Genomic DNA, 144179 nt, shown 5'->3' with positions numbered 1-144179 from the left:
GTGCGGCCGGGGTTAGAAAGTTCAGTACGTGTGACGTAGTTATGTGAAAATGAAAACATACCTATTTAAGTTTAAATTTCCACATTCTTTGCCTTTACTAACCATAGATAGGTGTCTGCCTACAAAAATGCAGAAGCAACCAACTTTTCCTTATTTTGGCTCATGACATGATGATAATGATTTCCCCTGTAGGCAATGCAGCTTTTCCCTATTCTCCTCCCCATGGCACTAAATCATAACACCTATAAGCCCAATTTAAAAATCTAGACATGCCAATAAAATAATATTCATGATACAGCTGACGCGCCTGGCAGCCATCTCGGATTAATTGCAATCACACAGTTAAACTCTGTTTTACGTTTGTTTGTTCCGGTATCTTGATGCTGGTGGAGCCATTGTATATAATTGTTTTTATGCCTGAATATTTCTACATTCCCCAAATCCTACTTAGCTAGTGGATCTGGCCCATAGACTTTGCTGATTTACAGCTGCTGAGAATCAGGCCCATTGGTTTATTTTAGCTGCGCCAATGTCTATCATATAGATTATGCCCCTTTAGTAGTCTCAAGGTGCCTCAGATGCAACTCATGCCATAAAGATATGTATAAACATAATCCCTTTCCCACATGTAATCTTTTCTTTTTGTACGCGATTCATTGTTTCTTGAAGGCAAAATGCATGCAGAGCTCTTAGAATACCAGCTACAAATATCTGGCACTGGTGACTGGATTTAAAACAATTATCAGGAAAGGGGGCACTACTTATGAAGTCATTGTGCAATATAAATAGTTCCTAGGAAAAACCTGATAATCTAATAACGTAATAATGTAGAAAACACGTTATTCATTGGCATTGATCCTAGCTCAAACCTGGAAACTTTCCAATAGATGGAAACAAAGTGGAATGGTAGAATGTACAGGATGGATGGAGGAATACATATTAAAACTGTAATTCTTCAACAGCTTGATTTCCAAGTAGAAATCCCCCTTTTTGCTCCCGCCACAATTTTTTTTAAGACCTCTGAGCAGACAATTATAGTTGCACCTAAAATATACATGTCCCAGTGTGGGCTATTGCTCTACAAAGGAAGATGAGAAAGGGACCATTATACAGGTCAGATATCTGGGGAGAGGGAGGGAAGGTGTACAATAGAGTAACAGAATAGATCCCAGAGATAACACTGAATGAACCTTACAAGTGGGCAAGTTTGAACATATAGGGTAAAACAGGAGCCAAGCTGGATGTCAAATTTAGGTATCTAAACATGGATTTAGGAGCCCAAGTGGCCCCATTTTCCAGTGGCCACACAGCAGTATTGGTGGAACAACTATCACATCTGGACATGAACACTAATCATGAGCTATAACAGGGTGTGCATACAATCAGCCTGGGAAACAGCCTGTTACACAGATATTGGAGAGGAAAGGGAAGAATGGGGAAGGAGACTGTTATAGTGGCACTTGTCTGCTGTAGCTATTGAATCATATCACCGTATTAATTACAAGGACTTCTCAGGTGTCCCATTCGCCCCTATACTTCCCACAGTGTCTGGTGGCTCCAGTTTCAGTTCATCAGCTGGGCTGTATAGCTTGCTCCAGAGTTGGGAATTCCTTGCTGGTATGTAGAACTCCCATTATTGGAGGTTTTTAAGAACAGGCTGTACAAATCCTTTTCAGGGATGGTCTATCTTTACTTGGTCATGCTTCAATGCAGAGGGCTGGACTTGATAACTTCTTGAGGTTCCTTCCAGCCCTACATTTGTAAGATTCTAGGAATGCAGCGACCCAGTCTTGGAGTAGCAGAATTGCATAGATCCTCCTTGGGCAAAGTGGAGGCCCAGAGCCCGCCACTAATGGTACACTCCTGGGAAAACTTCTGAAGGGTTGGAGGAATAGCAGGCCTGGCAATATCTTGATACAGTGACAGAACATTTCCCCATAAATGAGAGATGCTACAAATTCTGCCACAGAAAACTTCAGGGTTATTCTTTTAACGTGCCAAATTTAAAGAGACATTGGGCATATAGGTACCCTGCATGTATACTGCAAACGGTACTTTGATGGCTTATATACGGTGCCTTGTGATGGAGCATGGGAGGGACATAACATAGGCCAGAACCAGTCTGCCCTGATTTCAGCCCACCAGTCCTACGAATAATGAAGGCACATTTTCAAGCAATGAGTGGTTGCCTAAGAAGCCACCTGCTGCTCTCACTGGAGCTAACAGATTCTACTTAGGTCTTGTGGGTCCTCCAAGGGGTTCAGAATTCCTCTTCAGGTTGTCTGTGGTGAGGGAAAGCCATTGTTCTTGCTGACTGACTGAGCTGATCAGAGCTCACGGACCATATCCTTCAACAGATATTTGAGAGGAATATATATTAAGTGGTCTGTCTGCTCTCCAAAGGAAGAGAGCAGTAACTAGTCCAAAAGGCGCTTGTGACTGAGAAGACAGAGCAGCGAGCCTCGAAAGAACAGAATTACTCTGCTTATACTAATTTGATCTTGGGGACTGTTCAGACTGTACACTCTGCAGCTCATGACTTGGTTGATTTGGAATTGTGACATGAGCCACAACAAACACTAAATAAACCAGAAAGCACCAAGAAACACTGTTTACTAAACTTTGATATTTGGGGACTGTCTGTTCAGTTGCACTTCCATGGGATTAATGACATCAGCAACATCTCAAAGAACCTATGTTAGCTTATGTATTTGTATAATACCAGGCACAATGGGGCTCTGATCCTGAATGAGGTCTTTGAGTGCTAATGCAATACAAACAGTAATGAAAACCTGAGACACTTAAGAAGCCTAAGTTACTTTGAATCTTAAGGATGTGGTTTTCCAAAGTTTTATTTTTCTCATGAAAGGCTGACCTCATTTGCTTTTTATTTTCTACTACTTGCTTATTCATCCTTTAAATAAATGTACAATATGTAATTGTAATATTGACAAGTGCCATAAAAAGCAGCCTCTGCATAGTTGTCCAATAAAACATGACAAAGGCAAGTGGGGATTGGGGGAAGAAAAACATTAGGAATTCTTACTTAAACTGCATTTTGGCATATGTGCGGCTATCACATAATAAGTCATCTGATTACCATTAAACCCGCCAAACAGTTGTGTACAAAAGGAGGAAAATTCTTCTTCTTATCAGATAGTGCTACCCAAAATAATGTCATCAGGAGCTATACTATTATCTTCCCTTAAAAGAGAGCTCACTGTGTCCTAATAATGCTAATAAGATCTGGCATAATCTTGAAAAAAATATTACAAAACAATCTTAGGATCTTAAATAAGTTTTAGTTTTCCCAGGAATCATGTCAGAGCCTGGAATCTTAATGACAAGGATTCAGTGTCAATGATTTGCTATTGCAATTTTGAGTGGATTTGCTAATATAAGAGGAGAAAAATCTTTATTTACAAATTGTATGTTACTCTTCCTACTCTATATAGTAGTTATGCTATGATACCCAAACCCATGGCAGTATTAGAGTCAGTATGACTCTTCCAGATGAGCCAGACGATGATATAATTGGGGAAGATTTTAGAATACTTTTAAAAAACAGTCCGTAAGGGTGGGGGGTAAAAGTGGTAATGGAATTAAATAAACAGGAAATGATCTCAATTTATTCTTCCCCTTCCAAAGATTCTGTGATACTTTGTATACTTATAATGGATGGTTTTATAAGCTTTTTTCTTTTACTTCATTATGTACAAAAGCATTAGCTCTCACCAGTTAAGGCTCTTTGTCCCAGAGCAAACATTTCTGATGAGAGCAGGTCCAATTTTTGTATCTTTAGAGACTGTAGGGGGTTGAAACTCAGCAGCTAGAATTATTTCTGGTGTCACTTCTGAAGTGGGCCCTGTTGTTTGTTTATGATTACGTCTCTGATAGGCTAACTGGAGTGGCTCCAAAGCAGTAATGGCCACGGAACACGTAGCCTGCTCACTGCACCACTAATCCCCGTCAGCGCTGTGTTAAAATCACCGTCTTGGTGTTCTGCCCTTTGGTTTGGTTTGGTTTTTTTAAAAGGAAGGATAACCAAGGAATGGAGAGCAAATAAGTCTTTTTCATGCACAAAAATGCAATCTGAAGGTTATAGTTCTAAGGATTTAAAGGATTTAAACTGGAGAAACCTGTGGAGGGCTGAACTAGCCATCTGCCCCACAACTACCAAAAAATAATGGAAAATACTCAATTGGTAATGTCATCAATAAAGCTAAGCAACAGCAGCAGATAAAAGAGGCCAATTCCATTGCCCAAGTGCGCCTTTATGCTGCTATGATGGGGGAGAAGGGGCCATGAAGGCAGCTGAAGAATATCGTTAATATCAGGGTTTCCCCAGGTGCCAGAGAGCTAGCTCTGCCATATGCCTTGTAGCCCTGATGGCAGAGACGTAGGGTTTGGCCAGAGTGCTGCTGAACTCGTTATTCTTTAATATTGTGACTGACCCTGGGGGTTGTTGCAGGTGTGTGTAAATTAGCACTTCCTTGAGCGTGCTCTAATTTGTGCTGTAGCCAGGTAAGCCATGTAATGTCTCTTGTTTATGGGGAGGCAGAAAGATGGCACAAAACCCACCATAGTCCCATCCTTCCCTTCCCTCCGTTCCTGTGCTGTGTGGTACTGAGTTTAGATCATCATGGCCAATAACGTTTAGCCATCCACTTCTTTGAAATTGCTTCCAAACTCTCTAAGGATGAGAACAAGCAACAGCGTCATGATATTGGAGAGAGAGAGCTGCCAGTTACACTTACTAGAAAGAAGATGACATTGCACCTGGGTGTGGCCAGCTGGAGGAAACCTCAAACAGAAACAGCAGGCAGTGTTCAAATTTGGATTAATACAATAGCATTCAGCTAAACAGGGGTATTCCTGAAATGTTCTCTCTTACTATGTGACTTTCTTTCTGATCTTTGCCTTTCATTACTCACCTGTTGGAACTTGGAGTCTGTTTTGTGTTTTCTGGACAGCATCGCTACGTTTATTTTGAATGCAGGGATTTTACAAGTTGAACACTTTCGGGGTGCAAAGTACAAAAAATAGGTGCTCAGTTCTGGTTACCCAGGATTACGATGGCACATTCAATGTGCAGAATGGGTGCAGCAGCCACCCTGAAAATTCCAGTTACAAGATCTTCAAGCTGGCTGCCTGGGGCTGTCATCAGTTTGTGTCTCAGCTGCTCATTGAGAGGTAATAAATCAGGGCATAACTTAAATGTTACATGTGGACTGTACAGATGTTCCCAGGCCATAATTGCCACTGCCAGGCTTCTGTCAGGCAATAATTCAGGGCAAAGGAACACAAGATGCCACTGACATGGTGTGCCAGCCTCTCCCAAAGAGCACCCAGAGCATTCAGGGAGATTGAATGAGACAAACACATTGAGCTGAAAATACCAGAGCCCAAAAAACCCTTTTAGCTGCAAATGTTTTAAGGAATTCTGGTCATAGTTATAATCGTTTGTATGAGACACTATTAAAATTGTATGTTGCAAGTTTAGTCTTTTTTTCCTGTTTGCCAATTCATTGTGATCAGATATTGTCTTTTATAAACCTATTGATCAGCCATCATTATTGAAGAAACAATTTTATGCAAATTTCAGCCGGTGGGTTGCTAGAATAATCCACACACCTCCTGGGTGTGGTGTTCTGTCCCATCTAGTGGCACCAAGCCCACTAAGAGAAATAAAAAAAAAACCAGCCTGCTCTATAGCCTTAGCTAAGAGCCAGCTGACTTGAGGCTCATGTACTAAACTCCAGAGGTCCCAGGTTCCATCCCACCAGATGACAACAAGGGTCTGTTGGTGTTACACTAGCCCATTTCACATTAATTGTTCAAGGTGTGTGATTGGACAGCTACATCACATGGTGTTTTTTCTGCTAAGTGATGACTGATACTTTTTAAATGTAGAAGAGTAATGAAATAGCAAATACCTATCTCAAATGGAGAGAAGCAGTATTTGCACGTGAACACATTTACTCATATGAGAAGAAATTATACCCTGCAGAGATGAGCAGCACAAAGTTTCTCAACAACGCACATCCTGGAAAGAGGACTTATGCAGACTTAATGGAGAGAAGGGAAGGATGGGACTATGGTGAGTTTTGTGCCATCTTTCTGCCTCCCCATAAACGAGGGACATTACATGGACTACCTGACTCCTAGCACAAGTTAGAGCACGCTCAAGGAAGCGCTAATTTATACTGACCTGCAACAACCCCCAGGGTCAGTCACAATATTAAAGAATAACTGGAGTTCAGCAGCACTCTGGCCAAACCCTATGTCTCTGCCATCAGGGCTACAAGGCACATAGGAGAGCTAGCCCTCTGGCACCTGGGGAAACCCAGATATTAAAGACATTCTTCAGCTGCCTTCATGGCCCCTTCTCCCCCATCACAGCAGCATAAAGGCGCACTTGGGCAATGGAGAATTGGCCTCTTTTATCTGCTGCTGTTGCTTAGCTTTATTGATGACATTACCAATTGTGTATTTTCCATTATTTTTGGTGGTTGTGGGCAGATGACTAGCTCAGCCCTCCACAGGTTTCTCCAGTTTGGGTGATTTTTTTTCCTCCTTTAAATCCTTAGAATTGTAACCTTCAGATTGCATTTTTGTTCTCTCCCTTCTTTGATTATCCTTCCTTTAAAAAACCAAACCAAACCGAAGGGCAGAACACCAAGACTGATTTTAACACAGCACTACCGGGGATTAGTGGTGCAATGAACAGACTATGCGTTCCGTGGCCATTACTGCTTTGGAGCCACTCCAGTTAGCCTATCAGAGACGTAATCGTAAACAAACAACGGGGCCACTTCAGAAGTGACATCAGATATAATAACCCATGAAGAACAGCAGTTCCCCGACAGCCATGAGAACAAAATCCTGTCCACATGAATGCTTCTGAATACCAAACAAGTGATTGCAAAATTGCTTGAATTGAACAGCTGTTCAGAATTCCAATGAATGGGCCAAATTCTCAGCTGTTGTAAATTGGCCTACTTCCACTGACACCATGGGAACCATATACATTTACACCAGCTCAGGATCTAGCCCAATTTTTCTGAACACAGTTTTGCAATATTTCACTAGCTCTATAAACTTTATCCCCAAATACTTTACAATAGAAACAGCAGAGGGAGAAAGAATGGTAGGCAGAGTGAAGCTACGTGTTGGATTTTAACAAAAGATGGAAAGTCAAGGAAAAGAAAAAATACAACGAGGTTGTTCCAAATAAGAGAAGCTCCCTCCCCGCCCTAGCCAGCCAAACAGGTGAGATCTTGTGCCATGACACAGAGGAGGCTGGATCTAGTTGCCTTCTACGGTGTACAAATACACTACACTGCGACTTTAAATCGGTTTAATGGCCGATATACCGATTTAACGCTGTATCCGTTCACACGACGTCGTCATTAATATCGAATTAAACGGCTCCTTAAATCGATTTCGGAACTCCTCCCAAACGAGAGGAGTAGCGCTAAATTCGATAGTGATAACTCGGATTAGGGTTCATGTGGACGGAAATCGACGTTATTGGCCTCCGGGCGGCATCCCAGAGTGCAGCACTGACCGCTCTGGACAGCAATCTGAACTCGGATGCAGCGGGCAGGTAAACAGGAAAAGCCCCGCGAACTTTTGCATTACATTTCCTGCTTGCCCAGCGTGGAGCTCTGATCAGCACGGCTGGCGATGCAGTCTGAAATCGAAAAAGAGCTCCAGCATAGACCGTACGGGAGATACTAGGTCTGATCGCTGTATGGGGAGACAAATCTGTTGTATCCAGCTCCGTTACAGAACACGAAATGCCAAAGCGTTTGAATAAAAAACTCCAGGATACACAGCGCTGCGTGACAAGCGTAACGGGAAGCCAGAGACTCAAATGGACGCTCATGAAGGGAGGGAGGGGGTACTGAGGACTCCAGCTATCCCACAGTCCACAGCAGTCTCTGAAAATTATTTGCATTCTTGGCTGAGCTCCCAATGTCTGTAGGTTCAAACACAGTGTCTGGCGTGGTTCAGGGAACAGCTCCTCAGTTTATTTCCCCCCACCACCACGTGAAAAAAAAAAGGGAAAGATTGCTGTGCTATGGCGTTTGCTCAATGCACTCCGCGAAAAAGGCGCCAAAGGGTTGTCTGCTGCCTTCACAAAGGGAGGGGTGAGGCTGTACCCAGCACCACCCGGGGCAGTGTTTTCTGCCCCATCAGGCACTGTGCTCTCAACACGGAAGTGGGAACTATGGGATAGCTGAGGAACAGCTACCCACAGTGCACCGCTCCTGAAATCGATGGTAGCTTTGGACCATGGACGCAAACAATCGATTTCGGGATCCCACTGTGGACGCGCTAAACCGATTTTATTAGATCTGTTTTGTAATATCAGTTTAAGCTAATTCGAAATAATCATGCAGTGTAGACGTACCCTGAGTGAGTTGATGGAAGTTTGTTAAAACAAGAGGCCTCATTTACATGGTTGTGATCCCCACTGCTGAGGCACGGACAGTCATAGGGAATAAACAGAAAAGTGTGCTGAGCCACAGACTAAATTCAGTCAGCTGAAAGGAACTGGACAGCTGACCATGTTTTCTTTGAAACTCCTGCTGCCAGGTTGTGCAGCCTTTTTTATAAGAGGTCAACAAGAGACACTCCTAAGGCCAGAAACCAACCAATCCCCCTTCATTTTCTCCCACTGTTAATGATGCACAGAGCACCATAAACTATGGTGTGCTAGGATATGGATTTGGCCCAGGATGAGCATTCCAGTCTGTATCTTCATTGGGTCCCTGGAGAGGAATTCCTATTGAGTGAATGCTCGTATTTTCCATGGTATTTGGGCTGAGGGAAAGCAGCAGCAGCACTTGTGAGTGATCCTATGCATGGGCCTTGCTATTCTGGGAACTCCCAAAAATCTCAGAGAGGAGGAATAGAGATAGACACAAAAATAGGTGGTTCAGGAGGGGAACATGTACAAAGTGGATTCATTTCCATTTAAACTATTTATTTCTTTATTATACGCTCTCCATCTGTGCCAGGAAGCATATGGCTCTGACTCAGGACCTAAATATTTATATTTGCGTAACTAGAATCGAGATAAATACAGTCAACAGGAAGGGGAATTTTAATAAAAAAAAAAAGAAGTCCTCTTGTGCCAAGTGACTGTTCCACAGTGCAGATCCCAATCCTTTTACGCTGTTTTCCCCACTTCTTTATTGGACGTGGTTGTCAGGCTAAAAGGCCCCTTGCCAAAGGAGACAATATACTGTCCAGGTGACTGACCCTGAACTAATTATTGAGGCCAGAGTATGAAATAGGCAGGGAACATCCCTGATTGGGGTGGAGAATGTTACACTTTCGTAACAGATGAGTTGATTTCAGCACACTGGACAGCTGGGATGAATTTGTTCCAATTAAAAAAAAAATTATAAAATCAGACTTAAGTGTCGCATAGACTTTGAACTGGCTCACTACACAGGTATGAATTTTGCCCTATGAGAATTTAAAAAGTATTGTGACAGCATAATATCAGTGAGAGATATTTCTAAAATATTTTTAAAAATTCATTATACCTGGTTATTGATCTTTATACTGATATATTAGGACTGTAAATATCTATTTACAGTGACACCGTTTTCCACTTTGCAGTGATTGTGGGACTTTAGGTACTTACAATATCATTATAGTTATATAGTTAAAATATGAGATACCGGAGTAACATTAAAGTTAGGCATTATAACAATTCAGTACAGTTTTCTTTTAAAAATCATTGAGAAGTTCCCCCAGAGGTGGATTTACAGTGAAACACAGGGTGCCCTGGCATGGATCCTCCCAGTGACAGGGGGCCCAGGCCTGGGCAGCTGCGGGGGCAGAAACATGGTCCTGCTGGCTCCTGGGGCTCCTGTTGCAGGCTCTGCCCCCACTGGCAGCCACGCTCCCTGCTCCTCCTCAGAGTATGTCGTGCACTTGGGGGAGGAAGTGGAGAAGAGGCAGAGGTGGGGGCGGGGTCTTGGGAAAGGGGATGGAATCGTGGGAGGGTGGAGCCCCTGCACTCCCCCTGCACATACCCCCAAGCCCTCTGCCGTGAACTGCTCAGGGCAAGGGGCTGGGAGCACTCCCATGCCCCAGACCATGCCCCCAGTCCTGACTCCTGCATCCCCCCACATCCCCAGCCCTCCCCCACACTGCATGCCCTGACTCCTGCACTCCCCTCACATCCCCAACCCCATCCTTAACACCAAATGGGAGCTCCTGCATACATCCCCATTCCCACCTGCACCCCTCGCACCAAATGGGAGCTGCCCCAGGTAAGCGCTCCATACCCCAGCCTCCTGCCCCAACCCTGATCCTCCACCTGCATCTTAACTCCTGGCCACACTCTTCACCCCAACCCCTAGCTCACTCTTGCACCCTAACTTCCTTCCAGACCCTGCACCCCCAGTCATGAGCCCCCTCCTGCATCCTAACTCCTGGCCAGACCCTGCACTCTAACCCCCAGACCGCTCCTGCACCCTAATTTCCTCCCAGACCCTGCACTCCCAGTCATGAGCCCCCTCATACACCCTAAGTCCTGCCAGACCCTGCACTCCAACATTTTTTAATAAAGCACTCTATCCAAAGCGCTTTACAATTGTTAGCTAACGGTGCAAACAATATTTGGGAAGATCATTAAGTGGTCCGCCGAGACTCACAGTGATTTTCAAGTGGTCTGTGGAAAAATAAATTAGACTACAAAAACAATCATTTTATTTTCATTTACTTACTATTACTTATAGGAGGAGGATAAAGAAAAAAAGAATGAAAAACGGTGGCGGGAGGGGGAGACAGAGAATGTTCTTTTTCTTGGCTGGGTCCCTAGGAGGGGCCCCAAAAATGAAGCTGAGCACAGGGCCCCACTAACTCTAAATCAGCGACTGAGTTCCCCATTGCAGGGCATCATGAAGATGTCCTCTGTGTAAACTGAGGCTAAAACTTTCCAGGAGGTGAGTAAACCACTTAAAAGTCCCACTGCAGCCCTATTTTGAGCAATGCAAAGACCTTGTGTGGGCCCTCTGCACAACACTGAATTTCTCCCAGTGTGTGTATAGTCCTAGCATATCTCAATGACCACCACTGTTTTACTCAGGGCCGGCTCTATGCACCAGCTAAGGAAGCAGGTGCTTGGGGCGGCCAATATCAAGGGGCGACACTCCCGTCGCTATTGGGGTGGCATGTCCAGGTCTTCAGCAGTGGGTCCCTCAGTCCCTCTCAGAACGAAGGATCTGCAGCCAAATTGCCGCCGAAGAGCGGAGTGGCGCGATCGTGCTGCCACAGCTTTTTCTGTTGTTGTTGTTGCCGCTTGGGGCATAAAACCTGGAGCCAGCCCTGGTTTTACTGAATCTTCCTTGCAGCAGATTTAATGCTATAGAGCAGGGCATGTGAAATAAAGCCCATCATCTGCATGACAGAGGAAGGATAAAAAGTTGAAAGATAAATTGTTATTTTTTTCCCCAGTTAATTCCCAATGGTTCCTGCTCGGTTGTTAATTTTAATTCCATATCAGACACTTAAAATTGTACTCAGCTTTATAATAAAATATAGTGATTAGAATATTTTTCATATTGCATTTAAAAGTGGCTGGACTCCAGGTGAGAGCTGCTTCCTTCAACTGCATTTGTTTAATAAAGCTAGTATTAAAATATTTCCAATCTGGTAAATAAAATTAATTTCTTACCTCCTCAGATTTTCCATATTCATTAGTCACTGAGGAGAACATAAGTAAACTTGAATAGATCTTTTGGATAATGATGCATATAGAACATCCATGTGCAACTGAAATCATCCTACAGAGCTGTATAATTATGGTGACCAGATGTCCCTTTTTAAGGGGACAGTCCCATTTTTTTGGACTTTTTCTTATATAGGTGCCTATTACCCCCACCCCCTGTCCTGTTTTTTCACAGTTGCTATCTGGTCACCCTATGTATAATCAATCCAAATCCTCTCCAGCTTTCCACTGGAGTTGAAAGTAAGTGCAGGTATAAAGCATATAAAGCTAGTGGCCACACTGGAAACTCCATCTTGCCATTTTTTATTGTCCTAGTGCAATTAAATCCATTTAGAAAAAAAGAAAGGTCAGTTATGACCATGTGTGAGAGATGAAAAACAGTGGTCAGAATAGTTTCATTGTTGAATGTTTATTCACAAATGAGTCACAGGCTACTCTGTCAGCGCACACACACACAAAAATCAGATTACATGATCTTATCTCGCTCTTCTTTTTCCACAGTGGTTGCAATCTAAGAATGTACCAGTATGTCATCAGTAGCTGTAAAAGGAAAATTCACAACCAACCAAACCAGGTGGTGTCCTAAATTTTGGCTTTGGTTTTTCCAGCTGTGAAACTCCCCACTGCCCACACTTCCTTCCCCTGCCCCCATATTACTCCAGTTCCGATGCTCACCACCACACAAGGATTTGAACTTCTTTAGCCAACCCCAAGATTATAGAACAATTTGGACATGCTCACCAACTTGAGATCATCCATGCTTCTTAAATGTCCATTGGCAAATGCAAATGCAAATACAAAAAAAAAAAAAGAAGATTCTTCCAAGGAAATCGCTGTTTCTCAAACTCGGGTCGCTGCTTGTGTAGGGAAAGCCCCTGGCGGGCCGGGCCAGTTTATTTACCTGCCCCATCCGCAGGTCCGGCCGATTGCGGCTCCCACTGGCTGCGGTTCGCTGTTCTGGGCCAATGGGAGCTGCTCAAAGAGGCGCAGGCCAAGAGACTTACTGGCCGCCGCTTCCAGCAGCTCCCATTGGCCTGCAGCAGTGAACCGCAGCCAGTGAGAGCCGCAATCGGCTGGATCTGCAAATGGGGCAGGTAAACAAACTGGCCCGGCCCTCCAGGGGCTTTCCCTACACACGTGGTGACCCCAGTTTGAGAAACACTGAAGTAAATTAAACACATATTTACATTGATAGTACATACTCTTATCCAAGTGATACATTCAAGTAGGATTAATAAAACTTTTTTTCAGTTTTATTTTTATCTTGATTTTACCTTCACCTTTAAGAACAGTAAATTTCAGTAGGAGATAGTCATGTTCATATATTATTGGAAAAACTGATATGGATCTATATAGATATTTTGGCACTATAAAAGAGATACCCACGGACCTGACTAGGTTGATTGCTAGGTATATTCTATGCTGTTTAGGTTCGTAAGTTAAAAAAAAAGAAGAAAATGTAAGAGGCACATACTTACAGAAAGCAATTAACAAATGAATATGTTCCTGATTTCAGGTACGTGCCACAATGACTGAAAAGACATTTATCTGAGAAGTAGATATTTTGTTACTTGCTATTTATAAAGAGACCATCTGAGATGTGGCTGGGTGTTGTATGTACTGTTGTGATTTTTACCCTCTAGATACAAAACGTTTACTGTATTGACTGATATGCCTTCACTGTCTCAAATAAATGACACTCAGCTTGAAATTTCGGGTATCTCCTCCTACTAAGACAATATGATTTATGTCAAATGCTAATGTTTCTCTCAAAACAGCCACAAACAAATAATGTACAATGGATCAAATTCAATCCTGGTGTACAAAAGATCAACTTCCATTAACTACAAGAGAAAGTGAACTTGTGTAGAACAGGAAATTTGGCAGTGTGTTAATCTGCTGCATATTTCTGTTAAAACTGTTTGCAATACTAAAACCTAATATCGATTAATATTAAACACACCGAGACCTAACTTTCCTCTGGATACCATTTCCTCAGACAGATACTGCTAAAACAGGGCCAAATTCTGGCTTTACATATATATCGTTCCAAAATAGAAAGCTAGCACTGTGTATCCAAGTGGCAGTAATCCTGTGTAGAGCAGGGAGAAAAAAAATGCCATTTCAAGGCAAACAAAATTATTTGTAAAGTTGGGTAGAATTCACTCACATTAAAAAAAAAATAAAGGGGAAAAACTATGAAAAGCAGATCATTTAGAAACAAAATGTTTGTTTGAAAGGACATTTCAAAAGTGTTTTGTTTGACCAAAATGAACGTTTTGTTGTTGTTTTTTCCATTTTGGCAAGAAAAACTGGAAAAGTTCAATTTGGCTCAAAACAACCCTTCCTCTGACCCCGATGTTCAGTTTGGCCATCTATCCAAAAAGTCAGTTCATCCCAGGCAAGGCTCCCCCTATGCAAAGTGTTTCTCCTTGGAGCAGGAACAATGTGGTGGAGATGCACAAGTGCCATTGCCAGGTTAGAGGGCTTAGGTGCACAGACATGCAGACCATGCTGCTTATCTCTATACCTATAGTCAGGAACATTCCTTCACAGCTCCTGCCATGAATGACCTAAAGAGCAACCTCTCCAAAGGTTTTGTGGCAGGAGAATTGGCACATGAGTAGGAGATCCTGCTCTCTTTGGTGTAGATAGGTTTTTCAGGTGGGGGCACTAGCATAACTGCCTGCCAGGATTAAACCTCATGGGCCAACGCAGACTATTTCATGAGTTAGGAAAAAAATCTTCATGTTGAAAAAATGTTAAGGAAATAGTGACATTCCCAAAGCATAATCACAGCTTGATTAGAGATAAAGCAATAGATTTAAAGAAAACTATTGTCTTCTCGGTGGGTGCCGGAATAATTTACTGCATGTGTGTAAGCATGTAGTTTCCTTTCCTCTTTGTGCCACCTCAGATCCACTGATCTGCAAGGAATAATGCCAATGTAACATTGACAGACCACGGTTGTTAGCGGGATGAATTGAACCTGAGGCCTTTGAAGCTTAGTGCATGAGCCTCTACCGCATGAGCTAAAAGCCAACTGGCCGTTAGCTAAGGCTGTAGAACAGATTCATTTTCTCTCTCTCTTTAAGTGGTCTCGGTGCCACTAGATGGGACAGAACACCACACCCAAGAGGTGTGTGGTTTATCCCAACACAGAGCTTGCTCACCTCCTGCATTTGGGCTCATGATTCAGGTACATCCTGCATAGAAGCCCAGGAAGAGAAGGGGAGAGGGTGGAACTTCCAGCCCCTTCAACTGCACAGGGTCACCTTACAATCTGGCCCTCAGTATCCTCACAAGGAGTTAGAGATTGTTCTGACTTCCATGGGGAATTCTGCTTACAATTCACTGTTAAAATATACCGTTCTAAGAATAGCCAGGCCAGAAGAAATTGAAGCAGGTCCTGTGTACAGCAGAAACTGATCGACTAAATGATTTCAACCTTTTAAAAGGCAATTCCACCCTTAGCCAGCCTTTCGGATGAACAACATCCACAGCAACCCTAAAGGTCTAAGAACCTGCCACTGTCACCATTTTCCTGAGTGGTATCTGAGGTCCTATTTGTCATAAGACATTGTACAAGATGTTGCAGTTTTAGTACATGGGGAAAACGTGGATTTAACAGCTCTTTGTTGTGGATTCTGTTGCGTTCAACACCCGCTCTTCAATGTATTTCGACCAACAGGGCAGTTATTTTTTTAAAAGGCTGATTTCTCTATCTTGATTGCTCCAGGCATGGACACGTTTCTGGATCTCTCTTTTCTAACATTCTCAGTTTAAATATTTTTAATTGTACTGTCCACTCTTTTGGTGATTATACCATGTTGATCAGATTGTAATTGGTAATTAGTGACTACAATGTAGTTCAAGGAGAAACGTGCTCCTGTCATGACAGTCTGTGTTGAAAATATGAGGAATCTGAGACATTTAATACTGATCACTGTACAAGGCAAAAATTCAGTTGCAATTGCTATTTGCCTGTAACTAAGGTACATCATCTCAACTGGACTGGGGTAACACAGTCTGTAGGGGATATTGTGCCACCTTTCAGCAAAAGGCGGCCTTCTCTTGAGTCTATACACCCTCAAGATAGTCAGTTAATGGTGGAAGTTGCTCAAGAACATGGTTGTTATTGGTCAATACTTGTGCCTCTAATGAGTGCCAAGATTGGCTGGCAGTGGGGGCTCATGATGGAAGCCAACCTCTCAGAATTGCTATTTGCATGTAAGTAATAATAACATTGCAGTATTCGCGGCATTCCCTAGACCAAGGACAGGGGATACTGTAGGAGTATTAATTAGGAAAAAAGTAAAATTGTAAAGATTCCAGTAGTATATGCTATGACCCTAGTTTTCTTTTCCTTGTATCTTTGTGCCTTTTCTTTACTTGCTATCTCAGTTAATATTTAAAAACAAAACAAAAAAAAATGCTTAGTTAGTTAACTGATCTATAATAAAAACAGGGTAAACTATATCCTTCAAAACCTATAGATTTCTTCATTTAAAAAAAAATCTGTAGATTCAAAGTCAGATAACCAGCTAGGAGATTCCATTCTTCAGGTAATTCCTTCCCCCTCCCCCGTTCAATGTTTGTGGTTAGATATTAATCATTTCCTTTAGCATCATGTATATAAGAGTACTAACAACACATCCATGCACAGTTTAAGAAGCTGAAGTACAGAACTCTCTCCACAATGCTGCCCTTGGTTTTGGTTTTGCTTAGTTTTGGATCATGTTGCAGCTCAGCACCAACAACAACTGAGCTAAGAGGAGCCATTAAGGAAATTCTGAAAAAAGTGGACACAATTCAGAAGTCAGAGGTAACTTAGTTCTAGTGTGGGTTTTTTTAAGTTAGTTTCATTTGTCTAAATTTTATTGTAACTTTACATTTACAGTAGCTAACTTCATTTTTATTTGCCAGTTTCAGGAGTCTTTAAAAACACCAGACAACATAATGGTAAGAAATTGAAATTTATTTTTGGTTAAAGTGCCAGATTTTATGTTTGCATTATGATTTCAAATATAGTTAAGATGCTTTTTGTGATGGAGATGCTTTATGATTTAAGGGCCTGATCCTGCCACCCTTAGGTCCTTATTGTGCAAAAATGCAGCCACTTATGCACTGTGAGAAGGCCCATTGACTTAAATGGGAATACTCACAGTACATGAAACTAACTACACACATACGTCTTTGCAGAATCAGGACCTCACTCTGTAAGTACTCCTATTAATTCCAATCAAACTTCTTGTAGAGTAGGGTACTATCCAAAAAAGTGGCAAAACTGGACTGCAAGGGTGAAATCATAACGGGCCAATTTCATTTCACATCCCATTCATTTCAATGGACCAAATTCTCCTCTGTTAAACAGGTTTAGATATTCAATTACTCCAGTGTAGCCAGAGATGATATTAAGGGGTATGTAGGGAGCAGAGCTGAGGGGGGGAGCTTGCACAGAGCTTTCCCCAGGCCAATATTATTATTTTTTCTATTTTATGAGGGAGATTATTAAAAGCAGAAGACAGATCTAGACACCAAACTCCCATTGAAAGTCAATAGGAATTGAACACCTCACTCCCCTTGATGCCATTGAAAATCTCTCCTTGAAAGTACAAAATTCACATAAAATAAACTCCCATGCTACAAAGCTACTCCAACAAGTACAATTCTGAGCTGACTTCAGTGGAGTTCTGCTAGCAGACAATATGGTCCGAGATATTCCTAACAGAGGGACAAATTCTGCCTTCATCTCCCCTTGAAGACAATCAGGCCCAAATTAAAAAAAAATGGCCTCTGATTTTGGATACGTCCATCTTTTTGGAGTGCCCATCTTTACACATGTAGATCCCAATGGTCAGAGGTGCTCAACACCTACAATTTCAGTTCAGTGCCATAGGAACTGTGTGTGTTCAGTACCTTTGAAATAGAGACCATTAGGTTTCTAATTGGGCACCCAATAACTGAGGGACCCAAAATTACAGGTCACTTTTGAAAATGTTGGTCTTAATTATACTGTGATATATCAGGCACGTGCCACTGATATATTTACAAAGAGCCATTCTGAAGACAAATAGGTTGAAAATAATTATTATTATTCCAGGACAATGGATGCATACTTAAAACTCTGAATACGTTTATTGAATCAGTGAACTTAAGCAACACTAAAACGACTGACACAAATCTGTTACTCGTCAACTTGAAATCTATCCAGACACAGGTAGAAAAGCTCAAGCCCAGTCTGAAAGTAAGTTTTGTTTGCTTATTTTTTTTTTTTTTTGGCTACTATGTGTTGATTATTTGAAGTTAGAGAAATATCTGAATATATATGAAAACGTGTGCACACTGAAAGCAAAATGGATGGATGTGAATAAACTAAAACTACAAATTAACGGTAGATTATTCCATCACTTCTCCAAAATACATGGTTTATTAAGGGTCAGATAATGCCAGTTAGCCACGGTCTCTAGTAAGTGCAGTGTGGAGATGCACTGTCTTAGGAGGAACACTAGGGGGACAGAATTCCTCCCAGAGCTCCCTCTTGAGCAGAGGCTACATGATCCATGTGTGACGTTCAGCTGACTCCCCTGTCACCTGCTCAGGTCTCTACAACTCTTTTGAAGCATCATGATCATGTAAGGAATAAAGAGGAACCCCCCACACACACACACACACTCCGCTAAACTCAGGGACTAGAAAGCTGTTTAGTTCACAACAAGCTGTGTATGTAGGAGACAAAAAGCTCCTTATGCTTTCTTCCCCTAGTACGCACCTTCCTGAAGGCCAGCTGGAATCAGATTCTTAATCAAAGATGCAAAGATTCTTGTGGTCTTAAAACCAAGAGGTATAGAAATATGTAAAATGAACAGATCTAGACAGACACTGGGACGGACTCCGATCTCAGCCAGGCTAGCGGAAAGCCAAGTTACTTTACTGACATCAGCGGAGTTACTCTGGGTTTACACTGGTGTACCAGAACAGTTCAGCCTGTGATTGTTTACTGCCCCCTTTGGGATTTATATCATCATAACTGCATTGACCTATGCAAGTGTTTAATACAGGGGATATTTTTAGTATTTTGTAAACACTGAGACCAAATAATATTGAGTAAAGAATAATTTGCAGCTTTTGTGTTGAATAAATAATTCAAATATTATTTTTAAAGGAACTTCAGACAGACTGTGAGCATGCAGAAGAGGGTTTTGAAGACTTCAAAGAGAAATTCAAACATTTTTTACAATTCATGTATGAAAAATTTTGAAGCTTATATTAAAAGGAAGAATTCTGAAAAGAAAAAGAAAAAAAAAGATGAAACACCAAAGTTTCGGCCTATCAGAAGACTTGATCATATTGAGTTCTTATTCTTTGATAAATATGACTACAGAAACTTGTATTTATATAAAACAGTGTAACTAGTTGAAATGTTTTAAACTTGTTTAGAAAACATCCAGCTGATTTGAAACCTAATTGCTGAAGTAGGGTTGTAGATTTGCTATTGTTATGAACCATAAGAAGTGTTTTAATTTATTCTATTTATTTATTTATACAGTAAATTATTTACAGTATTTAATTTTATGATCAAAATGTATTTACATATTTATTTTAGTAGATGAAAACAGTGATTTCTTAAGTATGGATGAGTTAATATTGGCCACCTTGTTTATACTTTATTTATTTTAGAAATGTATATCTGTGCCTGTTATTGGGGCTTATGGGTGCTTTGTATCCATAAAAAAAACCCTGTCAATTACAAAAAATGTTAAAGAACTGATGACTAACCACTCCAGGCTCTATTACTACTAGAGGTTAAGCAAAACTTGACCAAACAGACCCATTTTACATTAGCTCTGATGCTGCCAAACTCTGGTTAAGGCAGATGTAGGGCCAGAAACATGGGTACTCCACTGAGAATCTCTGTATATCTGTCTTTCCCTAATGTGAAATGAATTATTGATAAGATACTTAGAAAAGATTAGATTGATGCATGTAACTGTTACTTCAAAAATTGTGTTAATTACTGTGAAATATATAGAATATTTCTATATTTTTATGAATCACATCTTGAGTTTTAGAAGTAAAAATTTAGTAAAATTCAAATAAAATGTAAACAAATGTTAGCAATTGGTATTATTAATGAGTTATTTGTATAGAAGCAATGAGTGACTATCTGTAGACTGTTTTCCCATGACAGCTAATGAAATCTGAAATCAGTCTCCTTACACAAATATATCACTTTGTCGTTGTCGTTTTTTCTGGAAGAAATGCTGGGGTGATTTCAAGAACATTCCCGTTTTTAAATAAAGTTAATAGAATGATTTAAGTGGGGTCACCTAATTATAAGGATTAGACTATTTCAGAAGATTATATATTCAAAGATAGGTTGATTGAACATATGTCAATTGATGTTACTCAGTATGGGTGAAATTCACCCTGAATAAAGCACCACCACAAGACCTACATATACTTAAATCTTCACAACAGGGCTTAGGTGGGATTTCAGTGGGGGACCAGCCTTTGTGCTGGCCCTCTGCATAGGAGTTAATTTCAACCATAAGACCGTACATACTGCAGAGCGACAGGAAACCATTGGTCCATCTATCCTTTTCCATCTAGGTTTATGTTCTGATTCTGGCAATGCCATTTCTCTACTGACGAAGGCAAATATGTGCCTCCATAATTGCACTGAGTGAGTTAGATTTACTTTTTAACCACTGCAATTTATGAAGTAAGACTCTGGAACTTTAGGTTTTTTCAATTAATACCAAACTCAGGCAGAAATTTACTTCACTAGGATGAACTCTGATTTGGGGTCAGGATGGGAGGCTGTAGTGCTTCCCTGTCACCTTTTGCCTATCCCTGTAGCAAACCCCTTTACCCCAACAACGTGCATGGATTGTTAGGGTTACTGGTTCCAGCCCCTCTTCTGATCTGCTCTCTTATGATACCTGCAATGCAAACGGAGTCTCCATGCCAGGTTGCATGGTCTGAATATTGTCCAATATAGGTTTTTTTGTTTGCTTGTTTTTAAGATATTTATTACTGAGCAAGGCTGACACTGACGGGTTGTGTGTGTTTCCCCCTTCCCCATTACTCTATGGGGAGACTGTAGTTCAGTATGGCAGACTTCATTTCAAGCATTGGACAGATTGATTAGAATATATGTTGCAAAACATTTTTAACCTCCTAATTACAAACACCCTAAAAAATCTAAAATCTCCCCTGGAGATGAGACGTATTTTTGCACTTACACAAGCTTTTGCTCTATTAATGCTCCAGATGCTAAATACTCACTCCTCCCAGGACTGCAGAGGGGCAACTTAATCTCAATCTAGGATGAATTGCTATACATTTCCTGCCGATATGTGACACTTTTTGGGTTGTAACTGGTATGTTTTGGGTGATACTTCTCTATCGCCAACATGCAGCAGCTCTCACTTGCTAGTTGCTACAGACCGGGGGAACGATTCTGCAAGCCATGCTGTATATAAGCAATTTGAGTATCAAGCACAATGCAGTTTTTTCTAACAATCTCAAGCCCCGAGGGGCCTTATAAATTGGACTATATTCTGCAGCCTCCTGTTCTAAGCCTCCAAAACAGCAGCAGCCACCTCTTCTGTGATTTTTATTAGAGTTTCACTGTAAGGTCATAGTGTCAGTCAAAGATAAAATCCATTTTTCTGTAGAACCCTTTCAGTACAAGAATCAGACTTGCCATTTAATATTTTTACTTTGCTTTTATCTTCAGTGCACTAAGCACCCGTCTGGACTCTGGTAAGACACAACTTCACCAAAATATTCCCCCCACACACTCATTCCTATTCACTACAGTAATGAATATCAGTTGCCACAAATCTGCAGCTACCGAGGACTTCATGGTAGCCACTGAGTTGCGAGTCATGACCTCTTGAAGCCCCAAGGCAATAGCAAAGCTAGAACTCAGGGTTTCCAAATACACAGCCCTCCAGCACTTGAGGGAAAATAGACCATTCTTTAACTGTTGGCAGTACTGGGCTTATAAAACAATTGTACAGCTTTCATTCTAACCAAAAGAGGGTAGTACTACTCACAGTGCCTTTTTAAAATATAGTGTAATGAATTGGCTATAGAGATTTGTGCCCTCCAAATTCTTATTTATATCTCTCACTCACCGTCCCACCTCATTTTACAGACAGTGGCTGATATATGTGGCAATGTTCTGAAGTTTGGCATGCATCTTTTTACTTAAAACTGGAAAACAAAATACTGTGTGAAACTAGCACTTGATACTCTCTAGGTGGCACTCCTTTACTACTGAATACCGTGGATATAATTTACTCTGGAGTGATGCACCAAGTATAGCTAGTCAAAAAATGGGAAGAAAACTCAAGAGTTCCTTCCATCCCCACATTTTCCGTCCAAGTTTTCTGACCAACTGTTATTAATAGGTTAGTATTTACATATACAGCATGAAGTTGAACAGAGACTTCAACACAGCTACTTTTAAAATGTTAATTCCAGTCTCTCTCTCTCTCTTTCATCTCTGGAGCACTTTGCATTTTTGTTCTCTTACTCTGTCTTCTCAGAGCTCCCTGTGTCAACACCAAAAAGCCTTACTCTGTTTCAAAATGCCATTACACAAAACATCTACAATCTTACACCAAAATAACACAAACCAAGGATTCAGCAAGACACTAAAGCTGGCTTATGCCTCCTGTTTGTGAAACATGTAAAAACAAACTGGACTTCTGACATCACATTATGTCTAAAGTAGCCGATCAGAACCTCTCCACTACTATTATAAACCTGTATGTGAATAGAATGAATTACCACACACACAGTGATGTACTACCTACTTCCAGTTCTGGAAGCACTACTAAAGAAAGCATCCAGTGCTAAGTCTATGAAGCTGCCTTCTGAAGTCTGAGAGTATTGATAATATTTTGCTTCTTCTCCCCAGTGACTTCAAAGCACTTGACATACATTAATGAATTAAACTTTGTGCATCTACCATGAGGTACCTAAGTATTAAAGCTGGAAAAAGTATTTGATCCAGATAATATTAATTGTGAAATGATTTACATTCCCACAAGGTTATTTCTTGTGTGCAAGTATTGACCTAGCAGTTTATATAAATAAGTCTCAGCCTACCTGCTGTTTGCAAACTCCTCTATACATTATTATGGTGTGAATGGGACACAAGTCACATGGTAATGTTTCTGTTCCCTGATTGGAGGACAAACGTTAAAAAAACAACAAAAAGCAAATACTCCGGTGTACAGTGTTCAGAGGGGAGGGGAGGGGACGCTGAAGCTCCTTGTGAAGTTGGGGGTGAGGGATAGGAAGGGGACCTACTGAGAGACAAGTGGAGGCCAAGGGGGGGGAAGGGGCCAAGGGGAGTCAGCCTGCTCCAGGCTGAGAAGGAGCATCTCAATAGTTCCTACTGCCATTCCTATCGCAGTTCCTGTGCCCTAGCCCCTCAGTGGCCGGCACCCTGCCAAGGTGCCAGTGGCCTATGTCTTACACCACCACAGTGGCTGTGCAGGTGCACATTGGTGAATCAGCAGCCTGGCCTTCCTTTCTGCCCTCTGCACAAGACAGAGGTCATATCAAACACAGAAAGAAGGCAAGGAGCAGGTGGAGAATAATTAACACAACAGCACCTTATGGCAGATTATACCGATTGTTGACTTTTTGTGATTTCCCCATTCATGCTGCATCCTTAGTAGATAGACATGATTCTTACATTTGACCCAAAGTTCCCGGAAATTTTGCTTGTTTTGGTCTATAAATTAATGGTAACATTCATTGCTATTCATTTTGTAGTACACACTACTTGCATTCCTCATGTGAGTATCCCTATTTAAGTCAATCCAAATATTCACTAGAATAACTGGGAGAAGAATCTGGCCCTTAAGGTATTATTGCTGGATGTCTTGTAGCTAACATCTTAGGCCCTGATCCTGCAAATACTTACACAGTAATGCAACTTCATTCACATCTATTCCCGTTGAGATCATGAGCATATTTGCACGTGTAGGGGTTTGTAGGATCACATTCTTACATAGGACTTCACAAACAATTACTCACTCAAGTCTGTAGTTCAGGCTTGTCACGTTGTCATGAAGTTTACTAGGCCAGGGATAAAGTCTATATTCCCCACACTAACTATTTATGATAAAGAAAAAACCGTGAGATTTTACTTGCCTGTCACAAGAAAGTGACTTGCCCCAAAGAATTTAACCAATACAAATCTGCAAGAGTTGTCTACATAACAAAAACTTTAACTGTGTACCCAAAAAACCGAAACAAACCACTTTTACCACACTAGGGAAATCTACTAATTAAAATACTACAGGCCAGATCTTCAGCTGGTACACACTGAAGTAGCTCCATTTAAGACAAGTGAAGCTATGCTGATTTACAACAGCTGAGGATCTTGCCCCATGTGATTGGGATATGTTTACTGGGATATGCATTTGTACATCATTAGTGCTTGTGTAGAAAAAAACATTAGAAATTGATATGTATTTTTTAATTTGAAGTATTTAAATTTAAAATACTAACGGACATAATATTAATAACAAGCACATTTAAAATCAGATAAGCAGCTAATTATGCTGCTTAGATTGTAGTTTACTTCCTATTTCAAAGATATGCAAGTCGGATAAGATAGTAATCGTAGCCTGATTTCCTATATAAACAAGCTCAATAGCTATATATAAAGAGAGATGAGCTTGAACACAAAATAAGTTATAGTACATTACAAAAAATTCCAAACCTACAGAGACTTCATTTAAAATGTACAAATACATGCTTCTGATATTTCTTAGTCTTGGGATACACAGTCATTTTGTTCCTCTGAAGATAACAACATCACATTCACTCCGCAATATCTCTACATTAGTGAAGGAAATCATTGGTTTACTTAATAAGACACAGGAGAATCCCGGAGTAAGTCAATTTCAGGGGTTTTTTTTTCTGAACAATTTCTTTGTGATAATTTTAAACTTGAAACTGACTGATTTCTTTCATTTTTAGGAAAACTTTACTACACCAACAAATATCACGGTAAGCAGCTGTCGTTTATTACTATAATTATTTTTATACTGTTTTGGTAAATGTATACAAGACAAGTGAAAATGCAGGGTTCCCAAAGAGATAACAGTCCAACACACTATTACAGCATCTGAGATAACAGCTAAGGCATGGGAAGGATACATGGACATTGTTAGTGAGGAAACCAAAGAACGACTTGGAGAAAGGGGTTTTTACTTAGTAACGTATGACATTTATGTGATGACTCTCTAAAGTACCAATGCAATAGATTATGATATTTTTCTGCAGTTAAGGATGATGTACCGTATTTTCTTTCAAATGGATACTGCTATTTTAAATTTTAAGAATTGGACTAAAATCAAAACACTGCAGTTGCTGATGGACATAAATAGTATGCCCTGATTTAAAAAAAAATTAAGTTCTTTTAATACATTTTTGTAATGAGTTTTCTGTTCTGAAGTTGAAGTCCATACTGTTTTTTTCATCGAGGCAGGAAGTGACTTACAGTATGGGAAAACAGTGAAACTGACTATATATAAGGATCATCTCCAGCGTCCATTCAAATCAATGGAAAGACTTCAGTGGAACTCAATAAGGCGCAAAACACTGTCAAATGCATAAAAAACTAAAAATAAATAAATAAATAATACTAAGGAAAATGTTTTCACTACTAAGTCTTTAGGTATAGTAATTTAGGTGTGATTTGTAACTATTGTGCATATGAAAGTTTCAGACAAATGCTGACTTTTCAAAAGTTATAGAAGGACAACTGGGTGAGAGGAAGGGGGGCTATGTTTGTGTTAAAAATAATAATTTGACTATTGAGTTTCAATATGTTATATGAATGACATTTCAAGAAAAAAATATAAAGGTATATGAAACACCTACAGTTAACTTTTCTTCCATTGATCTCAGTGTCCAACATGTTCACATAAATACACAAATGAATTTATTTGGGAACTGCACAAAATAAAGCATGACCAGTATGTACTGGGAGTTGAACGAGATATGGAAGAACTGAAAAAAGACTGCCCATTTCTAAAAGTAGGTTTTTTTATTTATTTTGCTTTACTCTCAAGTGTTTTCCCACACAGGCATCAATTTACTCAGCTCTCTCTCTCCTTATTGTGGTGTTTATTCAGTAAATACTTTTCAAAAAAGGCACTAATCTTTTTTGAAAACACATCAGGCCCTGCCCTGAGAACCTATCATTTCATGTAGTTCCCATTGACTGCAACTGATGGAATGACTGGTGTTGTTAGTAGCTACTGGTGTGGTGCTCTGCTCTTGTTTGATGATGATAACAGTCGGCTGCATGCGTGTTCCCTCTGTGTGCTGCCCCGGCTCTGCGCAGATAGCTAACTTAGCAGACCCCGAGAGAACCCCCAAAGACCACAGACTCCAGTAAGGTCCGAAGGAACCCGAGTCAGGTTTATTGTCAAACGAAACACAGTGGTAGTTTCCCATAGACTCTACAAGACATACTATGAATTTGTGCCCCCTGGCAATGGGCCAGCTCAGTCAGTGGCGGGACACTCCACTGACCCCTAGGCCAGACAAAGATGCACACTCTGGGACCTCCTTTTATACAGTTACAGGAGAGATAACTCATCCCTACGGATCTATTGAAGTACAGCCCCTTGGCTCATTACGGTGCTGTTTCCTCCTTTGATCATGTTGTTTCAAACAGATAGATCTATCCATCATGCTGTCCTTTTGACCCTGTCTTTAAGATGCACCCGCTTATTCCTTGTTGTCTGTGGAGTGTCCTGATGTCATCTTGGCACAAGTTCCTCTTCTCGACAACTTCTGTGAGTGAGGCCTGCCTCTGGCTCACAGCCCAGCTTTTGTTTAGTAATGCCTGGAAGTGTTTTGGTTCAGGCTTCAGGCCTCAGACTGGGCCTCTGACAAAGAGGCCTCACCTTACTACAACTGGGACCCCGAAATCTTGACTAATGAGAAAAAGTCAGCGAAAGCTGTGTCTGATTAAGGAATGAGTGAAAACTGATGGCCAAGTTGTCCATTCATAAAAAGAACTAAAGGGCAGGAAATCTGTTCAAGGTTCTCTAGCAGAGCTTTCTTTTCCACTGCTGGGTCAGTGAATTGATTTACGTCAGGAGCAGAGGTCCTGAGGGGAGGGGAAGGTGGGCTGGAAATCAGTGAGAGCGTAGGGCAAATGGAGGCCTAATGTCCCTGCATCAGTTCTTGGCCTCTAGTGGCACCAAACCACACCCAGGCAGGGCAGTCCCACTGCTAGGTTTCATAACCAGTGGTTGCCTCAGGACAGGACCTCCACCTTGAAGGGGCAGTGCTTGTGGGTGGTGGAGGAAAATGGAGTTGCCACCTCCTATGCATCCCCGCATGGCCAGAAGTCACTCTATGGCCCCCCCTGCCTCTTTTTCCCCCTTCTTCAGGGCTCCTTTACCCCAAGAATTTTAATTTCCCTTTAACTCATTCCCCATCTGGGATCCAGGTTATTCAGTCCTCAAGTACACACTAGCCTTCCAAGCTCCAACATCAGTTCAGTGTCTCTCTTTCCTTAGTTGGGGGATTTCCAGCCCTCTCCCTCAGAGCTGGGTCACAGTTCACTGTCTCTGCAAGAGCCAGACCAGCTACAGCTCCCCAGGCTTCTGTGCCCTGAGCATTTTTCTTCCCACCCTGCAGCCACCTGCTGCTCTTCATAGGGAATCAGCTTCTCTCACTGAGGTGGACCTCCTTTAGTAAACGAAGTTGGCTAGCCCTCCAGCCATCAAGGGGAAAGTCCCTGTGTTACATATCTCCTCAGTTGATTGTCAACCCACTTATCTCCCTAGACACTCAGCAAGCTCTCCATATGGCCCAGGAGAAGCAGTTGAGCCCCCACTCTATGCAGGAAGTGGGGAGAGACTTGTGGAAGGTTCCCAGCAAATTGGTCCTTTCACAAAATTGCTTCTCAGCTTTGCAATACCCTCCCCTCTCCTATATGCTATATCTTGAGGAGTTCAAGATTTGACTGTAGTGCACAGACTCATGCCTATACAGTCCACTCGTGACATTAGTCCACTCAGACTTTTAATGAGCTTGATGGTTTCTTTGTAGTCCTTAGGAAAAATATAACGACCACAAAGAAATTGCACACCTTGGCGCAATTGGCAATCTGCTGAGATGAAAAAAAATGCACCTACACTTTTTCTTACTGATTGGTTTTATTGCAATAATGAGGCCTAACTGATCTGGTGCAGAAGCAAACCCAAAAGAGACAACTGAGAGGAGATCCATGAAACAGAAATTGTCTGCCACACTAATGGCTCTTTTCCAAAAACAATGTTGATAATGTTATGCTAGTCCGCTATGGCTGGGATAATGTCATGGTGTTCCAGAACGGGCTCTAAGGGTCCATGGTCTGTATTCTGTGAGTTAGAGAACATATACTTTGATCTGGTTGCTCATACTCTCACCTGCCAGATATTAATCATCCAGTAGCTACAGAGGGGATGGGGTACTGTGCATGTTGTCAAGAATGATCAGAACATGAGTTCATGTTACTGCTTTGTAGGATTAATGTGGAGTCATTTGCTGTGAGTGTGGGGGGAGGGAGGACAGTTATCCTGATTTCACATGTGATACTGGTCATTTGGGCTGAGTGATATATAATATGTAATATGGAGAGAAATTAACTATACATTTTCTCCTAAAAAAAATGCATTTCCCCCCTCAGAAATCCCCAAACAATCATTTGCCTTGTGAGTCTACAAAAAAAGATTTTGATACATTTAAAGAAGATTTAAAGAAGTTTGTTTCCTGGATCAACGAGAGAAACATCTGCAACAAAGCCCAGCAAATGGACAAAGTAGACACATGTCTCCAAAATATTACTGTGCTGCCTTGAAGAACTATTGAAATCATCACTTTTTAAGAAAAGAATCACTTTGTAGTCAGGGTATTGCCAGGGAAGAGGAAAAAACGTTATTTCTAATTGGAGTCTGCACTGAGCATTAAGCACTGAAAGGAAAACAAGAAAATAGACATTCCATATTTAGCAATCAAAATGTTATAGAAGAAAGGAGATTTAAGGCTAAGAGTGGATGACAAATTACAGTAGTTATTGAAAATGAAATTGACTTATGTGTAATAAAGATATATCTGTATAACCAAGATACGGTGGCTGTGATGTTTTGCAGATAAGGCAGAAAGAAAAACATAACTTTGGGCTACAGATCTAGGTGGGTGGACGAGGGGGGCTGTAATAAGAAATACTGCCTCAGTTCAGGAAAGCGTTTAAGTACATTTTGAACTGTACACATACAAGTCATCAACAGGACAATTCAGATGCTTTGCTGAATTGGGGCTGTAGTTATTAACAGAGTCAACAGTTTCCTCCTGCTGTGGTTTAGTTTTCCTGCAGCCAGATCTTGCTGTGAAGTACATTCAACCCCCATGAAGCCAATGAAGGATGAAGTCAGTGGGAGTTGAAAGGGGCTCAGCACCTCACAGGACCACAACACCGGGTGGGTGGGAGGAGTGAGGAGGAGATAGTGGTTATTTCTGTTGTAAAGGGATGGGGTATTGAGCTGAGTTTCAGGGATGCGACATGACACACTGGAATGAGTCTTGGCCTGATCCATTAATCAGGTGGTCTGTTATAAATCCCACTGCATTGCAACCATTACTTTTAACAGAAGCTTTTAAATTAAAATACTTGACACTTCTGGAAATCAACAGTAATTTGATTCAGTAAATCTTATGATGTGACCCTGACTACTATCTCTGTTAGCACAATCTTGCAGAAGATTGAGCTACAGAGTTTTATAATTTTTTATTTGGGTAGAGAGTCCTTTCCTGACTTGGGGCCAAATCCAGTAAGATGTTAAGGACAAAGGCCCTCAAGATACTAGGCCTGATTCTCCATGCCTTAAATCTTGTATAGTCACACCTGTGCATAGCAAATGCCAGATGAATGTCAGACACTACCATTCTGATACAACAGCATTTTACAGCTGCTTTGCAAAGCAATGGGGAACCAGGCCACAGCATACAGTGGAACAGCTTAAAAAAAACAACACAGATAATTTGGCCATGAGCTAGTGGTACAGAACATCTTTGGGCACTGCAACCATTATATTTACAGTATGTAATTACAATAGAAAGGTACCAATGGTAAGGTGCCACAGCCTTGGCAACTGGTACTGGAGCGTAGGGAGGGAACAGGAGAAGCCTACCACTGTGGCAGTGCTGCATTGCCTGCCATCTGCTTGCAGCCTCTCCTGTTTCCCGTGTTTTTATGGGAGAGTCTCAATATTTCTTAGTGGCATAGGGATCAGTTGTCAGGTGATTTGGCAGCGATGAACAGAAGCACGTCTCTTCCTCAGCCACTGTAGTGAAGTGTGGCGGTTCATCTTGGTGGGATTAAAATTACTGAGGGGGTTGTTGGGTCTCCCAGTGCCACAGTGGTTAGGAGATAGGACAAATACCCTGTCTGATGCATTAGGCATCAATCATCTATGCCAACAGGAAAATCCTCAGGAATGTCCAAACTCTTAGCACAACTTTCAGGTTTTCCCCATTCAGACCCATCTCTTCCACTTGGGAACAGGGCAGCCTTCACAAGCATCAGTGGTGGGTATACTAGGCCAGGGAAAGCTAAGCCTCCCTTAACCTAGGCGGTGGCCCCACCCATGCTCTTCCCTGAAACCAGTGGGAACTCAACCTGGGCTGGCCGGGGAGTTGGGTGGGCCCAGGGGTCGGGGGAGCTGGGGCAGGTTGGTTGGTGGTGGGGAGGTCTCAGGCTCTGGTGGGCAGGGGGTGAGGGAGGGGCGGGGCTGGGGGACTAGCCTCACCAAAGTGGGGTTTCACACACTGCCCATGCTCACAAATAGTGATTCTGAGTGTAGGAAAGCACTGAAAAGAGACATGAGTCATAGCAATGTCTTTGAATGGTTATTATATTCAAGAGGGCCTGCAGAAGATCATCCAACAGAACAGTGGCATCTTCTGTACAACTAAGCAGCATTTGTGGAACATGAAACCAACAATCTAGCAGAGGAATACTAAATTACAGCTAAGATATAATCTCATTGCTGTAACCTCTGTTACTTCTAAATATAATTCACCACTCTTGAACTTACTGTATACATGACAGCCATGAATTTATAGGACAAAAAAAAAAAAGGTCCCTTGACAGTGCTGACAGTAAAGGAAAATATGCAAATACTGTACACAAAGATGATCCATCAAACAGATATGAAAACTCCTTCTAGTCTAGCTCAAACAGTTTCCTTCTATATCTTAGACTATTCATTATTCAAGCTAACAGCTGTATATCAAAGCATGCTTTTTACAACTTATTGGAAGGTGATGATGAGGAGGAAGACACAGCATTTATCAAGAATACAAGGAAAAAGCTACAGCTGCTGACATGCCCAGCAATGTCAAGCAGAATGTTCTAAAACTGTGAAGAAAGCGACTGTTTACTCAATAAAACTCAGCAACAAAGCCTTTAGGTTGGAGTTCAGGTAATGCAACAGTAGTTAGAAGGTCCCAATCCAGGCTTAAGCACACGACTCATGGTGGTATGTGACCTCTGGGCGAGCCATTAACACTCCTTGTGCCGCAGTCAACCCATTTAGCAATGGAGGTAAAAGTTATGATGTTATTGAAAATTAGGCGCTCAGTCTAAACAGATGTTTTGTGAATATACACACTGTCTTGCACTACTGCTCCCAAGGAATACTCCGTGCCAACAGGAATAACAGCCAAGATGACCACTTTCTGCAGCGCACTTGTATAAGTGAGAATTTAAAAGAAAAAGAAAAAAAAACTTGCATACCTTTTAAAACTTGCCCTGGACTAACTGGAATTTTAGCATCTGCCCTCTGAATGGTCATTTAGCAAAGTTCCAAGCCTGTGAATGATATTTGTATTGCAAATGTTGATATCTCACTTGTAGTGACATTGTAGTGTAGGGATATCATCTCTGCTTAGCTGGAGCCTCATAATTTTACACTGAGGGTGCGTGTACACTGCAACAAAAGACCCGCGGCATGGCTGCAGCGGGCTCAAGGCAGTTGACTTGGGTTGCGGGGTTAATAAATTGCAGTGTAGAGGCTCAGGCTCAAAGTGGAGCCTGAGCATCTACACTGAAATAATACTGCCCTGCAGCTGGAGGTCTGTGAGCCTGCGTCAGCTGACCCAAGCTCTGAGACTCAATGCTGTGGGTTTTTTTAATCACAATGCAGCTATACTCAGATCTCACTGAAGTCCATGGGGCTCAATCCAGGCACAATGGTCTACATGGCTGACTGGGGAGTGAGGGGCAAGGTGGACAATTATACCAGAGCCCTAAGTTTGGGAGGGGGAAGGGGCATGCAACTGGGGTGAAATTGGAGGGGATGAGTCCCAGAAAACAGGTACTGGACCCCAAATTTCTCTTGATGGGCTTGGCCAGCTGCTCACATGGATGTGATTGCAAGAGTGGAGCCTACACATACAGACAAATATATTTGCTAGTGTCCTGTAACTGAACTATTCATAGCACATATAGTAAATGCAGTCAATTAACAACACATTGAGGTCATTTCAGCCATAGCTAAATTTCTGCATATATTTTGAGCCACCTCGCCTTTTAAAAGGCATTAAAAAACCATCTGCCAGGAAACAAACCACTTTTAGCAAAGATACTTTTTCATTGTGGTTTTTTTCACTGACAGCCACTGTTTCATGTTAGCAGCCTGTGATTTTATCTTGATCTCAGCGCTGTGCCTTAAACCTTTCAAATGCTTAGGAGGCTGAATCATTGAATAGTAGTTTAGCTTAAAGAGAAGCCAGTTAGAATGAAGAGGATTTTATTTCCCTTCACTGGCAAGTGAAGAGGGCTGTTAGAAAGCTTCAGCTGTGTGCCTGCCAACCATAAGAAACATTAACAAATAGATAATAAAAATAGATCATACCTTGCCTATTCTTTTCACAGATGTTAAAGACTAATCATAAAAATTCAAAGAAGGAATCCTACAAATAGTGGAGACATGGTCAACTTGATAAGGAGGAGTACAAAAGAAGAGCACAAGTATGTAAGGACAAAGTCATAAAGGCTAAAATACAAAGTGATAGGGACATAAAAGGCAATAAGAGGTTCTTTAAATACATTAGGAGCAACGGAAAGATGAAGGAGAGTGTAGGTCCTCTACTTAACAGGGAAGGAGAGCTAACAACTGATGACATCTAGAAAGCTAAGATGCTTAATGCCAATTTTACTTCAGTCTTCACTAGAAAGGTTAATGATGACTAGATCTCCACACAACTAATATTTACAACCTCGAGGAAGGAATGGAAGGCAAAAATACAGAAAAAACAGGTTAAAGAATATTTAGATATGTTAGATGAATTCACGTCAGTGGAGCTTTATGAAATTCATTCTAGGGTGATTAAGGAAGTAGCTGAAGCAATCTTGGAGCCTTTAGTAATTATCTTTGAGAACTTCTGGACAATGGAAGAAGCCCAGAAAACTGGAAAAGGGCAAACACAGTACTTATCTTTAAAAAGGAGAACAAGCAGGACCCAAGGAATTATAGACCAGTCAGCCTAACTTGAATATATGGAAAGATACTGGAGCAAATTATTAAACAATTTGTAAACACCTGGAGAATAATAAATTAAAGGAATAGTCAGCTTGGAATTTTCAAGAACAAATAATGCCAAACCAACTTACTTTTCTTCTTTGATAGGATTACTGACTTAGTGGATCAGGGCATGGGTGGTGGGTGAACTGACAGCTCAGGGAGGCAAGCCCCAGGCCAGCCCTGCTGGAGTCCAGCTCCCCTCTCTCGCCCCCCCACCCAGCTCTGGATGGCATGGCCCCAGCCACCCCAAGTCCCGGCTGCAGACCTGCGGCAGCCACCCTAGCCCCAGCCCCAGCATGCTTCCTGGCCAGAAGACGAGCAACCTACCTGGGCTGGGGTCAAGGTCAAGCAGGAGGGGGCCCAGGGTGGACTGTGGGCGGGGCCACTCGAGGCTGTTTGGGGAGGCACAGCGTTCCCCAGCCTACTATATGCGCCGCCCATTGATACAGGGGAAGAAATAGACATTATATACCAGGGTGGCCAAACTGTGGCTCATGAGCCACATGCAGCTTTTTTACCATTGAAGTGTGACTCGCAAGCCCCCTCTGCCAGCCTATTCTCCGCTTACCAGACTAAGGGGACAGGGGGCGCTCAGGACTCTGCCTTGCAATGGGATGGTGGAGTAGGAGTTTCTGTCCAGCGAGCGGAGGGTCTTGGGGCTTCAGACCTGCAGGACACACCTGCCAGGGCTCGGGACTTAAGTCCTGAGCCCTGGTTCCTGGCAGCTGTGCTCCAGCCAGCGGCGGATTAACAAGTTTGCCACCCCTAGGCCCACAAAAAATTGCCATCCCCCTCACCCCCCCGTGCCAGCTCACCCCCACTCCCTCGCGGCAAGCCTGGGAGGGAGAGGGGAGAAGGGGAGTTGCGGCACACTCGGGAGATGGCAGTAGTGAAGCAGAGGTGAGCTGGGGCGAGGAGCAGTTCCTGGCCCCCCTGGGTTACTCCCCGTGCCCGCGGGCCCCAGCTCACCTCTGCTCTGCCTCCTCCAATTACACCACTACTCACTTCTCCCTCCCTCCCAGCACTTTTGCACACCAAACCTGGGAGGAAGGAGGGAAGCGCCGCGCACCTGGGGGAGAAGGTAGGCCGGGGATTTGGGAAACGGGAAGAGTTGGGGCTGAGGCGTGAGCAAATTTGCCACCGCTGCAAATTTGCCACCCTAGGCCTAGGCCTTGTTGGCCTAGGCGATAATATGCCGCTGGCTCCGGCTTTCAAAACTTCTGAAGATTGTCATATGCAGCTAGGAGGGCCAGTAAGTCTGGCCACTTCTGTTATAGGTCCTGCTATTGTGGGGAACTTTCCTGGCTTCTGCACGACCCCAGTGAAATGGGCTAGCAGAAGGATCTGAGTCCTCACTCCCACTTCCCTTAACCAGAGGCCTCCCTGCCCTCAAGGACTCCTCTTGCACTCCCCTGTTTGGCAGAGTCCTCATAACCCCAACAAGGCTGGGCCCAGGATTCCTGGGGGCTCAACACCCAACCCGGCTCTGGTCACCTAGGTCAGGGGCTAAGGGTCCCCATTCTGGGGTGCTCTCTCTGCACTGGATACTTTCCTGACCCACTGGTCATTACATACCATTTAAGGCAATACAGTTTATTTAATTAACAATTACTTTAAAAAGGAATAAAGAAAAATGGGAAAGGTTGAAGGAAACACATCACGCTGCTCTGTGGCAGGGAACATCACAAACAGTGTCTCTGGGATGTCAGGGCAGTTCACAGTCTGTTTTTGTAGGTCCCAGGCCTCCTGCCCAATCCCTGGCCGTGCTGCAGGGATACTGTGGGTTGGACGCTTGCTCTGGTGGTGGCCACATGCTCTTAGGCTCTAGGTGACAGGACCCTTCTTCCCAGTGTCACCCTCACCCTGTCAGGGTTACAATCCCCCTCCAAGTCTTGCCCGAAGGGCCTCTTGACTGAGGCATCTCCATGTGCTGAGCCCACTGCCCAGGGTCCCCCTCGCTCTCCCCAGCTACTCACCATACCCAGCTCCAGACTGCCCCACTCTGCCTCAGCATGGCTGCTGCTGCTGCTCTGCCTCCAGCTCCCTGGGCTGCTTCTCTGGCCCCTCTAGCTTTGGTTGCTGCAGCTCTGCTCCCAGGACAGGTCTACTCTGCAGGCTGCTTCTGTGACTCTGCTCCCAGCTCTGACCTGTGTCCTGGGCTGCTTCTCTGGCCCCTCTGGCTTTGATTGCTGCAGCTCTGCTCCAAGGACAGGTCTGCTGTCTCTGGGCTGTGCCTCTGGCTTTGGGGCTGCAGCTGTGTTCCCAGCAGCTCAGCTTGGGCCGCTGCCCTCTCCTTAGCTCGGCCCCACCTTGTCTGACCCCTGCAATTCCAGCTCACATGGAGGATGGGACCCCCCTGGCATCCTGACTCCCTGATTAGCCTGCCCGTCCTGTGAAATCAGGCTGCCCTGTAGCACTGGCCTCTCCCCATTGCCCCTGGGGACTGTCAGTCTCAGGGTCCTGATTTCCCAATGACCCTTCCCCTTTTGGTACTGAGACCTAGCCGACCAAAACACCCCCCCTCCCCCCGAATATTAGTAAGCAGATAACAGTCCCCTTACATACACATTGATTTTATTAAGGCTTTTGATACTGTTCCACATGACAGACTCATAAACAAAGTAGGGAAACATGGTGTAGATGAAATTACTATAAGGCCTCAAAGAATAGTTATCAATGGTTTTCTGTCAACTTGGGAGGGAATTCAAGAAAGGTTCAGGAATATCTTTCCAAGCAGAAACATACATTTATGCATTATCTCTACTCTGAGTGATCTACAGAAATTTTAAACCAAGTTTTTAAACTGATTTCAGTTGATACGTTTTCACTTTCCTCCAATCTTGTGGTGGGTGCTGTTATAAAAAAGATCTCTTTCTTTCAAGTGTTCTGTATAGATCACATCAAGCCAAGTTTATGCTATCACACACACAAAACAACCCCACCCAAAACCTCTAGGTCAGGTATAGAATTGATTATTTGTATTGGGAAAATTACAAGTGCTAGTTTGTAAAGAGGTATTATCAAAGATTATATGTAATCCGGCAGAGAGTATGTCAACTTTGCACAAATACCAGCGCCATGCAATGATGAAGAGTGGCTGTATTTCCATTACCTATTGTGGAATGATTCAAAATGAATGTGCAATAGGAAAACAGAACCCCATCATCAACCTATGCTAGCAAAATTGTCAAACCTACTAAAATTTAACAAATGAAAGTTCCCAGACGTTATCATTTATGTGTATGTTCATCTTTTCTAGCTGTGAAGTTACTGACCTTAGTCAGAATGGCCCATTTTCCATGTCAGTGGTATTGCTCACATGTTTCTTTCTTTAAGCCCACAATGGAAAAAAATTCAGAGTTAAAGGACACACTGCCTCCACTCTACCCAACCTGAGCTTGGCTAATTTACTGCCTACAGTGCCTACGTGCATTTATACCCATTAATTTCAGGCACTTGCAATAAACAGATGAAACACGGATGAGTGAAGCTTTATTCTGATTTTCCTTGTTTCTAAGGGTTCATATTAGGTCTTACACATCAATCATTACACAGATTTCTACTTTTAATTATAAATTGGTTATGTTTCTCACATGTAGACTTAACAGAGAATACCTTTCATATTTCAAAGACAGATTCCCAGCGACATGAGCTAAGGTCAACAAGTTCAGAGGAAGAATTTGGCCCATGATATTTAATGCTTGCTGCAAACTATTCAAGGCAATTGCAGATATTTACTGTGCGGTAAGAGTGACAACTATATATCGGCAAGTTGTGTTTTCCACATATAGACAAATAAATAAAAATGGATAATTCAGTATATAGGCAACAATTCTGAGTACTTGGAAAGCAAGTTTTATTTATTTGAGTTTGTACAAGAGCACCGAATTGTACCCTCTTTATATTATATTTTAAAAACCCGTTTAACAGATTCTTCAAAGGAACAGGAAAGATGAGAATCATCTCACCCTCCAATGCAAGATAACTAAACTGTGTGTGTGTTTGTGTAATTAGAAAAATGTATATGACTAGCTGGGTTAAACGAATGGGCTCTGCAGTGTCTCTGAATGGGAGTGACCTCTTAAATGGAGACTTGCATGGAAAACCACCAAGAGCGTAAATCAAAATAGCTTCACCTTGAACATCTCCGCTGATCAGAACTGCCACACTTTCATATGGAAAGAGAGGAAGCAGCCAGGTCTTGGATCGTTTAGGGCTCTACAGATCAAAACCAGTATCTTAAACTCCACCTGAAAATTAATAAACTGCTAATCTAGATTATGAAGCACAGGTGTAATATGATCCCACCCCTGTGATATTCTGTTTAACCAGTGGGGCTCCACATTAATTGGTAGCCTAAATTCCCAAAAGTGCATAGACTAGGAGGTTGCACATTTAATAGTTTGTCAGCTGATTTTATTGCACACACCAAAGGCTCCTTGCATCCCTCCATTTGCCCCATCCTCCCATCTCCCTCTTTTTCAGGGACTCTCTGCAACTCTCCCCAATCAAACCCCCACCAGGAGTTCTGTAACCCCACTCCCCATTCCTCCCATACCACAGTCCCCCACTCCCCTCACCCAACAGGAGCAGCTCTGTGTGACCCCCACCTCTTATTTCTTCCTTCCCCCCCACACCAGGTGTCTCCAATCTACCTCCCCACCCCAGGGTCCCCCAGTCTTCCCCTCTGAACCAGAGGTTTGTGTGCCCCATCCCTCCCTGTCAGGAGTGCTATGTGATCTCCCATTTCCCCATTCCAGGGGCCCTCATTCTCCCCACATGGCAGAGCTCTGATTGAACCTCCTTAACCTCATTTCCCCTAGGTGGTCTAGCTTCATTTCCTCTTTTGCTCCATGCTAGAGGCTATGCTTGCCCCCATTCTCCCCCTCCCTCCATTATTCTGTCTGGGAGAGAAGTCATGTGGGGGGAGGGGGTGTCAACATATTAGACTAGAGAGTTTCAAACTTTTTCTATTGGTGACTCCTTTCACACAGCAAGCCTCTGAGTTTGACCCCCTTATAAATTAAAAATTGAGGGGGGGGTGTATTTAATTTAATGGGAGCTCAGGGCTGTCAGCTTCACAGAACTGATAGCTTGCAACCCCCATGTAACAACCTTGCAGCCCCCTGAGGGGTTACAACCCCCAATTTGAGAACCTCTGTATCAGACTGTACTGGGAGGATGAGCAGAAATGACAGGGAGTGTTGTTGTGGTGGAAGGTGTTTGTTAATGGGCGCCACCAACCAGCTTAGATCTAGACACTTGAAGAGGTGCTTGAGTCTCTGACTGTGCTGCAGCTTTTTAAGCGTAAACCAAGCCTGAGGCTTTAGTCTCCTCCTGCCATTCCACAAGGTGGAGACCTTTCTGAAGGAACCTGATTAGCAAGTCCAGTAAGGGGTCTCCCAATTCTAGTAGCTGGTCCACAGCAGATGGCTCCAGCATTGTCCACCACGTATTTGTGGAAATGGGCATAGCAGATCATCATCTTGTTCACTGCTAATCCCTTCTGTATTTGCAGCCACCACTAGGACAGGCCAGTAAATGGAAACATAATATTCATAAAAATATTACAGGCAGCTCCCACATTCTTTGTTGTAAATGATTTAAAGTCAAAACTTTGCATGTTAAGTTTCTGTCCTGAGTGGATGAGTCAGGCTTCTGGTGTATATTAGGAATTCAAAAGTCTACTTTCAGCACGTATCTCCAACAATTTACTGAAAAGTTGATGTTCCCATGAACATTCTGGGTAGTAAGTTAATTCATGAACATATACCTATATGGAAAGATAACACAGAACACACATAATTGAAGTGAACCGGTTTAAATAGCTGAATGAACACCACAAAACATTTGCCTAATATTCACGTGGTTCAATAATTTCCAGGGATCACCCTTTACCTATGGCCCCAAGTCAGAAAAAAGCACTTAAGGAGCTTGGCTTTAAACGCTTTAGTGCTACTGAGGTAAGAAGGCTACTCATATGGTTAAGGTGGTTTGCTGGATCAGGGTATACAAGAATATCTGTAGATATAAAGGGAACTTTATAGTTAAAGGTGACTTGCAAAGGAGGGGAAATTGGGCTGGCCCTCCTTTGCTCCTTTCTGATGTGTGAAAAATTCTGCTTGTTTATGACATCACAGAAGTCAGACTAAAATGATGATCAATCAAGGGGAAAGATTTTTATTGAGACTGCTTAGAACTCTGCTTTGTTTAACAGTAATTTAATTCCAGTGTCTAGACATTTTGTTGAACATTTGTCATCGCATTTTGTTGAACATTTGTCATCGCATCCCTTCAAGTAGGGTGTCAGTGCTCACAATACACATGTTCAAGATATCCAAGAGGTCCTCCAGCAACACCAAGGAAGACCAGATTTGACATTTCTGATGTTTCTAAAGGTGTAAAAACAGAACTGAAAAAAACAAGTCAACCAGCCAGCTGCACACCAATACCTTTCAGGCCTTCAGAAGTATTTCATCATAAAACGCCGACACTGGACACAATGCCTTTTTTAAATTAAAAAAAATTCCTATGCAGGTCACCTTTAAAGAAGTTAATTCTGTAAAACAATGAAATAAAAAAAGCCCAATCTTAGACAGTGGTGGTATTTAACTTGATAATTGTTTAAGATTATTTATCTTCACTGGGATTTCTGAGAAAGTCTGGACCACAGAATTGGGCTCAAAGTATATGCAGTTAGAGAATCTCAGTTTTTGCAGTATTCTAGTTATCTCTTCTCATGACCATAGAGAAGCAAGAGGAAACCCTGCAGAAACTGAGGTTACTGTATCTATTCACCTAAGTTTTTAAATATCGTTTTTGGAGATATGCAAGTCTGTTCCATCTCTACCTCCAAGAACTAGCCCACTTGCTGAAAACACAAACATCATGTGCTACACTCTGCTAAGGTCTGATTCCAATTTGGAGTCTCTAATAACAATCATATTATTCATTAGTAAAGACTTAAATTCATTTAATTATCCAGGGAGAAATGCCATTTATATTAACTTTTTAATCACAGATCCCTTCATTTTCTCCCAAAGAAAAAGCAGGCTATATGTTTTAATCAGTGAATGGATTTTTAAGTTTCTTTTAAGGACACAGTATGAAAACCACCATGCAAAGTAATAAGATGAAATGAGAGAGAGAAAATTTCCCCTCTTTGAGTGTAATAAATCATTTGAGTTATTACAGAAAATTCTTTCCTGGTATCTGGCCGTGGAATCTTGCCAAAATGCTCAGGGTCTGACTGCCATATTTGGCTAGGAAAGGAATTTTCCCCCAGATCAGATTGGCAGAGACCCTGCAGGTTTGTGTGTGCGCGTGCACCCACAGATCAGACCAGATGATCATGTTGGTTCCTTCTGGCTTTAAAGTCTGAGTCAATCTGGTAGCAAGTCAGCAATCCCGAGAAAAAACAAACTGTACCCAGTAACACTTCTAAAAGGGAAACTGATCCTCGTTCATAAGGGCTTGAGGTTTATTGGACCCCAGTTTAGTTTTGGTTAGATTAAGTCTGAACCAAACCCAAGTTCTCAACACCCAACTTTGCAAATAGTGACTTTTGATACAGATTTTGAAGTAGTCTCTCTTTGTACAGTGGTCTGAATAGCCTTAAAAGCTAGAAGAATTCAGGTCTGGATCCAGCCTCTACAGCTGAAGCCCAATCCTAGCTCTAGCAACTTCTACAAGTCCTACGATGTGTTCTATCTCAGAGAAGCTCACTCAAAGATTACTAAATTGCGGCTTTTTCGTACTTTTAGTACGTCCTTGTGACAGGGCCCAGATTTTCTCCCATACAAAACTCAATGACCTCTTCAGTTACAGTCTCAAGACCAAGCGCTCTTTTAACTGCCATCAAAATTAATAGTCAAAAACACTGACAAAAATCCCCCAAACATCCCCAGCTATTTGCACAAGCATCTTTCTGTGGTCTCTCTGACCTATCTTTGCCACCATCCACCCCCTTTCCCCAGAAAAGGACACCAAATTATATCCCTCCTCTAAGTTCATAGGTGGGGTTACTTGTGAAGCTCACACAGCTTCTCCATGACTGCTGGGCCTGGATATAGCCCTGCAGCAGATACAGGAGTTAACAATTTGCAGCCCAGGTGGGTTCTTCTCCCATAGTCACAATTCTACCAGGACATGTTTACATATCACGGCACAAGCTTCAACGTAATGGTCACTCTTGCTTTACTTAAATATTGCCTTTTGCACAAAAGCAAACATTAAACTAGTTGGTTTTTTTTTAAATAAACTGGAACCATAGAATTCAAACTGGTTTTCATTTTTCATAATGCTATTTCAATATAACCAGCAGATTCCCTAATTAGATATAGAAACAAACCTACCTCTTTACTTTGTTTTCAACCTCAAGATGTTACGAAAAACTACATCCTTTTAGTGACTTAAAACAAAATAAATAAAAATCCATGCATACTTGCATGCCAACATGCTTTGTACTGAATGAGGTCTTTAAAAATTATATCTGAGTTCCTTAATTGAGCAGATGTAAGTGAAGTTTGACTGTGTATTAAATAGAAAATAAAACAGGAAAAGTTACGACGAACTGATGTAGACCTTCCTCAGATACAAGTTTCAGATAAACCTGTGGTCGAGAAAGGAAGCAAGAGACAAAGAGCAATGTCAACGTTGGTCATTGCTTTGCTTCATCATTTCCTGTGTGGCCCAGCTTTTCTGCTAGGAAGGTTTGGTGAAACACACTCTCATTTCTGCAGTGAACTTAGCGCTGTTGAAAAGTGAAGTGTTGGTCATCTTGGAGAGTGAAGTCCTGTAGTTAGCAAAAGGCTACTCCAAGGTAGCTTTCCCCAGGATGCTCTCACTAGTGTGCCTCGACTTGGAACAGTCATCTCTAGGAGGGAAAGGTAGTTCTGTCTAAGTCTCAGTCACCACTTAGCCTCTCCATTCAGGCTGCCAAATAGGTGAACTGGCATTACTTGAGTAGCCAATGGTGTGTGAAAGTTGTGCAAAAAAACCCAAACAAACCCCATAGGCCTTCAAATGAAAAGGGCTTTTGGTACCTACAAACATAGCATGGATTCAAAACAGTCACAAGAAAGGCTCTGGATCCAACTGTTAACCACCTGACCCAGACAGTTCCCCAAAATCTTTTCTTAAATACCAGCTGTTCCCTTCTTGCTGTATTCCAATTAAGAGGTTATACCTCTCTCTTTGCAGAAAATACCCATTAAAACCCCAGCACTAGCTACTCCCCATGTGCACCAAACAGCATTCATTTTAAAAGCAGCCTGTTTCTGCAAGTGCAAATGATACCACCTAGACATCTGTGTGATTATTACATATCAAGTTCTTACATGGCTAAATGGCAGAATTTGTGCCATTATTGGTGGGTGAAAAACTGTGAGCATAATTATTTGTAGAAACCAATCTACACCTTCAGAAATGATAGCAGTGAGTAAGTCTATTTAAAAAAAAAAAATCAGGTTCATGACAGCATTGTTGTAGATTACCTATATTCACAAAGTGTCTACAGAGGCTAATATTTAAATTTAAAGACAGCTTTTAAATTCATGTAAAAATCATACAGCAGCAGCACTGCAAGTTGTGAGTCAGTGCTAGCACTATCAATAGATACATTCCGTATCCAGGAGTACACACATCACTTCAAATGCAATGTAAAATGTTCTGTTCAAACATTCTCACCAGGCTTAGCTGCTCCTTATGGTTACTCCCTCAGGCCTGGTCAGCCCATAGTCTAGATCCTCTCCTCCCCTATATCCAGGTAGAGTAATCAGCCATCTGCCTTTGAATCAGCAGAACCCATTTAACATTGCCCAGCAGGATTAACAACTACTAACAGAATTGGGTATTTCAGTTAACTACTGCCAGTCTGTTCCAATACATCAAACACAGCTAAGCTGAAGAACCCAAACACAGACCTGTAACAAGTCAACAGAAACAGTGGGGGTGCAGTGGGAGAGAGAGAGAGACAGGAATCATCCCTTGAAAAGTTCTGAAGATGATGGTACAACTTCCTGAATTTTTAAGACATATCTGCATTTGACTAAGTTGCCTCTTGCCATTTTTGTTGTTGAAATGCTAATAAACAGGCACCCAAAAAACAGGCCGCTTAAGAGACTGCCACATTTCCCATTAACTGCACCCAGAAATATCCAGCTGTGACAAAGTGGGAATGTTCTTAATGTTTTCTCTGAATATTGTGTGGGTGCCTCAGTTTCCTCTATGCATTTCTTAAGTATCTAGGTGGTGGGATAAGGGTGTGTGATTGTTACAGAGCCTTAGAGGGCCAGCGTGATGCTATCTGCAAAGAGAATGGCCAACACCCTGTCTCCTGGCAACTGATGGCCTGAAGCTTTGGAGAACAAAGAGATCAGGTGGCCTCCTGGCCCAGGAAAGAGAGAAAGCCCAGAGGAGGGGCTGGAGAGTTTGAGTTCGGCCCTGGCTGGGGAAATGGAGGGAGGCCTAGATGGGGCTTTGGCCTCCATGCCCCAAGACGGGCCTGACTCACGGGTCCTGTTTCTGTACCTACAGGCTCTGTTTTAAATCATGCTCCTGTTGTCTAATAAACCTTTCGTTTTACTGGCTGGCTGAGAGTCAGGACTGACTGCAGAGTTGGGGTGCAGGGCCCTTTGGCTTCCCCAGGAGCCCTGGGAACTCCCTGGGAAGCGCACAGTGAGAAAAAGGGATGTTGAATGCTCCAAGGTCAGACCCAGGAAGGTGGAAGCTGCGTCAGCTTCTTGCCCTGGAGCCAGTATGCTCACAGAGAGAAGGCTTCCCCAGAGTCCTGATTGGCTTCATATGGAGAGTTCTAGAGCATCGCCCAGTGACTCCGTGTCACCAGCCAATGTCCAAAAAGCCAGCAACATTATAACAGACAAAAGAAATACCATAAATCAGAGCATGGTATCTTCTCTCAGACATAGGACTATGGAGCTCCCATACCCACCTTCCATCATAACCAGGTCACTCAAATCCTCCTACACAATCATTTCACCTGAGGATCCCTGCTATAGAGAATTAGTGTGCATAAATCGTTTGAGTCAGATTTTTGGCCCCAAACAGCCTATAAAAATTTAAAACCTTGATTAAAATACAAACCAAATGTCGTACATTCCGTTTCACCATTGAACTGCACTGGTTTTTCATTGCTCTCCAGCCCCATCCAGGTGTACGTCACTCTTCAGTTTGTAAGCACTGCAAGGCAGGCACTTGGTACTGATGCCAGTCTGCAAAGAGGAATAGTAACTTTCTGTCGCTCTTGGCTTCTCTTCTGTCTTTTGTCAGCTTTCACTCTCCATTTCTCACTTGCTAGCTCTGTCTTTGTGACTCTCACTTTTGTTCAGCATTTGTTTTTCAGTTAGTTTTTCTGCCATGTCACCACCCCTTGCTTCCGAATTCTCTTCCTTCCACTAGACGCCCCCGCTTGAATCTCCCACAGAGCTCGGGAGTTCACGCCAAGTCCCGTGTTGCTCTCCATTCTCACTGCCTCTAGGGATAGATTTCTCCTATAGTTCTCCTCTCCTCCGCCCCACTTCAGAATCTCTCCGCTCCCTCTGGAGATCACTCCCTCTCTTTGCAGTGGCTCTCCTCTTCCCTCTGATGACCCCTCTTCCTCTTCATGGGTCTCCATCTTGCTGCATTTCCCTTTGTGTGTGGGGCAACGTGTCTCTTTTGTGCAAGGGAATCTCTTTGGCTGCCCTGCTCCCCATTGGGAATCGCTCCTTCCCTCCATAGAAGTTTCTCTACACCAGATCTCCAGTTCCTTCGTCCTCTCTGGTCCCCCTTTGGTTCCTGCCTTCAAGGTGTGTTGTCCACCCCAAAGGTGGGACTCTGCATGTTTTCCTCCCTAATCTCCTTTGCTGGGGGGTGTCTTTGGTTTCTCCCCCTGCCATCTTCTGCTGCTTGGCCACAGCATCACCTGTTGCGAGGTCAGGAGTTTCTGGCACTGCTAACTGCTGGGAGCTGGGCCATGCCAGGGGAGTGATGAAGAGTGAATTGGGAAGCAGCACCTCTGACGCAAGGCTCGTGCCAAAATACATCCTGTGTAGGTTGGAATTGAGCACCTTTATATGCTCTTTCCTTTGGTGGGAGGCGAGGGGGAGAAACACTAACATTTTAAAGATCTCAACAGGTTCAGGGCTCCAGCCCCACGGGAGATGTCCAAGCTCAGGGCCCTAGGCTTCAGCCATGGGGCACTGTAGACCCCCCAAAAATGGCTTGCAGCCCCCCAGGGGTTTGAAAGTATTTACCGGAGCTCCGTTCTGGATAGCTCCAGCTGAATTAAAATCCTGGATACAGGGAAGGAGTACAGATTTCCCAAAGGTCTCATTTTGGAGAAGTAATGTATTTCCTACATACATCTTGCCCAGCAGATAAATTACTGCTTTTCAAAGCCATTTATTGTGTTTCCACATTACAGCTCCACCTTGTGAAGAGATCTTGGATGAACTGGTGCTGTACAGTAAAGCAATGATTTAGTTTTCAGCTGGTGTTCTCCTGCTATCTGAGAATATCTAAAATGATTCGTCCTATTGTGTAAGTCACAGCCTTTATTTCACCATCTCCAAAAATCAAAAAATGGCCACATACGTTAAAATAATGGGCAACATGGTAGATTTGCCAATAGCCACCACCCTATAACCATGCCTTGTTTATGCTGGAACAGATAGAAAAAAAGCAACCACAAGTCTGTTGACATAAATCAATATTTCAGTAACTAGGTTTTTTAAAGCTCATCAGGGCTCTTTCAAGAGCTTTGCCCAAAAGATAAATTCTGTATTTTGAGAGAAGTCAGTTTCCAGGCAATAATTGCTTCCCTCCAATTACAGAATTTTTCTTTTGAGCTATGCCAGATGCATGAGTGCATATAAAATTTTGGCTCACAGCTAGTCCCAATGTGTGTGATCAGAAAAAACACTTTCCATTGTGTCTTCTAATGATGTTTTTAGTTTGCAGAGGAAAATATCACATATTTCAGTGATACTTTTGCTTGAGATATGTCTTCTGCGGGGAATGTTCTGCTCTGCCAGCATATGATTCACAAGCTTCAGAAAGCTGTACTTTCTTCTTTGCTATAATACTTTAAGTCCATTGAAATCAGCTCTGAGAACAACTTGGAGATGGGAACTGTTTTAGAGTAACTGGATGGATAGTTTCCTTTCATTGCACATGTCCCAGACACGGTAGGTGGTGGTCTGGAACCAAAGCAGAGGAATTTCTCAAAGGGAATAGAGAGTTGACAGCCACAGAATAATATAGAAGCAGTGAAGGCTCCTGAGGACAGGCAGGGTGGGGGCTTTTGAAACATGATGTCTTGTACCTGCTACTGTAAATTGGCTCTGAGTGCACATTTATGACGTCTTCATCTGCCTACATTTAGATGTCACTAGCCATGACTGAACAGAGACTCTTAAGTAGAGACTGCACAATGACAACTATCATTGTCAACAGCATGACTATTCCAGATGTTTGTCAACATGGTTTTAGTCTCTCACTACTCTTTGGCTTTGCTCATTCAGAAAAGGTAGAGATTACCTTAAAACAAATGAAGGATCCCGGTTCAAAATTGGTTTTGGGTGCCCAAGTTGAGATACTTGGGCCCTGTTTGTCAGAGATGCTGAGCACCTCCAACCCCAAGTGAAGTCAAGGGGAGCTCTGGGTGCTCATGCTCAGCACCTCTGAAAATCAGGACCATGACATTTCAAGTTGGACTCCCAGAATTAAGGTCACTTTTGCAAATGTGTCTCAAAATAACTTTAGTGCTTGATATAGGTGCCAGTGGAAGATGAAATGTTGGACTTAGTCATAAAGCAGGTACGGCCCTGCCAGGCAGGGTCACCTCCACAGCTGAAAAGGAAAGTCAGTCTCCATAGTCATTCAATCCATAGCCTCTCTGCTGAGAAGACTCAGCAATTGGCAGTGTAACCAGTTTTGGAACGCATTTGCTAGCACAGATGTTTGAAAGGGGACTTTGCTTAATAGACACTCTTAAAATGTTGTGGCCATTGAAAGCTGTGCAGTATATTTTCCCTCCCCCTTTTCTTTGGTCTGGTTGTTCAGTTGTGTCATTTAACTAAGTTCCTATGCCACTGCCTAGTAATTTATAATACGGCTCTTATTATAAAGAGTGAGCACTGGCATAATAATAATAATGCAAAATTGCAACACTGAAAACATAAGTCCAGAGGAAGTGAGCACGATAAGTTATGTGTCAAAAAAATTCCTCAAGGTTCAGACCAATCTTTGCTTTGAAAGCATATATGTAAAATAGGTCAAAGCATGTGTCTTTTAATGAATCTGAATAATTGTGATCGTGCCATGTTCTAAGCCGTATCTGTTCCAAGTGATCTCTTTTGGGTATCAGCTTTACACTTTAGTATTTTAGTTTTGAAGGGTACAGTAGGTTGTTTTTTTCATTATTATAGCTTCCTTATTTTCACACAGGTAGATTCCTCACCTATTTGGTCTGTTGCAAGATATCCCAGCAACACTTCACTTTTCTTTTGTTTATTTATTTTTTAACTAAGAGCTGAGCAGTTTCTTCCAGTGCTTATTCCTCTCATAGCATTCTTTGAATCTGCTCTGCAGAATACTATAAGAATGGGTCAAATTCTACTCATTCACATTGGTGTAAATCAGGAATAACTGCATTCATTTCCATGGAGCTACTTTGGATTCATGCTGTGTATTATCACAGGATTTGGCCTAATGGGTCCAAGCTAGGACCCTCTTTCTGAAGAACTGATGAATCTGCTCTGTTTGAACTCTGGTTCTTGCATAGGAAACACTTATGAAAAAAAAAGCAATGAAGTTAATGAAACTTCACATAACTAGGGTAACTTACACTTCTAAGCGTTTGCAGGATTGGCCCAAAACTTGTTTCAGAATTGCCAGGTAATCAAGAGTAGCAAGAGATTTCTTCTATCTAGGCATTTCAATGTTATCCCCTACCCCCGCCCCCATGTTACTTGGTTACAATTTTGTCAAGCTCAAAAATCATTCATGCTTCAGTTTGAACAACCACCATTAAACATCTATGTTTTGATGTTCCGAAGTGCTGAGCATTCACAGCTTCAGCTGAGACCAATGGGAGCAGCGGTGCTCTACATCTCTGAAAAATCAAGCCCAAGGTGTGTCAGGCTGGGCATCCCAAAGCAGTCCTTTTTCTGCAGGGAAGCAAAGAAATCTGTAGGGGACATAAATTCTGTGCATGCACAGTGGCGTAGAATTCCCCCAGGAGTAAAATACTAGGGACTTTGCTATTGACAGAACAGTTGTTTTGGATGGAAATCTCCACTGCCTGGTAACTTGCAGAAAGTCTTTAACTTTTTGAACTTAGTGCTGCTGCTTATGAAAGTAGATCAAACATTCAGTATAACCACAGACTGAGAAACAAACATTCAGTGGCAGGGCATAGTGGCAAGTGCAGAAAGAGAGACACTCAGGCGTGTGTTAGTAAGAGGCACACAGGCCACAAACTGCTACGAACTAGTAGTTTTCAAGGTGCAATCTAAAAAAAAAACCCCCAAAAACAAAACCTTAACCATCTAGCTCATTTACTGTTAACCAATGCCCAAAGCCCAGACATTTTATAGCATTTGACCCAAATTTCAGAGCAAAGTACAGCTCTTATCCTGCAAAGGTTTAATTTTGCTCATGCAGGTAGTGCCATTGAGGTCAGGGGTGCTGCTGATATGTTTAAAATTAAATATGTGTAAGCATTTACAGGAGCCGAGCCCAAATTAGGAAAAAAATTATATGAAATTGCCAGAAAAGGAAATCCCATAATTTTAGGAATAACTGTGCCATATTGCGTGTCCCAGTACAGGGACTTTTTTTGTTGTTTTTTTAAATTTGGGGGCCTAATTCATGGCAATTGGCCAGATAGAACCTAATTCTGAAAAATTCTGAGTGCTGTCAATTTCCTTTGACTTGAGATGGGGTTGGCGAGCTCAAACCCTTGCAGGTTTAGGTCTATATTTCCACACAAAATTAAGTATATTTTTTTTAAAAAGGAAGAACACTGAAATTGTTTTTTGCAAGCAAAGAATGCATCTTCCAACCTTTCTCTGCTGTATCCCTGGAGATGGGACTCCAAAGAAAGGGACGAAACTGGCCCAAAGGAGGGCATTTTGGAATACAAATACTGTAATGAGAGTCCTTACACCTGAAGTCATTAAAAATAATTTGGCTGTTAAAATAGGAAACAATTTGAGTGCTGAAATATTTAGTCAATCATCAGCCAGTAAAAAGAGGGACCTTAAAAACTGACCCTTCATGTTAAGTGCCATATAGCCTTTATTTACTAATTTTGTTTATTGAACAGGTAGATGGTGCTGTTGACATAAGCCTTAAAAATACACCATCAGATATACAAGACATGACAGCAGTAGAGCACAGGGAATGCGACTTTAAAAGGAAACAGTCAAGGTTGTCAGACTCCACCTCTTACAATTATTTCTTAATTTTGTTTGCAGAGTCCATGTAATTATTTAAGTGTTTTTTCCCCCTAAACACAAATGTTGAAGTGTTTCTCTTTCCAAAAAAAGACCAGCACCAGCAGCCTGGAACTTATACAGCAGCAAACCTGTAGGGAGCCTAAAGCAACAAACTCATTTGTGCACAAACAATGGAGGGAAGAACAATCTGATAAGGAGATTCATTTTAAGGCTTCCAAATGGTTATGTAAAAGGATGGATTCAAAGGTTATCAACGGTAGCAAAAAACACTGGCAGTGCTCCTTTAATATCAAGCTGTCAATGCTCATTCCAGTCAGCCCAGGCAGCGTCCATTTCCTACATGTTAAAATTTCAAATGAGCACCTTTGTGCTTTCTCCCATGCTGCCTCACACATACCCACAAAGCTACCATTTATCCATCTTCAAATCGCTGTGTCACAGGGTACACTACTCACCACTAGGATAGCGCCTCCTCCTGGCCGTCCTGGGGAATAGCTCGTCAGGTCAATGTACCTTCCCACGGTTGCATGCAGTCCCTCTCTGCAGGTCTAGAGTACCTCTCTCGCTCCACAGGCCGCTGCTGCCTCTTCATGACTCAGGCCTCCAGCCAGATCACTCTCCGCACTGTCCCCTTCTGGGGTTGGAAAATCTCATCCCACAACCAGGCTCAGGCAGTCTTCCTATTCACTGCCTCATAGTGCCCCTCCCTCAGTGGCTGGCAAAGGAACCCAGGCCCACCCTCTACTCCAGGCTCTGTGACCCTCTAGCCTGCAATCAATTTGTGTTTCCTTGTAGATTTTGCTGCCTTTCCCTGAGCCCTGTCCTACCTTCCTGGCTCCCCCCACGTTTGTCAGCCTAAACACACCTCCCTTCTCCCAGGGAGTGACTGTAGACTTTCCTAGCAGCCCTGTCTACTATCAATTTCCTGCCTTTATTATCTCAGCCTAGCACCTTCATCCTCAGAGGGACTCCCTCATTCAAACAGGGGATTGTTTAGTCACCTCATTCTCCTCAGCTGTGTCAAGTTGGGTTCATTAGTCCCCTGCTCAGTCTGCTCAGTTCATTAGTCCCCTGCTCAGTCTCAATTAACCTCTTCTGGGCAAGCGTGGGGTAAAAACCCCATCACACTCTCCTCAAAACACTCCTGAGCTGTGATGCCTATAAAAAATGTGACAATGATTAGGCTGCTGCTGTGCAGAGCACACTGCTTATACCAACCAATATTGTCTCATTGTTTCCTTTCTAGAACCTTCTGTTCTTTCTAGAACCTTCTGTTGTCTCACATTTAAATTGTAAGCTCCTTGCATCAGGGACTGTCTTTTTGTTCTGTATGTGTACAGCTCCTGGTATAATGGGTCCTGATCCATGACTAGTGCTCCTGTACACTACATAGGGTGACTAGACGTCCTGATTTTATAGGGACAGTCCTGATTTTTGGGTCTTTTTCTTATATAGACTCTTATTACACCTGTCCTGATTTTTCACACTTGCTATCTGGTCACCCTAACACTACGGTAATACAAATACAGCATTGATTAAAATAAGGTTATGGATTTAGAACTCAATCTTGCAAACAGTTATGACTCGTGTAAGGTTTTGCAGGATCAGAGCCACCCAGAAGAAGAAATACTACACATTTTAGCTTGTGAGCAATATGAATTGTCTCCTGGGTTGTGAATGTGTTCAAACTGACATATCAGGGAAAACGAATGCCTTTTGATAATGTGGTTATAGGTAAATTCCTCGGAGACTGGAAACCAAAACAAACCACTTTAAACCCATACTTCAGTTCATTGCTGAGAATGAGCTACCAACTGTTTTCACACGTTTCTTACGTGTAGAGCAATATGAAAACATTCCCATACTCCACATTGACACGATGCAATGCATATTCCCTTTTGCTGTGGTATGTTGATGTGACACAACGATCCAAAATACAAATCCAGCTGGCAAACTGACAGTGTAAGAATTAAATTCAAGCTCATGCATTTTAACAGCTCTGTTCTGAGTACACATCAACAGTTAATGAATTAGCAGATTTCACACCATGTATTGATGGGACATATTAACAATTATATCTTATGATCAGTGGATTAAGAAATCCATTATGTGCATTGGTTTAGAACCATCCATGTCTTCACAGATACAGATCAGTGAAATGCATTGGTCAGATATTTCATGTCGCTTGCGTGAAGTATGTGCAGACTGCTTTGGCCACAAACAGAACTGACAGTGATTGAAATGACAACTTCCAATAGATCACAGAACTCTCAGATAGTATGAGCTGTCTCTGTTTGGTGGTTAAAGGGTGAAAAAGCGCACCATCTGTAATCGCCTCTGGACCCATTCCATATTGCTGCTATTCCCAATGTTGAAATTCACCTGAGCTTTTAAAAATATTTCTCATCTGCCACTTTACACGCTAACCCTTATTTCCTATTTCCTGTTGGTAAAACCATGCTGGTTATCTAGAGAATCCAAGTTATCATTTACTCAGAGCAAAACAAACACATGATAAACCACAATGATATATTCTCTGTAAAGCTTCTTACTAAGAAGAGCTGAAAGGCTGCTGTTTTTCATCATGAGCAACGCAATTATAAGGAGGTAATGCTAGGACTACTTTATGAAAATGTATTTACTAGATCAGATGATGTTACAAGTCTTACCTACTTGCACTTTTCAATCAGCAAAAACTGATTATTATCTGCAATATTTTATTAGGGATATTTTGTCTCTTTTTATTGATTTGCATGATACACCACACATCCTTTGTTTGGAGATGACTCAAAGGGGTGGGAAGTTCAGTTAAATAGGGTGCAAATAGCTATTACATGACAATGCATTTTATTAAATATTTAGCCAGTTCAGGCTGTTTGAATATATTTAAGTCTATGCCAATGACAGACCTACTCATTATACATAAGTTAAAGGGATACTAATGCACTATGTAAAATTGGGAGATTTATTAATTCTGAATTTTAGTAATATACCAGATCAAACAAAAATTGTCTCAGTGTCAAATAAAATGTGTGGATACTTTCCCTACCCTGGAACCCTAGTTCACAGGAGCTGTCCCCCTGACTTCAAGGGTATTACTAATTTATTACTTTTTCTTTTCTTCAGATTTAAGTTATCTGCAAGTGTCCATCCCACACAGCACTGCTCTCTTTGGCCCCAGCAGTTAGTCAGACTTCAGGGCCTTGCAGTGTTGTTTCTATCTGGAGGAGAAATCGATGATGCAGGTCAGATGTATCGTGGGTGTGCCAGTCCTATTCCCCTGACAACTGGAGAAACAGCCAACAGCAAAGAGTTCAGAAATCCCCATGTCTGCTACTCCAGCAAGTTCAGTGCCTGAGGAGCCGTAGCTCTTTGCTTTCTGTCAGGTTCACACTGATCATAACTCTGTCTTCTGGCTTTCTGCCTCCAGACATCCAGCTTGCAGTCAATATCCTAGTGACATCCCTGTGTTTATAACCAGGGAAACTGCTCGGTCTGCCCAGCTTAGGTCTGACCTGCCATGTGCCTATTGCCTTGGGCGGTCATCCCCATGTTCTCCAGCTGTTTGTACTACACAAAGGGGCTTGATTGCTCCTTCTGTTGAGCCTGAAAGAGTGCTTGGGACACCCATTCATTTAACAAGGCCCAGGATTGTCTTTGGCTCCATGACTCACGTACTGGCAGTCATTAGCAACTTTCAACCTAACAGTACTATGCTATATTATACATGACTGCCATACATAAGGGAGCATCTACTGAATCCCTGAGACCCTCAGCTCACCCACCACATTCTCAGAAGCCGGAGGAAACATTTTTGGAATTGCAATATACCAGGGAAAATTAAAAAAAATCTGGACAGTAACAGATCAAAGGAGGAAGCTAGTTCCAAAGGCCACTGTCAGGGAGCACACCTTGCTGTCAGCTCTCTCTTGTTTACATTGATCTGGATTCAGCTCAAATACTTCCGTTGACCATGGATGTGGTAGGAGCACTCAGGGAGAGAAATGACCTCTCAAGCAGGAGTCCCAGACATTTAGGGCTTTCAATCTTCATGTACAGGCCCCAAACCCTGCTAGTATAAATTGGAGGAATGCCATTGATTTCAGTGGCGTTACACCAGTTTATACTCTTTGAGGATCTGGCCCCAGCACGTAGGTCAGGATTGCTCTGATGAGTGGAGAATGCAGGGTCAAACTGTATGATTTCATATAGAGTTTTCATCAGGATTTCCTCCCTCTTGCAATTCTCTTATTTGCCGCCATTTACTGAATCCCAGTCACACTGCAAGCCAGCTTTGGAGAGGACAAAATAACTGGCCTCCAAGCAGAACCTCAGTCCACAATTATAGTGTGTAGCCCACAGATGACGACAATGTGAATTGCTGCCCAATGCCCACAGTAGCTTCAGACACTGCATTATTCCAAAATGACTTAGCTCAAACCACCAGTCAGATCCATAGCAGAAATCCAGCTCAGTAGGGCTGATGTAGCTGGAGCCAGGTTCTTAAGGAGTCACCATTAAAGCTAGCTGAAATTTAACAGGAAAAAATGGGATTTTCTGACTAGCTCTAATTACCACTGAAACCAGAACCTTCATTATCAAACCAAGAGACCAAGATTTTGAAAAAACAGGGGTCTAAAGTGAGGCTGCTAAGGACATGTTTAGGCATTTCAGTGCTGGGTACTCAGCACTTGTCCAAGTCAGGCCATGGTGTGCATCAAAAATATCTAAAATGCAGGAAATTGCACCAGGATTTCACAGGTGTCCAGGGATGGACCATGCCCACAGCAGCTCTTTTGCAGTAGAGATACACCTGAGTCCTTCTGTCCTGCAGCCTGTGTCATCATTTGCACCTGTGCCAGGTGTAAAATGTTAGCATATGAGAATGACAGCATTTTACACCAACTTCGGTGCTCACCTTGCTCAGGATATGTGGTGATCACAAGGTGCAGAGATGCACGGCTAGGATGTCTATAAATGCTTTGCCTCTAATGGCATGGAGAGATGGGGATAATTTCATATCCCCTCTTGAGTCTCTGAAATATTGGTCGGGAATTTCAGGAAACTTGTGGCATGCCTCGAAGTGTGGCATAGGGTTACCAACTGTTCCCTATTACAAGGGATGTCCCTTAGTTTTTCCATCTCTGTACAACAAGGTCGGGAGTTGCTGAATGCTGCAAAAAGCAGCAAGAAATATTGCTGGTGAATGTGGGTGACTACTGCTTATTATTAATAATGATGACAATAATAATAATTAATAATGGTAATAGTAATAATGGGAGGAGGGCTGGGGTGGGAGTGCTAAGAAAACAGCCCCCTTTTTAAAAATACAACATTGGCAACCCGAAATAACAGGCAAAGCAGTTCAGAGAACCTGCTCCATCACGCTTTCTCTGACAGATTTAATTCAGGCCACATGCTGCTCTGCACAGCTATGGAAACAGCATTGCTATGTTAACAGGGAAACAGTCCCATTAATATCTATGTACTGAGAGCCTGCGCTCCCAGCCTTCCACATGCTGAGTAGTGCTTATGTGCCAGAATAGATTGTAACTCTCCATTCTGCCCGGACTGAGGCATGGCATGTAGCTGCTTCATGCCAGCTGCAGTGCAGAGAGTGAGATGTAGAGTCGCAGTTCTTCCACCCTCCTAGACACAGTGCTGTGTCCCACCTGCCCCATCTCATTTGCTCACAGGGAGAACTATCATCCAAGTAAGTTCTACTGGCCCTTTCTCTCTGTCCAGGGGCCCAAGTTACAATCTTAGCAGGGCCAAGTAAGAGACTAAAGGGAGGGCCCTTTTCCTCTGCATAGCCAAGCAAGGGCTATGCCAATTTAGCCTGCTGTGAGTAGCACCATTAAATTCACTGGGACGACCCACATGAGTAAGGGCTGCAGAACAACGCCCCACACGAGGCCCTGAACACTGGAGTTTTCCCTGTACTTTTTAAAACCAGAGTTTGTACATGAGGTTGCCAATGAACAAGGTCACTGCTGGGGTAATGGGATCACTAACAGATTTTCATTGTTTACTTTGGCAACAATAGAAACTCTCTATAAGCCAGAGTCCTATGACATCATTTCCTTTGTCTGCTGATTAGAAACAGCTTACTCCCTTGTAGTCCAGAAACAGAGGCGCAAGGGTGGGAAGGAGACATGGGTGGGTTCAACTCAGATCTGCTTGTCGTGATAAAGCAACGTTCATTCCAGGCCTGTAGTTTTTTCTGCTTTCTTTTAGTAGCAACACAGATAAAAGTCAGGACTGTAATACGGATGAAGGATTTCTGGCTGTGTAATGTGAACCAGGCCCAGGCTGATGTGGTGATTTGAGAGCCTCATTCTTCATGGACAGTTTTGCATTCCCCAAATATCTGATTGATCACAATGGTCTCTTCTGGCCTTGGAATCTATGAAAACCTGAGGCAGAGCCCAGGCTGTGCGTGCGGTGTAGACACACCCTAAGAAGCCAGGTATTATGTTTAATGGAGATAATGAAAGCCCTTACATACTTGTGGCTGAGTTGGTAGTGTTTCATTTACTCCCACCCGTGTAAGAAATAGGGGAAAGAGAAGGGAATCAAACCAGAAACAGGAAGAAATACTACATTGTATGTTAATTGCACTTTGGAAGATTATTATAATGGCTTCCACTGTCAAACCACCTGAGGTTAAGACGTTGTGGCATGTCCTATGGAGGGATCAGCAATGCCACATGTACAGTTGTCCATCTGGAGCACAGGCGTTTAATTCTGTACTTGCCAGCTAGGCAGCGGCTGCTCGATTTGGAAGGGAAATCACACATAGCTGCCACACAGCCAAAGGAACAAGTAGTCCCATTGGGACTAATTATCATCCACAATAAGCTAATGCTTGAATCAGAACCACTATGCTGACTTCTCCTACTCCAAAGTGATGAGTCATTTTGAGATTCTCTACCCTTCTCCACATTTCTTGCATGGGCAGGAAGAGAAATGGTATGGCTGGAAATAGAAAGATCACAGATGACTCAGCAAGTTACCCCTTAAGCCAGATAGCTGGGAAAGCTTTTGCATGTTCTTTAGCTCTCTCTAGCTCTGTACTCTCAGGTTGGCCCTTGCACTGGCGGTGGCTGAACTTCAGAGGTGTTCATTTGCAGGAGAGCAATCTGCTGACAAAAGCCGCAGGCATAGAAAAGGTCCAGCTTCTGTCGCTGTGAGTGATGTTACAATACCTGTAGTCCCTGAAGGATTCGTGACATATAATAGTGTCCGTGGCCATTCACTCTCCTCTGAGATTTTCTCATTTCCATGACGCTTGAGACTGAAGTGGAGCTTTGTTTCCGACTGATAGCCAGTGACTGACGAGGCTCAGACCCAGCCGTGGAATAAAAGGCTAAAAAGAAAGTCAAGCCCCATCTTGTGCTTTTACTGTACATGAGAGGGGAGAGGCCTGCATATAAGTTGGGGAAATCAGTGGGGCTACGTTTATGAGGAAGGTAAGCAGGACCTGGCCCTTAGCTTGGATAAGACTTCTCCTGTTTTTTTTTTTAGGGCTGTCAAGTAATTAAAAGAATTAATCATCATTAATCGTGCAATTAAAAAAATTAATTGAGATTAAGTGCAGTGTTAAGCAATAATAGCATACGATTTATTTAAATATTTTTGGATGTTTTCTACATTTTCAAATATATCGATTTCAGTTATAACACAGAATACAAAGTATATATTGCTCACTTTATATTTATTTTTGGTTATACGTATTTGCAGTGTAAAAAACAAAAAAAAATAGTATTTTTTCAATTCACCTAATTCAAGTACTGTAGTGCAAACTCTTTATCAAGAAAGTTGAACTTACAAATGTAGAATTATGTACAAAAAAATAACTGCACTCAAAAATAAAACAATGTAAAACTTTAGAGCCTACAAGTCTGCTCAGTCTTGTTTATTGTTAAGCCAATCGCTGAGACAAACAAGTTTTTTTACATTTCCAGGAGACAATGCCATCCACTTCTTGTTTACAATGTCACCTGAAAGTGAGAACAGGTGTTCGCATGGCACTGTTGTAGCTGGTGTGGCAAGATATTTACATGCTAGATGCACTAAAGATTCACATGTCCCTTCATGCTTCAACCACCATTCCAGAGGACATGAGTCCATGCTGATAATGGGTTCTGCTCGATAACAATCCAAAGCAGAGCAGACTGATGCATGTTCATTTTCATTATCTAAGGGTATGTCTATACTACCTACTGGATTGGCAGGTACTATTCGATGTATCGGGGATCGATTTATTGCACTACAGTACTTGTATGAGGTGAATTGAAAAATACTATTTCTTTTTTTTATCATTTTTACAGTACAAATACTTGTAATCAAAAATAATATTCACTTACAGAATACAATATCTATGAAAATGTAGAAAAACATCCAACATATGTAATAAATTTCACTTGGTATCCTATTGTTTAACAGTGTGATTAAAACTGTGATTAATCGCGATTAATTTTTTTAATCGCAATTTTTTTTGAGTTAATCGCATGAGTAAACTGTGATTAATCGACAGTCCTACTTTGTTTCCATTTGCAATAACAATGCACCAAATGCTAATCCAGGTTCTCTTGTTACCTCCTCATTTCGCATTAGCAAAAGGAGCAGGAGTACCATCACTTGGAACGAGGGTTGTCATTTCAGCACGGCAGGAACTACAACCCTGCTTGAAAGACATCCTTGCTACAGATTGAGGAGAAGTTGAATGGTCTATATTTCCAGTCCACACAGGGGACAAGAGAGAAGACAACAAGCTACATGTATGAGAGTCTGAAATGATCCTTTAATAAAAGACATTCAGTCTGCACTGTGGGCTAGATGGCGGAGCATGTGAAATGCCTGGGATTACAATGAGGGCGCATCCAGGATATCTGGTTTTGATCCATGTTTTGTTTCAGAACATTTGGAAATAATATTTCTTAGCACAAACACTCTGCAAAACAATTGACATTTATTTTCTGGTTTAACAAGCAAAGAACTTAAGATGGATAAGTTTTAAAACAGGGTTCTCCATCTTTTTCTTTTTGAGGCCCTTCCCCCTCCCCATATTATAAAATTTCCATGGTCCACCTGTGCCACAACAACTGTTTTTCTCCATATAAAAGCCAGAGACAGTGATAGGGGGCAGCAAGCAGGGCAACTGCCCGGGGCCCCATGGATGGGGCAGGGATCTGGGGGGAAGGAGGTCATGAAGGGGGGGGTTGGATGGGGCAGTGAGGGGTGGGTTTCNATGGAGCAGTTGGATGAGGCAGAGGTTCGGGGTGGGGAGTGGTCAGGGGACAGGGAACGAGGGTGGTGGTTGGATAAGCATGGGAGTCCCAGGGGCCTGTCAGGGGTCAGAGCAGTTAGAGGACAGGGAGCGGGGTGGTTGGATAGGGGGTGGGGTCCCGGGGGGCTATCAGGGAATGAGGCAGGGGTTGGATGGGACAGGAGTCCCGGGGGTGGGCCATCAGGGGACGAGAAACAGGGGAGGGGGATGGAGGTAGGGGCTGGGCCACGCCCCCCTCCCCTAACCGGCCCTCCATACAATTTCTAAAGCCAGATGTCGCCCTCAGGCCAAAAAGTTTGCCCGTCCCTGCTCTAGGAACTATTTAAATTACAGCAAAAACCAAAACAAACCAAACCCCTGCTTTCTCATGCGACAATAAAGATTTGCTCCATGGCAATTCCATATGCAAAATGGTACCACGTTGGCAGTTTATTAGACTTAGATTTAATTACTTTGTTGAAAGTTTAGCATTGAACATGTAGTGTACACAATGGCCCAGATTCTAGTCTCACTCTGCACCAGGTGTATCTCTACTCTCTGTGATGCAATGACTTCAGATTGGTATTGGTGTCAGTGAGCTCAGAATCAGACCTAAAGTATTCAGAATAGAGGTCATTAGATATAACATAAATTAGGTCATTTTTAATAAGGCTCAAGCTCAGAGCATTGCACCCAGTTGTATTCCTATAAGCAGCTCAAGAGGCACACACAGTTCAAAACCTGTATACAAAGTTTCAAGGCAAGCATCGTATCTTCAGATACTTGGAAGAGTCCAGTGTCGCTCAAATAATCGTCGTCAAAATTCACAAACTCAATGTCCCTTCTGTAGTGAATTTTACTCGTTTTCCGTATGCACCGTGTAAATGCATATTTGGCTGCAGTGCTGAAGGCTTCCCAGCTATAAACATGTTCAAAATGCATGTCAAATTTCGGGTAATCCTACAAATTAAAACAACAAGCATTATGTAATCCAAGAGCTGTCAGCCAGCTATGAGAAGTATAGCTATATAAGAAGTATATAGGCAATATGCAAGACATGTGCTGAGTAGTATTTCATATTTATATTACTGTAGCAGCCAGAGGCTCCAGTCAAGATTAGGGCCACATTGTACTAGATGATAATATGAAACACAGACAAAGGGCTTTTCTACATTACCAGCTGGATCTACAGGCAGCGACTGATCCAATGGGGGTTAATTTATCGCATCTGGTCTAGACGTGATAAATCGACCGCCAAGCGTCTCCCGTCGACTCCGGTACTACATCAGGGCAAGAGGCGCAGGCAGAGTCGACAGGAGAGCATCGGCCGTTGACTTACCACAGTGAAGATACCGCAGGGAATAGATCTAAGTATGTCACCTTCAGCTACGTTATTCACGTAGCTGAAGTTGCGTCACTTAGATCGATCCCTCCCAGTGTAGACCAGGCCAAAGATACAGTCTCTGCCCTGAAGAATTTACCATTTCAGAGTGCGAGATCCTCGGCCCCCATTCCATCTAAGGCAATGCAACCCACCTGGAAAGCTGGGGTTCCCTTGCTGTAGGGGAATTCTCATGCTGTGAAGCTGGCATAGCTGGCTCCACATACCTGCTCCTCTTGGTTTAAGGGGGATGGTGGAAGCAGGTTGGGGCAAAATGGGAGCCAGGAAAGGTGGGACCAGAGGATTGAATCTGAGCCTGCTCTAACTTGCGCTGGAGGCTGGTTTGAGTCATGTAGAACCGTCTTTGCCTGCCCCTCTCCAGCTGAAGATTTAGACGTAAGGACAGAGTCACATGAAGAGATGGGCAGAAAGTCTTAGACATGGAGTCCACTGATTTGGGCTACTGCAGATAGTGGACAGTAACCATATGGTTGATTGTATTCTGAATATTTACATCTGTTGTATGCGCATAATGTGTTTTTTCTTGTAGGCTTCCTTCCTCCAGCCAAATGGGCAGAGTGGTGCATTAAATGTCCAAATGTTTCTTATTTTGTCTTCTTCCCCCCCATCAAAGCAACCAAACAGCCAAAGAATCTCTTCACAGGCCAGCCACTGACCAGGATTTGGGCTTTTCAGATCTTTCCAGCTGGAGTAGATTTCACATGTGAACACCTGCAGGAAGAGCATGTGCTACATGGGCTGTTTCCCCAATCAGACTACTTTATTCATGCCAGAAAAATCAATCAATCTCCAGGACTTAGTTTCATAGGACAGTCAGCACTAACGTGGCCATCCCACCATCTGTTCACCTGTAGGCTACAAATTCTGTTCCATAGGAGGAATACAAGCTACCCCTGAGGAAAACAACTATGGGGTTAAGTGACTAAGGTGCCTCTGGAAAGTGGCATTTAGAAGCCAATGTAACTTAAGTGCTTTCGAACGTTTTACCTGGCACCTTGGCATGAAAAGAACTGGAGTGGGGGTAAGAAGCTGAGATTTCATATGCCAAGACAAATATTCAGACAAAAAAATATCTGAAAAGGCCTGACTCTCACCATTGCTAGACACCGATTTTACCCAAATCAGTGCAGCTGATGTAGGTAACAACTGACAGATCTTTTTTTAATGCTAGGCCTCTCCTTGATAGAAAACCACAGTTAAGCATCTGTGACCCAGAAACCTCTTAGTGCCAATCGGCAGGGGGCACAGCGGGGGTCCATAAGGTTTACGGCCATCTCTGGCGTCTGACACGTGCATTCCAGTTCACCAAAGAGTGTCATGTGAAGTCTCAAATAAAAGCTGGTGTCACCCTGGTTATTGTTGTGAAAGGCCAGCACGAATGTTGTGTAAAGACTTATGTACATACACTGAAAATTGTGTTTAGAGGCTGGTCACCTGGAAAGGGGAAATCAGGTTTCCTGTCAGACAAGAAATGTGTATCTAGCTGGCTGTTTACATATAAATTAAGTATTGTGTAGGCTGAACTGAATGTGTGGATTTCAGACAGGAACTAACAGGAAGAGAAAAACAGGAAGTGGGGGGAAGAGAATCTTATCTGGAGGTCCTCATCAAAGACTTGGTCTACTGTACTTGGTGGACAAAGGATACACACCTTCACCCTTCAGGGAGGAAGCAAAAGGACAGTGATTTTGCTTCATGACAAAGGGGTCTCAACCAGGCTTGGCTGGAAAAATTGTTGGAGAGAAATTCGGGTGTGAGAGACTTCTGCAGTCAGGAAGTTAACTTGTTAGTTAAATGTAATCTCTAGAAAGCATGTTAGGATTTTGCTTTATATGTAACCATTTGTTTCCAATACTCTTACTCACTATCGCTAGAATCTCTGTCCTTTGATGATATATTTATAGTGAAAACAAGAATAAGTTCAAGTACTGTGGTGTTCAGCGACGTGCTGGTCCCCAGAGTATCGTACAAGCTGGTGTGTCCTGTTCCTTTGGGAATAGCAGGCCTGGTGATTCTGTGAGAGTTCAGTGGGAAAAGGACTGGATGCTGCAGGGAAATGCTGGAGTTGGTGTGTGCCTAGCACTACTGTATGGAAAGAGCGAGGCCTGCGGAGGCCTGAAAGGCAGTGCTTGTGCTGACACAGACTGGTGGTTTCTGGGATCTGATCCACAGCACAGATAAGATTACTTCCTGCTCAGGGCAGGTGGTGGTGAGGTGCCTTCCAAGAACCTTCACAGTATCCCCACAAATTACCTGTGAGTTAACCATCACAGAGCAATTCGACTTACTTGCCTGGCCTCTTTTCCATCTATCAAGGTTAGATCTTTCAGCAGCCACATACAATTGATTTTGTACTGAATGCTCGTCTTCTCCTCTACAATGATCAAATAGGTGATTTTCACATCTTTTTCTCTAGTAACTGGGACAGGAAATAATAACAAACAACATTAAATGTAGAACAAAGAAAAGTACAAGAATTTCATTTCGTGAACATGAGGAATCTGGATTTTTAGGTGGTTTCCCCTTTCAACTGGAGGGATGCGTTGGCTGCATAGTGGTTAATGAAATGTGTCTCTACACATTACAGTCAAGCCAGGGTTTAAAAAACCAGGTGTCTGAACTTGTTTTCCATTACTAGCATGGAGGGAAATGGGGTGGTTCGTCTTCTGCCTACACACTGTAAAATAAGAGGATGACTTTCCAGAGTAGACATAGTCCACATGGCATCAGCATCTGTCATGCACAGGAGTCGGCTGTTCAAATACAGTGGGAAAACTTCCTTGCTGACGTAACAGCTCCTGTACAATCTGAAAGCATTTTTACAAAGCTCCCCTAAGTTCTTTATGCGCACCCTCTAGCCCTGTATGTATGGAGCCAGATGGACACTTGCGCAGCCCAGGTCAGTGTGGAGTCACACCACCCCATGTTAAGTACCAGTAGGGATTGGGCTTCCTGCCAGAGCACCCAGGCACTCAAGAAGTGGCATAGTGTGCACATTCCCTTGGAAGATACCGCATGTACCCTATGACTAGCTAGTTCTGGCACAGAGTAGGGAAGAGGGCAGACAATGGCCCTCTGCGCCTCTTCCTTTGAGTTGCCTAGTAGCCTGGGGTTTCATGGACGGAGTGGTCCCTATGCTCTGCTGAGTGCAAGGACTACAGTGTGCCTGGCTTCTGCATGAGGTCACCTGAGCAACAATCAGCCACAATCCTACCCTGTAGGAAACATTTCACCACTGAAATACAGCCACATCTGGGAACCGGTGCACAGCCAAGAACTGCTGGCTAAAGGTGAAGGGCAACTGCTGCTGTTACAAAGAGTGCCATGGAAACACTGAATTACATCGAGAACAGACAAGACTTAGGTCTTTTAAAGTCTCAGCTACATTCTTCCTAACAAAGGTCATGGAACTCGATCGAATGATGCTACTATCTGTGGCTTCCAATATCAGCCTTTAAGTGTTCAACCATCTCTCTCCTTCCTGTCCCCCAGCTTATCATATGCTGGGCTATTGGTGGTGCTAGAAAACAAGTTAGGCTAAGTGATAAAGTGCGCGTTGCATGTAGTAAGGTTATGAGAGGAATAAAGCAGTCCAGTCCCCAAAGACTGACACCATCACAGTTCTAGTGGATTTTAAGCAATTAAACACATTCAATTAATGCTGCTTGGTGTTAACAAAAACAACAACCCAGCCATAAATTGGTGTTTACATCTGCTGTTGGAAACATCAAGGTTATTAAACTGTCACAAGATCATAACCTGCTATATACTTATGCTAATGCAAACCATACCAAGCCTATTTTTACATGCGTGAGATGTTTGGGTATGAATATGGCACTTGATCCACCTCCCTTCAGGGTGTGACTTCCATTATGGTTAATAGCAGCTGGACAGGACCAGGAAGTATGCAGCAAGAATGACACTCTTCTAAGTGGGGAAAACTGTGACTAACTCGCACATTGGGCCCTTTCTAAAGAACAGAGGAGCACTGTTTGTGGATAGAGATAAATATTGTGTACATCACTGTAACATCTGTCAATGTGATGGGATTGTTGGGATCACAAGAAGATCACACTGAATGACAGAGGAAAAAAAGCTATTCAGTTACATCACTAAAACCAGTCCCTCCCTGGGACAGGCATAGTCCACAAACGCCTTTGTAGAGCTAGGTAAGAGGCAAGTATCAAAGATTGCCTTAGGGGGAACTGTCTTGCTGGTTTCCTTTTCTCAGATCCTTTAGTGTAATTTTGCCTTTTGCATTTTCATGCATGTTTTTTATATCATCTTGCAGAACATATTGCTGTTTTATATTGATAAAGTAAAAGCATTTACTTGTGGGATGGAGATATTCTGCAGCCTTGTAGGGAAAAACCCCTCTTTGTTCAAAGTACACAGGCCATAATAAACTGGAACATGATTCCATATCATGCTACATTTGCAATATGCCACTAGTGCTCACAACAGACAAGTGTGACTTGTATTGTATTAGCATGGCTTGGGATTTAGCAACCAGTAATTGGCAACATTAGCCCAATTAGAAATAGACTGTGCCTCAAATTTATACATCTTTAAAACAATTATCATGTGATAATTCATGTGCATTACATATCAGTGCATTTTATTAATCATGAATATAAAATAGCTGAGGAAAGAACATTTTTAGGATGAAATAATTGCTTTAATTTCACCTTTTAAGTATTCAGAAAACAACTCACTCCATCCAAAAAGTCCATCCCCTAGCATCAAATACTGCATTTTTCAATTAAAGTCAAAACCTGGCTGACATTTAAGATAGTTGGGAGCTTTAAGTAAATACACACAGATTTCATTGAATTCTGTTCTCTGTCACTAGACTTTTGAGGTAAGTTTTTTCTCCTCTTCCTATTATCTTCTAGCAAATCTTCACTCTCTTTGGGTTGATGAATACATGAGATATGACTTTTAACACTAATTTTTTTCGTTATCTTCTAAGGGTGGAGTATGTTTGCTTGGAACATTGCCAATAGTGAGGTTATTGAGAACCCTGAAAATAATTAGTTATGTTTAAAAAGAGCAGGGAGCAGAATGGTTGATGCAGAGAGCTTTGATATTGTCACTCTAAATCGGCTTTGAATAGAGGACATGGAATTATTTAAATAAAAGACCACTTTCATAAGAATTGCCATCAGAGTCTTCTCATTATGAAGAATTTATCAGTAGCAATATGGAGAGTCAAAGGGTATTTGCCAGTTTAAACATGATGCTTTTCGTATTCACTCCAGAATGAAAATATATTCTCACAGAGGTGAAGCAAGTAATTGGAATTGTGTGGCTCAGATCCCAAAGATTCTCCGTGAAGTGTCACCGGGTTTGTGGTATCAATGCCATTGCAAAATTATATCATTATTAATCATTTATAGAACACTGCAATTCTCCATAGTGCTTCTACAGACTAAGAGAGCCAAAATAAATACTATCATTTCCATCTAAATGTGCAATTAATTTCAAGGGGAAATGTATTACTTTAATATTGTTAACAGCTTTTTGTCAAATGTTCTTTACATTTCTAGACAAACTTGGCTCTAAAAAAAACCCCCTCTTGTTTAAACCTGATGTACTAACATCTCCAAATTACAATAAATTATGGTAAATTGAAAATGTAAAAAAAAAAGTCCCATTCAGATTACTAGATCAAAATAGCTGCTGTTATGTGTTATAGCCTGTGAAATATAGAAGCATGAGCAGCATGTTTATGAGACAGAATTCTATCAGGTTAAAATAATTGTGTGAAGAAATCACCGTACCTGTAACGCATAGATAAAATCGCTCCTCTCCCTGCACAGTGGAAGGCATTGATAACTCCAAGACATGCAGAAGCTTCTCTCTTTTAGGTCTGAAAACAATGTCTTGGAGGGTCATTTTTAGGCTTGCTGACATAGCTAGTCTATCTTCTATAAAGCCAGGGAGCAGAATGGTGGATGCAATCTGACAAGCTGTGCACACATCTCAAAGTATACTGGACACCCAGGAGTTTGAGGCATTGTTTTGCACAAAAGCCCAGACTCTCCAGACCTAATAGATCAATACTTTACAAATCAGATTAGCTATAAGAGTACACAGTATAATGAAGGGCCATGCCCTGAGGGTTCAAACACTTTCATACACACTCATTCCACCTCTTTCTCTACAGGAGAGGCCGGAGGCTAGGTGAGCGTATCTGTTATGTATTATACGCATTTACCTGGAAAAACAGGAGCGAGTGAATAGAAGTCAGTTTGGTGTGTGAATTACTTATTTGTCTAGCCCAGCCCTCTTCGTTGAGATGGTGTGACTTGCAGTTTTTGACTAGAGTTCAGATTTGGTCTGTTGGAGCCTATATACATGGTAATGGTCATTCTAGAAATCTATAGCTACAACAGATTCTTCTCCCACACTGTAAAATTCAAATGGGTTAAAAATCTTAGGGTTTGGCCCATCTCTGTTTCATCCAAATGTCTGTGGGTTTGCTATATGCTGCACACATTGGTATAAAATAAAGCACACCATTTCTTGTGTTTTTGTTGTGCTTAGAGATTTTGCCAGCATAGCTACAGCTCATCAGTGGAATTTTCTGAAGAAACAGCCAGAAACCACAAGAATTCTTAGCAACTCTTGTGGACAAGAGCTGTGAAAGATTACAGGAAAACTACCAAATTGTAGTCAATAGTTCTGTGTAAAGGACACCGCAGATTAAAGGAGATTGCCCTCAAGGTCAAATAAACAGGGGTTCTGTTCCTGACTGCTACTGGACTCATTATGTGGACTTGGGCAAGTCACAGAGCCATTCTATGCCTCAGTTTCCGTCTATAAAATTGGGACAACACTTACCCAGCTTTGAGAAACACTCAGATTTTCAAGTGGAGAGTGTAGCATTTATTACCATAGGTTTTGTGAAAGTGCTTATGATTTCACATTACTTACTGCAGCTGTCTGTAGGATAGATTTATTCACAAAACAATTATTCAGTGAACAACCCTTCCCATCCACTTTGTTCACAATGCATGATTCAATCAGCTCTATTAGTTTATCTAACCTTCCAGCCTTCTCTTCAAGGGTGTATTTGCCTCTCATGGTGAAATGAAAACTTATGATGAGTACTTTATAGAATCAGGCCTAAGTATGTGCCAGACTTAAAGCATGTAATTCCATTGAATTCAATGGAAATATTTACATGCTAAAATGTAGGCATGTGCTGAAGCTTACTGCTGAATCAGAGCCACACTAGCCTACCATCGTACCAGGGATGGTGATGTCCATTATACCTGCCATATGAAATCCAATACGCTCTGAATTGCTCTTTCCCTAAGAATACAATCTAGTAGGTGCAGTGCTTTCAGCCCTCAAGAGGATGTTGATAGATAATTGTTTTAAATATTAGTTCATTCAACAGTTACTTTACAAATGTACAATGGAGAAGAAATCAGTGTTCATCTTATGTTAATATTATGGGTGCAATTAGATACTGCGAGTTAACTGAATTTTCTGCCTCTGAAGTCTGTCCTGAATGTCAAGGCCATTCCCATTAGTCCAATGTATTCTTTAAGCAGTAACGTAGGGTTTTATAGTTCACTCTAAGGAGTTTACCTGAAATCACTAATACTGTATATTCACCCTCATACCAGTACTGGCCAGAAGAACTCCCATTGAAGTCAACCTCCCAGCACATCTGCACAAGGGTCAGCCACAATCTGGCTCGGTATTTCTTAATTTTTTCCTCAAAACGTTTCTTCTCAATTCTGCTAGATCTTTTGTGCTATTAACGCTCCATAATTAATCATCTCCTACCTTTTGAAGTAATTGTAAAGCACCTAAATACAGATATTAGGCTCCAATTTCTACTGTCTTTTGCTCTGTGTAGTCTTATCCTCTAGCCCTTGACCCTTTATGAAACCATTGTGATTTGGAAGCACTTTACACTCCCTTAACATGTGTTAAGTGACCAACACAAGATGCAAGACAGTTGCGAATCTGGCTCCTTGTGTGTTTGAAGAAAATGATAATAAATGACCTGAGCACAAGAACACACGCCCCAATCTATACAGGCGATTAAGCACGTGCTTAAACTTTGCTAGTGAGTTGTCCCATTGACTTCAAGTTAAGCATTTGCTCAAGTGCTTTATTAGATCAGGGGCTTCCTGGAGCAAAAAGGCACAGTACTATGCAATGGAAATATCTACTTTTGGGATGAAAAAGTCACAAAAATTCAAAGGCTCCACACAAAAATAATGAAAATGTTTAAAATCGTTAATTAGAGACTGTCATAAATGTACCTATGTATTTTTCAAAGATTTTAGGTCTCCCATATACAATTATTTCCTAAGATAATGGAAGCATAGGAGTTTATTGTGTTGTACATTCTTTTGTATTTCTTATTTTAAAAATGAAAGTGACAAGTCTACGTTAACTGGAGTAAGATTGGGCCCAAATCCAGAGGTTCTGACTCAAGCAACCCATCCCACTGAAGTCAATTCAGATAAAGGTAAAATCCAGGCCAAGTCACAATATTATAAGCATGTTGTAAGATTTCAATACAGCTACACCAATTTACACAATGGGCTCAGTCCTGCAAGGTACTGAGCACCCTGAGCTCAGTCTGGTTTCACTAGGAGGTGTGGGTGCTCAGCACCTTGTGTGATCGACCTCTGAAGTTTTAGACCAAATCTGATAATAAACATTTCTAAATGAAGCAAACGGCCCAGATCCATAGATAAGCTATGATACAGCATTAGACACAAGCTCTCAGTAAAGGACATAATTATTTTTTTTTGCAACAGCATTTATTTGTTAAAACTTGCAATCCATAGAAATACAATAAATTTAACATGTACACAAAACTTTGGTTCAATGAAATATTTAACATCTAAAACATCTGAGGAATGAAAGGCACAGGACCAGGCACTCAAATGCACTGAATCACCAAAAGTGCTGTTTGCACTGCTATGACAGAAGAGAGAAATTCGGAGGGTGTGGTGAGAAGGTGAAACTAGAGGAGGGATGGGGGGAAATAACAGTTACCAAGTACTGCCAAGTCAATACAGGCTTTTGCTTCTTTCACTTATAGACGTGACATTCTTTATAAAAAGTGCCAGAGCTCTTTCATAATAGACGATGGATCATTTCTTAGAAATGAACTGAAAGAGAATGAAAGGGACACAAGGGAGAGCTGGTAGCAGGTTGGATTTCAGTCAACCTCTGTTGACCCACAAGGTCTTAAGAACTCATTCCCTCTTTCGTGGAACCATTTGTTTGAAACTGTGGAACAAAGAGATAAATTAGTTAGAACTGTACATGTTACCTTCAACGCTTGGTTTCTAGGGATGAAATATTGTTTGGATTAACAAAATGAGGTGCTTGAACTGAATGGTTGTGTTCCTCCTTCTCCTACACAAGAGCTAAAGAGACTCAGGGGAGGGGTGCAAGGTACTTTTCCAATTCCCCAATTCTGGGGCCAGTCTTAACTTACAGTAATGGTGGCAACATTCCCCTTTGCATTATTCTGCCAATTTGGGATCACCCGACAGTGCAGGGTGCTCTGATAATTCTCCCTCTGCAATGCCCTTTATGCTGGAGTGGGAGAATGGGTGGTGTAGACCTCTGTGCAGCCCGGTGTATTCCCACAAATATTCTCAGCTAATGAATCCACCTTCTATATTCCAGCACAAAGCAGCTGGATAGAGGATTGAGGATGTGGTCTTTTGTTCACAGGCTGTGGAAGTGAACATCTGAGGCCCAAAGGCAGAATTCACTTTCCATTGGCCTGACAACATCAGAATCTATTTACTTCCAGAACCTGTTGTAAAACTGTCTATTTTGAATACGTGGTACTGAAAAAGATATTCCAGTGCAAGGTTAGAATTAGCTGGGGGGGACACACATGCCAATTGCTTTACTTAAGGTGATCTGAAAGTAACCTGTTCCTAAGTACATTGCAGAAAAAGCTCTTCTCTTTGGGTTCCATTTGATCTTTTCTTAATTGTGTTATTTCTCGTAAGTGCTCTGGAAGTGTCCGTGCAGTAGAAATTGTTCAGATACTATTTAGTCAAAACTACATTGTCACTTTCCAGGTCACCAGTTCACCTAACAAGTCCACCTTCTATATTCCAGGCAGAGTATGTCACCTGGGGATATGACCACAAAGGGACCTCTGTAATCACTTAGGTCCCTATCCTGCAAACACTTATTCACATGTTTAACTTTTAAGCAGGTAAGTAGTCACACCGACCTCAGTGGGACTACCTGCACATTTGAAGTTAAGTCCATCTATATGTTTTCATAGGATCAGTGCCTTGAACACCAACCATCCTTGATTTTGATGGCATCTGGATCTAGAGATGTACCATATTGAAGCAGCAGCCTTATAAGTGTTCTCAACATGAAAAAAAAAAGACATTCACAACATTGACCAGAGAATGCAATAACTGGGTGTAACGTGTGATTTTTATTTGATGCAACACTGGTGGGTTGATGGATATTTATGACTGAAAATGGCCAAAGTGAAAATGGCAATGCCAAAGCTACAGAATCCTTCTGAAGGAAGTTCAAATAATATTATCTTTTCACTGAAAGGGGAATGTATTAGCTTGAAGTTTTTGTTACTAAAGGCAAGTAGAGGACAATGACTTACCCCATTTGCACCCGACTAATACTGGGCAAGCTGCATGCCTTGTTCGATAATCACCCTCGCCACTTTTGAAAAGATTGTACCAAAACACTGCTGTCCCCTGGAAATGGACGTCTGGATTAAACAAAGTTCAACGCAACTATCCAGAATGTGCGTATGTGAGAGAGGGTATGCGAGGAAGTAAAAACACCAAATATCCGGCTCTTAGGAACTTCAAGCTTGTGGGTTACTGCTGACAGTATATCAAAATTAAATAATTTAAAACTCCAACCCTTCATTTATCTCACCTTTCTCTTTGCTCTTCTGAGCTTCACATCTGTTCAATAAAAAGCCTCTCATTCCATCCCGGCCATAGTGCAACTCTGGGTTTATGGGACTGTCTATATCTTTATTTAAATTGATCCAAGGTTTCCTCGTTTTTATTCCTATGTCAGGAGCTACAACTTTGCATAGGAGAGCCACAGCTGCTGTGCTAATTCACTTGGGCAGCCAAGTTCTTAGCTCATACTCATGCATATAAATTGATTGGGACTCTTTTTCAGTCAGAGGGAACTAGGGACAGGGACCAGGGAGTCCTGAAAGGAGAAAACCTAGGGGGGGAAGCTCAAGATGAGGCTGCTTTTTGTTCTTATTTAAGATAACAAAGGAAAACCCTAAGGAACGGCATCTAGTATGGGTGTACTGGATCTGGAGCAGGTAGTAATCTTACCTCCATGCAATTCCTTTCCTATTAAAACCTGCCCCTTGTAGAAATTGTTCAGACTGTGTACAGACTGCCATTCTACATCCACCCAGAACCAGGTTTCGTTGCTTTCTATAATGGCAATATGCAGGCCCATAATCTAGTGCAGCCCTAAATAAGTCACTACTACCACTCGTATGATATAAGTGTACGATAGCAATGTTTTCACTAACTTTAGTGTGCATGTGGGGAAAGAGGAGAGGGAGTATATACAAATAAAGCAGTTGTTACCTTTTGGGGCCAAATTGCAGCCCCGAAATCTGGGAAAACTGTAGCACCTCCAGCTTCTACATCGCTCATCTGGGAAAATAAGTTAACAAAGTCACCATAACACAAATATTTTATGATTCAATGTCAGAACATGCAAATCGCAACCACTGAACCGTTATAAAAGTCCCCAAAGCACCAGTGGTAACAAAAGTTATAAATCATGTAGTGTATAAACAGACAATTAATTACATGGAGGATGCTGAATTTGAAGTGTAAACAGAACACACAAAACTTGTGTGACAATCAGGGTCCAGACACCCCAAAGGGAGAAGAAGGAGTCTGAACCCCAAAGAATGAGCAGTTGTTGTATACAATGTTGTTTTATATAACAAAATATGCCAATTAAGGTTTTTATGAAAGCTTAGAATGTTCTGAACTTGATGGTCATTATGAAATATGTATACAGGGTATGGTTATGAATCTATGTACAATAATATGCCCCTGACTATGGATATGATTTTGTTATGGTAAAATTAAGCAAAATTCACAGAACAGTCTTGGCAGAAAAGACAAAGTCAGCGTATGGTCACAGCAGAGCTGAAGCCAAAGTCTGGGGATGACAGCCTGAGCCCCGCCATCCGGGGTTGAAGTCAAAAGTCATGGAGATGTGTTAAAGTCACAGAATCCGTGACCAAATCATATCCTTGTTCATGACGAGTACTACAATTTCATGTATACCTCTCAAGCTAGTTGTTTTTACATAAAACTAACTTCAAGTACCCATCCATTGTCCAACCAGGCAAAGATAAGGGTGGACCATTAGAGGTAATGAGAAAACACTGAAACAACTTGAAACTGAAAAGAAAACCCCCGTCCTGCCAAACTGAAAAAGGAGGGAATTTCCCTCATCATAAATGAACACAATTTGAGGACACATCTACACTTAAAACGCTACAGCTTGCACCACTGTAGCATTTTAATGATGATACTCTATCCCAATGGAAAGAGCTCTCCTGTCAGAGTAGTTAATCCATCTCCCCGAGAAGTGGTAGCTATGTCGGTGAGAGAGGTTCTCCAACATGACGCCACCTATACAGGGGTTAAGTTGATATAACTATGGCCCTCAGGCATGTGGATTATTCACATCCCTGAGCATTGTAGTTCTCCTGGTATAGGTCTGTAGTGTAGACCAGACCTGAGAGAAAGCAAGCCTACTCCTGCAAACCCTGTTAAAAGGAAAAGAGTTTGAAGTGAAAGGATCCAGAACTGAGGGACAGTCTTGAAGGCCTGGGGTTGTTTGTGAATGCTGGATTCCCCCCTTAGGGATAGGGGGCATGCTGGGAAACTGAGCAAAGGCAATAGGCAGTTGTATTAGAAAAGGGATTTTTATCAGATGTATAAAGATCTGAGGGTGGGTCTTTATGTTTATTTTCTGTGTAACTTGTATGTGTTTGTCTTCCTTACTATTTCATCTTTGAATCTGTGGTTTTTCTATTACATAAATGTTTTATTTCCCCCCCCAAACAGGTTGTGCAAACTGCATGGCGTATGTCTCCGAAAGTTAGCTGGTAACGGGGAGCAGGTTTCACTCCTTCAGGGGTGATGAACTACAGGGGAAGAGTCTTAGCCCTGGTCTATACTGGGTGGGGAGGAGAGGATCGACCTAAGATACACAACTGCAGCTATGTGAATAGCGTAGCTGAAGTTGGCGTATCTTAGGTCGACTTACCTGGCCGTGAGGATTGCAGCGAGTTGACCGCTGCCGCTCCCCCGTAGACTCCGCTTCCACCTCTCGCGAGCTGGAGCTCCACAGTCGATGGGGAGCACGTTCAGGGATCAATTTATCCGAGTCTAGATGAGATGTGATAAATGGATCCCCGATAGATCAATCTCTACCTGCCGATCTGCCGGGTAGTGAAGACCTGCCCTTAGTTCTGGTAGTTAAGAACTTGGAGTGGATGGATTTGGGGACTCAGAATGGGAAGGGTTGCTGAGAGTGAGTAGGCTGGTGGTAGGCAGGGTGAGACCATTATGCTTGTAGGCTTGTTATTGGTGTCAGGGCTTTGAGCTACAGCAGCATAGCAGTAAGGCACCTGAAGTTATAAGGCAGGAAAGTGAGAGAACCCCTTACTGGTCTGGGTGATCCTCAGAATGTCTCAGCTTGGTCCACCCTTTAAGGCGCTTAAAAGTAGCCAAAGATTTTTGTTCACTTCACATGTATATGTTATACAGAGAGATAAGGTAGGTGAGGCAATATATTTTATTGGACCAACTGCTGTTGGTGAGAGAGACAAGTTTTTGAGCCACACAGAGCTCTTCTTCAGGTCTAGGAAAGGTACTGTGAGCGTCACAGTTAAACCCAAGGTGGAACAGATAGTTTAGCATAAGTTGTTAGCACATGTTGTAAGGGAGCATACAAGATAGAGTGGCCTGTTAATACCTCTGCAATCATAGGACAAAAAGAGGGCATTAGTGCATTTCAGGTTGTTGTAATAAGCCATAAACTCAGTGTCTCTATTTAGTCCATCTGTTCAGGCTCATCTTTTGAAAGGTTGTGCGGGTTTCCTTTGAGGATGAAGACTGATATGTCAGAAACGTCTCTATGTATTTCCATTGATTTCAGCGGGCTTTAGATCAGGCCCCCAGTGAAGACATATAAAACTGGGTTTGACTTCAAAGAGAGCAGAATCAACAGTCAAACCACTACTGCCATCAATGGGAGCAAGATTGGCTCTTGTGTTCTGTAAACATTACTACCCCAAATACCATCACACTTTCTCATTTTGATTTGGTCATTATTATTACTTTGGTGTCCAGCGTGGTACTTACAGTAAAAGGGCATAGGATGCCATTGGCATTAGGGGTCAATTCCCTCTCTCCCCAATCTAGAAAGCATAGTGCATGCAGCTTTGCAAATTAAAAACCTACATTTCAGCCACAAAACAATCTTTTATAATAGGCACCTAGGACACACTGCCATGCTGTACATGTCCTATAATAAGGGAAATTTGCTGTTGTACATGTAGAACTGACAATGTATTTCATTGTTACTATTTTAAATCTCAGTCAAGGCTGGTCAGAAAATGTGAAAAGCCCAATATAAGCTATGGCCACTGAAATTTCATCCTAACAGACTCATTTGGGACCACTGTTTCACACAACTGTTTCATTGTTTCAGTCAACTTGTTGCTGGTTGTTTTTATAAGCTGCACTTGACATTTGAAATATCAGCTCATTCAAAACATTTTGCAAATGGGGTGACACCTACCCTGTATCACCCACAAACTATACTATATAACAGGACTGAAGACCCAAACTATTGAGATAATTATCAGATAACCTCTATGTCACTGTCAGAATAAAACTACCATGAAAACACAGCCAGGGCAATATACAGCTTGGAATCTACTTGCACAACTCCCATTCATTTCAGTGGGGATGAGTCAGGGAAATCTAGTGTATGTGGCCCTTAGATTCCATGCTGGAAATGCCCCATAGTAACGTTTTCAGTACTTGCACTTGTAGCAGAGTTTCTTAACTGAAGTAGCATTCTTAACATGAAGTAGTCATGTCTCCATTTGCAAAGGCAATAACTACACTACAGTATACTAGCTTTGAGTGGAGAGTTACAAAGGGGAAACTGCCAGAAGATCCACAACATCAAGTGCTATCAGACACCGGTGAAAAAGATGGAAGTCCCCTTGACAAACATCCGATGGCTAGAATGCTGAGTGAAAGGTTATGTTTGAAGTCACTCAGCCTCTTTCAAAGTTTGACTTTGAGTCAAATTCTCTTCTTGCACCTGTGTGAATACAGTGAAGCAAATGGATTTGTTCCAGTGTAAACAAGAGAAACATTTAGTCTCTATTCAATTATGTTTTCCACATCGGGGTTAAGCGATCCTGAACAGTGATAGCAGTAGATGGTGTGAGAACAGGAAATACCCACTTTCAGATGCTATAGCTTTTTAGTGAGTCTGTACTATAGCTTGTGCAACTGGTTATTTGTAAAAGTGATGCTTCAGAAAGCGTCACTTGAAACGCACAGGATTATCATACTTACATAGTTTAAAAAAGTGGCCACACGATTTCCAGTCCCTAAACGCTTGAAAGCATCAGGTTCATCTTTCTATAAAATTAAATGAGAATCAACTGCAAACTTCAAGAACACAAACAACAAGGACACAGAGGTACTTACATAGTTAAGAAACGTTGCTAGCCTATTTCCTTCCGTTTTGAGTGTGCTGTCAAAGGGTCGCTGTAATAGATAACAACTTTAACCCAAGTTCCAAACAGGCTCACACTAATGTTACATGCGTGTAGCTCTCTGCAGAAACAATTCCAGTAGTTTGACACAAAATGTGGACACTTTAGATGGAGTGGCATATAAAGGCATTACATCTTGCAGCCAAACTACGTTTTGCAATAGCATGCAATGTGCACGCTGGGAAAGCATACGTAGAATTGAATCGATGCAGATCTTCAGCAATCAGAAGCGTCTGAATGGAAATATTAGGACAGAGCACAAACATTCTGCAAATAAACATTATAACCCTTATGAAATTTTCAGTGTGGATGGCAGCTGTATTGGTATTACTGGGCCTGTTCCAAAGCCCACCGAGGTCAATGGAAAGATCCCCATTCACTTCGGCAGGCTTTCTATCAGACCCCTAGTTTTCCTAAATGTCTGATGCAGCAGCAACAGTGCAGGTCTAACCAATTGTTCCCACATATAACCAGGGGTGGCTCTAGGCATCAGCACGCCAAGCGCATGCTTGGCGCAGCAAGACACTGGGGGCGCTCTGCCGGGCGCCGCGAGGGCGGCAGGCAGGCTGCCTTCGGTGGCTTGCCTGTGGAGGGTCTGCTGGTCCTGTGGCTTTGGCGGACCTCCCTCAGATGCAAGCTGCCTTCGGCGGACCTCCCGCAGGCGCAGGCTGCCTTCAGCGGCTTGCCTGCAGAGGGTACGCCAAAGCCACAGGCCAGCGGACCCTCCGCAGGCAAGCTGCCGAAGGCAGCCTGCCTGCTGTGCTTGGGGCGGCAAAATGCCTAGAGCCGCCCCTGCATGTAACATACTCTCTCTCTCTGAGAAACGGAGCCGAGTATTTTTAGCTAGCTGTAACAGGGGGTAACAGCAATAATGACAGCAGCAAGACACCACCAACCGTCTGGGATTAATAAATGGAACAAGAATCCCAATTTATCATTAATCCCCAGAAAATGCTTGGGGGCCTCATTCATTGTTGTTCAGGATCACATACTAAAGTCAGTTTAGGAGTGGCATCAATCACCTCCCATCACCGATACAAGCTACAATTTATTTTAACGTCTCAAGTGCCAAAAGCAATAAAGAACTTCAGCCAGGAGATGTTAAGATGCATTGTTGTGAAGGAACAAACAAGAAAATCCTGAAGATTAGACAGATAATGGAGGAAATATGGATTAAGAAACACCCCACTCAAAAATATAAACTATTTCAAATCAATTTTGGATGCAAGAATACGTCTGTCCTGAAATGGGTTCACAAAAGGCACTGTGATTTAAAACATACACAATCAACTTGAAACCAACAATTCATAAAAAAATGTTTAGAATATGGACCATCACAGGCTTGTAGCGTTTCTGCCAAATGCAGCCTACGTGAAGATTTTGGAGTTTAGGTTCCTAAAAACAGGTCTGAAAGTTTTGAGTGATTGACATTAGTGCTCAAAGTGGGACATACTGTACAAAATTCTGTGAGGAAACAAAGAGCTGCAAACTTGCGTGGAGATTGCAAAATATGGGAATCTGCAATGCACCTGGAGCGGAGAGAACCAGTCCAAACCCACACTGAGTCTAATTGTTGCCTTGCCTTAACTCTGGCAGCAATTACTAGCTGAATTCCAAGTGCAGCTCCTTCCTAAGTGCCTAATCCAATAGTAGAGTAAAGCTTATGCTGGCCAATTTGATGGCTAATTTGCGTTCTTTATTGAGAGTCTATCAACCTCCTTTAGTTCAAAGTCTTTAAAGAGAACAGATTCACAGACTCTAGGACTGGAAGGGACCTTGAGAGGTCATCGAGTCCAGTCCCCTGCCCTCATGGCAGGACCAAATACTGTCTAGACCATCCCTGATAGACATTTATCTAACCTACTCTTAAATATCTCCAGAGATGGAGATTCCACAACCTCCCTAGGCAATTTATTCCAGTGTTTAACTACCCTGACAGTTAGGAACTTTTTCCTAATGTCCAACCTAAATCTCCCTTGCTGCAGTTTAAGCCCATTGCTTCTTGTTCTATCATTAGAGGCTAAGGTGAACAAGTTTTCTCCCTCCTCCTGATGACACCCTTTTAGATACCTGAAAACTGCTATCATGTCCCCTCTCAGTCTTCTCTTTTCCAAACTAAATAAACCAAATTCTTTCAGCCTTCCTTCATAGGTCATGTTCTCAAGACCTTTAATCATTCTTGTTGCTCTTCTCTGGACCCTCTCCAATTTCTCCACATCTTTCTTGAAATGCGGTGCCCAGAACTGGACACAATACTCCAGTTGAGGCCTAACCAGCGCAGAGTAGAGCAGAATGTATTTGCATCAAGAGATTACACAGACTCCAAGTTAACAGGAAAGTGATGTTCAGTAAAGCTAACAAGCCAAAACTTGCTTATGAGCAGTAAAAGTCTGGTAATGAACATGAGCTGTCAGTGTTCAAGTTTTGTTTTAATGCTGATGAAGGCCCCGATCCTGTATTCAGAAACATTAACGTGGAACTATGTGCTCATAAAATCAGTGGGTCCCTGATGGGTGCAGGGAGTCCATGACAATGGTCCAAACGTAGGACCAGAATCTGAATTCGGATTTAACTGTAACAAGCTAACAAAATATTGGTTTAAACCAAGCAGTTATAAAGAGAATATATCCTAAAAGGACAGTAACCCATAGCTCCCCAGTAGGGTTGGCATGGTCACTGACTGTGTTTAGGTGGCACTCGTGGACTCCTACTGTCTCTTTCTGCCTGGTACTCAGAGGCCCAATCCTGCAAGGTTCCAAGTACCTCCTGCAAGCTGTTAAATACCCAAGCGAACAGGAGCAGAGGTCACTAGCCACCTCGCATGGTCAGGCCCTAGGTTAATATTAGAATCGTTTTTCATGAAAACAAATATTACATCATCTCTCAAAATGAACCTTATTTTAAAGTACTATTTGCATTTAGCATTAATATAGAATGAACTTGACACCGTGATCTTACCCTTGAGAAATCAAAATGTGGTTCATACTGTCCTCCCATTCCATAATTAGCAACCTAGGGTGTGGGGGGAAACAAACACATTTAATTGCAAATTAGATAGTTGAGAGGACAAATATTTTCTTCTTGAAGGCAAAGACCTAAACCACATCCACACATGGAGAGGAAGTGGCTCTTAACAGGACTGCATTTCACTCTTATGTTGTCACATGTTATGTTTAGTCCACTCTTTTTCTATGCCAAAATAAACACAAGAATATATAAATAAATACAAAGTAAGAGGGAAAATGTTTTATTACATTGAAGGGATGTTTAATTAATTGAACGTGGTCACTATAATCGTCTTCTCTTGCTGGATAATTCAGAAACTATTTTAAAATATTAAGCAGAAACTATTTTTTTTTAAATCAAGCTGGAAGTGCTGGTCCTTTGGCAATGTTCTGTTAGAATGTTCGACTATTATAGCAAGAGGCTAACAAATGAAAGAATAGAAACAATGATTTTTCACATGCTTGTCCACCACCTCTTTCCACTTCAATATAATACATATAATCCACTGGCCAGGGTGTATTATGTGCTCCTCTATGTGCCTGATCCACAGAGGTTGTGAGTCTGTTAAAGCTCCAGCTAGAGAGCCTGGTTTTAGAGGGTGCATTACATACGCATGGCCAGTTTCATGCATGGACCTGTAGAGGGACAGGGAGTACCAAAAGTGGGCTTAAACCACCCTTTGCCTCCTGACACTATTTAGTGCAGCTTCAGGGCTGTCCTATACTCTACTCAGCTGCCACAGCCGCTAAGTGGCTACCTGGCACCTGAAAATAGCCAGAAAGCAGAAGTGCTCCAGCCATGCTCTGACACTCCTCCAAAACGGCAGTCTACAAGGGGGATGTAAAGCTGTTCTGGCGGCTCTGTGCCACTTATGGAACCCCTGACTGCAGGGCTATTCCCTAGGAACAAGATGCAGACAATCATCAGAATAGTGCAAAAGGGCTGGAGCAGGGTTCACAGACTTCATATCCTTCTCTAGAGGGTCCTAAAGGCAACAGCAATAAGGACGTTATTTTCCTCCCAGCCAGGAATCTTCATTTAAAGACTTTTTATTTTTGCCAAATCTTGGATCCCCTCCCAATTCTTTAAATCATTGGTTCCCAAACTAGGGGGGTAGCTTGTTCAAAGTAAGCCCCTGGTGGGCCAGGCTGGTTTGTTTATCTGCCACTTCCGCAGGTTTGGCTGATCGCAGCTCCCAGTGGCCGCAGTTTGCGGTTCTTGGCCAATGGGAGCTGCTGGAAGCGGCGCAGGCCGAGGGATGTGCTGGCCACCACTTCCTGCAGCCCCCATTGGCCTAGAGCAGCGAATCGCAACTAGTGGGAGCTGCAATTAGCTGACCCTGCGGATGCAACAGGTAAACAAACCAGCCTGACCCACCAGGGGCTTACCCTGAACAAGCCACGCCCCTAGTTTGGGAACCACTGCTTTAAATGGACCTACACGGCTGCCAAACTAAGAAAAAGAATCCTCCCTTGGGGTGGGGCTGCTGCACCTCCCTCTAAATGGCAGTACTGGCTAGTGGACTGCCAGTAATCAGATTCTCTGGCTCCACGTGTTATTCCTTGGCTGCCCTCTATCCTTCCATCTTTGCTATCCGCAGGGAGAACAAACTGCTCCATTGCACGGCTCTGTAGCAGGAAGTGGAATGTCTATGCTGACACTCTTCATGGGGTCCCTGCCCCCCCACACCATGGGAATGTGCTGGTTCTGTGTTGCTTAGGTCTTCTGACACCTGCTGAGTGAGATGGTTGGGAAAATATCCCCTTCCTACACTCACTTTCACGTAAGACTAAATCCTGACCCACCCGACTGACTGGTGCACGTGGAAGCTGCTTACAGAACATTGCGGTGTTAACCCAGGTAAGAAATATCAGAACCAACCTGCAATAGTTCAGCTGTTTTTACTGTTAATCCCGTGATATGCTGCATTCGGTGATTCACTCTGGCAACAACAGGGTCATCGTGTTCCTCCAACCATGAACTGGGTACAGAGGTGAGGGGAAAAGAGCAAAAAATAAATGAGAAATCCAATACTCAGAACAGCCCTACGTCATTATTTTACCTCAACCACCTTGTCTCTAATATCTTGGGACCGACCTGGCTCCCACTACGCTGCATACTCCTTCACTCTGCCAGACACAGCTTTACCATATGTGACTCTATACCAGAACCTTTGGTGGTTCCTGAAAGGTTTTGCCACCTGCAAAGTACTTCAAATTTAGTTTCGTTCACAGACAGCAGAGACAGGTGTGAAAGCTTTGGTTTTGGTTTTTGCACAGTTTTGCAAGACTTTTACTAATAAAAACTGCAAAAAGTGGGTGTTCGCTCTCGAAACTAGAAGGTGAGAACACAGCAAAGAACAAAGAACTTCCAGGCATAGCAAAGGGCCATTGACATTTTTATCCACTCGCTTAAGCCAAAACTTTCTTATTTTAGGCCTCAGTGTCTGAGGTGCTGGCCGCTTGCTGGCACCATTTATTTGCTGAAAAGTGTGACAGAGCATATAAGCAAAAACAGGCAAAGGCAATAACTTTTGAAAAGCTGGAGCAACGCCAGCTTATGTGGCGTAAGCAAATCAGCAGCAAAAGTGCTCCGTTATATAAAATCTTGATAGGTGAAAAAGGTGAGTGATTTGCAGCTTTTCAAGATCTACAGTGATTTCAAAGATTCTGATAGGTATTTATGGTGCATCCAGAACCACTGGGGCAGTTGTGGAGTCAGCTGTACGAAGGAACCAGCTACAGCTCTTGTGTTCATCTAAAAAAAAACAAACAACAACCCACAAACTAGGGAGAATGCAGTTTTGCAGGCTTCTGATGCTGATGAAGTTGGTTTGTTTTGAAAAATGTTACTCTCATATGCACTGGCAAAAAGGACCGAAGAGACTGCAACTAGGAGTACAGACAATAAAGAGAAGCACATGGATTTTTTTGGGCCAGTGCAACTCATCACCATCAGCTGAGCTGTACTGACCTGCCTGCTATGCAAACCTTTGTTGTGTTAAGCACAAAAACATGTCTGCTGTTCCTGAAATGTGCAGTTATTCTGCCAACCGCTAGATAACAGGAACCCATTCTACTCACTAGTTTAAAAAAAAAAAAAAAAAAGTGCCTTCTGTTAAAACCTGTCCTGCAACCACAGACTGCCCTGTCCATCAGATATCCCTGCCCAAGATGACACAAGATGGAGACATCACTGTGACTCCCTCCTCCCCTTACCAAATCACTATATTCTGTTTTTAGCACGACTCAGTTTTTGATCTCAGCCTTTAATTAAAACTTCCAGGGAACATTTCCACCTTGAGATTTAGCACTGGAAATCTAGGTGCACGTTTCTGGTTGTCTAGGTGCAAAGTCAGATTGATTTTGGGATTTCAAAAAAGACTTTCCCCTTAGAAGATGCTGTGTGACAGTGTTGCATGACACTGGATACTCTCTATATAGGTCTGATTTTCCTGAATGAGAAAAATGAAAACACAGCCACCAAAGGAGGCAGAAAACATCATGCAGGGAAGTAGGGTAGAGGTAATAGTCAGAAGACTAGGAGGTTGAAAATGTGCATTACACAGTTGAAACGTAACACAACCAGCCTTTAAGCCTGAGGAAACCCAGTGTCCTGGCCCTCCTGATATTGGGGGAAGGCAAAGGGAAATAACAAACGTCCTTTTCCTTGAGAAGATGAACTTAACATGTGAACTGATGCAATAGAGAGAAGCAACTGGGCTCGCAGGACCTGACATAAAGCCCACTGAAGTCAATGGAAATCTTGCCTTGAAATGCTGGAAGATTTTCCTGCCCTTCCCCATCACGTTTACAATCTACTGGCTTACTCCGGCAGCAAGCAGCCTTAGCGTAGCACAGATTAGTGCCTAGCACTCATCCAGAAACTGAGGAGATGCTCTGCAGGAGCTTGACGAGAGAGGGGCAGGAGATAAGACTGATTAACCTTAAAAAGGAAATATAATATGCTTCCCTTTAGAAACAGATGACAGAGGATTACAGCCCCACCTTGAACCTGGAGAAGGTATTAAGGCCAGGTCTACACTACACACTTACTTCAATATGACTACATTGCTCAGGGGTGTGAAAAATCCATACCCCTGAGCGACACAGCTATCCAGACCGCAAGTCCCTGTGTAGGCAGTGCTATGTCGGTGGGAGAGCTTCTTCTGTCGACATAGCTACCACCTCTTACGGAGGTGGAGTTATTAAGCTCTCCTGTTGGCTTAGAGCGTCTTCACCAGAAGTGCTACAGCAGCACAGCTGCAAATTTCTAGTGTAGACAGGGTGACCAGATAGCAAATGTGAAAAATTGGACAGAGAGTGGGGGATAATAGGAGCCTATATAAGAAAAAGACCCAAAAATCATGACTGTTCCTATAAAATCGGGACATCTGGTCACCCTAAGTGTAGGCCCTCAAACTTGATGCAGTAGACTGAAGGCAATGGAGGGATGTAAAACGGGTGTTGACGTGGTTACATTGTATAGTCTCTAAACCTCTCTATTCACCATTAGAAGTTTTTCTAAAAAGATATGCTCTAGTTCAGGGGTTCTCAAACTTCATTGCAACACCACTCACTTCTGACAACAAAAATTACTACACGACCCCAGAAGGGGGGACCGAAGCCTGCGCCTGCCCAAGCCCCTCTGCCCTAGGTGGGGAGGGGGTAGAGGTGGGGTTAAAGCCCAAGCACTTCAGCCCCAGGCAAGGGACCTATAACTTGAGCCCTGTCTCCCAGGGTTGAAGTCCTTGGGCTTTGGCGGAGCTTGGACTTTGCCTTCGGCTTCGGCCCTGGGCCCCAGCAAGTCTAAGCCAGCCCTGGTGATCGCATTATAATGGGATCATGACCCACAGTTTGAGAACAGCTGCTCTAGTTCAACTACAGGTATTGGACTTAAAGCAGTAATTCATTCAGGGAAGGTCTATAGCCTGGCTTATGCAAAATATCAGACCAGATGATCACATGGACCCTTTTGACCTTAAAAACTATATTAATCTATGAAGGTTCAACCTCTCTAGAGATATAACTGTTATAACAATTTTCAACATCAGCAAGGTGGTGTGAGACTTTATGTGCAAAGTATTAGAATACTGCTTGATATTCCAAATTGTATATTTTGAGTTTTGTTTGAAAACCATTAGGTACAAGTCTTCTTGTTGCCAAAAAGGAAAGGGACAAAAATATTTGTGTTTTTAGATCAGTAAAGCTGGACAGACGCTCCACACAAAAAAATCCTGCCTATTAAATTTCTATTATATTACTCTAAACTGTATATTAACGTAAGGATTCATAAATCCTTAAGTTCAGAACTAAAGTAAAGTATTTTTAGAGTTAATATTAGTGTTATTGCTATTCAAAGTAATAGAGGCTCTTGTCTATATAAGTCTCATAAAGCACCTAACGCACCAGAATTTGCACACATTCAACCTCCAGAATACAAAAATAAAAGGCATTAATTAAAGGCCGTAAAACTCATTGCCTAATATTAGATGTAGTATAAAACACAGTACACGCGATCTAATCAGACAGATCCCATTCTTCATCCTTCACTGTCAACGAAAGCAGGCAGAGAACGGAAGAATGTTAAGAAGAGCATGTGGACTAGTGACAGCTACAGCACTGCCTTCAGGTTGAGTGGAGCTGGAAGACAAAACAGCAGGATGCAAGCTCTTTCACAGTCATCTTACCTTTTTGACACCCTGTAGTTGGCCACTGTGAGGACACCTGTTTTGGGGTCACGTACCGTGGCTCGTGCCAACTGTGCCAAAAGAAATGCCAGGGATAAAATTATCAAAGAATAAATAGTTTAAAAAAAATCTCTGTTTCAAAATTCTACCAATTGTCTACTTCCCTCCCCAACTCCCAGACTCTGAATTCCTGGGTTAGATATATTTCTGGGTGAAATTCTTAGCTCCAATCTGGTGCTTATTCTGATTTCAGACTAGAACAGTCTATGATGCAATGTGTATCGGATATAGCAGTCGTCCTCCTGATTAGAATCTGGCTCAGGGGCTGCATAAACCATGATATCCGTTAAAGCTATAATTTGATGTTGCTTGACAAATAGGTTTGGAAAGTAGTGTTGTGGCTTGGGTCAATATCAGCAAAAAGGTACAACAGAAAATTAATGACCCATGAAGTCTGCATCCTTACTGACAAGAGAAGAAAGAAAGTTAACTCTTGGATATTCTATGGATTCAGCCTGACTATTTGAAAGGTGGGCTGAGGTAGATCATAGGAATTGTATTCAGTATTCTCAAGGAGCAGGAGAGAAAAACAATGACTTTGTTATGAAGTAGGTTAGGCATTACAGTACAGGCAACTGAGGAATTCATGAGATCCAGCTCACTGACATCACAAGGGAGCATGCTCATCTGAGCAAGAAAGTCCTCAACCTGTGTACTTGATGGATATTGCCTCAATGGAAGTGCACAGGCTCATTTCCAGCTCTTATTTTTCTTAGTGTTGGGTTTACCAGGCACAAGCGCTGGGAACAAGATTATTGGGCTGGGGATGTATCTGCTGCTGGATCAGGTGAGAATGTTCAGTGCTGTGGCCTAGCAGAATGAACACTGAACTCCTGAGTTCTAATCACAGCTCTAACATGGTCTTATTGTGTGACCTTGGGCAAGTCACTTCACTTCACTGTGCCTCAGTTTCTCTATCTGTAAGATGCATAATTTTTGCTTACACTACAAGGATGCTGTTGGGATGAACAAGTTACATACTTTGAAGATGAAGAGTGCCAAACCCACTTACTTACATGTCACCCCCTATTCAATCACAATCTTTCTACACGTTTGTATCTTTTTCCAATGCATAATCACATTTTCCTTCATATTTCCCCAAATGTGTCATCTTCCTGTTTCCCTTCCAATCTGCTTGTTAGGATTCTTGTCTCTACCCACAGCTCTTGGCACAACTTCCCCCATAATTCTGACTAATTTGGTGTTTTGTTCCAGAATCCTGCTCCATAATTCACAGCAGGAAAGTCAGGCTGACAATGTTTTTCTTTATTTGGACAATGAAGTGTTGCTTTCTGTAATATAATTTAGCTTGCCAAACTCCTCATTACCCTCTATTTCCTTTGGGTTCCCCATATGGTTTCTTTCTATGGTCACCAGTTGACTTGAACAGGAAGAGAAGCTAAAATATGCCTGGCTACAAACTTATTAATTGGTATCTCATTTGTGTGGTGCTAGAATACTCCATTTCTCTGTTAAAGCTTGTCTTCTTGACTTTAACTGTGTATTCAGCTCGTAGTAGATCTGACTACAACATATGATTAATAATAGCAGATTAAAAACAAAACAAAAACACCCTAGATTTCATTCCTAAACGAATATACAAACAATGTGTACAATATATGGTTTCTGGGCTTTATAGCATCTTTATTAAAATTCTACTCTACTACAAATTCCATTCTTTCCTATTTAACAGCACAACAGCTTTTCTTTTCATGCAGAAGTCTCAGTTCACTTTCAGTTTTCTCTCTCTCCAGCCCCGTCCCAGGCTGCTTCTTCAGTATTTCAACAGCACAGCTTTTCCTAGAATCCAGGATGACTGTGCATTATAAGTCTGAGTTCAGTAAGGCTCTATGGATTCCTCTTTATGATGCACCTTTGTCTAATCTGGTACATCTGTATTATGAAGAAGCCATTATTAAAATTTATGATTACATTCTATATGCTTCCATGCTACACTGTCCCAGTGCAATCCAGGCCTGTAAAATTAACAGTTTTATTGATGCTTCCAGTGGTTCACAGCTGATAGTTAGGAACAGATTCATTTAGTTTAGAAGGCAATTTTAACATTTGACTAAAAAAAAAGACTGTATTTTACAAACTGAGCATGAAAAACACCTGGTCACTCTGAACAGCTATCCCCTCTCAAAACACGCATGCTGCTTTTCTTCAAAGACAAAGTCTTGGAACATTTAAACCTGTGGATAATGTTTGGAAAGGGGAGGAGAGATTTCTTGAGGAGATATTTTAGAATATTAGGGATAACATGGGAGCTCCCACAACCTTTCCAAATCCAAGACAGTAACACACTAGCTCACGGAGCTCTGCCTGTAAAACTTAAATGATTACTGAATAAAGTTTCCTGGCTGAAATTACTTTTATTTTATTTAGGAATTATCCCATCATAAAGTTATATTTTCCACCATTCTGGGCATAACACCATGGGTTTCAAAGTAAGTCCAGCAGTTAGGTCTGAGACAGATGCTGACAAATTAAGTTTGTGAACAACTATGCAGGAATATTTATAAATTCATCTAAAACGATTACATTTACCTACATACACTGGGCCTGATCCTGATCTCACATATACTGGTGAGGAATCGGGAGTAATTTCACTGAAGTTAATGGAGCTACACTGATGTAAAATTGGTGAGAGACCCGGAGGTGATTTCATAGATGAAATCCTGAATAGTAAACACACTAAATTAAGTCAATTGTTAATTATTTTCTTATTATATTTATAGCCCATTTGCTTTGCCAGACTAGAAAAAGCTTCCAGTGATAGAGGCTAGTTTGAATTTTTGTTTTATCTGAAGCTTTTGAAGTCCCAAGGACAGTTTACAGCATGATGTCATGGTGAAGCATCAGGAAAAAGATTTAAGTTAATGGAGGTGTGAGTCTTCAAAAAGAAATAACATTTTCTGCCAAAGCACTTGGCTGATAAACACAGAAATCTAGCTTCAGAAACTTACTGAGTTTAAGTATAAATATAATTCATGTTCCTAAAAAGTATCGATTTCTCACTCCATTTCCAATTATCTCTTAAAATATTTCATTCAGAAATACATGCAGAAAGGTTATCCTGACTGGTATTTTAATCACATAGTTTATAGCAATAGCTAGAAGAAACGATTAACATGAATCATTATGTAACAACCCATATAAATGCTTTTAATTTTAGTGTCTTGCCAGACTTTGCAAAGCAGAGTGAATCAAGTTTAACATCTATAATTGGTCTTGAGCTGCCATTATTTTCCCTTTTGCAGTTTAGCAAGTAAAGGAAGACAATTGCAGCACTAGAAGGCTAAAGAAATGTTAGGTGCATATTAGCTGTACAATACAGTATATCATCGTTTATGATATACAGTGTCACTATAACTTAAAAGAGTCTGGGTAAAAAGGTACCATACCAAGGTTTGAGCCCCTGGCACTTCATCTGATATTCACCTAAGAGCAGAGAAGGGGGTGCTGAAGAACCAAGCCCTCCTCTTCCCAGCTATCCAGGTAGAAATTAGAGATCCTAAAGCATCTTTGGAAATGAAGTAGGTCAAGCCCTCACCTTGACCAATACTCTTCTTTCATAACAGGTTCCAGCATTCAGGACTGTAGGCTGTTGTTGAGCACACAAAAGCATGCTCTATTTGTTATATTTTATGCAATGCAATAATTCTGTACCAAATGACTTCAGAAGAACACTGCAGCTCCATTCTTCAATGGAAAAACAGCCTAGATCAGACTGAGATCCTGGTTAACATACTTTGTTTTAGGGTGGAATGCATTGCTTTTACAACAACAACAATCAAACAAACCCAGTAAAAATATACCTCCAAAGAAACAAAAGAGGAAGCATTTAACAACCGAAGCAACGTTATTTCTCTGATTCTTGCTTGATATGCTCTAGAGTAAAATCCTCAAAAGCATCATATTCAAAAGTGATTTAGGAGCCTAAGTCTCCATTGAAAATTAATGGGACTTAGGCTCCTTATGAGTCATTTCTGAAAAAGAAACTTAGGCTCTGCAACACTGAGCAAAGCAATGCCTAAAAACCTTTACAAATCTGGGCCTTAGGCCCCTAAGTCACTGAGGTTGCTTTTGAAAGTTTTACCCTTAAGTTCATCGCACATAGCTGAGTTGCACTGTATAGTCCAGGATGTGAAATTAGACATTTTGAATCCACTTGCTCAGTCTTCCTTGTTAGAGATAAAGTGCTGAAACAGCAAGCACTGGTGAGATGGAAACAGTAGAAGAGGGGATACTTACTTTTGGTTTAGCCAGCTCCTTAATTTTCTCTATTTCTTCATCAGACAGGACATCATAGTATCGGACAATATGGGGACTGTCCCATTCATCTTCTTCCTTAAAGGGAGCTATGAGCAGATGGGGATTTCTGTTTCCATCGTGGTACCTGCAGAACAGCCTCTTCTGTCGCCGAGGTGTCTGAAATATAAGTCCCCAAACACACACACATTTGTTTTCTTTAAATGTATAAGACCAAAACCAAAGTGTCCTCTATACCGTGTTACCCAAGATATTGGGAAACTGAATGTCCACACTATCTGGCCTAGAAAATTTAAAGGTCCAGATTGTTACTTTACAATCTTCTGTGAGTAAAGAGTAGTGAATAGTCTTTTCTCTCCTATGTTACCAAGTAACAGCTGTGACATTCTACCCTCTATAAATCATAATAAATTACAGGTTATGGAAACCAAATGACAAACCAAGTAGCCAACTGGCTAGAGTTCTGTATTTTATATGTAAGGCTTTGCAGCAAGACTGCTGAAACAAAGAAAAGAAAGGTTTCAGAGTAGCAGCCATGTTAGTCTGTATCCACAAAAAGAACAGGAGTACTTGTGGCACCTCAGAGACTAACAAATTTATTTAAGCATAAGCTTTTGTGAGCTATAGCTCACTTTATCGGATGCACAGAATGGAACATATAGTGAGGAGATATATATACATACAGAGAACATGAAAAGGTGGGAGTTACCCTACAAACTCTAAAAGGCTAATTAATTAAGATGAGCTGTTATCAGCAGGAGAAAAAAAAACTTTTGTAGTGATAATCAAGATAGCCAATTTCAGACAGTTTGACAAGAAGGTGTGAGGATACTTAACATGGGGAAACAGATTCAATGTGTGTAATGGTTCAGCCATTCCCAGTCTCTATTTAAGCCTAAATTGATGGTATCTAGTTTGCATATTAATCCAAGTTGAACAGTTTCTCATTGGAGTCTGTTTTTGAGGCTTTTCTCTTGCAAAATTGTCACCTTTAAGCCTATTACTCAGTGACCAGAGAGGTTGAAGTGTTCTCCTACTGGTTTTTGAATATTATGATTCTTGATGTCTGATTTGAGTCCATTTATTCTTTTGAGTAGAGATTGTCCAGTTTGGCCAATGTACATGGCAGAGCAGCACTGCTGGCACATGATGGCATATATCACATTGGTAGATGTGCAGGTGAACAAACCCTGATAGCGTGGCTGATGTGATTACGTCCTATGATGGTGTCCTTTGCATAGATATGTGGACAGAGTTGGCATCGGGCTTTGTTGCAAGGATAGGTTCCTGGGTTAGTGTTTTTGTTCTGAGGTGTTGCTGGTGAGTATTTGCTTCAGGTTGGGGGACTGTCTGTAAGCGAGGACAGGTCTGTCTCCCAAGATCTGTGAGAGTGAGGGATCGTCTTTCAGGATAGGTTGTAGATCTTTGGTGATGTGCTGGAGAGGTTTTAGTTGAGGGCTGAAGGTGACAGCTAGTGGCGTTCTGTTATTAACCTCTCTAGCACATCATCAAAAGCCCACGAAAGCTTAGGCTCAAATGAATTTGTTAGTCTGTAAAGTGCCGCAAGTACTCCTGTTCTTTCTAAAGAAAAGAAAAGCCCAGAAGACCCCAAAGCAGTGTCTAATCTAGGAATTACAGCCACGTTTGAAGACAGGGATCAGAGACTGCTCCCCTTCTGCCCTCTATAATGGTGATTAAAATGGTTGCCCCATAGAAACAACTGATTTCAACAGTAGTTAGCGCATGATACACCCTTGATAGGAAAAAGCTTCTAGCACACCCAGCTACAATGAGTGTTCAGAATGGTTGACCGGACACACTGGAAGGACAATTATCTGCAACACCCCGTGAACGAGCAGCGGAGAGCACTTTTTTCTATGTAGGTTTATATTATGACTTCCAAACACTTAGTTGTTAAACACCTGGAAGTTCCAGTGTGGACTTAATTAAGAAACATGCTTTCAACTCTTCCAAGTGCAATATCTAAATGACTCCGCATTAGGAAGAACCTAAGCCCTGCACCAGTGAGCCTACTTATACATACAGAAACCCAGCTCAGTCAGAAAGGGCTGTTGCTACTTAAGGGGGACAAGAAACCACAGCCTACAGGCTTCCTATGTACAGCAGAAGCAGAGTCATCAAAACTATGTTCCTTTCACCATCTACCGGCAGAGAACAGTAAACATCTGGGCTAGTCTATAGGAGAATGATGGGGATAGGGAAAGAGGAGAATTTTTTAAAAACTGATACTATGCAGATTGCTTAAATAATAAATTTTAAAAAGAACAATGACTTCCATTTACTCAGGGGCCAACATGAGATGGAATAGCTAGAAAGTTAATGGATTCTGTTTCTATACAGAGGCCACCATTAAGAGGTCAACATTCACCAGCAGATACCACTTAGGGATAATCACAGAGTTCCCACTATTCTGAATCCCTAATGCAGAGTTAGAGAAACTCCAATAATATCATGGTAAAGAGATTCCAGTGAGTCACCTAAATTCTACCACAGCCACTGTGGCTGATTCAATTTACCTACTGCGTCTTTCCCCTCACAGGCAGACATTTTCTATTCCTTTATTAATTTTCCCCCAGAATATTTCTGAATAGAAAGGGATAACTTTTGAAAACAGATCCCTTGCTGATGGCACAGTTACATACTTGCTGGGGCAGTGGCATCTGGCAGAGAGCATGTGTTCTGGAAAGTAGCTTCAGAAGGGAACACTACAAATCAAACTGCAAACTTTACTACAAGCCATAGGAACTACCAGGATACAGCCCTTGGCAGTCTATACAGTAACATGTACTGTAGGAAGAACGTCCCAAGTCAGCACGTTGTACTTCTCTCACCATTTTCACACCTTCGCCTCTGCAGAGAGCCTCATAGGTATCACGCTCTGGCAGGTAGTCAGCAGGTCTCTCATAAACCCCACCTTGTACTGCCGATTCTGTTATAGCTGACGTCTTATTTAGTAGCTTTGCCACTCTCTCTTTCTCCAGCAACTTCTCAAAATATCGCAGGTTGTTGCCTGCCCTCTCGTGAGCAGAATCTTGATTGGGGGGGAATGAAAAGAAAAAAAAATAATGGAATTCATTCATCCTAACTCAGTAACCTAGTCAGAGAAAGCCTTGAGCCCATCAACACTGCACCAGCAATCTTGCCTGTGCCAGCCTCCCCCAGATATAGATTGCTTTAGAACAGAGGCGCAAACATACACAGTGAGCTCCCATCTCTGAAATCCATGAGAACCAAAAGCCAGATTGGCTGCATAAATCGGAGGGAGAGCTCAAGGTGTTTCTTCACCCTTTTTGTCCTCCTGCAGAGGTGGCTGTAATCCTTTTAATTTTATTTGTATGTTTTTATTTAAAATATAAACACAACAAAACCAATATATAAGTATACACACAATATGGAAGTAGCATATAAATAAAAGAATCCATCATTCATTACTTGCAGAACCTGAAGAACCACACCCCCACCAAACCCTGAACCCATAAGAAGTCATTCAAGGCATCAATTATTAAAGTAACTAAATAGATAAATAAGTGAGAATATGACCTATAAATATCAGGGACTAAAATCAACTAAACTGCAAAAGGATGCAAAAGTTTCATGTGTGACGAGGCCAGCTCATATTTTTTTTCCAACCATTTCTATTAAACAGACTCATTTTTTCCATTAATGCAGTAGTAGAGAGCTCACTAAGCCAGTCTGTGTATGAGGGAGGAATTGCAATTTACCATTTTCTTAAAATAACTCTTTTGCCCTGTAGCAGAGTGGATCTCTGCTCCGGCCCTGAAGGGGTTAAAAACAGCCCAGGAAAGGGGCTGGGGCAAGCAGCCTTTTGAGCTGGGCTGATTGGGGAAGTGGCTGCAGCTGGGGCCACGCCCCAAACTGAGCCACAGGCCCTTATAAAAGGGCAGAGAAGCCAGGAGCCCGAGAGACTCTCTCTGCGTTCAGAGGGAGAAGGGCCTGGTTGCTGAGACAAGGTACCTAGGGTGAAGCAGGGCTGGGGAAGGCATCGGAGCCAGGGAGCTCCTGCCTGGAGAGCCCCAGGCTGTGGCCTAGCAGTAGGCTAGGGGGTACTGGGGTTGCAGGGTGCAACCCAGGAGTAGGCCAAGGCAGCAGGCCCAAACCGCTTTGCCGATGATGAGAGGCTAACACTGCAGTCTGCCCCAGGGCATGGGGCTAGCTAATGACTGGGCAGTTGCCAAGATCCTGAGGGAAAGTGGGGAGGGGGGGGGTTCCCTGGGGAGGGGGAACCCCTACGAGACAAGGGGTTACTGCCAGGGGGCAGCACCCCATGAAAAAGGGGCACCGGGGTCCAGGGAGGGACACAGGGCCAGAAGGCGGATCACCGGCCTGCAGAGGGCGCTCCGAGCTGCGTATTTGAGCTAATTCCCTGAAGCAACCAGCAGGAGGCGCCGCGGGGGTGAGTTTGCCCGGTTACATGCCCATTAGAATAGTTACTGCAATCCATTTCTTAATGTTAACTGGTAATACCAACTCATCCAGCACCCCTAAAATACACAAGCTTGGAGAAGGAAAGATAGTGACATTAAAGATTCTGAGAGCGCACTGAACGTGGTGGTCCAGACCACATGCATTGTTTGACAGGTATAGGATATATGAAAGGTTGGCATGTAGCTGTTTGAATCTCCAATGTGTGCTGTACATTGCAATCCAGCTTTAAACTAATGTTCTGGAGTCCAGTTGTACCTGTTCTGGATGAATCACAAGGAAGAAGAACCTGAACTATCTTTCACATTAAGCCAGATATCCTCCTAGGTTTCTGTTGAAATGGTAAGGCTAAATTCTTTTTCCCATTTCATTTTGAGACTGAGATTATGAAGGTACTGCAAGGTATTAAGCCATCTAAAAGTGATCCCAACAAAGTGACTTTTGCTTACATATTTCTTAACATGTTCTTCTAGAGGTGAGAGTTGAAATAGACTAATTGTCCCCTATCCTGACATGAATCCTTGCGCACAGCAACTGAAAGAAGGAACTGTGAGAACTGGCTGTTATCCTGTTGGAGAACACAGTCCCCACCAGCACCCACACAGGCACCGCAAGTTTCAAAGAGTGGGAATGTCTGGGGTAAGGTCCGAGCCCTGACCTTCACTCCCACTTTGCTCCTGCCAGGTCAAGTTGGCAACATGCAGCATCCTCTCCACAGACAGCAGAGTTCCCTCTGAGGTGGGCGCATGCTGAAGGTACAAGGAGGAGGTCTGGCTGAGTTAGTCCAGTTACCACACAGCCCCCTTCTCCCGCCCCTCCCACACTCCATGTGCAAGGCACAATCTTGCCTTGAGTGAAGGTTAAAGATGGATCAGAGCTGCAAAGTTCAAATCTGGACAAGAATATCTCCAGAAGTTTGCAGATGGTCAACAACGGGGTTTTGGTAAGTGCCAACCTCTAGCAAAACTTTCAGGATTGTGCCACGTAGTAGGTTTATTAAAGGAGTTATCCTGCAATACTAACAGCATTAGATCTCTTCCATCTCGTGAGGATTTAGGTTAAATCAATTTTGATGTGTCTACAGGCATCACCATTGGTTTTTTACTGTCTGAACCAAGAAAGAAATAATTCTCTGGTCCTCATTAATAGCTTAAGGCAGTTTTGAGACAGACACGAAGAACAACTCCTCCTCTGCCCAGTTTTTATCTTATAATGTAAATAATTCTGAGCTTTCCTGGGAGCACTTATTTATAGAGTTCTGCTCAGATACAAACATGGGCTGCAGAGGTGGATATCCATGGTTGCAGATATTCGTGGATATCCAAAATTTGCAGGGCTCTAGATATAAAATTTGGATCTGCATCTGCAGATATCCACAGATTCGCAGGGCTCTCTTATTTAACCACTCTGGATAGCATCCAGAGTGCAGGCAAGTATTGGCCAAACCTCCTTATACTGATAATACCACCGAGCCTCTCTGAGCAGCCACTGCTAAATCTGTCCCATTGTATGATGGTGATAAGGACGATTTATTTGTACTTTGCAGACACTGCCCAAACCCTAGCACAGAAGATTGTATTTAACAGTAATACACATTCACATTTATATGGGGATTTTGATTCCCAAGATCTTTCCAAAGTTAAACTGGGGATGGGGGTGCGGGGTGTAGGTAAAGATCACTTTACCCCCTATTGGGGTGCAGCCAACATTGGGATAAAAGACAGCAACTGCTTACAGGTGTATAGCCACATAACACAGCTGAATAGGGCGTGACCTGGAGAAGAATACATACCTTGCACTTCAGATTGGCTAGGTCATACAACCAGGTACAATCATTCCTTCCCATATGACTTAACCTGTAGCTCACTCTCTTACTAAGGAAGAAACAAAAGTTGATCTGCTATGAGCTAAAGACAGTGTTTTTTAAAAGCCTAATTACACCGAGTTCATTTAAGAATTTAAAAATCCAGTCCCTTAAAAACCTGTGGGCAAAAGTATTTTCTTTTGGCATAAAGAAGCATTAAAAGACATGAAGGAACCTAGTAATGAAGCAGAGAAGTTGGCAAGATTTAGTAGAAAAAACAGCATCCTGAGAGAGTCAGTTCAATACGGAGAGAAAGGCCCCAGATAATAAAACTTCCGCCACTCAGAACAAAAAGCCTCTTTTCATGACAGACACTACACACGATTGACGCTGCACCATGTCAGACATGAGTTTGCTCTTGGGATCAGCTTTGCGTGAACTGAAGAGGACTTTCTATACAAACGGGTCAATATTAATGTTATTGTGTGTCACAGGGTAGGACATTTCTCCATAAATCTTATTTTGCTGACTGGAGCATGGGTGTTCTTGGCACTGCCACCTACAGTACAGCCCATTCCTCCCTGGCTTTAGAAAAATGAATCATTTATACTTCTCACCGAGAGAAATCAGGCGCCTGGTGAGCTCCACGGCCCTGTGCAAGTCACCGAGCTGGAAGACAGCATAGCTGAGATAGTCCAGGATCTCCTCTTTGGTGATGGTTGCATCTTCCCCTTCATCGTGCTGCTTTAATGCCTGCTGCATCCACAGCACCGTATGATAGTAATCTCCTTCATTGTAAGCAGTCTTCCCCATGCCAAAGCAGTCGTCCACTGTCAAAGAAGATCTGTATTTTGTCCCTAAATTTATAAATAAAAGAAACTATAAGTGCTCTTTGCAAATCCTGAGCGAAAATATTTTTGGCTGCGAGATATTTGTAAATACTGATCTTGTTTGAAAAGGTTTTTAAAAGGGAAAACCCTGCCAAGATTTCAGATCCTCTACCACTGACCAAAATCCATTTATCTTAAAGAGTTAAAAGCTGTATCCTGATATAGCTCCATGTGATTATTTCCTGTGGAAGTCAATGGGATTGTGAGCTCTAGCCTACATTCCATCTATGATACTTATCTGACTCCCAAATAGCATATCTGAGCACTTCATAATCATTCATATGTTTCTCCTCACCACACCCCTGTAAGGTAGGGAAGTGATATTATTCCCATTTCACAGATGGGGAACTGCAGCACAGAGAGACTATGGGCTTGTCTACACTTACCAGGCGTTCAACATGGCATCAGCAGTCGATTTAGTGGGTGAAGATCCGCTAAATCAACCGCCGTTCACTCTCCCGTCGACTCCTGTACTCCACCTGAACAAGAAGCGAAAGCGGAGTCGATGGGAGAGTGTCTCCAGTTGACACTGCGTAGTGTGGACCCCACGGTAAGTAGATCTAAGTACATAGCTGAAGTTGCATAACTTAGATCGATCCCCCCTCACCCCCATCGTAGTGTAGACAAGGTCCAAGGGTATGACTACACAGCAAGCAGCAGTGAGGCTCAGAGCTGAGAGACTTGGGCTGGTGCTACAGTACTAAAAACAGCAGTGAAGATGTTTGGGCCTGGGCTGGAGCTTGGACTCTGAACCCCAGGATGAGAGGTGGGCTTCAGGGCCTGCGCTCCAGCCCCAAGTGCAATGTCTACACGTTTGTTTTTAGCGCTACAGGATAAGCTTACAGACCTGGGCTCTGAGACTTGCTGTCATGGGTTTTAAAACACCCTGCTTGTTGTCACACAGGAAGTCTGTAGCACAGCATGGAATTTAACCCAGGTTTCCCAAGTCTCAGCCTAACATCCCGCCCACCAAGCCATCCTTCCTCTCGTTGTGAGCCCTCTGGGGCAAGGGCTATCTCTGTGTATTTGCTTGTACAGCAACTACAATATCAGTGAGAACCTAACCCCTGTTTCTGGTCCTTAGCTACTACAACAAAAATTATGACAGGATGGGGCTTCAATTATTGTAATTAGTATTTTCTTTAGAAAGTAAAGCAAAAGTTTGTACCTGCAAAAATCTATTTCTACTAGTCACTGAAGATATTAGTTAAAAGACATAACACACAAGCCATCTTGCGTGACCTACGTATGCGCAAATCTGACACCACGATAAATGTTGTTCACATTCTCAGCCCCACATATGTGTAGCTGGCACAAGAAGGCATATTTATGTTACTGCTGTAATATACTATGCTCTCAAAATCAGCTGGAAAAGATTACTTGGCTTTGGTGGAGATGCCTGCTCTGGGAACGCGTACAGAAACTAGGGACAGCAGCTACACTTGCACTCCTAGGCTTAATGAAAATAATTTCTTTGCAAAATGTTATGGATGTGACTGGATGGCAGCCTGAGGCTTTAATGGCAACAAAAGTCATGACCTTCCACCAGGATTTCTCAATCATTTTCACAGTATGGACCTTATCTTAATTGTGAGAGTGTCATCTCCTCCCACTGCCAAGCAGATAACATCCCTATGGCAGTAGCTGCTTACAGGCAAAGGTAATATTAGGAAATTATACAGGATAATTTTAGCTGCTCTTAGTTTGATTTAGCAGCTGGATACACGAAGGAGCAAGTGCTCAGACATTTGGGAAACCTCCATTTTGAACTGGGTGATGGCCTCTCCCTTTCTCTCTCAGCAAACCCTTTAAGTTCCACTGGTCCAGCTTCAGCAGGGCTGACCATAAAAGTCTTTAAAAAAATAGAGCTCTCAAAACAAAAGAACATTGACAGCCAAAGTCCTTCCGCCCGGTGTCTCCTAGGTGGTGGGGTTCCATTCCCCTTGCACGGCCTGGAAAGGAGATGCTGGATCATCCCTTGCCCTCCTGGAGCTCGACAATGCACTGGCAAACACACTGTATCTATTTCTTCCCAGTGAGAACAGGGACCCTTTTGTTTCTGCCCAGGGTGTCAGGGTTTGTTTGGTGACTGACTGATTGAGTGGACGAGGGGGGAGCCTACCCTCACCGTATACCACAAGGCTCCCGGCCCTGGGCCTATAAAGAAACAGTAACTTAGTTTTTCCCCAGATACTAACTACCCCTTCTCAGGGCCACTTCCTGTCTCCCAACACCTGCCCTCTTCCATTTCCAGGCCCTTGTTTGCTCCAGAATTCCTGGAATGGGATAGCCCGGTTTTAAAGGGCCAGTATACGCCATTACTCACAAACTTGTCATTTCAATGCATGTGTCTGTGTTCACAGATGGTAAGGCCAGCTACAGATTAAGGTCTGCAGTGGATTAGACCCAATTTCAACTTGCAGCCTGTCGTACACAATGCATGTCACTTTCCACTGCTCTTCTAAGCTTCTGTGTATAATTTGCACTTCTGTCTCCAGGGCCCCCAGAAAATTTAAACTGGGGACTTCTGACATTGTCAGAAGACATACCTTAAAACACTATGCTAACTATCTGATGTGTTAATATAGAAATTATATTAGATGAAAGAAGGGATTATCAATAGTGCTCAGAATTGGCCAGACTGTGCTCCCACTGCAGTCAACAGCAAAACTCACAGCAGAGCAGAGCTAGGCCAATGCTGAGCACAACTGAAAAAGGTTAGAATAACTAAAAATCTTTTAAAAGTGGAAAGGTAGTAAGAAGCCCTGATTCCTAAAGTTTTCATTTTATTCTCAGAGCCTGACACTCGATGACTAACTGATAATAATAAGAACTATAAAAAGGAGAGATATGAGACTAGTCAGTCATTTTCTGGAGGGATTCCTATAACGTCTGCTGATGAGCTGCTCAATGAAAACTGCATTTAAACCACTTTATTACTTGTTTTGTTTGTTCAGAATGTACTAACTGGTGCAGAATTTTATTCCATTGGAGACAAATACAACACAAGGTTTCATAACTCTATGCATCCTTTTCTGAATAGGGGACAAGCTAATGAGGAAAATTTTCAAGAGCAATAAATACTTAAGAGCCTAAATCCCCCTGACTTTCAAAAAGATTCAGGCTTGCAAGTGCTTCTAAGTGATTTTTGAAAAGGGACTACTCAGTTGCTTTTGACATTTTTGCCCAGTCTCCTGAAACGCTGCCATCATGAACATGTCAATAAAATCACTTCTTTAATATAAGCTGAATCTTCATGCAGAGGAGGCTGCTGTACCATTACCTGGTAGTTTTCCCTTAGACAGGGTCTCAGGGTCCAGTCTGTATGTGTCCTGTAGACGCATCAGAGCCTTAGCAGCGCCTGTCTCATCTTCCTCAGTTGGGAAGAACTCGCGTTGAACTGTGAGGTTCGCGATAAAACCTTTCAGTTAAAAGAAGAAAACAGTTAACTCCACAACTCAGATGCATATAATCAATACCAGACTGGCCCAGGACTGGGAACATTTGTTTTGTTTTGCAACACATCCTCAATGGGAATCAAACAGTGGAGATTTAAACATAAACAGCCCTCTTGTCAGACTCTTCAGTTATATGCATATCTTGGCTTAAAAGCAAAGCTTATGAGTGCAAATCAGAGGCATTAACAGAAGATGCTCAGTTCTCATGTGATGTGCCATTAACAAAGTAGGGTGATGGATATTATAGCCTCAACCTAATAATTTTCATTTTCCCTTAATGCCTTTTCCTAATACCCGTCCTGCTCCCACAATATCCTCCCTCACGTCTCCTTTGGCAACATTCCACCAAGGCAGACGCAGGATCTCAACATTATCTACTGAACCTTTGCAGGCCTTCAAACTTCGTGAACTTCAAGCATCTACTAATCCACAGGAGCTCTGTGAGATGTGAAGACCTCAGATGACCCAAGAGAGGCTCCCAGACCTTCCCAGATCCCACTGATGACATTTCAAAGGGGGTGTTTGGGGAGAGACTGCGTACTTATCTCACTTTAGTTTGGTACGTGGGCTGAGGTTCAGGCCTAATTATGTATTTTCAAACTGCTTCAACCCATCTCTAACAAAGAGGGAAAATGTCAGAAAGTAAAGAAACTTAGGTCAAGTTAAGTGTTCATTTGGGGTCATCTTAATAGCAAAAAATGAAACAGAGAGGGCTGGACCAACAACATACAAGGTGTAAGAGCAGAGCCACAGTGCATTCATTTTAAAAGGGATACTCTCAACAGTCTCTCTATTCTTCTTTCAACACAGTAATTACAAAACAGGTTGCATAAAGGAAGAACTTCAAGTGCATTATGCAAATAAATTTAAGCATTGAGCTATCCAAAATTATATGAAAGGTTGTAAATAATAAGGGAAGAAAACGAAAGTTCTGACTTCCATTTTAAGTATTACATCAATCACAATAATATTGATTTTACAAAATATTACAGAGAAATCTTCAAGAGCAAAATTAAAGACGGGATAAATGCTAAGTGAAATCAGTGATCTAGTCGTTAGAAAAGTTCACAATTTTAATTCTTCCAGGACAGCTATAAAACTCTTGGCTGAACACACAGACTTCAAAGCATCTAGAATTTTAGCATAAGCAGAATGGAAAGAGAAAACATGCAGTGGAGTTCAAAGAAAAATATTTCCTCCTTTTCTTCTTTCACTTTCAGAAAGTCCAATAAAAATAAACTGACATTAAAAATGTTTAAGTTTAAGGAAGCAAGATTAAGACAGGTTCTCTGCGAAGAATATGAAGTAAGAGGCAGGGTTAGCTATTGAACCTTTTAGAAGGATAAACTCATGAATAATAGAGGAATATATAGACATTAATTCTATAATGTTTGCCAGCTGTTTATGTCGGAGCAGATCAGAAGCCCCTGGAGATCCACTCTGGGCAGCAGAGTTTGATTCTTAAGTCTTTCTATCTTCTGATCCAAAGGCCAAGACAGGCCAAAGACTAGAGGCACTATTGTTGAGGAGGGAAAAAAGAATAAAAACAGATTGGGAAGACTGAGTGGGATAAGACCTTTCTTATAAAGCCAAAGTCTCAAGACAAAAAACACTTTAAATAAAAATTGTCCTAATAGCTGGACCTTTTGGTATATCATATTCTTCTTCCTTCTGCTTGATGTTTCTAAAACAGCATGAAGGGCTTCTGCCATAAGCAAACTAATGGCACTGCTTCTGGGAAAGATCAGGGTATTGACCAAAGGAAAATGTTTAATGGTAGCTGGGAAGTGGTGAATGGTAGGCAGTAAACAAATTATTTATTAGTTTATAAGTTTCACACAACTCAGGCAACAGTATTTGCAACAATTAAGTTTGCAGATTCCCAGTATGAGCAGGGGAAGGAGAAAGCAGACTTGCAGCAAGTTACAGAAACTATTTTCTTCCCTTTAACACCTTACCACTTGTTGAGTCCTGAAGAACTAGATTCTCTAATTCCAGCCAATCAGTGTTTAAACGCTTCACCAATTTATATGCATTTACTGGGTGTGCAAGATAACCTTCTGGGTCGGAAGCTGATTTCATAGTCAGTGCATCCATTTTTTCAGCCCAGCTGGAAAAAGAATAGCATGTCTCAACCTGAGATCATTTTATGAATGCATGTCTTCCCTACTATCATCACATCTAAAACCGAATTGCTCCTTTTGCTATATATAGCCAGCTTTCTTTGCTATATATAGCCAGCCACTTACTTTTAACTCTGTAAGGGTGAATCATGGCACAATTGATTTTTTGAAAATATAAAATAAAATATAAATATTTCCTACCTTTAAGGCTACTGGGCACAAATCTTATTTGCATTAATGTCTCAGCCAACAATTTATATCGTTGAATTTTGAAAAAGATACATAGTGCAAGATGAACTACACTGTAATTCTTAAAAGGTCACTCTCATTTACATCTCGCTAACACTACAAAATCTGTTTGCTTTTCCAAAAGCTATTTAGGCTCTTATGGGAGTCACCCATGCACACCAATGGGAAGACAGACCCTTAATTTTTCAAGTTATTAGGATTCTTTTCTTCTAACAATAGGTTAATGAACATAGTTCCATCATATGCTCATGCAGAAGTAAGTTGGCAAATTCAAAAATGATCGTGATGAGTCCTAATATTCTTTTGAGTGTCACACATGAACTCTTATTTTAGTCCAATATATAGTACTTTACTAATGATACAGCCGTGCCCTCATCCCTCTCTTTATTTGATCTCTTAGCTGAACCATTGCACATGCACCAGAGCTTCTAATTTCTCTCTCGAACATGCAGTGGGAACTGATCACACTACTGAGGCAAAACTAACAAGTGAACAATAAAAGAGCTTTGCTCTAAGCAAGATCCTTGAGCATAGTTCATAAGCTTCCACTTGCAAGCTTGCAGTTTCATAATCAGTGGGTCACCAATGTAATAATGGTTCCAACCAAAGTAGAGATAATTTAGTACAAATTTACGCAATTATCCCCAAGTTGCTTATGTATTTTCTGTGTATTATAATGTTCCAGCTTAAAATGGAATCCAAAACTACTAATTCTTCAGAGATACTTTAAAGAGTTCCTGTCAGATTAAAACCCACGTACCCATCAAGGCAGATTACTTTACCCAGGTTCCTAGTAACATTCTTTAGATTTTTCATATTCTTTCAATTTTAGTAATTTAATTTTCACTATTTACATTGTTTGGGGTTTTTTGCTGTACAAAAGGAGGGCCAAATTTTGATACTCTTAATCATGTTGAGTAGACTCTTACTTCATAAACAGCCCCAGTGAAACCAATGAGACCAATTGAACAGTAAAGTAACACTTTAAGTGAGTAAAGGTGGCAGAATCTGGCCCTTATTTTATCACAATATGGCAGTTTCATTTTTGCTTATAATTAGTATCTAATGAGCTCTGGTTTCTTGTTCTTGTACATTAGTAGAATGCTGCAACATTTAGGCTGCAAACACTGTGGGGGATTTTTTTTAATTAATGATTTCTATTGAAATTAAATTGCAGCTGAAATTTTAAAACATACACAAAAGACATTTCTGCTGACATTCATGCAAAAGTTTGTTGTAACAAAAACCTACATTTGAAATCTAAACTGACCTGACCATCTCCCTTTAAAGGAAAATATATTGACTGGATTTCAAAACATGTAAGGGATGTAGATTACTTTTCCCCTCATGGCCAGATTTTCAAGAGAGCTCAACAGCTACTGAAGCACTTAAATGAAGTGGCAAGATTTTCATAAATTCTCAGCGCCCAGAAGTTCCCATTGAGAATAAGCTCTGAGCACTTTAGAAAATCTGGCCCCAGTTATAGGTGAATAGCACTTCTAAAATCTAGCCTTGAAAAAAATGGATTTAAATCTTTTACAGAACTATCTGTGATGCTGTAATCCCTATTCACAAAACACGTCAGTGCTCTGGGTGAACTTAACTTTTTTCTTTTTTAAATAGATGAATAGTAACAAATTCATACAATCTGCTTTCAGGGACATTTAAACAGGGGTGATCAGCAGGAACATCTCAGCTGTTAAGTACAAGGAGACAAGTGGCTTCTGAGGCAGCCAGGGCCCAGAATATATAAGAATTTATAGATCCGAAGCCACCTTGAGCTGCACTGGAAGTAAATATAAGGTCAGTGCAGCATGGAACACATGGGGTGCAAAGTGCTCATTGTGGGTCTGCTAAACAAGTAGCCTGCCATGTTCTGCCTTAAGGTTACTGCTTCTGAGTGGTCTATGAGGGTAGCTCAACCATAACATGTTGACACAGTCCAGCTGAGAGGGGCATAGATAACTAGGGCAAAGTCTTCTTGCAAGAGGAAATGTTCCAACATCTCAGCTCATGGAAAATGCACTCTTGGCCATTGCCAGTACTTGAGAGTACAATAGAGGTCCCTCTCACCCCTGTTTTTGCTGGAATAAGCCTCAGCCTGCTTGCACTTATTTATCACTCTGCCTTGGTCAGGCACTGGGGAAAGCAGTGGCACTACTATCCAGGCCAACAAAAGAGAGATGGAGAAAAGATGATATTGTAAATTCAACATATAAAATATGGAGAAGTGCAGATTTGTTATGCAATCCTTCCTCACCTTTTAATCTTAGAGAGTTTAGATTCTTCTGCTTGAATATATTCCTTTAAAGACTGCACCAGATCTTTCTCTGCATAAATCAGGTCTGTCATCTGACCTACAATGGAAGGAGACATTTTACTACACAAGTAAAACAAGGGACTACCCTTTCCCACAGGCACAGAGGGGAAACATCCCAGATACTCTACAGCTAGTAAAACTGCTTGATGAATCAACATATTCAGGCTCAAGCAATTTACTGCTTTGAAGCTAAAATGAGAAAAGCCAAGAGACTGAGACACTGAATTCCTGCTAAAACCAAGTGTCCAAATCCTCTAAGTGGCTTTAAAAATGTCAGCCTTAATGTCTTCTGGAGGAACTTTGCTGTGATCCCTTCATTGCCTTTGAATGATTTTAATATTAGTTACTTGCACCTGTGTGCAGTCAAAAGAGATTTGACGTAATTAGAGCTACAAGCAACACAGTCAGAGGTCAAAATAATTGCCATGGCATCTGCTCTGCATGTGGACGCAGATTAGGTCATAGTGCTAGTTTAATAGTCAGTGCCACATGCACTAGTTAGAACTGCAGTTCCTTGGTCTGGGGCTTGCAAATGGTAACTGTGGAAACAACAAATATAGAAGACTTACAGTCTGACGTTCGCAGTCTAACCAATACGGAGACAGTCTCCTAATGGAGATTGCTAGTATACAATCTTACTTCAGTTTGTGTTTTACACATGAGAAGCCCTTGATTTTTTGGTAACCAGAGTTGAACATGCACACAGATGATTTGATTAGACTGACAAACATAGCTGCAGATTTCTTTTCAGCATTACCAAGTAATTATGACTGAAGCATAATTAAGTAGCAGTCCTAGGTAAAATCCAGAAATGAGTTCTGTTCAGCCTGGGTCAGACTGGCATATGGAGAAATATAAGACAAGGAGAAGGTCATTCACAACAACAGCATATCAAAAGTTATCTTTAACTGCCAAGAAAAAAAAAAAAGACTACCAAACAATAAGTTTCTACCTATTTTCCTCACAGACATTTAAATGCAGCTTAGAGCAATCTGTTTTGAACGAGACTCAATAGGTTTTCTTCTGACTGAGGAATTTTACAAAATAAAGCAGAAGTCTACTCAAGGCATGATGCCTGTCCAGTGTAACTCCAGTGATTTAAACGGGGCATAAATCTTTTTGAAGCCATTAAAATCACAATTGAATATTGAGCACTATTCACAATACAGCATTATAGATACAGAAGCATAAGTTCCATTGGAAGTTAATAGGACCTTGTCCTTCTCAGTCTCTGAGGTGCTTTTGAACAATCTACCTGCATAAGCAACAGTGTTCTGAGGTCTTTATTCTGAGACAGTGCTATTAAACAGAAGAAACTAAAGCAGCTTGGGCTAGAATCACTTGTCTGATTGTTTTCAAAGTTGCCAGCTATTCTATGCGACAATTTTGATTAATTTACTGTACAATTTATAGGAGGACTTGAAAAGACTTGTTTTAAAATGGAGGGTGGGGGGCAAAAATCATGATTTTATTTTTGCCCTCTTTTTGCACCCAGCATGTGCAGTAACTGACATCTGTTGCAAAACAGCTTAAAATAACTCTCATTGCAGAACACTGTTTGTTTGTGTTTTAAGTCAGGTCACACTGAACAGAGGGAAGCAGAAACAATTCAGCCATAGTATACGAACTCCACTTTAATCATACAGGTAAAATACATTCTGTAACTTTTCATCTGTGTGCAGTTCAAACCAGGGAAAACAGATTTACTAGAAGCAATTACCAATCCTGCCTGTGGTTCATCTGTCCATAAAAGGAACTTTTCAAAAACAATCTACGTAAGTTGGGCAATGTATAGGCCCAGTCATTGTATCGGAGGTGAAAGAGAAACAGTCATAATGATATTGGCAAGAAATGCTAGCGAATTTACCATGAAGCTTTGTTACATGTTGTTAAATTTCATGTGAAGTAGTGTGAAAAGGATACAAGTCATCACTCTTGGTGTATTCAAAACTACCATATTAGGCTCCCAGATTCTAAGAAGTTCTTACAAGTAAAAATACTTTTTTTTAACTAAAAAGGTTTCCTAGCTACTCAATGATTTAGCATTAAACCTTCATGTAAGGTTTAAGTGCCATGCTCGAGCCAGAACAGGTACGCAACGCCAATTAACAGCAAAGAATGAGTCATCTTTTCCCTTTGCATGTTTTATTCAAAACTGAGGCCCTGTCTGTATGAGAGAAATCTGCACCAGTTTGCTCATTACTGGTGAGGCTTAAAGGGAGTCAGTGGCCCCGGCACAAATCCTGCTCTACACTATTGCATTAGGCTTGCAATGGTGTAACATTCTATAACGTAAACCCTGTCTGATGGGATTACAGTGTGACGCTTACCAAAAGAGAACCTTCTTTGTGTACACTAGAGAATTTTATACACTTCGCTCCAAGATCAGGTTGTTTTGTATTGACTCTTTCCTTACCAATAGAGGTGAAAAATTCAGCTTGCGTGTGCCATGTGCAGCTAATGCAGGTCAAGAGCAGTGATAGTATCCAGGACTTCATCTTCAATATGGTTTGGATCTGCAGGATATTAGGAGAGGAAAAAAACCTCAATACCCTGTGTACAAATAATTCTCAGATACCCTAATGAGGATGAGTCAAAAAATCCCTAATTATAATAGAAACAGGTCTAGGTGAGTGGTGGGCAACCTGCAGCCTGTCAGGGTAACCCGCTGGTGGGCCATGAGACCATATTAACATTGACCATCCGCAGGCACAGCGGCCCGCAGCTCCCAATGGCCGTGGTTCACCATTCCCAGCCAACGGGAGCTGCGGGAAGTGGCGGCCAGCACATCTCTTGGGGAGGGACCGGCCTGCTAAACCCAGGGTTGTGAGTTCAATCCTTGAGGGGGCCACTTAGGGATCTGGGGCAAAATCAGTACTTGGTCCTGCTAGTGAAGGCAGGGGGCTGGACTCGATGACCTTTCAGGGTCCCTTCCAGCTCTATGAGATAGGTATATCTCCATATATTATACTACATATACTTCCTGCAGCTCCCATTCCTCAAAAATCCCTTTCTCAAATGTAAAGGCTCTGTTATTCAAAAATACAGCCAACAGAATGATAGCTGGCATCCCCCTCATGATCACAGCTGGAAACTCGACAGTAGCACTGTTGCGCACTGCCCCATGGAAGGCCTGGTTTGCTCTTTATAGTGACAGAGATAAAGCAGGACACAGAAGAGACACACCTGTCTCTGAAAGGAAATGAGATCAAGTGTCACATAGATTCCAGACCTGGAGGAAGTTTTTATTTTTTTTAAATAAGAACAGGATTAAAAGGGTGAGGGATTAGCAATTGGAGAGGTGCATTTCAAGGTGAATGGTATCCTGGGAAGAAGTGTCGCTCTGACCCCTATTCCAATGCATTGGGACTCAAGACCGCAAAAACATCATTTAAAAAAAAAAAAAAAAGTACTAGTCAAGTATTTAAAATCAGAATGTTTTATTTTTATGCACCTGAAGCTAATTTTAGGTCTGATGAAAGCAAAAGCAAATTCTTTAGACTTCAGTGATGCAGTGTAACGCCTCCGCATGAGATTAAGGATCTGATATTTCTCCCACTAAAGTAAATGGCAAAACTCCCTTTGATTTCAGTGTAGTATTTTGAGCATTGGTTTTGCCTTTGATTCACTGGTGAACTTCTTAACTTCTGCATGTCTGTTTTTCCCACCCACGTAAAGCATGCACCTCGCAGGCTTGTGGAGAGAATTAGCTCTGCCCGTCTTCACCTACCCCTCTACTACCAGCCTTTCTTTCTGCTCCAGCCGCATGGCCACTTTCCAGCCTCTCCCCACCCAACAATCAGAAGCTCCCATGCAGAGCTGGGCTGAGGACTAGTAGGGGGGAAGGCTGGCTGCATAAGGCGTGCCACCACTTAACATTGGAAAACAGGGCACAACTCGCTGCAGGGAAAAGCCTAACCTACTCTCACGGTCTTCCAGGGAGTGCATGACAGAGGACATGGGAGGGGACCAGGATGCAACCAAAGAAGGCTGAATGGCCAATGGCAGCGGGCAAGTGAGTTAGGAGGACCGAGGACCCTGCAGGAGGGCACTCGAGGAACTGCAATTAAATTGATGTTGAATCCCGGCCACTGAACACAGTGGAAGTCTGTACTCTATGTGCAATCTGGAGGTCATCCTGCATGAAGATCTTTCTGGGAACTGACTGTTGCTCACCACAAATGCCTATCACAGCCAGCACGCTCATTGCAAAGACTCAACAAACCTCAAAATTACCTTAAAAAAGGGGGTTACTTTAGACTCATCATAAGCTACGGACTATCCTGTTTGCAACTGTTCCTTTTTGTGCTCCATCTGATATGAAACAGTTTTCAAATACAACCTGCTTTGAAAATACAATACCCCTTCAACGATATAGAAAAACAATGACTACAACAAAGAGTCACTTAAGATTGCACACTTACTGCAAAAAACCCAGGACAAAGTGCCACTGCACTGCTCTAACACTAAGAAACGAGCAAACACAAAGTAAGATGATTCAGTGCCAATGGTTGAGCTAATACTACAGTAAGGGATGAAGCTGCCATGCAGAGAACCATTTAAATGCCAGTTCCGTTTTCTGCTGTTTATATTATATTCATAAACTATTGTTCAGTTTTTAAAACAAACCTCCTCCCATTCCATTTGCAAATCCATTGGAAGAATCTGAAATATTTACTGCAATATGTATATCGAGTGTATACATGTGCAAGTGTGAGAATATCGTCTCAATTGCGTCATGCTGAATATTTTTTCAGTGCCATGTGTTTTAGAGCTGTTATGTTTCAGACACATGTTTTACTGCAAAGCTAGTACACAGGTAATCGGAGCACTAAGCAAAGCTGAATGAGTAGTGCCATGAAGAGGTCTGCCAATACTAAGCCACAATAAGTGATATAGCAGAACAGAACAGTGAGTCAAGAGCACTCAGAAGATACATACACTTGGATATATTAAACCCTGGCTGTCCAGCTGCATAGCTTGTTCTTGTTTCCCAAAGTGTTTTTCTGGATTCATCACACACAGTTTGGCCAAGTGACTATGAACAAATTTTCCACTTAAAACGGTATAACCCTCCATTCCCTACTCCCAACATTCTCTTGTAGTTCAGGACATCTGCCAAGAATAATAAAATTTACCAAATCTAGCAGCTTTGCCATCACACACAGAGAAAGAATCAGTAAACAGGAACACTCAAACACAGAAATCAGTTCTTGCTTGAACAAGGGAAAGATACCTGTCTGTAGGGGTTTAAATATTGTTTACAGGCATTCCTTGCACAGCTGCTACATCTCAAACACCAGAGCCAACACCTCCTCACTGCAGCCTGAAAACAATTCTTGCAAATATGTTTTTGGAGAGAAGACTGTACACCCACACACATTACAGCTCGAACATCTTAGGGATTCAGAAACCCTGTAACCGAGACCAAGACACTTGGATATAAAACTAACCTGTTTGTTCAAGCCGGAAAGAGAAACACAAAACTCTGGTTTTCAAGAAACGCTTAGAATTCAGCAATAAGGAAAAAGCTATTTAGGGCAACTATTTCCCATATGTACACCCTTTCTCTTAGGCTGGCTTTGTATCAAAATGATCTTTGAAAGCAGAAAATGTCCCATTAGTTGAGGGAATATTTAGGATTTCCTTTTATTTTCTTAAACCGTCTAACCTTCATCTGTAACAGACTTGGGAAAGACTTCAAAAGCATGTTCTTATTGGCCCCAGTTCATCCACTGGCCTGTGCAAAGCCCAGTGCAATAAGAAGAGGAGAGGCATCTTGTATCTCCCCTGTGCTGGGGCTACTGAATGACAGTTTGATCCTGGGTGCAGTTCAGGGCAATTGTACCCAACCTGCCACGGGTCCTGTGGCAGCTGGGAAAATGGCCAAGCTGTCACGACAAGTGTTGCAGGCAGAGGGACTCTGGGAGCCATGTTCTCCCAACAACTGATGCCTATTCCCCTACCTCATTTGAGGTACGGTTCTGATCTCTAACTGGCGAGAATCAGAAGTAACTCCACTGAAGTCAATGGGTTGCACCACTGTAACACCAGTGCAGGGGCAATCAGAGTCAGAACTTAGTATCCTGAATTTTTCCTTCCACTCCAAACACCCCTCGATAACTGCAGTCAACAGTCAAACCTAAATGATGTTGTGCAAACACTTGGCTTCTCTGTAACTGCTAAATGTCAGTGAATCACTGCACCCCCTGAGAAGAATGCTCTGTTGTACTTCTGAAACTGCTGCCAGAGGGAAAGAGGCTTTCCTATACAGTTAGGAGCAGGAAGGCCGCAGAGGAGGCAGGAATAGAATTCTCTTCCCAAGTTACAGAACTGAATTCTCCCCATAATGTTACTTTGAAATGCTATTGAAATTAGGGATGTAAATATCATTTAAAAAGTTAACCATTTAACCCATTAAAATTATATTGTTTAACCGATTAACTGATTAAAGGGAGGGGCTGGGGTTGCTCCAACCAGCGCGGCTGGGGCTGACTGGCCCCGGGTGGCTGGGGGTTAACGGTTAGGGTGGGGTAATGGTAAGACTAATGCTTACCAGTTAACTGTTTAATATTTTACAATCCTTGACATGTGGATCTGACCTGCAAAGGGCATGTCATTTGGGGCCCAGGAGGGCTATGCACATTGAATTCTTTCTGACTTTCAGGGCCAATAACCATAAACGGCTCAATCCAACTGGCATTATTCCCAATGGAAGGACTCCCATTGCTCAGCTGGGCTCAAGAAAATCAGCTGGCTCCTAGATATTCTGCTCCGTTGGGGGCCTGCATCTGCCTGCAACTCAAACATGCTCTCTCATCTTCTCAGGTAGTAGAACTAGACAGGGAAGCCACAACTCAATCACCAGAGACTCTTGCCCTAGTAAGGAGGCAGCAGCTCAGAGCACAAATATCCCTCGCTCTTCCTTGGAGCACTGCAAGACTTTCAGCTACCGAGTTAAAACAGTTTAAGTAGCTTTAGGATGAATTTCACAAGTAATCTGAAGTAAGACACACAGGAGAAAGTTAATAAAAAAAATGATTTTTTCCCTGATATATCAGCAATCTTTCATTTCGTTGTTACAATGATTCATCTTCAGATGGTTTGCATTATACTCTGCATTTACTTTACTTTTTGAAACCGCATTATAAAACAAGCTGCAACAGGATCCTTATGGTGCTGCTAGTATCCTGGAATTTCAAATTAATTATCTTCTGGCTGATGATTCAGGCTCCTGGGTGTCAATTTTCTTTTTCCAGTAAGAGAGAATGTTGTGCACAGATGAACAAGATGCAAGTCAGAGAAAATCTCCCCCTTCCCTGATAAACTAGCACCATCTTAGTGCTTAGCCAAATGTTAATTGCTTCAACCAACCTCAGAATTTATGTGGCTTTCACATGGAGGCCAACCAATTGATCAGATTCCACGAAGATAATTGGGTCATAATGAGGTCAGTTTATGTAAAATTTAAAATCACAATCTCACTTCATGCCACAAACCAAAAGGTAACACCAGAGTGACACCTTCTGCAGTTTGAAATGCTCTCCATAGTCACACAGGCCAGAAGATTCTTTGACTCTTAATGTGAGCAGAGAGTAGAAAACAATACACTAGCATATATCAAGTGTTGCTCCCTGACTCTGTTAATGAGCTAGACTCTTTAAAAAGACCATACATTTTTTCATCTTATCTGCTGAAACCTATAGAAACACAAATGTCCACATGCACTCTGTATATGTCTTCCCTTTATATATATTTAAAACACATTTGGTTTAACCTGTGGCTCAATTTTCAGCACCAATTTTGGGCACCCAGAACTGCAACATCTGAAATTACTGGCAGGAAGTGTGTGAAGCCATTCTGCAAACCAGGCCCCACAACTTTATTCCTTCAACTAGAGAACGTGGCAGAAAGCTTTTTTCAGTTATCTCCCTTGTCTCAGGAACATGACTGTCCTACTTAAATCATGGCACAAGAATCGGGAGGTGGGCGTTCGAGAATTCAAAAGCCGGCTACCAACAGATTTAGAAGGCTAGGGTTAAATTACCTGCTCCACCACAAACATCCTGGGTGACTTTGGGCAAGCCACTTAATCTCTGTGCTTCAGTTTGCCATCTGTAAAATAGAGATAATATCACTTCCCTCCCTCACAGAGAGTTGGGAAGATACACACTGAAGATTGTGAGGTTCTCAGATACTGTGGCAATGGAGGCAGTCTAAGTACCTAAAATAGGTAGAAGAGCCAGACAGATGTGGACAATAGAGTACTACATATGTAACAAATCTACAGCCAATAAGGAACTTTACTACTGTCAGGAACTGTGCACCAACACAACTTATCAGGAAAAGAACTCAGATTCTCCTGCTTCAAAAAGCACAGATCTCTAGAAGAGAATCTGCGTTAGCTCTTAGCAGAACAGAGCCTAAGTCACAGAGTTGAGTAGTTCCAATTCTATCCAGCAGAGGGCTACAGTGCATATACATCCCAACTAAGTAACTGCACATTCTTGGTTAAAGTAGTTTTCATAGACTCATAGACTTTAAGGTCAGAAGGGACCATTATGATCATCTAGTCTGACCTCCTGCACAATGCAGGCCACAGAATCTCACCCACCCACTCCTGTAACAAACCCCTAACCTATGTCTGAGTTATTGAAGTCCTCAAATTGTGGTTTGAAAACCTTCATAATAAATCACATCATGTACACAACAGATGAGCTATTCATTCCTTCCACATTTATTTTAGAGCACAGATTTTTTCTGTAATGATATAAAATTAACTATGCTGCAAAAGAGTTTGCAGTTCTCTCTTAGGTCCCAATCTTGCACTCCCAGCGTACGCAATGTACAAAGGTAGAAGGCATTGCAAGATAGATTGTTTCTTGTTATATGGTATCCTAAGTCCCATTAATACCCCACTTATTTTACCCACCCAACTGCAGTAAGCCAGCACTGAACAGCGAGTAAAGGTTGAAGTTTGGGCTCTATTCTGTACGTACTCACCAGACTTGAAATTTATCTCAAAACCAAAGCCAAAATAAACATTGCTTCCAATGTGTATCTAAATTTAAACTATCATGGTGCAGTCTAACCAGCCTGACAAACAAAGAACTAACAGTTTTAAAAAGGCATACATGGCTACAGACTAGTTCCTGGTATTTACTTCAGAGGTGTGGCCCAAATACAAAGTCATGAAGAGAGGCCAACACTTGTACAAATAGCAATTTAAGGTTGAACTGCTGTCTGAGCCAACTCTGCACACTTTCCCCATATGCCATTACTGCATCCAATGCATCAGCACTCTCACGGAAGCAGAAAGGACAAACAGTGAAGTACTAAACCCACGGGCGGCTCCAGGCACCAGCACACCAAGCGCGTGCCTGAGGCAGCAAGCCACGGGGGGCACTCTGCTGGTCACCGCGAGGGCGGAAGGCAGGTTGCCTTCGGCGGCTTGTCTGCAGAGGGTCCCCTGGTCCTGCGGCTTCAACGGACCTCCCGCGGGCGTGCCGCTGAATCCGCAGGACCGGGGACCTCCCGCAGGCAAGCTGCTGAAGGCAGCCTGCCTGCCATGTTTGGGGCAACAAAATACCTAGAGCCACCCCTGACTAAACCCATCGTGTTATTTCATTTTTCCTCCACCTACAGACAATAGACTTTCTCTGCTTCGAAAGCAGATGCCATCAAATACCAACCTGCTGTCAATCTGCGTGGTTTCGGCTACAAGACTAATGATTTGTAAACGGATAATACAGACAAAATCTAAATGTCCCTCACACAGCCAAATGCCCAGGGCTGTGCTGAATCGTAGTTAGGATTTTAGGAGGTGAGTATACTATGCTTAGAAAGCTCAAAAGGCAAAGCAATCACAAAATACTCCACTTAGCAGGATTTTAATGAGGTCAGCTGAAAAGCATTTGCAAACTAGAGCAAATTATATTAAGCATCTTCTTTAAGTTACAACTTTGCTATCATATGCACTAATTGCCAATGGATTAGATAGCACGGAAACCCTCATTATTATTATGATCTCCATTCAGGGGGTGGTGCCTAAGGCTATAAGGTGAGCCTAGGACAAATTCATTACTGCTGTAATTCAGATGTACTCAGGAGACCTACACTTGCCTGGGCCAATTGTAAATTTGCCTATAGCAATGGAAACGGAGTCTGGATTTATCACACCACAGTGCAGAACTCTAGCCACCAGACTGTACTTTAGAACCATCTATCAAGGCAGTTCATAGCATGAGATCATCCAGCTGCATGCAGGCAGCTCTTGTTAACAAAAATGGGGTCTTGTTGGCTCTTGATGTCATCTGCCTCTGCACTGATGATCCTTGCCCCACCTATCCCTAGATAACCATTTTCTGGCTGACACTTCCTTTGCATCAAAGGCATTACACTCGTCTCCACATGCCTGCATCACCAGGTTCCTTGCCAAAGCCTCTAACGTGCATCTGCAAATAATTAAAAACTACATGCCCAACAACCAATAAATAACTTGCTTGCCTTTGTTTTTCAAAACAAACAGAAGAAAAATGCTGTTTGTTTGCATGCACTGATATTGACAGCGTCTTTATTTAAATATACATTAGCTTCCTTCAGTGTAAAACAGATCTTGTGATATCCCTAGTTATGTAACCTTAAGAAATATCAACATCTGGATTAACTTCTGATAGCTCCTTTAAATCATAGTTGAAAAAATATTTAATTCTTGGCAGTAAAAAAAAAAAAAAAAAAAAAAAAAAAAAAAAAAGAGAGAGAGAGAGAAGTCATGCCAATCTTGGGAGCAAGAGTCCTGCCCATCATTTCCCCTTGGATAACAGCAAGCTCATCTCATAGTCAACACTATCATACGTAGAGTGTTAAATGCCCCAAACAAGCTGTACCATAAGTGGAGAGGTTGTTGACCAAACTACATGTTGTTAACCCCTGTTGCAACTTGCCAAGTTTTTTCAATCCTGAAGTGCAACTGTGTTCCTGCACACCACCCTAATTTTAATGGATCAAAATCTCTCAGATAAACTTACAAATTATCTGGGAATGTTCAAAATAAAAGCTCATTTGAAACTACATTAAGTGTTCAGAAAAGGTTAATCTAAAACATATCAGGAAGCATTTATTTTTCTTTCTACGCTACCAGGAGGACAAAGCAAGATAAAGAAACAGACACTTTTAGGACAGCACAGAGTCTGAGTCTACTCTGGCATGGCAAATATAAAACTCTAGACACAGAACCTGTCACAGAAAATAAAACCTATCTACATGTTTATATTTTACTCCTTAGAAATCTGCCATCACAAACAGTGTGGCAAATATAAATGTACCAGTTGTCTTATGTAAACAAGTGTAGAAATGGAAAATTCTTTGGACTAATAGCCCATATGTTACCCTTGACTATTAACTCCTTTAATATCTGTGGGAAATAAAGGCCCAAATTTTCAATGATGCATGGATTTGAGTCAGGGCTGCAGCAAAATAAAGAAGTTAAGGAGTAAGCAAAAGGCCAGACCCTCATCTATTAAACTTCAGTGCTATGCTGATTTACAGCAGTCCAGGACCTCTGCCTGTCAAGTACTAGCTATGGCCAGCAGTCATTGTGGACACAAGAGGGATTGTTTCCTGGGTTGCACAATGCCACACAGCTGCAGGAATTGGTGCCTGTAGGGTCCTTTTCAGCTTACTTCTATCCTCCCAGTGCACCTATAAAGTGAAGCAATCAGGAGTTTTATTATGGGAAACGTTTTGTGTCAAAGTCTATTTGGAGTACTGAACCTTCAGGTCTGATAATGTGGGGGATTAACCGGCAACGATATGAAACCCAAATAAAAAGTGTCCTGAACTGACGGACTCTCCACTGTATACAGAAATCCAAACATTCAGGCTATCTGATTTGCCTCTTACTGATACCATTGGTCACAGTAGCAGCGGGGGGAGCACATCATTGTTTCTAGGCTTGGACGGCAGACAGTTTTTCATCTTCCACTGTTCATTTTCTACACACTATTCCAAATGGAAGATACCCTACTACTGCAACCAGCTAGCAGAGTTACTCCTTTAACTCACGTTGCAGAGATCTTTGCCATGGTTCAGTGTTCAGAATGGGTGTGATAGGAGAGCCTCCTGTCACACTACTCCTCTCTCCCCTCCCCTCTTTGGAATGTGGGGGTATTTGGGTGGACAGTTTCCCCTATGGCCAGATGCTGAGCTGGCAACTAACTTCCATTTGGAGGGTGACCCCTACAGTTTCCCCCCCTTCACTCATGCACTCTAATCTCAGCACCCGCAGTTATACAATTAAGGATTTAGGTGCAGACCCTCCTAGCACATTTCAGTAATACAGGACTACAAGTAAACTATTCCAGGGGCTCCCTCCATCCAATTACAAACATATATAATAAACATGTTTCAGCTTCTTTATCAACGCCTATCAGAGTCCTCCCGAACCCTCTCAGGTCTGGGAAACAAATGGGCCTTACAGCCCCGGAGGTGGATAAAGGAGGACCATTTCAGAGCAGGTTCCAAAACTAAGGGGCCCTCACAGAGAAGGCTCTGCCAACTGCCCCTGCTTTCTTACACAAGTGGAGTTCCAGCTCAGGAACTTCCATTCATCTCTCACTCTGGCAGCACAGCATGGGGAGCATGGAGGCTTACAGACAAGAGAGTGAACTGGACCCTCGGGCTGGCTTCCAAACCAGGGAGAATGAGAAGTGAAGAAGAAACTAATGGTAGATGTCACAAACAGGAGGGCTCAGAAGAGATAGAAAAGGAGAGTGAAAGAGAGAAAGAATGGAGTAGGGAGAGGTAAGGAGAAGAGAACAACATAGACAGAGAGAGGACAAATCTGATGTCTTGTCTACACACACAATTTGAACCAGTTTAACTTAAACAGATTTAGTTAAAGCAAGTGCAGACCCCATGTATGGACACTTATTTTTGTTCAAGCCACACTTATTTCTATTTAACTTATAACTAGGAACTGGTTTAGGCTAAACCAAAATATGAGTGCCCACACAGGGGCTTGTACCAGTTTAACTAAGCTAGTGCAAGCTTGTATGTGGACATAACCTAAGAAAGAAAGGACATCTCGGACTGGCACTGCCTGCCACTTTGTGTCAATGATACTTGTGCAAAGTGCTACTCTTCTGATCTGGAAATGTCTCCCACTGCTTTTGCACAGGTGTAAGCGGTGACACAGAGTACCCAGCATGGGAGAATCAGGCTCCGCACTTTATGGTGGTGGGGGTGTTTTACAGGATATTTGTTTTGAATGACATTTTGAATCTGTGATTTAATAGTAGTTTGTCTGTTTCTAGCTAACCTGAAAATCATCCTAGCTTAGGACATACGGGGGTGACAGACTTTAAAGACCAGAAGGTACTATTATGACCATCCTATATAACACTACTCAGACATCAGAGTGGTAGCCGTGTTAGTCTGGATCTGTAGAAGCAGCAGAGAATCCTGTAGCACCTTATAGACTAACAGATGTTTTGGAGCGTGAGCTTTCGTGGGTGAATGCTGCTTCTACTACTCAGACATTCACCCACCAGTTCCTTAGTGAGACGAACAGCTGGTAGATGAACCTTTCAGAAAGACAGGCAGTCATGATTTAAAGACTAAGTAATGGAGAATTCACCACATCCTTTAGGAAGCTGTTTCAATGATTAATAACTCACTGGAAAAAAAGATGTAAATTTTTTTTAATTCTAGACATTGCCTCATGTTATCCCTTCACTTTATCCCCTTTGCTAGACTGAATGTCAGACAACAGGACTGTTCAACACACTGAGGAATTTACAGGTCACCCTAATTATTTTTATGGAAAGTTGGCAGCAATGCAGCTGGCTTCCCATCTTTTTTCTTTAGACACCTGTGTCTACCCCATCCATAAGAAATCCTTCAGGGAAGCAACTGCAGGCCACTGCCCCCTGGGCCCAGACATGAGACTAGCTCCAAACTGCCTGTTGTAGGACAGGCTCTGGAAAATACCATCCATCAACCCCAGAGAAAACTCCTATGGCATAAGGATAGGGATGGAGAATAATACAAAAAATGTGATCACAGAATCATAGAACTGGAAGGGACTTCAGGAGGTCATCTAGTCCAGTCCCCTGCACTTGTGGCAGTATTATCTAGACCATTTCTAGATCATGCCGTTATGAAATGTATATATACAAAGTGCAACCTCATCTGGAATACGGCATGCAGTAGTGGGCACCCCATCTCAAAAAGGATATTACAGAGAGAAGAGACGCAAGTAAAAGCAATAAAAACTCTTCTATAAAGAGAAATTGGAGAGATTTGGATGGTTACCTTAGAAAGACAACAGATAAGAGGGGACATGATCTAAATATACAAAATAATGAATGGTCTAGAGAAGGGAGACTGAAACCTCTTGTTCATCTATCTGCTACCTCAAAAGAGCCAGAGGACTGTCAATAAAATTAAAAGGTATCAATTTGGAATTTGCTAAGAGGAAATACTTCTTCACTTAACACATAATTAGACTGTGGAATTCACTGCCACAGGACGTCACTGAAGCCAAGAACTTAACATTCAAAGAGGGCCTGAACATCTACAAGGATAACAAGAATAGCCAGAGATAGAACAGTTGATGCAAATAAAGTTTTGGAAGGAATACAAAACCACAGGCTTCAAGGCTTAACCTCTGTCTCTAATTATTAGGGGTTACTTCTTCTGGTTCTGGCCCCTGTCAGAGACAGGAAAATGGACTAGATGGACCTTGGGTCTTAGCTGGCGTGATCGTTCCTATGTCCCAACACGCCTGAAGTGCAGTGCAGACGTGCTGACTGCTCGCTGGTGTGTCGATCCCATACACAAGAGCTGGCACAAGCCTGCTTTCTTGAATTTTCCCTAGGAGGAGGGAAAGACCCAGGCCTAATTCGAGGAGGAGAGAGGTTCAGGCTGGGAGTACAAAGACACAAGGAGACAGTTCTGGTCTATGCTCCTCACCCTGACACCTCCATGGGGCAGGTACCCTGAGAGGGGTCTCCCACCCAGCCTGCCCCTGGAGATCCTGCCCAGGGAGTTCCACTCTTCCCACTCCGCCCTGTAATACCCCCCCCTCATACACATATACCTCTTCCTGGGCAAGGGGCAATACCCAGGGAGCTGGGCTACAGGGTCTTCCCCNCCAACTTCCCCACCGCCCTAGATCTCCCCCCTCCATCCCACCGTGGGAACGGATTTACCTGCTGCAAGCTGCTAGCGGGGGTGTCTCCTCTCGGGTCACTGCGCGGCCAATGCCCCTACAAGCCCAAGGCAGAGAGGAGTTTGCATGAGGCAGCCCCGTTCCCAGGTGAGGCCGGAGCTCGCCCCACCCCGGCTCCCTAGGGGCTCCCCTGCGCCGTTTTCCCACCAGCTCCCGCCGGTGGCTCCACGTTTCTCCTGCCAGGCCTGGCAGCGCCCGGGAACCCCACGCCGGGAGGGCACCTCGAAAGTTAGCAACAGCCCCGGCCTCCCCTTCTGCCTGCAGCGCGCCCGCTGCCCAGCGCCCCCCGCTCACCAGCCACACGCCGCCCGCCCTCTGCCTCCCAGAACAGCCGCAGCAGCTCCCGCTCCGCCCCCTGCCCAGGCACTGGCTGCTCCCCGCCTCTCCGGCACAGCCTCCCGACGGGGCCGTAATGCTTGGAGTAGCTGCAGCCCTGCAACCGCGGGGAGACGCAAGCCGGCTGGTGGGGGCCGGCCCGGCGGTGGAGGAGTTCTTAGCCGGCAAGGCTTGAGGAGCAGCTCAATGAAACAACTCGTGTCTGGTGTGCTGTGCTCGGCCAGCGTCCTGTGCTTGGGGGAAATCCCCATAGAATTTAAAAGAGGCGAAGATCCTTCCCTGGAATCATTAAACTCCCTTCTACCGGGGATCTCATTCACTATTAATTTCTGTAGGGGTCTGTAAAGCTATTTCTAGCCCACTCTTGGTTTCCTCCCTTTTAAATTCCAATGTGTTTGTTTCTCCGGGTGTTGTGCCCTGAAATGAAGATTTCAGGATCATACTCAGGGCCGGCGCTTCCATTTAGGCGACCTAGGTGGTCGCCTAGGGCACCAGGATTTGGGGGGGCGGCAATTCGGCGGCGGGAGATCCTTCCGCACTCCGGGTCCTCAGCGGCAATTCTGCGGCGGGTCCTTCACTTGCTCCGTGACCCGCCGCCGAAGTGCCCCAAAGACAGGGAGCGTGGAAGGACTCCCGCCTAGGGCGCCAAAACCCTGGCACCGCTCCTGGTCATACAGGGAATGGATAGCATCATAGAAGCATAGGGCTGGAAGGGACCTCCAGAGATCATCTAGTCCAGTGATTCTCAAACTAGGGCTGCTGCTTGTTCAGGGAAAGCCCCTGGCGGGCCAGGCCAGTTTGTTTACCTGCCACGTCCACAGGTTCGGCTGAGCGCAGCTCCCACTTGCCATGGTTCGCCGCTGCAGGCGAATGGGGGCTGAGGGAAGGGCAGCCAGCACATCCCTCGGCCCGTGCCACTACCCACAGCCCCCATTGGCCCGAAGCGGCAAAGCGCGGCCAGTGGGAGCTGCAATCCGGCCTTCCAGGGGCTTTCCCCGAACAAGCAGCAGACCAGCTTTGAGAACCACTGATCTAGTCCATCCCCTGCACTGAGGCAGGACTAAGAGTACCAACACCATCCCTGACAGGTGTCTAACCTGTTCTTTAAAACCACCAACAATAGAGATTCCACAGCCTCCCTTGGTGACCTGTTCCAGTGCTTAACTATGCTTATAGTTAGAACCTTTTTCCTACTTTCTAGCCTAAATCTCCCTTGCTGCATATTTCACAGATTATTTCTTGTCCTATCTTCAGGGGACATGGAGAACAATTGATCATCATGGTCTCAGTAACACCCTTTAACATATTTGAAGACTGTTATCAGGTCCCTCTTCCCTTTTCTTTTCACAAAACTGGGTTTTCTCTTCCAAACTTGGTGGTTTTTTTAACCTTTCCTCATAGATCATATTTTCTGATCAGTTTATCTTTTTTGTTGCTCTGCTTTGGTCTTTCTCCAGTTTGTCCACATCTGAGTTGTTCATCTTGACCTTATTATGACAGACATTGCAACATCATGCAGTGTCTTTGAGGACCATTATATTAAAATTTATGAATGATTTATGTATGATTTTGTTCTGCTTCTGGGGAAGGGTGACTACAGCTCCTCCAGGAATTAAAAACTGTGTGTGCAAGGGATGATTAAGGCAAGTCACAGAAACTGTAAACCACCCTGAAGAGGTATCACTGTTTGAGATGGTTCACACAGATTGGTTCAAACTAGGTTTTGCAGAGACCAACAAGACAAAAAAAAGGGATTTTGATATGAAAGACTGAGTGTAAGCAAACTAGGGGTGGTTTTCCTTTTGATTCAGCAAATTGGCAGAACTGCAGATTTGAGGAGGATCCAACTCTTGCTGAAGAGTTGGAAAGACCGACACCTACCAGAGCCCTATGTTGGTGTTAGAAGTGACCTCTGGTAAGCTTTTAGCAAGCATGAGGAAACTTTTTTTTTAAATGTTTTCTCTATAATGCTTTTGCCCTATGAATAAGTGTGCTTCAAAATAGCTCTGTGGTAACTGCTGATACTATACTGTTCATAGTCTTCAGAGAGAAAGCAATGCACAGGGCCTGACCTATAACTGGCTTGCAGGGGATACTCCAATGTACGGCAGAGGGCTATGCAGCCTTAAAACACCCAATCAGAAGGAAGTGAGACAAGGTCCCCTACCCAGAGACAAGTGTCCCGAGATCTGACTGAGCACTCTGGGAGTAGACTCCAGAGGGAAAATCAAAGTGCAGTTCCCCAGAAACAGTGACAATGATATTTTATTTTTTCTAAAGGCCTTAATCCAGCAGAGTATTAAACGTTCTTAACTCCAAGCACTGGAGCAGTTACATTGATTTCAGTGGGACTACTCACAGGCTTATAATTAAGCATGTGGTTAAGTGTTTGCTGGATTGAGGCCTTAATGTCTGAATATATTATAATAAATAATAATAATTAAAAACTGGAGAGTCACACTATTAAACTTTGTAATGTTAATAGGAAAAAATGCATCAGTCGTGAAGCTTTGATCCAAGTTCCTAAACTTCAGATCCAAACCCAAACCCTCTTCACAAGAGTATTGGGATTTGGAGTTCTGAACTGGCCCATCATAAAAGTAAACCTGACGAGTGAAGTTGAAATCTGGGCCTAGATCTGATCTTCCTCATGTTTATGAGTGGTTTGGATTCTGTGTCCTAGTTTTGGATCCACCTCTAATTTAAAGTGAACTGTAAAGAGAAAATGGAATTGTAGGCAAGCGTGAGATTTCTAGTGCGTGTGATGCCCAAGAGAGCCAATGTCTCCTTGTAAACCCAGAAGAGAGAGCAGATTCAAATGGAGAGGGGAAAATAATTTTATAAGGTAAATTAGATCTGATTCCTGACATAATTACTGGGTGCTGATATTATCACAAAAGCTCTAAAAGGTCATATCAAAGGATTGGCTTGCAAATATCTCTGTTCTTCAAATTGATATAATACACCAATACAATCCAGAGCTTCCCTAGCCAGACTGCTGCCAAGGGTATAATTGCTGTGGTGGTTTTTGTTGTAGGAACAATGTCCAGTGGGAACTAGACTGAACTCATCAGCACATTTCAGAATGCTCACTACATAGCTGGGTAGGTGGTCACCAGCCACCTACAGGCCACTCAGCCTAGACCCAGCATGACCACAACCTTCAAATGTGTTTACCCAGAGCCAGTTTGGCCCTCTTTAGTTTGGGGTTTCTGCTCTCCCATGCCCCCTGCATCCTCACAGTCTATTCACTTTGGATGTAAAGCCATGGTTAGCCAGCATTTAAGCCATTACTTTCTCTAAGAGCTGAGCTGTCCATCAAAACACGTTACGGAGATAACTCTGTTGCCAGCTCCACAGAAAGAAGTATTTTTGGATCATATCTATTGTATTACAAGGCTTTTGTCTGGCAGCTTAACAGAAGAAATATTAAAGTAATCCAATAATACATAATATTATCATAGTATTTATCATAAAACAAAAATATAGGTAGGTGACTGAGATAGGGGTGAAATGCTGGTCCCATTCAAGTCAATAGCAAAACTCCTACTGATTTCAATGGAACCAGGATTACACCAGTTTATAATTTACATCCATAAAGTGTCTGCTGTACAAAATGTATTTCTGTGTTTAACTGCATGTCTATGGCTCTTCTCTTGTTTCTTGTGAATGGAAGGGGGAAAAAAATCACACACACACATCTGAGAAGATCATCAGAAACTGAAGCCAAAAAGCAAGGCATGGCCAGCATAATCTTTGTGCAGTTCAGAGGCTCAGACAAAAACCTGGCCAGATTCTTTACAACAAATACTGTAGCTGAAAGATTGTACTGCTCTGCATCAGGGAAGACGATGTCTGTTGAGGTGACGTCTAATTAATATTAATCCTTTAGGGTCCGTAGGTGGAATTACAAGGGGGAGATTTGGCCATGCTACAGGGAATATGATTCATTTCTCAATGAATGGAATAACTGAGAAATTTCCAGAGGTGAGGGTGGGTGCTGATGGAGCACTAAAAATTAATCTCCTGCTCTAAGCACACAGCCAGCCTGGATGCTTTGGCTCTAGTTGTGTGATCAGCCCCTGGGTTTTTTTCAGAAGTCTGACATCCCTGGAGGCTATGGCACCCAGCCGCTATTGTAGCCCCTTCTTGCCAAATGCCAGCATCCCTCCACTGCTCTGATCCTAGAGCGCTCATCAAGAAGCTGTGCAGAGTCTATCTGATGACCGCTGAGCAATAGGAAGAACTCACACACACCCAGGAAACACAGGACATCAGATGAAAAATGTTCTTGGACGGGTAAGGCCAAACCCTCATTTCATCCTCATTCCAGCTGTGGTGAGGCACTGGAGGAATGTTACATAAAAGGCATGCACCCTGGATAAGAACATACTGCAGCATACACTCACCCTTACATGAAATATTACCTATAAAGCCAGAAGGGCACATCAGGAAAGTTCATTTTCCTGGGGCAGACCTGAGGACTGAAAACCACTCTGGCCATGGAATATGGTAACCCCCAGTACAGGAAGTTCAGCTCTGTGATCTGTAGATGGGAGATCACAGGGGATGCTGTCTGTGACACAGGCAGCGGGTGAGAACACTCTCCTCTAGTTACAGAGGCACGGGGATGCCACCTGCGGGGATCTCTGCTGAACACTCCCACTACAACTGCAAATACCATTGTAGGGTCAATGCACACCATGTCTATGCAGTCAGCGTGCTTCCAATTTCTGTCAGCTCCAGAAGCCTTCAGAGTCACATGTATCCCATTCAGTATTCCTGTCATGGAAGGGAAGTCGGCTCTTTCCTTGAGGTCCTACATTACTGCTAATAGCTTGTTTCCGTCCATGTCCAGAGAGATATATTGAGTCCTTTCTGCTGTGCTGAGGAAGCCCTCAAGGCAATGGGAGGCAGCAGATTGGCTTATTCAAGTGCCGTCCCCTTTGGTCCCCTGAAAGGACACAGCAGCTAATATAATCATGGTAGTAGGGACTCTGCCTGACACAATTCCTGTCGGACAGGTCCCCCTTCAACTCCTCGCAGAGATGAGTGATGGATTCCAGGCCTAGCCTGTGCCTTTGGATTTCCTGTATCTCTGTGAGATCAAGAAAGTTCCTGCTGCTTGGTTCCTAGATCCTGTTTGGATGGCGTGTCTTCTCCATCTCTGAACAAAGGCCAGACTCTCTCTCCGGCTCCTCTGATGCCTCATCGTATACCACTCTATGGTCATATATTGTGCTGCAGCAAGTGGCTGCATAGCTCTTATATGAATTGCCAAACCCAAGATGCATCCTACTCCCCCCATCACTCCCACCTACATTTACCCTGGTAACTCCTTTGGCTGTGCCCTGTCTCCCAAGCCTTTTAACAACTACTTGGTCTTTGCTACATCTCCTGTGTGTTTGCATTATTAGTAAATTAGTCATGTTCTCAGATGTGGCATGCAGCACAACCATTGATTCGCTAATGCCCAAATGGTTTAATTTGTTCCTCCTTAATTGGTCATGTATCTGCTATGACCACGATATGTTAAACCAGGAGCAGCTGGCTGAGCATGGGGGAGGAATCTCTGAGTGCTTTTGAAAACAATGATTGATCATCTATCCCACTAACCACACCAAGGCTCTACCCTCTTGGAGCATCTGGGCCACTCTGAGAACTTGGCTGGAAGTAAACATGCGCTCTGAAAATCACTCAGGCAGTCTCACTTGCACTGAGCCCATGTGGAAGCAGGCAAAAAGTCACTTGGGCCTACACAGGCTTAGGAAAATTTTGGCTTCAGGGCCCAGTCCTGCAAAGTGCTCAGCCAATTGTCATTGAAGGTGCTGAGTCCCTTGTTCAGCATCTCACAAGATTGGGCCCTCTGAAGACTGAAAAAAACCAAGTGCAACAAAGTAAAATGGAAGGAGGGATTGCATTAGTTAAATTCTGAAGCTGACTAGTGGAATAAGAAGGTATCTGACAATGATCAGATGGGAAAGATCTAATAACTCCAGCTGCCTCTGGGACAGATTTAAGAAACTAAACATTGGATTAATGGGAAAAACAGTAAAATAAGCCAAGATAAGAATTTTGATGGCTCATATTCCTATTTAATGTAATTATGGTACAAGGAGGTTCCTGCAATTCTCTGAACCATGCCCAACTGCACGTTTACAAGGCCGGCTAAAATCCTGGAAATGTAGAAACCTCCAGAAATTGCCAGTGTAGTTTATTTAAAGTGTCTAAAATGCACCCTTCCGGACACAGGGCTGTCTGACTGCCCTATATGAGAGGAAAGAGCTATTCTTTCTCCATAGTTATAAGTTATTTAAAGGGTTATTGCATGTATTTTAAACATGGTTTTGAAATTTGATAACTCCTACAGGCTGATCTTTTCTAAAGCAGAGGTTCTCAACCCTTTTGGGCTCAGGATCCTTTTGTAAATGTTATGGCCTGTTGTGACCCAGTAAATAGGAAACAAAAATGACCCAGAGTTACACAGGCTGTGCAATAGCACCTCCCAGCCCAGGATCACAAACAATGTATTTAGACCCACAATATCTCTGTAAGGTAAGGGAGTAGTGTTACCCCCATTTTATAAATGGGGAAACTGAGGCATAGAGCAGTGAAGTGATTTTTAACAGGCCACATGGGAAACTCGTGGCAGAGCCAAGAACAGAACACAGAGTTCTTAACTCCCGTCACTGTGTCACAGACCATCCTTCCTCCCTGTTTGAACCACATCTCAACATAGATCTCATACATGACTGTGCAGCTAATATAGTAAGACATGCCCTATGCATCATTCATCACAGACTCCAGAATAAATCAGCTCCAGAAATAGGAAAGACCTGTGAGTCTGATTACTCCTTTTTGGTGCAGGGAATGATATAGTTAAGAGATGTGACTAGATGGCACTACAAGAGCCTTTTTAAAAACTGTTTTATTTACATTGCCAACAGATGGAGGAAAAGAAACCCCAAGCCTTGGCAGATACATTTTGAACCAGACTTGTCTCAGGAGGTAAATGGGGAACTCTTCTCTCCAACATGAAGGGTAATGTACAATCATTGGTACTGTATAAGGACAACATTCTTTAAGGCTGCAATCTAGAGGCACTTTTGTATTCAAGGGGACTGTAGTGTAGGATTTTTTCATACTAATGGGACTATCACAATTAAGGAACACTGCTGGGATCAGTTATGTTACTGCGGACTAGCCACAGCTCTGATTATTAAGTCTACATTCCTATTCATAATGCATCATCCTATGCTGCTTTGCCAAGTCCATTTTTTGTGTGCAACATATTTCACAGCAGCTTCAAATAGAAAACCAGTCAAAGGTTGTGCTCAGTTTAAAGGATCCAATTCCTGATTCTAAGCCCATCTAAAATCAGCAGATTGTGGATATCACAACTATACTGACAGAGAAAAGTTCACACTATCATCTCTGGACCAGCCATGGATGAATGAAGAAAGCTACAGTGACAGTTCGCTCATGAAAGTTTGCTTTTTGCAACAACACAGTATTTAACCTTCAGCTTTTTCTTGAGCACACACGTCTTTTCATTTTTGCTTCAGCTCATTTACAATCCTTGAGCAGTATTCCAGCCAGCGATACCCTAGACTAACTTTGGCTTTTAATATTCCACCCCCTAAATCAGTACCTGCCACTAGTACATATCTTTTCAGCATCCCCATTTCAGTATTTTGGATACAAAACCAGGAATCATTCTTTGAAAGCATCCCAAGTTTTAAAGTGTGAGCCTTGATCCATCATCTGACCAGTTCTACCGGCAGCACAGAAAAATGAGGAAGCAGATTCCTTTGGAGACTTATTAACTTTTGGAGTTCCAAGAGCACTTTCTGGTTTGTCACTGGATTTTAAGAATATTTGCCTGAGTTAGGCAGTAGTTTTTAATTCCTTACTGGGCAGTAAAAGACTGTGTGCACTGTATATTCAGCATAAACAAACAGTGAATGGCTGGGCGAATTTATATAGGGATCTATTAAGTAAGGTAATGAATGCAGTTCACTTGAGCTGCCAGAAGGTGACATATTTTGTATGTCCATATCTGAATTTCATATATAAATTTACACTTGCCTTTACACTACATACTTGTTGGGATTATTTCCAGGGAAATATTTTTTCTTGGTCTGCCTGTCATAGGATATATGAGCCAAATTCATTCCTGGTGTAACAAAATGGAAGTAACAGCTTCCAAGTCTGAGTCTGTCCCCTCCTATAATAACTGGCTATGCAAGATGTGGTGAAAACAAATCAATCAACTTCTCTTTTTCAAAGCAAACTGAAAAAATGTAAAGTGGGGTGGAGGTGGATTCCATTTCTTAATTAGATAGCAGAACATCCTCAAGAAGAGAGAGAGAAAGAGACAGGCAGACTGTTTAACCTGAAATGGCAAGAAGTTTTGTTCAATATTTTGAAAAGAGTAAAAAATTTATTAGTTTTATATGACACAGGACCAGAGGATTATTTATGGTTGTTTCCTAATATATGTGCTGGGGATTATGACATGTGATATGCTATTTCATTTCTCAGGATCTGGGCTTTGTTAACAGGGCCACCCAGAGGATTCAGGGGGCCTGGGGCAAAGCAATTTCGTGGGCCCCTTCCATAAAAATAAAGTTGCAATATTATAGAATACTATATTCTTGTGGGGGGCCCTGCAGGGCCTGGGGCAAATTGCCCTACTTGTTGTCCCCACCACCCCGGTCGCCCTGTTTGTTAAATGATATTCTGAGTTTTATTTCAGCTCTTTTTGGAAGATATAGAGCTGATGCATTATGACAAAAGAAAAACTAAACATTCACGATTAATGAAAGCAGCAAAGAATCCTGTGGCACCTTATAGACTAATAGACCTTTTGGAGCATGAGCTTTCGTGGGTGAATACCCACCTCGTCAGATGCATGTAGTGGAAATTTCCAGGGGCAGGTAGACATCACTTATTTGCACCGTGGTGGTCTGGAAGAGGACCTCCCGTGTAGATTGGTCAGGCTGATGCTGATGGTGGGTGGAAGCTGTGAAATCGTGGTTGAATTTTTCCAGAGTCTCCCTTCCCATGGGTCGCAGATGATGAAAGATGCATCAATGTAGCGTAGGTAGAGAGGGGCGTGAGTGGACGAGAAGCTGAGGAAAGCGTTGTTCAAGGTTGGCCATAAAAATATTGGCATATTTGTGGGGCCATGCGGTGCCCATTATGTCTGGTGCCACTGATCTGGAGATTTTATATATTTCATCAAGATTTGAAATAGTTGTGTGCGAGAGTAAAGGCACAGAGCTCAGCAGGCCAGTTGTGCTGTGCATGATCAGGGATACGGTTCCTGAACCGCTTTTGGGTTTTAAAAATCCCCCAATCTGTGTGTGGGATGTTTGTGTAGAGAGCCTCTACATCCATGGTGGCTAGGATGGTGTTTCTGGAAGGTCACCGATGCCATTGTAGTTTCCTCAGGAATCAGTGTTCAACGGAGATAGCTGGGAGTACTGGTGGCATAGGGTCGAGCAGAAAGTGTCCACATATCCAGATAGTCCATCAGTGAGAAATGCCAATGCCGAGTGATGGGGCGTCTAGATTTCCAGGTTTGTGGATCTTGGTAAGTAGATATGAATAACCGCTGGTCGGGGCCTCTGAGGGTATGTTGATTTGTTCCAGTGTTAAAGTGTAGGGGTTTCGCTGAATAAATGGTGGCAGTTCTTAGTGTATTCCTGCAGTTGGATCTGAGGGAAGTGGCCGTAGAATTTGGTATTGGAGAGTTTGTCTGGCGCCTCCTTTTGGTAGTCAGACCTGTTTCATGATGACAACAGCACTCCCTGCCAACATGAAACATATTCTCACCAAGTAACCTGCAGCACCGCACGACAATAGTAACTCTAGCTCAGGAACCAATCCATGCAACAAACCTCGATGCCACTCTGCCCACATATCTACACAGTGATACCATCAGAGGACTAACCAGATCAGCCACAACCATCACCGTCATTCACTGCATGTCCACAAAGTGTAATATACTCATAAATGCCTAATGCCCCTCTGCTATGTACATTGGCCAAACCTGGACAGTCTCTAACAGAAAAGGAAAAATGACACAATCAGATTAAGGAATGGCATATACAAAAAACTTGTAGGAGAAACACTTCAACCTCCTGGCCACAAACTTATAGCAGATCTTAAGTGTGGCCATCCGGCAGCAAAAAACTTCAGAAACAGATTCAAAGAGAACACTGCTGAGCTTCAGTTTCATCTGCCAATTTTTGCCACCATAGCTCAGGATTAAACGAAAGGGTGAATGGCTTGGCCACTAACAGAACCAGGTTCCTCACTTGTTTTCACACCTCAACTGCTAGAACAGGGCCTCATCTCCCTTATTGAAACTAACCTCATTATCTCTAGCTGCTTGCATATATATAGCCTGCTGTGTAGAGAGCCTCTACATCCATGGTGGCTAGGATGTGTGTTTCTGGAAGGTCACCGATGCATTGTAGTTTCCTCAGGAAATCAGTGGTGTCACGGAGATAGCTGGGAGTGCTGGTGGCATAGGGTCTGAGCAGAGAGTCCACATATCTCAGACAGTCCTTCAGTGAGAATGCCAATGCCGAGATGATGGGGCGTCTAGGATTTCCAGGTTTGTGGATCTTGGGTAGTAGATAGAATAACCCTGGTCGGGGCTCTGAAGGGTATGTTGATTTGTTCCGGTGTTAGTGTAGGGTGTTTCCTGAGTAGATGGTGCAGTTTCTTAGTGTATTCCTCAGTGGGATCTGAGGGAAGTGGCCTGTAGAATTTGGTATTGGAGAGTTGTCTGGCGGCCTCCTTTTGGTAGTCAGACCTGTTCATGATGACAACAGCACTCCCTGCCAACCTGAAACATATTCTCACCAGTAACTGCACACCGCACCACATAGATAACTCTAGCTCAGGGAACCAATCCATGCAACAAACCTCGATGCCACTCTGCCCACATATCTACACCAGTGATACCATCAGAGGACCTAACCAGATCAGCCCACACCATCACCGGTTCATTCACCTGCATGTCCACCAATGTATAATACATCATCATTATAAAAATGCCAGTAAATGCCCCTCTGCTATGTACATGGCCAAAACTGGACAGTCTCTACAGAAAAGGATAAATGGACACAAATCAGATATTAATTAGGAATGGCAATATACAAAAACCTGTAGGAGAACACTTCAACCTCCTGGCCACAACACTTATAGCAGATCTTAAGGTGGCCATCCTGCAGCAAAAAAAACTTCAGAACCAGACTTCAAAGAGAAACTGCTGAGCTTCAGTTCATCTGCAAATTATTTGACACCATCAGCTCAGGATTAAACAAAGAGTGTGAATGGCTTGCCAACTACAGAACCCAGGTTTCTCCTCCCTGGTTTTCACACCTCAACTGCTAGAACAGGGCCTCATCCTCCCTTTTTATTGAACTAAACCTCATTATCTCTAAGCTTCTGGCTTGCATATATATACCTGCTCCTGGAAATTTCCACTACATGCATCTGACGAAGTGGGTATTCACCCACGAAAGCTCATGCTCCAAAAGGTCTATTAGTCTATAAGGTGCCACAGGATTCTTTGCTGCTTTTACAGATCCAGACTAACACGGCTACCCCTCTGATACTTGACACGATTAATGAACTTAAGGAATATGTTTCTAGTATGTGTGTTAGTAGCACTGTGCAACATTTCTCTGATTTTTGATAAAATTTTGGAGTAAAAACAAATTGAGAAAAACACTGACAACATTTATGTAAAATTTTCCCCCTGTTTTTTACCACCAAAAGAGCTGGTTGAAATAAATATATCACTTTTTAATACTTCACATTTTTAAAAACATTCAAAAGTTGTGAAGGTTTTTACCCCCTTTTCCCCTAATCAGCTCAGTCTGGTTTGTATTAGATGTATGGCTAGGACTTCAGTAAAACTATATTATGGAAAAGCTGGGGCAAGCTGTCATAACCTTATTGACATCAGTGAAGCTATACTGAATTACACCAGCAGAGGATCTCGATTCAACATTTAGCTGTACAGTAAGTGTCTCCATTGAGTTCAGTGCGCTTGGCTCAGACTTTAATACTTTGGTCTGGCATGTTATCCTTATACAAATGTTGAGGATAGATAACTTCAATTAATTGTTCTGGACAAAGCCAACGTTCACTTTCAGCTTCTTTGTGAATGTAGCAAGTGGTGCAGTATTAGTAACAGTGCTGGAGTTTTCCCTTTATTGCTCAGGTTGCCAAAGAATGCTGAGAGCCAAAGGTAGCCTGTGGAATATGGCCATGGCGGCTCAGTTCAAGACAGAAAACTTCATGCTAGTGCCTCCATGCTAGTGTTGAGGTGGTTGCACTCTATTTCAGGAAAATTAGATGCAGCTTGGCAAGTTCCCAAGGTGGCATTTGCCTGGGCAAAGTTTGGCTGCTCCTCTGTTATCATGGCAATGCTGCCTGTTTATTATCTAGTATCAAAAATTCCTTGGCACGGAGGTCCCTCAAGACAGGCTTTGCCTGTCCTGTTCTGAGTCAAGGTCAGCACAAATGGGACCCACTACTGTATGAGCTGGCTCTCTACATGACCACTGGGCACTCTCCAATGTCACCAGCCTCAGAAAGGCTTCTAGCTGCATTTCCTTCCATGAGGCATACAAGCAGTGAGCTAAAGGAGTACAAGCGACACAGAATAGTGCCTGTACTTTCCCCACATCTCTCTGCCCTGCCTTCTGGTCAACACAACCAACCAACCCACCCTCCCTCTGTCTGTTTCTGATGAGAGTAGCCTCCCCCTTTTTTAAGGTATAGAATTAAATAGGTTTCATAAGTAGCTCCTAATTGGTATTGCCTCCCCGAACTGCCTCTGAACCCCAGCTGTGAATGAACCCCTAAGTCTCCAGGCTGCTGGCTGGCTCAGTGTGGCACTGCTGGGGCAGTGGGGAAGGGATTCAGGATGCTCCTCCAGTGGACACCCATCAAATACCCCCATCCACCCTGTCAGTGTACTTTGACTGGAAGAAAACATATTATCAGTCTTTTCTAGCTCCCATGAACCATTCCCCATTCCCCCTACTCCTCTCACCAAACAATGGAGGCAAGCCCTGTAATTAATTTTTAAAACAGAGGTCACAATTAAAGTGCTCTTTCTTCTGATACCAATAATGGTCTCTGCGTAACATTAATTTAGCATCTTGTATCTTCTCAACCTGAGTTGCAAAGTTTAGGTTCAGATCCAAAACATCCTAAAGTTCAAGGTGTGTTTGGATCCAGGGTTTTGGCTTGGCCCTTTATAGGAAGAGGGGTCAGGTTCAGCTCAGACATGTCACATAGTCTGGTGTGATTGGAGAGAGGTTTAGAGTAAGGTTCACCACCCCTTTATACCATCAGCCATCTTCGGAGGTGATGAATGGTAGTTAAATATACAGCTCAGTGGGGATGGGGGAAGTAAATTCTGGCCAGAACAGTGTAAACTCCTACTCTTAATAGGAATACTATGTAATGGTTACTGATTATGCTGAGCAGACAGGTCTTTGCTTTTTAAGGTCCCATACGAAAGACACTTCTCCCTCACAGTAAATTGCATTCATCTCAGTTTATCTAACACAGAAGATGTTAATCTGAATATTCTGTTATTGCCTGCTGGGTGTTTAAACCCCTGTGCCATCTGTGCCATCCTCTCCACTAGAGAGATTTAAGCCAGCTCCAGTAGAAATCCCATGCAAATTTGGGATGTAATAGTTTGCATCATAACCACTAGAGGGTGTCCTGAGATCATCTAATGTTTGGTTTGATAACTAGTTCATCCTTAGTAGGCCGTGTAAAGTTCTCACTTCTATTCATTGGAGGAGAGGAGCACAAGATGTTGTCTTATGATTACAGAGCAATGAATGATGGTGCAGTACCCACTGTTGAGAATGATCTCACAAATCAGCTGTGACAGGCTTGTCACAAGCTCCACCGAAAGCCCACACCTTTTTCAAAACATAGACACACTTTCAGCAAGGCCCTGTGCAAGTGAAAATGCCGTATGCTGCTACATACATATTGGTAGCATGCTCTCTTTTCAAATGTTTACTAGAACTCTCTCTCTGTCAAACAGTGCTTGGAGTTGACATTTCACAAAACTTCATGCAGGAAATCCCAACTTTAGTACTATAAAGGGGGATGGTTTTGGTTACTGGTCCTCTGATTGCACATCATATTTGTTCAGTTTACACATAAAAAGATGGCTTTTCTAAATGTCAACAGTATACACTTTGCCTAACATATTAAAATCAATTTGGATTTTTTTTTGTCTCGGGTATTACTTCCAGTAAAAAAAGACAAACTGAACTTAGTTAACAGTTCTAGTCAGAACACAGGACCCGGAAATGAATCTATCTTCTTCTCTCAACAGCTGTGTTGGTTCAGCACACCTAGTTGGGGTAAAGTTATTATTGTCAGTATAGAGAAAAGACAGGGAGCAGAACTGTTGAGTAAAAAGATGCCATTATTAAGTTGCATTAAATCTAAAACATAATTCAGATTTATTTGTATTTTGCTCACACTGTGTGTCAACATAGCTATGTAGTATATTTCACATAGGATAATATTAACATGGTACCAGACTATTCATGGAAATTAGCATTTAAGAACTTTTTATTTAGCTACAGTATATTACCATTAATACTAGAATCAGAGTAATAATGCATTGCTGATAAAGCATCCAGGATGGAAAAATGCATGTGTCATAAACAGATAGTGGGAGTTAATAGAACAGAAGTACTTTATATCTCTTTTGACTAAAGGGTTAAAAAGATCAGTGATCCTGGCTGTCACCTGACCAGAGGACCAATCAGGGGACAGGATACTTTCAAATCTTAAGGGAGGGAAGTTTCTGTGTGTGCTCTTAGTTTTTGGTTGTTGTTCTCTCTGGGTTCTGAGAGCGACCAGATGTGCAACCAGGTTTATCTCCAATCTCTCCGATACAGGCTCTTATAAGTTTAAAATAGTGAGTACTAGGTAGATAAGGCGAGTTAGGCTTATGTTTGTTTTCTTTATTTGCAAATGTGCATTTGGCTGGAAGGGAGTTCAAGTTTGTATTTTGCTGAAAGGATTTAATTTGTACTTGTTATACTTTAGGGGGGAGAGTATTCCCAGTGTCTATAGCTGAAACCCTGTACCTAATCCATCTTAAATTTCAAGAGTAATTTTTACTGTTTTTCTCTCTTTAATTAAAAGCTTTTTGTTTAAGAACCTGATTGTTTTTTTATCTGGTGAGACCCAGGGGACTGGGTCTGGATCCACCAGGGAATTGGTGGGGAGAAAGGAGGAGGGGAGGGAATCCTCTGCGTTAAGGTATTATCTTTCTCTCTCAGGAGAGGGAAAGAGAAGGAGGGGGAAGCGTGAATTTCCTCTCCTGTTTGTGATTCAAGGAGTTTGAATCACAGTATCTTCCAGGGTAACGCAGTAGGAGGAAGGCCTGGGAGGAGATGGTGGGGGAAAGGATTTACTTTCCTTGTTAATAAGATCCAGAGAAGATCTGGGTCTTGGGCTTCCGGGCAAGATTTGGGGGACGCAGAATGTCTAGGTACTGGAATTCCTGGTTGGTGGCAGCGCTACAAGTACTAAGCTGGTAATTGAGCTTAGAGGAATTCATGCTGGTACCCCATCTTTTGGACGCTAAGGTTCAGAGTGGGGAATTATACCATGACAGCATGACAGTTAAAAGGTAGACTTCATGGCCCTTATGGAGCCATTATGGCTAATCTTGGAAATAATGTTCATTCCTAAAATTAGTATGAATACTCAGATCCGTATTTATCCTGTGAATCATAAGAGTCATGAACATTTACAGTTTATACTTAAGTAAGTAGATCTTTTAAAATATAAAATGTGCCAAAACACAGGTTGCTGACTGGCTCAGAATACAAAGTTACTGGGACAAATTATGCTTTTGATTACTCCAGTGCAGGTAAATCCAGGGTAACTCTACTGAGCTCAGTATAATTATTTTGGATTTACACCAGATAACAAAGGGAAATCTATCCCTTTTACTTCTAGATTGTCAGTTCAAGCACAGGTCAGGTTGGCTGCAAATGAAAGTTAGAATCTGATGGCCTCTGAAATGTTGGTTATTAGAAGCAAAATGTCTCCATTACAAGAACCATCACCAAAGTTAGTTCTAAATAGAGCCTTTGTTACAATCCTAGCAGAAAGGCCAAGAAAAGAATGGGTACAGAGAATGAGCTATCCCTTTGCACTTCGGCCCTGACCTCACACAGAAATGGCACTGATTTAACTAAATCAGTTTCTAAACTGATGTACTTAAATTGATACATCCACTTACAGATACAGGCACACGGAATCATTTAATAGCAATTTAGCTTTAATACCAAATTAAACTAAACTGATATTATCCACTCCTAATCCAATATGGGTGGGGTGGGGAGACATTTTTAAAGCTGTTGTACAACTCAGCCCAAAGTTGTGCCATGAACACACACATACACACGCACATACACACCCCAATTTAACTACATTGATTTAAACACATTTAATTATATCAGCACCATTTCTGTGTGTAGACCGGCTCTAAAGGAGCCCCATCAAGGGAAGTGTGGAGGCACATTGACGATGAAGATTGAGCTACTACAGCGTTTGCTGAACTGGGAACACTTTGAACTATGAAAGGATACATCAAATTCTATGGCCAGAGCCTGGCCACTGTTCTGTCCTTTGCTCAGCCTCAGTAATATGAGGAAACTACATGGGTCCAGTGGGTTTTCACTAAATTGTGTTTACTAACTGCATACAGGCAGGCAAGACTTCACTATCTCCATAACCAGCTCCTGCTGATTTCAAAACACAGAACAAACAGGCAGCATTAGAGGGCTCACAATCCCCGCACAAAACTAGTGTATGGGGTTCTGAGGGGAGGTGAGAAAGAGATAAGCAAGCACTGAGGTGATGGAATCATCTTCAAAAACCCAGAGTGGGGATGTGTTAAGCACCTGTGCAGTCTAGGCACAGCCACAATTGCACACATACACAGGGTGAATTCACATAGCTTGCTGACCCACTGGTCAAGGCTCCCCACCAGCTGTCCCACAGACAGAACTATTGTCAGGTAAGTCCCCTATGTGGCCTCCCAGCCTTTGCACAGTGGGAATGCAACACTGTTTTCTTTCCACTGCATTTTGAGCTTTCCACAACTTGGCAGGAGGCCACAGGATCTGATCCTAAAGTCATTCCCCTTATTTAAAAAAATTAGTATAGTCCAGAGGACCTGAAAGATGCACAGTTTACAGAAACAATTAACATGTTTTAAAATGGCCCCACAGTGTGTGGATTTTGCCAGTCCTCAATATACATTCACACCAGCCAATCCGTTTTCTTCCCTAAACACAGTATGTTTGATAAACTCTCCAAAAAAAGAGGGGGGTGGGATGGGGGCACATTTTTAAAGCTGTTGTACAACTCAGCCCAAAGCTGTGCCATGAACTAACAAAGCCAGGTCATTTAGAGGTGGAGCTGACAGCCCATCTGCAACCCATGGTATTGGGCCTCTCTTTCCTTTTGTACAGCCCCCTCAGATATAGATTGAGTCACATTTTTGAATTCTTGCACAGGGCTGCAGTCAGGAAACTCTCTTTAAAGTCAGTGGGAGTCAGGGAGCTACAGCCCCACCCAACGTTGTGAAAATTATTCATCAACGTCAGCCTTAGCTTTTCATTCCTCCCCTCCGCTTGATAAGACATTGGGCTGAGTTTCAAAGCTGCCTAAGGGATCTAGATATCCATTTCCCATAGGAGTCCAAATTCCCTAGGCATCTTTGAAAATCCTAAGCTTTGAATATTCATCATGGGCCCAGTCCTGAGGTCTCCCTGTGGCATCATTTACACCTCTGTAAAGTGCGTGAAAAAGCACCACCAAACAAGAATGTTGAGCTCCTTGACTCACCTTATCTTTTCTTTGCATGGGTGGATATGACCCAACAGGCGAGTGATGGAGATTCAGCCCCTCCCTCTTTACTCAGTCCAAAATCCCATATAAGTCAGCACATTGAGTTTGATCACACTTACACTGATGTATAACTGAAGTAAGTTAATACCTATCAGAAACTGGTGTGAGAGGAGGGGCAGGACTGTTGGAACTGAGCAAGCTGGGGAGTAAGGACTTCAGGATGTGGCTTTATAGCCATTTAGATGGAGCAAGCCTAATTCTGACCTCACATCTACCAGTATAAATCACGAGTAACCACTTTGAAGTCAATGGATTGGGATGGCCCTGAACCTGCGCTCCTTTCCCATGCGGGACTCCCAAGGAAGGCATTAGAACATAGGAACTGCTGGACTGGAGCAGACTCATGATCCTCAAATCCACTATCTGTCTCCCACAGTGGCTAGCACCAGATGCTTTGGAGGAAGGTAGAAGAAATTCCAGAAGGCAGATGGGGGAAATCTGACTCTCATGAAAGCTTCACCCTAATAGTTAAATTTGCCCAAGCGCAGAAACATGAGGTTTTATCTCTCTTCCAACGCTTGGTTAGCCTTAACTATAATAGCTGGATATTCTGGTTGTTCATCTAAATGTTCAGCCCTCTTTGCCTCTTGCTAAATTCTAGGCTTAATACAAAGTCTGAAAGGAGAAAACTGCTCTTCTGCCATTATATTAGCAATGGGAGTTATGTACGTAGACTGAAAGAATAGAATCCTTGTAGTTTTAAGACCAAAGGACTGTTAGCAATTTTTTTTTTTTGTGAAATGTTTTACTAAGAACAACTAACTTGACAAACGGAGAAAAGAAGAGAAGATAACAGCGATACTTCATCCAATTTATTAATGTATGATGCTGCATACACAATACAAGACCACATTACGCAAGATGATCATGAGAAGGACAATTTATATTTAAAGGTCAGAAAGAATTACGAGACAAACCTCCAATTCAGCACAGCCATTTACCATTCAGATTTAATTCCTTAGTTGTGCCATTGCTCAAGAACAAAACCCAGTATGTGTCCGACCTTTCTCAACGTGACTAAGTATTTTTGGTTTGAACTATAGTTCCTATGGAAACAAAACGTAGCAGCATTATTGGTATTTTCCATATGATCATGCAATTTCCACTCTGCTCAGGAATAGAAAGCCATGTGATCCCTGAGCAAATCCAAGCATGCGGGCAGGGAAACATTTCCAGTTGTGAAATCCAAGGGTGGAGCAAATAGAGTAAAAAATAAGAGACTCAGTTTTAGAAAATCCAGCATGATGATGATGAGCCAGATACTGAGTTGGTGTAAATTGGCAGAGCTCAGAGTTTCATCAATTGACACCACTTGAAAATCTGGCCCAAAAACTCTAATGCTAAAATTCAACCTGGATTCCTTGGGCCTGATCCTATTCTTACTTACACCGGCAACAGCACTGAAGTCAATGGAGTTAATTCAGTTTAAAAGTGGTGTAAATGATCAGGGCTGTGCTTGAATTTACAGCTCTGTTCTACCCCAGGTCAGGAGCAGAATCAGAGATTCTCCAAATGCACAGGAACTCATTAGAATTAGCTCTCCAATCCAATTTTAACGGATCAGAGTGCTAATTCTAATGAGTTCCTGTGCAGTGAATGAAAATTCCCCTTGGCAAACTTTGGGAATAGATTTTTATACAACATGCAATGTGAATGCCCTAAAAGAGGTTCTAAAGACTCAGTGTATTCACTGGGACAGCCTGATCAGGGGCCTGATCCAAAGTCTTGGAGTGGAGTAAATTGGAGTCATTGTCTTTCTCCTGACTTCACTGGGCTTTAGATGAGGCCCTTGAAGGACAGGCTTTGGCAGGAGGAAGAGTTCAATGTCATTGAAGGAACACACATTTGGGATGGTAAACACTAATATTTGCTTATTTAAAAAAAAGGAAAGAAAAAAAAAAAACTATAAAAAAAATTAAATAAATCCCAGAAATAAAAACTACTATCCACAAATAAGGCTGAGACAGTGAAAAGCACCCTAAATATTCAATTCCCCAAAGACTTGTCAGCAAATCTTAAACACATTCCAAATACTGATAAAGGCAGGAGAAGCTGCTATTCCAGTGTCAAAGCACTGCTACCTAGGGTGGGGGCACTACAGGGTGCAAAGGGACTGTTTCCCTCTCTTTCACAAGGGACAGTGCTAATGCTTTCCCTGTGTGCCCGGAGTACAGTGAAGGAGACAGATGAAGCTGCATGACTTGAAGAGGTAGCGCCTGTCCTGCCTTCACACAGCTGAGCTACAGGTGCCTGGAGGCCAGTAGAGTAGAGGGCATGTGACACTTCCCAAAGGTGTGACAAGCTGCTTTGGACATTTACTGGATTATACTGCCAGCCACCATTGTCATATCTCTCTCCTATCCCCCAAAACACCTATTTCTCTGCCCATACGTCTACCTAAAGCCAGCAACTGTAGTGCAGTATTAAAGTACAAAAAGCAGTCAGATGAGAAGGGATTAGGTGACAAAAGTAAAGCTGATGGTCTAACGCCGATTTTAATCAGAAAGGATGTATGTTGGGGTTTTTGTTATTTTTTGCTGGGGATTTCAGACAGGATGAGTCATTTTTCCTTTAAACCTCAGTACCGCTAATACATGTGTCTATATATCTATCATTTTGGTTACAGCTGGGGTAATTCAGAGGTCAACGGATAATGTAGTAGAGAGGTTTTTATGGAAATCACTTCTGGAGCCAGGAAATTAAAAAAAAAAAAAAATCAGAAAATATATCAAATTGCATGCTTGTCTAATTAGGAAATTATTGTGAAAAATACCCAGCATTGATTTTTTTCCCCCCTTTTCTTCCCTTTCTAAATAACTGTGGAATAGAACTTGCAGAGTGAACATTTTTCCAAGCTGCTCTAACTATGTGCCAAATAGTTTTGAGCAGCTGAAGCCATATTTTGTCAACTTATTAAATAAACTAAAAGCCAAAATAGTTAGCAATAAACAAGCACAGGATTTTATGGTTGTTTTGACATCATAATCAGATTTGATTCCAGGCTGATATGTTTTCATTGGTTTGAATGCATTTGTTGTGATGATCTGACATGGTGAACGGTTTGGCTTACGCCCAAATCTGGCACTGGTAAGTGAATGAAAAACATGATAATAGTGTGATCAGAAGAGGTAACAGCCTCTGGCACATCTTGTACCCACCTTGGAGACCAGTGGAGTACCTGCACTGCTCCCAGTGTTCCATGGCTTCTGCACGCAGGGTGGAGTCTTCTTCCTTTGCTAATAAAAAACAGAATATTTACAAACAGCCCTTCAGAAAAGAAGCGCCTCCGTGCCTCTCTGGGCATCAGCAGTGAAAACCAGTCCTCATGGAGCATCTAAGGACTCCCCTGGCACAGATTTATTGGGGGGATGTAGAGCTGGGACAGTAACCTGCTTCACCCATCCACATACGGGGTATGGAGGGGCATGTATGAGGCAGATGGGGGGTGCATTGTTCACAATAATCTGCCTAATTCGTAGCTAGCACAGCAGTCCCTGTGCAGCCCTACTACAGTTGGCATAATTTAAGAGCAGACTTTGAGCTGCTGTAAGTTATGTTGGAGACCATTTTGGCCCAAGGTCAGCCCAAGATTGGCTTAGAGCCACCTTCTGCTCCCCAGCTTCTCCCCTCAGCTGCATCAAGTATAAATTCTGGGCAGCTGAGGATTGAGCCCTGTATCTTAGTGTCACACTGCCAACATGACAGTCCTGATCTGGACCCAAGTCTGCTTAATCAGTCACTGAGCCAGCCCTTCTGCTATAGTGGTGGGGGTAGGTCCTTCTACCGGAGAGTTACTATGTTAAAAATATTCTCTCTCTCCATGCTGTTGAATAGAAAAGCCACCATCAACATTTCACTAATGGCTTGTCCAGTGGAATTTCACTGCTCCAATTCTAGTGCTAACCAGATAGCCGCGAGTCTTACTAGATTTTTAAAGTGACAGTGGCCTATGTTGTAGTTTTTCATGTGGACACATGCATTTATATGTGGCCTGAATATAAAATTTCTAAAGTGCTGTCTTCATTCCTGAGTACTTCTAAATCACCAGGAGTGTGAGGCCAGAATATTCACTGCTTCCCCTCTATGTTTTATAGATGAAAATAGGTGTTTGTTTTCTTTACCTTCAAATACATACATACCCACTCCCAAAGGGAAGAAACTGAGCCCCAACTGGTGTAAATCAACATAGCTAACTGAATACAAAAGAGCAGCACTGACTTACACCAACTGAATATCTGGACCCCTATCCTATTATTTTTAGAAATATCAGGCAGATAATCAATGGTAATCTCAGAGAGAGATGAGAGTGAAAAGATTTGCTATACTTTGAAGACAGACTCACCCTTCTCTTATGTCTCAGTCCACATTAAACTTGGGACAATTCTTAGTAAACCAGCCTATTAAGTCTGAAAGTCAGTGTAAATGATGTGGAGAAATTGGAGAGGGTCCAGAGAAGGGCAACAAGAATGATGAAAGGTCTAGAGAACATGACCTATGAAGGAAGGCTGAAAGAATTGGATTTGTTTAGTTTGGAAAAGAGAAGACTGAGAGCGGACACGATAAAAGTTTTCAGGTATCCAAAAAGGTATCATAAGGAGGAGGGAGAAAACTTGTTCATCTTAGCCTTTAAGGATAGAAGCAATGAGCTTAAACTGCAGCAAGGGAGGTTTAGGTTGGACATTAGGAAACAGTTCCTAACTGTCAGGGTGGTTAAACACTGGAATAAATTGCCTAGGGAGGTTGTGGAATCTCCACCTCTGGAGATATTTATAAGTAGGTTAGATATATGTCTATCAGACATCAGGGGTCGGCAACCTTTCAGAAGTGGTGTGCTGGTAATACATTTAAACGTTTTTAGAAGGTCTCTTTCTATAAGTCTATAATATATAACTAAACTATTTGTTCTATGTAAAGTAAATAAGGTTTTTAAAATGTTGAAGAAGCTTCATTTAAAATTAAATTAAAATGCAGAGCCCTCGGACCAGTGGCCAGGACCTGGGCAGTGTGAGCACCACTGAAAATCAGCTTACGTGCCGCCTTCGGCACCCGTGCCATAGATTGCCTACTCCTGGTCTAGATAGTATTTGGTCCTGCCATGAGGGCAGGGGACTAGACTTGATGACTTCTTGAGGTCCCTTCTAGCTTTACAATCTATCAATCTATGCATCTGTAAATAAGAGATCTGTTGACAGGATGATCAGTTGCAAACATGTTCCAGCTGTTTTAAAGACTAAGAAACCACTTTATAAGCAACCTGATTTTCCTGGTAAGAAGTACAGTGGATTTTACTCTGTTTTCATGCATAAGCAGAATTCCCAGGCACGCTAATAGGAGTTACATACACATACATCAAGAGAGAATAACCTTTGGTCAGCAATGAGGACAGTTCAAACCTGTGGTACAGAACTTTTACTCGCAATGCACTGTCAGATTTCTATTGTGGTTCCTTATTTGTGCACCCTATTCCAGATCCATCTCTATTGTCCTCCTTTATCTATCATTTTCTCAATTAGGGTGTTCAGCTTCTCCCAGGATTTGGCCCTGTAGATTTGATCATCACTGTTGATCATTTGCAGCATATTCAAACCATTCCAAAAGTAATGGAATAGACATGGGGAAGACACTGCACATGTCTAAAGGGAGCAGGGAAAAATGAAGCAGTGGTGGACAGTTCAAAGAGGTTCATGGAACAAATACTTAGGAAGTTTTGGGGGGCAGTCAGGGATACAAATGAAAATTCCTGGGGAAGCTTTAACTGGTAGGAATAGGGCTTGTGTGGCAGTCACACAGTCACATAATGATTCTTGCGAGATTGCCACCGACAATACTGCAATGTCATCAAGAGGCGTTGCCGCCGAAATGCTGCTGAAATTCGGCGGCATTTCGGC

The 144179-nt window shown here is 42.4% G+C and overlaps 2 protein-coding genes and 1 long non-coding RNA gene across 6 annotated transcripts; 1 reads left to right on the top strand and 2 right to left on the bottom strand.

The window, feature by feature from the left end:
- Window positions 1–57217: 57217 nt before the first annotated feature.
- Window positions 57218–58680, top strand: LOC142047170 (uncharacterized). Its single transcript, XR_012656342.1, has 2 exons — window positions 57218–57322; window positions 58470–58680. It is a non-coding gene; the product is annotated as an uncharacterized LOC142047170 (long non-coding RNA).
- Window positions 58681–59826: 1146 nt separating this feature from the next.
- Window positions 59827–66421, bottom strand: LOC116818337 (exocyst complex component 1-like). The gene is made up of 3 exons (XM_032769164.1): window positions 66307–66421; window positions 62812–62942; window positions 59827–60081 (listed from the first exon to the last, which is right to left on the bottom strand). The coding sequence occupies exons 1-3, from the start codon at window positions 66419–66421 to the stop codon at window positions 59827–59829; spliced, it is 501 nt and encodes a 166-aa protein (XP_032625055.1).
- Window positions 66422–69323: 2902 nt separating this feature from the next.
- On the bottom strand, window positions 69324–120316 carry P4HA2 (prolyl 4-hydroxylase subunit alpha 2). Of its 4 annotated transcripts, none has more exons than XM_032769172.2 (16): window positions 120244–120310; window positions 119930–119986; window positions 107134–107233; window positions 104658–104754; window positions 101984–102135; window positions 99851–99988; window positions 96295–96534; window positions 92262–92461; window positions 89392–89568; window positions 85075–85145; window positions 81267–81366; window positions 79338–79391; window positions 76312–76371; window positions 72136–72204; window positions 71166–71262; window positions 69324–69793 (listed from the first exon to the last, which is right to left on the bottom strand). In XM_032769172.2, exons 3-16 carry the CDS (start codon window positions 107213–107215, stop codon window positions 69723–69725), a joined length of 1608 nt encoding a protein of 535 aa, XP_032625063.1. In that variant the 5' UTR covers window positions 107216–107233; window positions 119930–119986; window positions 120244–120310; the 3' UTR covers window positions 69324–69722. The 4 variants fall into 4 exon arrangements, with proteins under 4 accessions (XP_032625063.1, XP_032625062.1, XP_032625064.1 ...); XM_032769171.2 differs by lacking the exon at window positions 76312–76371 and adding an exon at window positions 76177–76242; XM_032769173.2 differs by lacking the exons at window positions 76312–76371; window positions 107134–107233 and adding an exon at window positions 76177–76242 and having other exon boundaries at window positions 120244–120316.
- Window positions 120317–144179: the final 23863 nt, after the last annotated feature.

Source organism: Chelonoidis abingdonii, chromosome 7 (genome assembly GCF_003597395.2).
Source record: "Chelonoidis abingdonii isolate Lonesome George chromosome 7, CheloAbing_2.0, whole genome shotgun sequence".
Classification (NCBI taxonomy): Eukaryota; Metazoa; Chordata; order Testudines; family Testudinidae; genus Chelonoidis; species Chelonoidis abingdonii.
The sequence above is the reverse complement of the archived record's forward strand: the minus strand, read 5'-3'. Positions and strand labels throughout refer to the sequence as shown.

Excerpts from the sequence above, each read along its gene's own strand:
- LOC116818337 (XM_032769164.1), bottom strand. The coding sequence starts at position 66,421 with ATGACCCTCCAAGACATTGTTTTCAGACCTAAAAGAGAGAAGCTTCTG. Across the intron at positions 62,943-66,306 it reads ATTTTATCTATGCGTTACAG|TTACTAGAGAAAAAGATGTG; the intron begins GTACGGTGATTT and ends TTCCTGTCCCAG. Across the intron at positions 60,082-62,811 it reads ATGGAAAAGAGGCCAGGCAA|GATTACCCGAAATTTGACAT; the intron begins GTAAGTCGAATT and ends TTTAATTTGTAG.
- P4HA2 (XM_032769171.2), bottom strand. The coding sequence starts at position 107,215 with ATGAAGTCCTGGATACTATCACTGCTCTTGACCTGCATTAGCTGCACA. Across the intron at positions 85,146-89,391 it reads AGGAGCTGGCTAAACCAAAA|TTGGCACGAGCCACGGTACG; the intron begins GTAAGTATCCCC and ends CTTTTGGCACAG. Across the intron at positions 76,243-79,337 it reads CACATTTTGATTTCTCAAGG|AAAGATGAACCTGATGCTTT; the intron begins GTAAGATCACGG and ends TTAATTTTATAG.